General features: G+C 40.2%; 3 protein-coding genes across 7 annotated transcripts; 1 reads left to right on the forward strand and 2 right to left on the reverse strand.

Annotated features, from left to right (window-relative positions):
* Positions 1–5,636: 5,636 nt before the first annotated feature.
* hs6st3b (heparan sulfate 6-O-sulfotransferase 3b) lies at positions 5,637–64,140 on the reverse strand. Its single transcript, XM_044051715.1, has 2 exons — positions 63,446–64,140; positions 5,637–6,725 (listed from the first exon to the last, which is right to left on the reverse strand). The coding sequence occupies exons 1-2, from the start codon at positions 63,991–63,993 to the stop codon at positions 5,957–5,959; spliced, it is 1,317 nt and encodes a 438-aa protein (XP_043907650.1). The 5' UTR covers positions 63,994–64,140; the 3' UTR covers positions 5,637–5,956.
* Positions 64,141–66,324: 2,184 nt separating this feature from the next.
* On the forward strand, positions 66,325–100,886 carry uggt2 (UDP-glucose glycoprotein glucosyltransferase 2). Of its 5 annotated transcripts, none has more exons than XM_044015044.1 (41): positions 66,325–66,392; positions 66,752–66,944; positions 68,399–68,481; positions 68,599–68,729; positions 69,991–70,103; positions 70,222–70,399; positions 70,798–70,894; positions 70,972–71,041; positions 71,177–71,277; positions 71,536–71,635; positions 72,130–72,190; positions 72,435–72,526; positions 72,693–72,843; positions 73,428–73,547; positions 73,777–73,862; positions 73,991–74,126; positions 74,548–74,679; positions 74,795–74,959; positions 75,519–75,642; positions 75,723–75,821; positions 77,630–77,724; positions 78,102–78,308; positions 81,082–81,213; positions 81,726–81,856; positions 82,749–82,844; positions 83,052–83,154; positions 83,747–83,826; positions 85,456–85,645; positions 85,773–85,931; positions 86,106–86,191; positions 89,077–89,161; positions 89,319–89,401; positions 89,725–89,748; positions 94,990–95,094; positions 95,210–95,294; positions 95,732–95,914; positions 96,084–96,244; positions 99,384–99,498; positions 99,592–99,708; positions 100,184–100,349; positions 100,434–100,886. In XM_044015044.1, the coding sequence occupies exons 2-41, from the start codon at positions 66,817–66,819 to the stop codon at positions 100,442–100,444; spliced, it is 4,581 nt and encodes a 1,526-aa protein (XP_043870979.1). In that variant the 5' UTR covers positions 66,325–66,392; positions 66,752–66,816; the 3' UTR covers positions 100,445–100,886. The 5 variants fall into 5 exon arrangements, with proteins under 5 accessions (XP_043870979.1, XP_043871009.1, XP_043870985.1 ...); XM_044015050.1 differs by having other exon boundaries at positions 66,332–66,399; positions 66,757–66,944; XM_044015063.1 differs by having other exon boundaries at positions 66,345–66,392; positions 66,757–66,944.
* A 790-nt stretch (positions 100,887–101,676) lies between these two features.
* On the reverse strand, positions 101,677–112,888 carry dnajc3a (DnaJ (Hsp40) homolog, subfamily C, member 3a). The gene is made up of 12 exons (XM_044015085.1): positions 112,610–112,888; positions 111,344–111,454; positions 111,119–111,243; positions 110,520–110,594; positions 109,455–109,607; positions 109,174–109,355; positions 107,761–107,880; positions 106,896–107,001; positions 106,686–106,806; positions 103,319–103,451; positions 102,749–102,897; positions 101,677–102,251 (listed from the first exon to the last, which is right to left on the reverse strand). Exons 1-12 carry the CDS (start codon positions 112,689–112,691, stop codon positions 102,109–102,111), a joined length of 1,500 nt encoding a protein of 499 aa, XP_043871020.1. The 5' UTR covers positions 112,692–112,888; the 3' UTR covers positions 101,677–102,108.
* Positions 112,889–117,921: the final 5,033 nt, after the last annotated feature.

Genomic DNA, 117,921 nt, shown 5'->3' on the forward strand with positions numbered 1-117,921 from the left:
TATTTACAGCCCTTTGGGTATTATGGGACATCACTCCCTGACTGTGAAGCTTTGGCTCATGTCAAGGCATGTGCGCTTTTCATTTTAGATGCCAAATGTGAATCATAAATTACAAAGTACAGTACAAGTTTCAATATAAGGGCCACAGGGTTGGTGTAGTGGTTACTCTTGCCTTTGCAGCAAGAGCAAGAAGACGCTGGTTCAAGCCCCGGTTGGAACAAGGGCCTTTCTGGATGGAGTTTGCATGTTCTCTGCATGTGTATGTGGGTTTTCTCCAGGGTTCGCCAGCTTCCTCCCACAGTCCTATGCAGTTCCGTGTCCATACAATATGGGGATTAGGTAAATTGGTCACTCTAAATTGACCGTAGGTGTGAATGTGAGAGTGAATAGTTGCTTGTTTCTATATGTGGCCCTGTGATGGATGGACTGCCAATGTGTCCAGGGTGCACCCCGCCTATTGCTCTGTGCCAGGTGAGATTGGCACAGCACCCCCCACGACCCTCCTGTGGAGGATTAAACTGTAGAAAAGGGATGGATGAAGCTTCAACATTCAACTGCTGGGGTCATTTTTAAAACATTTCTTTTGGTTAAAGCTCAAGTGTGTTCCAAATAATACAATTTCTGCTGCTTCTAGTTTAAATAGATAAAAATGTAGGTCTGAAAATGGTTTGAATTATAAAACAGCTTATACTTACACACAATAAGCACACCATCTGTCATCTCGTGGTGTCAATGTCTTTGAGACATTTATTTTACAGGAAGTGACAGCCAGTTGAACAGCCAAGTCAAACAAGTTGCAATTCTGTCTGATATCCAGTAGATGTCAGTCTTCTCTAAACTATATCTTTTTTTACAAACCCATACAGACTTGAACACGAGGGAGATGACAGGCTCAGAGATCCAAAAGTGGGGTGTCACATTTGTAAATTAAGTCGCATTACACCCTGCACTCGAGGTACATAAGAGACCTGCATGACAATCAATACACTTCATCTCTGGAGCTGTGCTTCACTGTTCTCTTACCTGACCACCTCTTATCTGGCAAAGGGCCACTTCCTTTAATCCAGCCTGGCCCGCTTCAGTGACTCAAACCAAATAATACCAAATACATGTATTTAAATTAAAGTAGCCTATTTTGCAGGGCAGAACCAGGTAATATAGATCTGGCTTTTTCTTGTACCAGCCCTACTTTCTCTTTTGGTATATTATTGATAAGTCAAAAGTCCAATTTGAATGAAATGCAGTATGTGAACACAGTTGATAGCATCTATGTTTTAAAGATATCTTCCTTCAGTTTTTTTTCTTCGAGCACCAGATCGTGAGCTGACAAGAAAAGCTTAGAAATGGTTTATGGTTCACCATTGAAGGAAACGGTCATACAGTACCATCTGGGTGGTAATGATTTTTCTGCAGTCACTGCTGAAATGCTGAGCTAACCATCCATACAGTACAACCTGAGGGGAACAGAAGGTTCTGCACGTCAGTAGATACTGAGCTAAAATGTTGAGTGTGACTAATAAAATCTAAGTTTAAGCTAATGTAAACACTGGGGTACTTAAGCTAAATGGGAGTGGGATGTAAATGTAATTTTCCTAGTCATAATGTGTCACTCATCAGTGATGCAACAGTTTACTTTCGGCATTAAACAGTGATCAGTGTGTTCAGTTTCGCTACCTTCGAGGATCATACTTTTGTGTTTTTGGATTGTGTGTTTTTTTAAAAATTCATTTATTTATTAAGTATTTATTATTATATACATTTCTCTGGTTTACAGAGTGGTGAGACTGTGCACAATCCATTCTGGCCTTCATGTTTTAGTTGTATGTACTGTGGGTGGGGGTGTTTTTATGTGCAGTACTTTCTGGTACTTTGTGTATACTTGTATTTTGTATCTACGTACTTCTGTTAGCTCTGTACAGAGCCTCATTCATAAAATGAGGGAAAAAAATAGATACACTGCATGTGACTATTTCTAATACTAAACACACAGAATGTTGTTTTCAGTCTTTTACAATGAAAAAGTGATGAAGAGATGGTTTGAAACATTATTTCTTCAATTGGTTTGAGATGCTACAGCAAGTTTATCAAATGTATTTTTCTATTTTGGAAGTAATTTTTAGTTGCCTTAATAATTTAAGATAATTAAATAAAAATTAAAAATGATTCTGAATAGAAATAAGTGCTTTACATGACACCAGATCGTTCAGATAAAATACTGTATTCTTCTGTATACTTTCTATAACCTTAGTGTACTCTAGCTTCTGTGATGGACTGATGAACGTTCCCAGTGTACGCTGGGAAATATAACAGCCTACTGCACTCGACAGCATGTCTATAACCATCAACTGTCTGTCAACTTGACAAATAAATAAAAAGAAATAAAGCAATACACATCAAAAAGTCATGACCATTCAATGCTTTAATGTCTGATGATATCTTAAGCAGAATCCACTCTTTTTTTTTTTGGTCAAACAAGAAAAATTGCAGATTAAATATTACAGACCAAAAGGCTTTTTCGACAGTTCATTTCATCACAAGACTTTTAACATGTACAAAGGAACCCAAGAAAGCTCTTTCACTTTTCACTGAGGTGTTGGTAATACTGCTATTGGCCAACAGCAAAGCCATTCTTGAGCAACAGTTCAAATCATATCAATAAACAAACAAAAAAACAACCTAATACAGATAAATCAGCTTGACAGAGAAATGTGGCTTGATGGAGTGGCAGTTCAAGTTTATTAACTTTATTAAAAAGCTCCTTTTACAAAGTGGCATGCCTCACTTTTCAGGGAATGGCAGTGCAAGTGAAAATCCATGTCGCCTTTTATTCATCACATTGCTTACAAAAAGAAAAGTCTGAGTTTCACTTTGAAACTGTTGGAAAGTCTTTCAGTAAGCGGCTTTGATGAAGCAAACGTTTTCAATCACAGAACTAAAAAGCTCTAATATTCCTATCTTACGGTCATTTCTATTTATTTTGATCATTTTTGAGAGGATAAACTTTATTTTGAGTGTTTCGACTTTAGATCTGACACATAAATAAAATAGTGCGGAACGTGGCAGCTGTGACTATAGGAAACAGACCCTGACCTCTGCCAAAGATTGATTTACGATCTCGCTCTGCACATTGTTGATAAAGTTAATACTTTTAAGCACAATCAATGACTTCAATTTGGTTTACAATAATACTGCAGTGAGAAAACATGTAAGATGTTACATGAAATCATTTCACACACATGCGCTCACACACACACACACACACGCACACACAGGTTCATTGCACACATCCAACACTAGACAAAGTGTTTCCTGATAGTGTTCATTCAGTGACGGCTAAAGCGCACTTGCTCTGCTCCTGCCGTCTGTCACAGAGGAGCGTCGTAATTCCTTTCATGTGAAGTATGTGACGATTATTATAAGACATTTCCAAAAATAAAATGGCCTTCAGGCATTTTCCATTTTAAAAAAGAAATCTGCGATGCAGGAGCAATGAAATCACAAACATTTGAAGTGGTAGGAAAAGTACAAATATTACTAATAACATGATCGAGGGTTCTGTTCTGTTCAGGCCAAGCTACTGCACGTCAAAGTAGGTTATTTAAAATATGTATACTCACTTGACTCGCTGTATTCATTGTACTTCACTTATTGTTGGTTTTTATTTTTACTTTTAATTGAGAGAAAATCAGCTCTATGAAGCAGATGCTACAGAGACAGTTAGTCGTATAAACGAATATTGTTAATTAAATCAATATTTAGATGCTTTCTTACTGGTTCTTCTGTGTGAGTTACAGGATGTGAGCACTTCTCTTACCACTGATCAAAGGTGAATGAATCAAATCCACACAGTTTTTGATGATGTGCTTTTTAGGGCTCAATTCTTAAGTATAAAATATTCATGAATGTTTATAATGGACTTTAAAAGAGACTGCCGTTTCGTCAGAAATATTCAATATTTCATTTGGGCAACTTTAACAGAAAATGTAACAGATTTTCTTCCAACAGCTACTGTCAAAAAGGCTGGGTATATTTCCTACAATTTAAGTACAATCAATCAATCAGTGTTTATTTATATAGCACTTTACAATACCTGCAAGATGATCAAAGTACTTCACATAAAAGAAATAACACATGTATAATGGAAAAAGAAAAAACAACAACAATATAAATAACACAAGATGTGCTCATAATGCTTTTCTGGTGTAAATGGCAAAGTGTACCCTCGTTTAGCCACGTCAGATCAAATCATGATTTGTAAACATGCTGTTTCACTGCTATGGATTTGGTTTTCTAATTACACACAGTTCAATATTGAGAGCTGGAGCCACAGCTTCACTTGACACACTTGATCGAGTGCTATCAACGCGACCCGCGCCTCACCTTTGTCTCGCATCACAGCCACACTCTCACTGAACACAGAGAGACATAAAAGTGCACCAATGCCATTCATACAATCAAACCTGGATTCATTCAACTCAAAGCAGGAAAAAAACAAAACATGGGTGATCCTTGAAAATCGAAGCAAAACTGTGCAACGTGAGTTTTTTTTTCTTTTTTTTTTTCAATTTTTCATAAACAACCACAATCTGAGAGGACACGAGATAAACTACTGTTAGAACAGCAGCGGCTATATGACTTCAGTGTTGACATTTTTGTGTGAACATTTAATTTGATAAGCAATAGGAGTGAATATGAGATAAGAGGCATAAAACGCATCACTGAAGCCCATTTAATGAGATAAAAGCAAGCCCTCTCTCAACCTCGTGTGTTGCTCTCCTGATTGGATTTGAGGGACTGGAAACTATCGGGCAGAAGAAATGACAGTCGTGTTTTTTGATTTTATTTCTCGGCTATCTGCTGGTCTTTGAGGCTGGCACGCTGCTGGCATTAGAGTGCTCTCACTGCCCACGGTGAAGTCAGCTCTACAAACATGTAAAAGCAGACAGTGTGACAGGGAGGGGGGGTTTGGGGTTGGGGGTGGGGATGCATGAGAACTGAATGCTGATCATCTCATTTGCAGTCGAGCCGTGCACCAGCCACACTGACACATTTCATCACTTGCGCTCTTTACCAACTTTTTATGATTAAAAATGATACTTGTGTATAATCTATATACTGCATATAAAACAGCAGGACGCCCCCATCGTGACCAGCTTTGTCTTTGAAAGAGGTTTTCAATGTGCAACGTATTGCACTTAGAAAATATTACTTTATACTGTATATTGCACTGTAACCAAAATATCAGCATCAGTATTTTAAAATTTGGTTTCAAAGTGGGTACTGCATGCATAAAACACTGACGTTAAATTAAAAGCAACTGCATATTGTGTTTTATTTTCTTTAATTCACTTTGGTTTACAGTACTGTATAACTGGTGGAAATTATTATCCCCAATTGTATTATGTGGATGTGTGACATGCAACTATCAGTAGATCTAAGACTACATCTTTCAAATGGGAAAATGTTTTCCACCCGTTAAAACAAAGATAAATGACTTCAGAGACATTCTTTTATTTTTGCAGAAAATGAAAAAATCAAAAACACCACAGTCTGTGGCAGCTGCGTTTGATTTTGTTTTCTCTTTTTTTTTTTTACCTTTGACCTCAGTTTACCTTTTAAACAAATGGTAAAAGGCAAAAAAAAGACAGTTTAATGACAAAAATATATTAAAAGCATTTAAAGATTTAAGACACCAAAGGGCAGTCCAAGGCAGAGCTGCTGTGAGATTCACAGACTTGGCAGTTTTCTGAAAGAAACAGCAGAGCACTTGGATCACACTGAAGCTGAGAAACAGATAGATGCCGATAGACGGATTAATGGTGAGACAAAGAGAGTGAGACATGATGAGAGAGACATGGGATGTTTACGAGAGCGTCAAAAGAAATTCTTCAAATCTGTGAGGAATCTCCATCAGGTGCTCTCTCATTTGCTCGTATCTCTTTACGGGACCGAAGCTTCACCAGCGAGCTACTTGGCTCGCGTAGTCCTCAGTGGTGGTGGGAAAGTCACCATCAGTCCCTTTCTCAAAACGTCCTCCCCCTCTCCCTCCCCTGTTTCCGCTTCCTCTGTGTTTGGGTGGCCACGGCCTGGCCTGCTCTCTTTGCTCCCTCAGCCAGCGCCGCTCCTCGCGCCTCTTCAAGCGCACCTCCTGGTGCTCCCTCTGGCGGGTGAACTGGAAACGCTGGAGGAACAAGTCCTTCGCATACTCGTACAACTGCACGTCCAAGAAGTTCAGCTCCTCAATGCGTCTGCGCACAGGGTCGCTTAGGTCCACGTTGGCCGCTCGCGTGCTGTTGATCTGCGTGAACGCCGAGATGAAGCGCAGGCTGAACGTCCGCTCAAACATGTACTGTGTCTTGCGTTGGAACTCAGTCAGGCCGTAGAAAGCCATGTTTTTCAAGTTGCTCATGGCGCTGCTCAAAAGGATGTGGTTGCGCTGGCTCTCGTTCATCGAGGACAGGTTGTAACAGCCCACCAGGCTCAGGTCAGCGAGCATACGGACCTGGCGGTTATTGGCCAGGTTGAACGGGCAGTTCATGAACTCTGTGAGGGTGACACCAGACCAATCATCCCCACTGTAGCAGGTGGGCAGCTCGTCCTGAGTGGGTGAGCGTCCGTCACACATATGGAGGGCGGTTTTCCATGTGGCACCGCGCTGAACGTGCTTCCACTCACTGAGGTAGCGGGAGACTGGGTCGCGCAGCATGGTGATGTAGTAGAAGTTCCTGCAACCAAAACAAACACAGTGAGAGAGCTGTAAGCACGTCATCATCACAGAGGGCTGCCCTGCTGACAGATGGTGACTTTTGTCTGTGTATGAAACTTCAAGGTCAACTGCTGATTGGCTGAAACTGGTAGCCTCATTAATGAGATTGTCCTCGCGTTTCCCCATGTTGCCCTTGAAAATTGAACCACCGCAGCAGAGCGATACTTTTGACTAAACTGAGATGGAAGACTTTCCATTCTACAGATGTTCCACCTGCCATTGTCGAGAGAAAACGGAAATTAAGCCATGATGGTAATAACTGCATGGTTAGAACGGGAGGGAAAATGATCCAACTAAATTCCAAAACATAATAATGGGGACATTCTTTTGTACCTAAAGTCTGCAGCACATTTAACTGGGTACTCGGCCAAATGGCAGCAGGCCATTTTAAAGGTGAAAACACATTTTCTGGTAGTGAAAATCTGGTAAATGAGTACTATTCTTTTTTTAATTCATGCACCATTTTGGCCAGAGTGATTATACCATTGGGGAAAAATGAAACAATTTGGCTTGAGAGTAAAGCTGCTGTACGTCTGCCCTTGATGCCAAGGTTGAAAACTTTGTAGGAGATTGTCTTTGCTGAATGTCGAAGCACATTCTGATGGAAAACAAAGACTGGACAGGTGTTGGCCAGGTAAACCTCTCAGAAGAAGAGAGGAGTCCCGTGAGTGCCATGTGAATATTTAATGATGTAAACCCCTGCCTCGAGAACTGTCTGGACAAATAAAGTCAACCTGTGGTGCCGAGATTTCACACCGAGACCAAGGCTGCTCTCAGTGCGGCTTCAGTTGGTTCCTCACAACAAACATGCGCACGGACTCACGCAGAGGGGGAAATAACACAGTCATCTGTGCCTCTGCTTGCTCGTCCTTCAGAGTTGGATTCAATGCAAATGACAAAAGGCATTCTGAGTCTGTGAACTGTGTATAAACTTTATTCACAGTACTATTTGGTCTGTTTATTTCTTTCAAAAACACATGGTAAATCAGCTGTATGTTCTCAATAATCAAAGCAAGATTAAATCATTATAAGAGTTTAATTGTGGCCACACTGAGGAGTCTGAAGTTTGATTAATCACTTATCAGCAAAACCTCAAACATTCTTTCTCGTCCAATATGAGAATTTGCTGCTTTTGTCTGTTTTGAGCCGTCGTACATTCATCGTCTTATTTTGACAATGGAAGGTATCAAAGTGTTATCTGAACATTAACCCTCAGTGCTGACGCGGCACGGATCTGTGCCACAGGTGCACCCATGGTAAATTGCCGTGGGATTAATACATTCGTGTTTATAGGTCACATATCCAGTTTTTCTTATGTGTTGTTGAGTCAAAGTGATGATTCATGTTATATCGCATTTTTAGTAGTGATATAAAGTAGCAATAATTGTGCAGAAGTCACAAAATAGACCGTTTTTCTTTCTGTTAAAAAAACTGAGCCAAGTGAACTTTGAACTGTGACATTTTTCCAAATTTCACAAATGTGTTTTCCGATTTTAAACATTGAGTACTTTTTAGTCAGGTGTTACGGCCCTCAGCCCTTCCTGTGTCCTGTCTTTGTGTGTGTGTGTGTGTGTGTGTGTGTGTGTTGCAGGTTGCTGTGGTGATTGCTGATTGGGAGCACCTGTGCCCAGCTTCCCACCAGATAAAAGCCAGCGGGCTTGGATTGTCTGACGTGCCTGTGCCCGTGTATTGTTGCGGCCCTGGAGCCAGTCTTAACAAAGTTGGGGATCCCGGACGAGCCCCCATGTGACGGTGCTTGGGTGCGATGTCCAATATGTGGTGCATGTTGTGTAAAACAAAACAAAATCACGAGCGGCAGGTTGACGGTCACGGGGGACAAGAGAGAGTCAGACAATCCAAGCCAGCAGGCTTTTATCAGGTGGGAAGCTGGGCACAGGTGCTCCCAATCAGCAATCACCAAAGCAACCTGCAACACACACACACACAGTCAGTACACAGGAAGGGCTGAGGGCCGTAACACAGGTGTGTTTAGATAGTTGGTGAAAATGTTTTTTCTATCAGACACTCTATATTATAATATACTTTATATTATACTGTACCTTTTAACATAGTACTGGAAACAATCCAAAATGCTCTGGGTTCTAAGGGTCAACATTTATCTATTAACCTCAATCAATTCAAAATTTCACCCTAGGTTACAGAGTACATTATGCCCCCAGCCACGTGTAGGACTGCTAAATCAAACATTTCTTTGGATATCATGCGAACAATGAGCACGGTAAATACAATGGCTGTCTAACTGTGTTTGCAAAAATACACCTGGAGTTAATCTGGAGGAGATTTGTCGTAAGAATGCCGCATCCAATGCCACCACTGACAGCGTAATCCAATATGAGTCAGACAAGAAGCTGCATGATTAGAGCCCTCGTGACGGCAGCTGTATCCTGGCACTTGCTCCTGGAGTTGGCTGGCTGCGGATACATCCTCATTAGACTGTCTCTGGGACATAAACACATGCAGCAAGTGTTGTTTGAGTGCACTCAACAGCCCAAAGGTCAGTTGTGTGCACCATCAGTGTCAAAATGCATCAGGATCAACCTGCCTGTGGAGCTGTCTCAAGGAGGCTTTCTCTGAGTGATACAGATGGCTGTTGAAGAGGAAGGGAGTGGGGGGACACTATGAGGCTTCTCTTACCTCTGGTCTGTGCTATCAACAAAACCACCCCTATACTCTGTGAGAAGTTCACACTGTGATGCTGCTTTCTAAAGGGCTAAGTGTGACAGAAAACTTACAGCAAAAAAAACAGGATGCAGCATTAATGAGGCGTTTTAATTTTAATTCATTTTGTGTGGTTCAGCTGTGGCACATCTCCCCCATCCCTTCATCAAGGTTTTACAGCCTTTTTTGTTTTTTTTAGTGTGTTTAGGTCCAACAGAACCTGGCTAAATTTTTGTTAATCATGGATCAATAATAGATAGAGGAGACATACTGAAACTCATTCTGGCCTTGAACACTCATCTTCATGGCAGCAGCACCAGCAGCCAGTCTTCACTGGAGCACAACCTAAATAGGGGTCATTAAATAGATATGGAGGAGGAATTCAAAGGCATGAGGAAAATAGGACGATGAGTAGATGAAAATGAAGATGAAGTTAGCTGCTGTGGACAGGAATGATATAGCTTGAAGCCATTTAAATATATCTAATCTATGTACGAAAGCCTCTAGTTCTGGTTTGGTTGTCCTGCTTTTCCAATTACAAGCTCAATGCTCTTAACATATCATTAAAGAGCCTCTTACAACATTGTGAGAAAACAAGATATACTCTGACAAATTACAAATCCATACCACTTACTCAATCTAAGCAGGTTTTTGGTGTAATAACACTAGAAAACAGCCAAAACGGATACCCAGAAACATTCCTGAGGGTGCTGTTGACTGACACTTTCTTCCTAAAATGCCATGCATAGTGGATAGTAAAATACAGGACTTTAAAAGCGTATAAAACGAAAGGTATGCACAAATTGGAAATTATCCTGCTGTTAGTATGTAAATACATCAGTCAGGCAATTTTTCTGCACATGCTGAAATAAACATATAGTATTCCATTAAAATGAGGTATGGACCTGGGAAACAGCAAGAGTCTATAACGTGCGCGCTGTGAGGCAAACTGCTGATTGGAGCAGAATATGAACATGCTGACACTGACAATGTGCATTATTAGAAGGCTAACATGCAATGTGTTACCAACCCGACTATTGACTTACAACGTCCGATTAAATATAGGCCACCTCCTTAACTAAACTATCAGTTGTTGCTAAGGGGAAACTTGGACTGTGTAAGCTAACGCTAGGGGACAACAACAGTGTACTGCTGTATCCGTATAAGAATAATTCTCTTTCATATGGTCAACTACTTAACACAAAGTGCAACAAATGCTAGTAGGACTATTTATGCACTATTTGGTCATACATAAATACGTAAACATTTTTTGACCTGACGATGACACTCACTGAGAAGTCAAATAATCAGAATCATTAGAGATAATTATCTCGAAAGAGCAGTCAGTGTGCAATACTTTGTACCAGTATAATAGGCAACTCGCGTTTAATTGCCTACTATTAGCCTGACATTTAGCGCAGCCTGCTTCTACGTGATTACAGGTTGCTAAAATTTGAACACATGGTGTGGATGGACATTAAGACTATCATGGGTGGGAGTTGGGATGTTGTGAGTAAGCTGGGAATGATGTGGAATGAAATTAGATTAGTTGAGCGAGGTCTGATTTTGTGGTATAATATGAGTTGTACACACTAATGACTATTTCCACTGGTTGTGCATGAATCAGAACTTATTACTATGTGGACATGGGAATGGGGACACCATCTTATTCAGTAAAGTACCTCAAAAAATATTGCCATACTGACATTAACATACATGCAATTTCTTTTGTAAGTGAATGCAGAAATAGGGATGCACAGTGTGGCAGTGGCTAGCATTGTTGCCTCACTACAAGAAGGTCATCAGTTTAAATATCAGTTTGACCAATGGCTTTTCTTTGTGGAGTTTGCATGTTGTCCCTGTTTGTTCTTTCCGGATTTGTGGATGAAGAAGAGAGGACCTAGAGCAGAACCATGGGGAACACACACACACACACACACATATATATATATATATATATATATATATATATATATATATATATATATATACATACATATATATATATATATATACATACATATACTATATATGTATACTATATATTTATGTATATATTAGACCAACATAACTATTTTAACTATTTCAAATGTGTTCATATCCATTTTTATGAAACACATTTTGAATGATATTATCAAAGACTTTGTAGGAGTCTCTTTTTTAATTATGAGTTCCCCCCCAACCCTTTAGGGAGTTGTATTTAATTTCTTATATAATGCCTGAGGCTGACACCGGCTCAGGGTCATGCTGGGTTATTTGAGTCACCTGTCACTTTACTGAGGTGTTCATGATTGAGAGGTAAACAGTTTTCTACTGTGCTCGGGTTTGAGTTTTTCATTTGTTTATAGGAAATAAAGGAAAGATGCATGCATGCATGCATGAGTGCACGTAAAAACAAACAATAAGCAGCCAGTAGCGCCACAGTATAAGACTAAGTTGCTACAGACTTGCTTGTGATTTTTGTTTCAGTTTTTTTCTTAGCATTTATGAAGTATATGACAAAGACCACTGCAGCAACTCTGCAAAGTCAATACACAGTATTGTACCTATCGCATGCTTTCAGCGCAAATTGTTTGTTGCTTCTCTGGCAATACATTATGAGTCAGTGCTATTCAAATTAATGAATTGGAATAAGGCAGTGTTGTTGAAGTCGATAATTTCTGACATGCAGAGGTATTACAGCAAATCTAAAACATACCGGTTATTGAGAGAAATGTTTCTCAGAGCAGTTTGCCGAAGACACAACACAGAGTATCCCATTGAAAACAGGGTGGTCTTGTAATTTTGTAGCTCACTTGACTTGTGCCCTTTTCACCACTCAGCTTCTCCTCCATGTCCTACAGACATTAGTGTTCCCTACGGATCTATAACCTTTTCTTAAAGGTTGTCACATTAATCATGCTGCTGATTTCACTCGTCAGTTTCCCTCTGTATCTCTTGTTTTTATCTCCTTGTGCCTCTTCTGTCTTCACTGGCCTCTCCACTGGAAACACTGCATATAAAACAGCCATTACTCTCATTTCACATCCTTTTCCAAGAGACTCTTCATTCTGGTAAATCATGATACTGATACATGCTGATGAGAGAGGAAGGCCACATGGTGATAGGCTGATAGATTCTATCTCAATAAACAATTTCAGCTTGGCCAGGTCTGTATTTTAAGACCTCTTGCAAGCTGCGCCTGAGGAAATTAGTTTTTATCAAAAACCATGACGACCATGAAGCATGGAGCTTGTTACAAAACAGTTTCTCTGAGAGTGCACAGACACTCTACATAATGTTAACCAACAGTGACATATTGCCTCCTTGTCAAAAGGAGGCAATATACATATATATGTATGTATACATATATATGTACATATATTGGATGAACTGAGCATCCAATATATACATATATATATATATATATATATATATATATATATATATATATATATATACATATATATATATATATACATATGTAGAGAGAGAGGGGAGCTTACAGCATATATCTGATCATGCTCAGTTCATCCAAATCTAAACTTTCGAAACCATCTCCAGTTACGACAGCCATTCTCCAGGGTTCTGTTCTAGGTCCTCTCCTCTTCATCTTCTACCTCCTGGCTATATCTTCCATAAATCTTCCACTCTTCTGCCGACCATCCTCTCCGATTGTCTTCATGAAATCAAATGCTGGTTCTCTCACAACTTTCTCAAATTAAACAGTGATAAAACTGAGGTTCTCCACATTGGTACCAAATCCACCGTGTCAAAACCCAACAGTCTTTCCATTTCCATTGACAACTCCTCAGTTTCTCCCCACCAGGATTCTGGGTGTCTATCTTTCCAAGCCCATATCAATAATGTCGGTCTGCGTACTTCCACGTACGTAACATCAATCGCCTCCGCTCTTCTCTCTCACCCAGCAGTGCCACCATTCTCGTTCACACTCTGGTCACATAGACTACTGTAACTCACTTCTCTTTGGTCTCCCTCTCAGTTCCATACCTAAACTTCAATTGGTCTTCAATGATTTATCTTTTTAATTGGGTCAAATATAGTTTGTCATGTAGTGGTTAGCCCTCTTTACACCAATCCCAATCAGAGCAAGAGCCTTTCTGCATGGCTTCCTCCCACAGTCCAAAAACATGCAACATGGGGATTAGGTAAATTGGACACTCTATATTGTGTGATTATGAGAGTGGGGAGTTGTTTGTCTATGTATGTGTCCCTGTGATGGATTATCGCCCAATGTCAGCTGAGATTGGCACAGCTCACCCCGCGACCCTCATGTGGAGGATAAAGCGTTAGAAGATGGATGGATGGATGGATGGATGGAGAGTTTGAAAAAGGGTTTTTATCCTAGAAATCTGCAATAGAAAAACTAAAGCAAACAAAATGCTGGCCAGACTGCAATAATAACAAAATGAATGTGCTGAAAAAATGAAACTGTGTGTTGTATATGAGTAGAATTCTAAGACCCAGTGTTGAACAACATGGCATAGACATCCCAATGTGCAATACTGTATGTGGAGGTATTGTCCCACAGCTCTCTGTGCAGTACATTAGATCAGAGTCAGTAGTCAGCAGTCAACATCAGGACTGAATGGGAATATGGGTATGCCTGTGGCACTGCCTACAGCTAAACCACCCCAGCTCTCAGTGAGATGGCCCCAGTGCACCCGCTTAACCAGTAAACAGGCATAGGATTCAAAAGTAAAAAGGTACGTGGATACACTGTCAGTGCCCCTCATTCACTATGTATTACAGTCGTTTGAAAGCATGGCTGCATGCAGAGGTTTGAAAGAAAGGTTGATGTAAAGGACAGGCTCTTCTCATTTAAAATGCAGTTTGAATTATGAAATACACATTTTGTTCAATAGCAGGTGTGACTGCATCGTGTTGCAGTATGACTCATGTGTCGAGCTTTATGTTAGAAGAACACAACACCAAAGTGGACCTTTCAGAAGTAGAGCCTAACAATGCAGCTCAAGGCTTTTTACTCTACTAAGACTGGGAATTAATAGGAGTAGTCTTGATATAATGAGATAATGAATAAACAGAGCCTAATCAAAGAGTGTGTTTTGAGTTGCTCAGTCTTTTGAAATTGAACTTAAATGCAGTACAAAGTGCAGCATACATTTTGTCTCAAAAGTCCGACCGCAAAAGCACACTCACATTTAACAATCTATAAATATCTACATAAAAGTGTTTTGCATTTTCTCTGGGCATAGGAATGTTATCCACTCACAGCACTTGAAGATGGAAAGTACTGAAAGAAAGAAAAGGCATGGAAACGTCAGACCAAAGAGAATGATCTGATCACAGATTTCAGAAACAAACAAACAATGCCATTAACCTTACATGTTACTACCAAGATCTGTAATTCTTTCTTGTACTTTATCTTCCTAGCACCAAGGACAAACAATGGCAGGCTGAACTGTTTATCTTTTTAGTGCAGTATTTTCAAAAGGAACTTCACACGCAAAGCAAATCTTTTAACTAAAGCACACAAAACATGTGCAGGCATTTAGTTTACCTGCACATCTTAATATGTAAGTAAAGCCTTGTCAGACCACTTTCACAAAAGACACATTGCAATGAGCCTCAACTCCCTCAGTTAGGTTATATTAAATGAACAATTCGATGTAAATCAAAACAATTGAATTGAAATGACGACAGCTTTACTTCCTCCTGTCTTCCATTAAACATAGTAGTGCCAAACAGTGCAGCTTCAGGTTCAACGCATATCATTTATCAGGTTCATGATGCAATAATCATTAAGATTATTGCATGGCAAAATTGGCACGATGTAAATAAAGTCCAAAATAAAACCTTGTGGTAATTACAAAGTGAGACAAAGACGTGAAGTGAAATCATAATTATATGGAGGGGAAGAAAAGAAAACACTTGACGAGACAAATGTTTCTTTTGTATTTGTATGAGCGTGAGGCTTCATGGACAGGGTGGACAGCCTTGAAGGGACATATCACGGATATGAATGACAGTATGTCGGTTCATCTTTGGACAGTACGTTGACTATGTAGATTTATTTGACTGAACAAAGCCTGCATGCTTGTGTAGCACAGATTTGTCAACATGTACTATTCATATAACAGAAAGGCAAACAACCAACCTACAGAAGTCAGTATAATCTCTATTCAACAAGCTTCACAGGAGCAGCAGGAGCAATACTAAAAAGGAAATTAAAGGAATTTGGACAGCGCCAAAACAACGGTGACACATCTGTCAGAGCATCAGCTGGGAAGAGATGATAGGAAATGGTCGTGTTTAAAGCCAGAAATATGCTTGTGTTGTATAGAGAACATTGTATAAAACCCTGTGTAAATATTTGGTGATGGGATAAAGAAGTGTATGAATTGAGTTGTGTATAATAGGAATGGGTTATGTACATATATGTTTATACTTCTGTCTACTACTTTACAAACATGTGACGAGAAGTAAATGTAAATGTGTAAATGTTGCACATGTGTTTGAAATAAAAAAAAATCTATCTATAGAGACACGGGTTGTGGTCTCTCATAAATGACCCTCAGTTGTCATGTGACCTATTTCCCACCCACATCAAGACTCACACTCACTTGAAGACAGCTGAGCCATCGATGGAGCAACAGAACAAACGCCTACTTCTCTCACATGTGAAACCTGAGTTACATTAGTGGCACCTTAACTCACCATTTAGCACAAACTGAGAACATGTTTTGCTGTAATTTCTTGTTCCAGCAGTGATGTGGCTGTCAGACCACAGAAAGTGGGGTGGAGATGTGATTTGCTGCTTTTAAAAGAAAAAAATATCTAAAAAAAAACTGATATTCTGTGCTGAGACTGTCACAAACCTGGCTGTTTCCAAAGATGTTTTGGATAATACTTGCACCAAAGAAATTGTCTCCTGCACAATGCCACAGTCTAGTCACTCTTGATCAAAAGGATACAGCGGTTGTGCTATTAGTCAGGAGTCTGACAGCTTCTGACGTGCACTGTAATAAAACGGTTTTGTGCCTGGTATGAATCTGCATCTTGCTCATTACTTGACAAATATATATTTATTTTTCCACAGGAGAGAGCACTGTGCTGCACTGCACTGCACCGTTTCGTCACATAGTCGTTCATCAGTCCTAATGCAGCTGCGCAAGGGCCTACAATGTGCCAAGGAACATTCAGTTGTCTACGTTACAAAGTCTGCAATGCTTTCATTCGCACGGAAAAAAACATAGTGTATGAAGGCAATTTGGCTCTCTCATTAAAAAGACATAAATGCCTCAAAACTTAATGGCATCTCACAGTAAAAGAGCAAGCCCTCAGAGTGTTGAGATTACATTCTAAGATTGTCACACAAACAAAAAAAGTTGGAGGACAATTTACCTTTGGATATCTTCACCTTTCATTCCAAAATCTACCACATGGGACAAAAATGCACTGGACTATACTTTATCCTGATCTTTTACCACTTTAAAGAGGTTACAGTATGTGATATGCTGAACCGTCAGGGAAAAAAAGTGTTGCATGCAGAGCTGTGTGTCTCTAGACAGTGTGTTGTAATCACATGCCACTGCATGTGTGCCTCAAGATGTCAGAACCCTCTAAGCACTTGTCCAATATTTCAGGGAAGTTGATATCATACAGTGTAATTTGGCTACTACAATGGGACATGATGCAATATCAAGTTTGTGTATCTTCATTTTGATCTTACAATTTCATCTACAAATGAAGTACGATTTAAATCAGCTGCATATTTCCCGTTCTTTAGGCAGTAGTTGGAGGTGAAAGATGGTTTTGTCAGATGACTTTGGGACCAGTCAGTACCAGTCATGTCAGTCCTCAATGGCACACAAAAGTTAAGGGAGTCTTAATCCTCTAATAGTGCAGCCTTCATGCAATTGCTACATATTGTTTATCTCTGTCTGTGAAAACATGTACAGTGAGTGAGCTCACAGGACATACTCTGTCTCTGTGTTGTTCTGCCTGTAGTTGAAATAATACCTTGAAACTGTGGCTGAACCCCAGTTTGCTGCTGTTCTTCCATTCATGCAAGTTATGGTGTAAATTCAACACTTGTTTTTCTTGTCTCGACTTGGTGTAGGTCTTGTCTTGGTCTCGATACACTCTGATCTAGGTATTGTCTTGGTCTCGGTTTAGGCGGTCTTGACTACAAGTCTACCACACACCACGGGCAAAGCAGCTTGAGGGGAAACTACTTCTCTTGATATTTTTCCTCCTTCCCTGAGGTCCTTAATTGATTATACCTGTGGTGGTGATGGAGACTGATGGTGACTTTATCAGCCCCATTTTTATAAACTCTAACATTACATATGCCTGTTATTCCCAAAGCAGAACAATAAAAATATTCAAAATCTAATGGAGGACACAGATGTGGCGTGCTTTGTCATCATATCATTGTATCATGTTTGTTGCTTTATTTCAGTTGTTCATAACTGTAGTTAAAAGGCTTTGGAGTGGGTTTACGTGACACACTTATTTTGTCAGAGTCTCTCTGGAGAGGAGATGTCCTTGGTCTGTAAGAACATGTGGCTTATTCAACAAGCACGGTCTCTGTGGTGCATCTGCACATCTCCGCACTGTCCTGCATCTCTCAGACAAGATGGGAATGAGACTGGGGACATGCATTATTTGTAACTGATACCATTCCTTAATGGTGTCTGGGCTCCCTCTGGCAGCCTATAATGGACCGTTTTTGAGGTTCTCGGCATCTTGTTTGGCTATTTGACGGTGACAGAATGGGGACAGTGGGTGTCACCTGGGAAGAAACAAGAAGAACGATGGGACCCTTCATTTACTTGTCAGGAAACTGGCACTTGACATGGCGTGCATGCAGAGAGTGCTGGTTCAAGGAGTGGCAGATAACAACAAGGGTGGGGGAAGAGTGCCCTTCAAGAGAGAAACACTTCTTTCTTTCTTTTGCAATAAAGAAACAAAGGATACAAATGTAATCAAAAGGAAGAATTAATTGCTAGTTCACAAAGAAAAAGCAACAGCAGCAGTAATTATAAAAGAGTTTCACGAGATTTGCATATTTGCTACTATTTGAGTCACTTGGTGTATTACATCCAGTTATTACCTCTCTGTAGTGCATTTCTTTGTTTGCAGCTGAGTCTGTAACTTCAAATCAAAGGCATCTGCAAAGAAAAACTGCACACCTACAGCCTCTCCTAACTTACTGAGGCCTATTGTTTGAATAATTAAGGGATATAAAGGTGATATATGTAAGAAATTGGTAATATTATGACATATATTATGATAAAATGACCACAATATAGACCAGTGATTCCCAAACTGAGGTGCGCAAAGTCATGTAGGGGGTACAGGGGACAAAAACAGCCTGATTACATTTTGAAACTGGCCTATAAATACTGGTAGACATATAGTCAAATTCAGCCAAACATTGCAGTAGATTGAACTGGTATCCATTTTAATGGTGAGAAATAATTGACTTTGACATGGGAGGGGTCTGTTGTGTTTGGGTCTGTTGTGCCACCAAACGGCACCCATTCATTAACACAGCCTGAAGCACTTCAACACACAGCAGAAAGAGCAGAGATCTACTTAGTGTCAGAAAATATTTCCGACACTAAGTAGATAGAATGACACAGAAACTAAAAAGCCTCAAAAACATCTTGATCAGAGGACCAGAAAAACGAGGGTTTGCAGTGGAGGTAATTGAAAATAACAGATGGCTGAAAGTAAAAGGCTGATGACAGCCATGCTGGTGAGGATACTTTTCTGCTGGACAAGGAGGCAAAACGGGGAACTTCTTCCAAGGGAAACTAAAAGCCCTGGATGTACTTCCGTGCACATGTGGTGGAGGCACAAGTCTGGACGCATTCCTACCGAAGAAGAAGAAAACGATGCTACAGCTCGCTCGGACACATCTGGTTCGAGCGGCTCACAGCTGAAAGGCTGGTTCGAGGGTCGCCAGGTCGAGACTCGGATGACTTTCCTTGGCGACTACTTCTTCTGTTGTCGAAAATGTTTTTTTCTGCTTGGTGAGCGCACAGTGGACCCAATGTCAGGGCCTTAACTGTCTCTCTCAGATTCAATAGATATTTAATGTGTTCCACGTCTGCTCGAAAGCAAACACACATTCACTTTGAATTTCTGCCTGCTGCTGACTGACACACTGATGTTGACAAATAGGTTAAACTTGTATTCAAATAAAACAGACTGTGGGACAGTTATGTATGTGTAACAATTTCTGTATTTTTGGAAAATCTGGAAACTAATGTCCCTGTTTCTATTTGGGACCCCAGTAACCATTTTAAATGCTGAGGGTTGTTGTTAGTACATGTTTTCTATATATATATATATCACCTTGAACAATTGATTCCAAATTTGGATGTTTAGTTGGGATTACGGCAGCTCAGCATATAAGGTTATCAACCTTATATACTGAGCTGCCGACACTGAGTAAGAACAAGTCTCTCTGCCTGTAAGGTCTTTGTGATTTTCACACGCCCTGCAGTCTGACACAAAGAGCCTGATTCACAGACGCACAATGTAACCTTGCAGCATGTAAGAGCAGGGAGGAAAAAAATCTCTACTCGGAGCAGGAACTAAATTACAAGCTGTACACTCAGCTTGTAAAACGGATGAATAGACCCGTGGAGGGATCAGCTAAGGATGCGGCTCAGAGACTTCACCATCTTCACTCACATCTGAATGGCCGTGTATCTTCACCGAGATCTGCCGTCTCTGTTTCAGATCCCGGGACAGCAGCGGTTTGACCTTCTGCTCGTCTTCCTCTGCAGAGAACAAAGACTTAAAGGTCCAGTGTGTCCAACATTTAGGAGAGTTTATTGGCAGACTTTGAATACACTCCCTTTGGGTGTGTAATTGCTTTAAAAAAAATCTAGGAGAGGAGAGAGCGACATAGTCCTCTTCTGTCAATCTGAGACTGCCACAACTCGGCAGAGTCACTTATAGATGTTACCCATTGCACAGTTGACATTTAAGTGGTGTAAAACAGTGCTGATACAGCTACAGAGCTCTGGTGCTCATATAACAAAATGTACAAGCTACTTCCCTAATGACCTGATGTGGTGGGAAATGCACAAATGCAATTCTATTTACTGTAAGGACTTCTGAATGGGGGAAGCTAAGCTAATCTACAAGTAAAATGACTATAAGATACAGTTCATACATAAGAGACAGCACAATAATTGGACAAGATACACTGATGTGAAAGTGGGATCAAAAAACCTAAATGTCCCATTACACTGCTAGTCCTAACTGCTTTTCTGTAATAGGAAACCAATTAAACATTGTTATGTGACGGCTTGGTTTCAATTAGCCCGGTAGTGTAAAGCCTCCTGTCTAATTATGCTCTCCTTTTCATCTTCTGCTTTTAAGGATCTTTTCAAGAGGCGGCAGAAGGGGAGACAAGGCTTGTAGATGCATGGTTTCTGAATTAATAATACCGCCAGAGATGAGGGCCATACACTGTTGGTGGAAACCACACAATGTGTCACATCCCATAACACAGAGCTCTGCATGCTGCTCGGAGAGCCTTACGCCCCACACAATACTCACACGACCGCAGCAGTTCATCCCCGTAGTCCGTCCCCATATGCGGCAAATATCCCAAAGTGTAATTTAAAGACAGCAGCACTGATAGTTTATATCCACATCATGGAATTTCATTATTTTCACGACCATGAACATCATCATCATCATCATCATCATCAACATGACGGTTGGAATAATAGGCTACTGCGAATGCTGAGGTAGCAATTCCCTGTGTGGTGAGTGAACAAAGCCAACGATGGGGGAATTATTGATATCAGCGACTATCTGCAAGCGCTGACATAAAATGCTATCTCGTGATACGCCTCCTTATACTGCTACTGTATTTTCTCTGTGTTTTAATTCACTCTAGAGACAAGGGGAAATGCTGTCCTGTTCTCCACAAGTGAAGGTTTTCAAATCCTATCAAACAGCCGCCCTGATTTTTTGAACAGATTGACTGTTTTTATCTGGGGCCGAGATGAAGTTGACGCTCTTGTTTTTTAAAGTGGACAACCATGGAATTGGTACATACATCCATGCTCTGATTAAGTGACTTTGTATCAAGGTAGCATCATGAATGTACTGACACACTTAGCTATGATAGTGAAAATGAAATACCTACACAACAGTATTCTGTCACTGCAGTAAGGTCGCCACATCATCAAAATCAACATTTTCATGCTTTAATCACTTATACAGTATATTGCTTGAAATGTCAACTTTATAACAGCTTTAGAAGCCGTTTTTCCAAAACTCCAATTGCATTTTAGAGGTTCCTCTGCCCTCGAATCTGCTATGAGATTTTTGATGACTCACTCTTTTTACTCGGGGGAGTAAACTAAGTTGCCCCAACCAGTGGTGTAACGTAATAACGACGGGCCCCAGTGCAAGCAAGTTTCTCATAACCAACACACACACACAGACTATGTGGATTTTACTTTGGCTATTGTATTGGAAAAGTAGAGAGGAGAGGTCAAAGGAGAAGCATTTAGAACCATGGACAGCGCTTAGTGCTTCACAACAGGACAATGAGACAATAATTTAAAAAACTGATCCGATAAACAATCTGCATAAACCACATCAAATATTTTTGCCATATATAGGTCATACACACATAATCTACTCGCTTTAACAACACTGGACAATGAATTATGCGCTCAGCAGCGACTTGTAAAGCTAACATGTCACACATGTATTTAACTGACCTCTGGGTCCGTTTGATAAGCTCTTGAAGCACAGGGGTCACAACTTGCCAGCAGCAGAGAATTGCAAGAAATGTTCCTTTTCCTTTCCTTTCTAGACAGTGTTGTTGTCACGTTCACTCACAAATGCACTCCAGCATTTGTCTCTAAGAGAGTGCAGCTTTAAGCACGTCCTTCTCCGACAACGAATTCGACAACGAATTTGTTTCACCACCGCACAGAATGTGAAGAATATGAAAAGCTTCAGCAGTCAGCGGTCGACCACGACCGGCCAGCTATGGTACCGACAAGAAAACACACTCGGCAAACTTTGGCAGCATCATTCGAAGGGGCAACAGATGGCAAGCAATAACAAAACCTGTCACCAATTACATAGCTCAAATAAGTATGTAGTAGTTGTTATGCCACTGACCCCAACCCAATATAACATTGACTCCATTGCAGGGATTTACTTGCATGTCTCTGATCCCTCCCTTTAAAGGCGTCATTGAATGCTTGTATCACACATATATGTTAGTTATGGAGGTCTACTTACATACATTAACTTGTTTTCATGATTAAAAACCTCCTAATCGCTGCAAACGAGCCGATCAAAATATCTCCTCACTGACGCTCTCGTCAGCCGTGCTGTTTCAGACCAAAACCACACCCCTAGAATGTGGACTGTGTTGTGATTGGCCAGCCAACGAGAGCTTTCCCACTGTCCTGTGATTGGCCAGGTACCTGGAAGTGACGTAATAGATAGGCCAGCTCTCAGATACACAGCTCCCCCTCTGGCACGGTGGATGCTCTGCATCTCAGCAGCTACAACGAGAGTAGTTCTTCTTCTTCTGCGATGGAATGTACGCAACCGGATGTGGCCGGACTAGTGCCCGCACCAGGAGGCGCTACGGTGCGGTGAGGATTTCTGATGACGACATCAAATTAAGGAAGTGCCGATCCGCTTCGCAGAGCCCAGGAAAGCAATACAACACTATTTTCTCAGCAGTGGCTGAACTGTTTGTTCTGAAACTTTAGGGTTTCATAAACAAGGTAATGACGCAGATACACACACACACAAATGCAGCGTTAATTGGAGCTTCCGGTCTATGTGGGCTTTAAATGGAACCACACTTTAGAAAACAAACACGTTGTATTGTACAAACTTCTAGAACACTAGACACTAGACTGACATTAAGAAAATCTCAACATTGCACACGGTTCAGTTCACAAGTTCACAATCTTTAAATCCGCAAAGTTGTCAGGGACAAGATAATCTGTCTCCAGATAATCCTTACAGTGACTTCCACACTGAAGAGCTTTAATGGTTTCTGCCCATTGAGCCCCGACTCATTATGACAAATATAGCTAATCAAGAATAGTGGAGCTGATGCTGATTTTATGTCGTTATGATTTTACTCTAAGTGACTGGGTGGTTTGAAGCACTTGGCTTTATTTGAACTGCACTGAGCGACTACACTACAGTGGCACTGTAACAAGACAAATAAATATTTAAATGTTATTCTCTATAATACGCTATGGTCAATGTAATTTCATCTTTCTATAATTACTGTTATCTAGTTCTTCCTAATTGTGTTGCAGCTGCAATCATGATACATTCAGTGTTTATTTTCTTCAATATACATTTTAATGGGATGACCCCTTTGCTAATTTAGCTGTCAGCCATATCGGTTAAATTGAAGTGTTGTGGAACTACTTTCTACATGACTAATGTTGTGAATCTGATCTTGTTTTTCTGGATTATTCAAGCTGCGACTTTAAACCAATAATGCAAATTTTCAGCGTGCAATATGCAGTTGTCAAACCAGAGTTTGTGAAACACACCGACGTGGAATTTTGGATTTCTATTCCATACAACAAATATGAATGAATCCTTCCTTATTTGCAAATAACCACAGCAAGTTATTGACACTTCTCTCACAACACATTAGTCATTCTATAACAGACACAAGCTGTAACATATTAATAACTTTGGAACAAAAAAAAGCAAACAACAAATACTTTGCACGTCTGTTGGAAGACACAGACACATGACAGGACTCAAATCAGCAAACTGAGGATCAAACACTGTCTAATTTGATTGATTTAATGCAACAGTTCTGTACTCGACCTTCAGGAGTAGTAAATAAATAAAATAATAATAATAAAACCCTGTTGAAGTTCGACTAATGACACGTCGCAATAAATGTATGTAAGTGAGACAGGTGTTCCGATAAATGCTTTAAAGCTGCAGTGCGGAACTTTTGTTGATTTTGCTTGTTATTCAACCTCTGTTTGATCTTTGTAAAAAGAAATTATGTAACATTTGAAAACAGGCTCTGTCAAGCAATAACCTTTTGTGTATACAGCAGCAGCGCAGGGGCATGCAGAGACAAGAAGAATATACCCTGTTAAACCTTTTTTTGAGCAGTAGAATTCACCTAGAATTAACCCAGGGATGTCAAACTCATTTTAGTTCAGTGCAATTTGATCTCAAGTGGGCCGGACCAGCAAAATAATAGCATAATAACCTATAAACAACAAGGACACTCTCTTTGTTTTACATTTAATGAAGAATTTGTTTTTACAAAACACATTATGAACAACCTGAACTTTCTTGAGAAAAAATATTCAAATTTCAACAATATTATACCTAAAATTACCATTTACACTTTACCTCTCTAATTGTGCATTAAAACAAGGTATCTGGAGCTGAAAAATGCCAGCTCAGAACCTCTGGTGGGTCGATTCTGCCCCGCAGGCCGTACGTTTGACATCCCTGCTCTAACCTGTTTGTATCTGTCTGTACTGGTAAAGGGCATTTTCTGAGTCAAAGATTTGTATAGAGCACTCTTTCAACTCATGGTAAAACAGTCATCAGTTAACACTAAAGCAACACCCACACTGCCAAAGTGAGGACACATAAATTGAATTACTGAATGATAACATTTTTAACACTTACATCAGAACAATCATATTGTTTTATCGCAAAGTAATGAATTATGGTTCAACACAACATTTTCTTTGTCAATTGATCAAACACTCTACTAGAGCTCTGTTAAGAAGACTGTTAATCTCCAACATTTAGCAAGAAAAACTCACTATTTAGCAGTGGAGTCTGGCGTATTTAGCGACAGCACTGCCGAAAGCCGCATCACAAGCTCTTCCGCCGTATTTTAGTTCAGTGACTGTGTCAGACGGAGTCTGCGCTGTGGTCATGCAGGAAGTCCTGAACTATCTTTTTACAAATTAACTAATTCTAATGATTCAGTACACAGAAAATAACTGCTTTGCTCATCACTAGTGTGTGTGTGTCGCGTATAAAACCATGTCACGACCACGTCGAGGTACTGTGTTTAGTAATGGAAGACGATGTGCTCAAAATCAAGAAGCACCAGAACTGTATGGGGGGAAAGTGTCATAAGTCCCTGCTAAAACTCTTCCTCATGAGCACATTTTCTCTGCAGATAAAAACCTGAATATTTTTCAACATTGAACTCCAGCCATGCCGTACACAATATTGCGGCAGTCACACAATAAATCAGAAAGTTTAGTCGAAGAAAACCTACAATTGCTTTGATGTGGCAATGTGCCCAGCTGCCCTTGGAAACCAGTCTGGCTCTGTGTGAGCAGGATTTGCATGATGAGCCTTGTGTGCTGTGCCAAGCAGTGACCAAAGGCTTGTATTTACAGATGCCAGACAGAAAACTAGTCTTTAGTCCTTCAGATCAGCAGGTCAGTCAAACAAGATACACTTATTTAGACGCGAGATAGCAAAGATAACTTATTCGCAACAGATACAGACTGGGGATCAAGGTTTTGAGTGCACGCTGCTGTTTTTTTGTGGAGGCCGGGGTGAAATGTACCCAATTTGTCCAAAATGCACAAATATAAAAGTAGTTATTATTCTTACAGAGCAATAAAGAGACATTAGAAAAATAAAAATTCAATATGACACAGCATTAAATATTATTTAAATGCCCTCAGGACTGCCAGATCATTGCAAAATGCTGAATAGTAGTGTGCAAGAGAATCCTACATGGAAATATCTTTTGGTTACAGGTTTATTTCAGAAAAAGTGATATTATACACTATTAGTTTAAGATATAAGACACAACAATTCTGCACCTTTGTATATGTTCATCAATTCTGCTGCTAACAGGTCGAATTCTACTCCACTTATTCAGCTCTGACACTCCACACTTTCTAGGGATGCACCAATACCACTTTTATAGACCGCGTACAAGTTTTTACATTTTGTGAAAACAGAATGTATAGTTTCCATTATTTGGCCTGTTTTTGGACATTGAGACAAAAACAAATATATTTGTTAAAATAAAAATAAAAATCTACAGTGATTTTTTTCTTTTTAAATAAAACTTTTGTTTTTTTTCCTTCATTTTATTTTTAAAACACTCATTTTAACATGCAGTAAATTGAATTAAACTGCAAGATACTGGAAGTTTACTCACAGGACATGTTATGAAACAACATGTCCTGTGTTATGAAAAATAGTTATTATTTATAACAATATTAATAATGACAATAATAATAATAAATAAATAAGTAATTGCACTTTTCACAATGTAATAACCATAAGTCAATGTATTGTTATGCTAAAATGTAGTTTTCTGTTTATGGTTTATCTACAGTGTATGGAGACGATGAGGTTTGGCCAACACTCATGTCAGCATCAGGATCAAAATCAGGCTTGGTTCTGTTTGAAGGACGGGTGGATGGGGATTAAGATCTCTAATTACGAGACATGACTTAGTATTTAATGTTCTTTAGGACTGCACGTTATAACATGTAGTATTTGTGAATCTAAAACTAAAGCTAAAGAAATATTCATACACAAGATGAAATACTTGAGTTATGGGACAATTTGGTGGGTTCCTTTTTCCTTCTTGATGATGACAATGTTGGAGATGCAGGTCAAATTTCCACCTTGTTGAAGCCAGACGGATGAAATTTGCATTAGCCTCAGCTGAATTGCGAGGTTCACCGCTACTGCTACGATGGTTAAAACAAGAATAAAATATTTTTAAAGACTTCAGTCATTTCACTTTCACTACAGTGGACTTGTCTTTAAACTATCAAGAAAAAGAATAGTTTGGCCTGGGGACATTACTACAATTTTAATGAGACTTGTCCCCTGCAGTGCTGCTTGTTTCATTTATGGTGCTAAGAGTGTGTATTGTTAGAAATGAAAAGAATAGTTTCAGACAGTAAAAGCTGCTGTTAAATAAATAACAACTTTGGTTCCCTGTTTCCTTGTCCCACACTCCATTTAAATCCTGTTTTCTTTCTTTTTACTGGCTTTGATATAATTAACATAGCACAATTAAGCATGGGCACAGTGACATATGATATAATGCAAATTTCAAACAGCAACGTGGCTGTTTGTTTTTATTTCCTTTTGGTCATAAACTTAAGGCGGGGTTTTCATGTTGAAATGAACCGTGCCACTGGTCCCTTGTTCTCCAAATGGAATTTATTGATTGCATGAAGCGTGTTATCAGGGCCTTAAATGGTGTCTCTATCTGTTTCTCACGCTTACAGCTTTTGTGAGACACTGCACTTGTGCAGTAAAGCCCCTGAAATCGATATCTGCCAAAGTCAGTGGCACGTCGTGTCTGTGCTGAACGCCATCGTTAACAACCAACGTTGCTTCATATATCGGTCGCCATGGTAAAATGAAAAGCCACAAGTAAATCTCTGTCACATTACAGACCCCAACACCAGTGGACATCCCAAAAAAACTGGGTACACCTTCACACGTTTATTGTATTTCAAATGTATTTGTGAGGGAATGGTTTCGCACTCCAACCCATTTTCACATTTTGTAATTTTGTAAGATGCAAACTAAATTGAAAAGTAATGAATAAATAAATTGTGGGAATAATAATCAGCCCAGCTGAGGTTATGACAAGGTCACAAATCACAGACAACTGCAAGACTTTATATATCACACAATAATCCTTTTAAATATGTTTTTTGAATGAAAATATGAATAATGATTTCAAAATTACCATTCCCTCTGATATTGCGAATCATATCGCAAACGCTTTTCCAATTAGATATTTATTCAAAATCATTCAGCCCTACTACCTACTATCTGAGCGTTTTTTCAATAATTAAATCAAGTTTTCTGATTTTTTCTGAGCTTCTTAAATGTGAATATTTAAAAATAAATCATCAAAACAGAATAATTTTGGTTTGTGGACAAAAAAAAAGAGAATTCATCATTTCAACAACCTTTTTCAACATTTTCTGATATTCTACAGACCAAACAAGCACCGGATTAATGAAGAAAATAACCAATAGATTAATCGTTTATGAAAATAATTGTTAGTCGCAGCCCTAATCTATAGTATGTAGTATGTAATGATAAATGGTTTGTATTTATATAGCACTTTTCTAGTCTCGATGACCACTCAAAGCTGCTTTACATTACACTCACACTTTCATACAGCGCATTTATGTGCAGCGGACTCACCACTGAGCTACCGTTGTATAACGTACAGCGTATAGTACTCTCATTATTTTCATGCAGGCGTACTTGCTCGTTTACAGGGCATTTAACATATCTGCAAACGCCAAGTTCATTTAGTTCCAATGGAGTCGCTCGCAAACAAACATTCTCAAGCTTCACCGGCACACAGAAAAACGAGCGCTCCTGCTGTATCAGCTCACTGGCTGTGCTAAAATATACAGCGCTACAAACCATTTGACTGTGAACACTGCGAAGTCTCACATGAAGAGACATGCCAGGTGTGCTACCTGTGCTTGTGCCCAAAATGGAAGCACAGCTGTGATACACAGCTGTGTGAGCGTAGGCTGAGAACGTCCGTGCCTGCAAATTTACCCAAATTTGTTGTCAACAGTGATGCTTCACGCTCAGAATATCACCTTACATTTCATCAAATAATTTGTTACTTCACTTCACTGTCTTCCCCTCTTCGATAACACGCCTAATGTGACAAATTCGTCCATTCCTCTGCCTCAGTGAGTGTGACCTAAACAGGAGTTTTTGCTTGTACACCAAACTATCACCCTATTCTTTTCATCAATGTCCTCACTTTTAAGAGTGGAAAGATACATATTTGACACTCTTGGATGAGTTTCCCCTGAATCGACTGCATTACAGTGTAATGAAACTTATATTTTTAACATATGTTTTTCCCACAACAACACAACAACCAAATATGGAAGCTGTTGCCCTCCATTCATTTTCCAACCTCACACTCACACATCTGCATTCCTCCTCTCTCTGCCTCCATATTTATGATGCACAGTACAGTAATACCGGCATTGTGTGTCTGTTTGCAATGTAACTTCATCCTGATTATGTCGTCCCCCTGCATATTTTTACACAATGAATGAACCGCGGGTAAACTTCTCTTCATTAGGGACAAGGCCAAGGACAGCATGAGCAGAAGAAATCATCAACCGTCTTACAGGGAATGTTTTCCAAATTAAGAGCAGAAAACCAGAAATCATTAAAAGTTGACTAAAAGTGTGAGAGGTTCCAGTGTTTTGCAGTGTCTCAGCTCATAGGTGCTTATGAAAAAAAACTTAATTTAACACTTCTAAATAGTGCTCGACAATCCTCCTTCTTGAAAGAATAGCGTCACCACCACCAACTGGCTTTTTTTTAACAGCTATAACCATTTGGTTATTTTAGTTTTTTGTAAAAACAGCACACTTGCATTTACTAATTAGCAAACTGCAAATGCAGTTTTGATGTGCACGGGTTGTTTGTCACAATTCATTTGAACTTACATTGTCTTAGAGGGATTTTTTTTGACAAAATAAAGCACAGCATGGCCTTCCTTTATATCACATATTTATATACTATCATACAGTCAACATTAACTTGACCTTTGAACTTACCGATGTGGGCAGAAGCGAATCATGTAAAATCACAGATTTTTTCTATAGACTTCTGTGCAGTAGGTGACACAGACTCCAGTTTCCTGATATCCAGATATTATAGTATGTCAGCCTTTTGTTAAGTGGTTAAAATCAGTTTTCCTTGTGTCCACTCTGGCTGCCATTTTTCAGTGATGGCTGTCAGAGGCGAACAGAGCAGTGTCTGTCTGTTCAATGTTACTAAAAATGATGGCGATGTAATGTCTGCCATGTCCACCATTGCCGGCAACGTTTTAGCCATGTAGGGTTCAGGCTAAACACATACACATGATTTGACACCTGTTAGTACATTTGCGTTACATATTTTACTTGGCAGACGCTCGTGCTGCCACTTGGAACGTTCAATTTCTCAACACAATCAGAGCAAAGCAGTCGACCAACAATGTGGTGTGACAGCGCTTGGTGGTACTCCATTTGACGCCTCCACTGTGTATACGTACAGTATGAGTAGGAAGTAAAGAGCAAGCCTCCGTTTCGCCGGCTGCTTCTTGGCGCCTTGGGCGAGCTGTTTATCTGCTTATCTCTCAGTAACTACAACCACGCTTTAAAAAAGAAATCTGAACTACAGTTTCCCTTCAACCCTTAGCACACAGAGGCAGCTTTTTTCTATTACTATGTTACAACATATACAGAGGCTATAAGAATGTGCACTATTACTTTTGTTTTCATCTTCACCAACTACAGTATATAAACACACCTTAGCAAAACATACTCTATGTCGTCTTGTTCTCCACCTATGTCACCTCCTTCTCCTGCATTCACCACGCCATGCAATCAGTTCACCTGCGGCGAGAGTAGCACACCTGCTCCCAATCTAATCATCAAGCCTCTACTCATCTCCTGGTTCTTCAGCCTCTCGTCGTCAGATTGGTACAGACCTCTCTGTGGTAAACGTCATGGTTCTCTGGATAGATATCTTGGTTCTCTATTGCTAGTTATTTGCTTATATTCTGCTTTTCGTTTAAAGGAATACTTCACCGCTTTGCATTTAGCTTTGTGTTACTAGAATAGGGGTAGTATTTTTGAAAAATGGTGCCTCCCAACCTCAGTTTCTCCTGAGAGTAGAGATCTTCATTCTTTTTTTTGTTACGTGCCCACCAGTGACACTTGGTCTGAGCTTTGGTCCGGCTGCAACGTTAATTCTGACCTTTTTAGACCCACTCTAGGGGGGCGGGACCTCATTCCCAGAATGTAAACAGTGTCCGCCATCTTTGCTAACAGCTAAGCTCACAGGACCAAGTGTCACTGGTGGACACGTAACAAAGAAAAGAATGAAGATATTTCTCAACTCAGGAGAAACTGAGGTTGGGAAGCACAATTTTTCAAAAACACTACCCCTATTACAAAACTAAATGCAAATCTGTGAAGTATTCCTTTAACTCCTGTGCTCTCCTGTGCTCAGAACTTCCTCCCGCATGCATGCTGCCACTGACGCCTGGATCAGATGTCTGCCTTCAAGAAACTGTTAAACTGCCTCCTGCCTTCGCCTGCCTGCGCTAGGCACCTCCTCGCCTTAACACTCAAAAACACGACACACTTCAATGTTCGCTTGACTCGTTTTTATGAACAGAAAATAGAAGAAAGATTGTCTGTTTTGTGACTTTTGCACGATTACCACTACTCCCGCTTAAGTTGTGTATTATTCCCACAACAATTTATAAAACTAGAGGAACATGAAATTGGAATAATAACGCTGGCTTATTACCATGCTGGCTCATCTATTCACCTCAGCCCATCCTGTCAATCTTAAGGCTCTTCAGCCAATTACTAATGACAGTGTTGTGTGTACCACTGTGCTCATTGTACGGTTGTGAGCTCCCTGCTAGCTGTGTCTGGGTGGAATGATGAGAAGAATTCCTTGTGTAGAGCAGAACATCCTACTAATCAATCGCCTCGTGCCTTATCTTCTCTCTTAGACTCCATGCAGGTCGACAGAGTCGACTGCTCAGTGCTAATAGGGCAGTTCTCTAAGGACCTGATACAAAATGAGACAAACACAGACAGATCCCTTCTCGCCGCACACTGTATCGCAACACATCTCTCCTGGAGATAGTGGTTGTCAACGCATTCATTAAAATGCATGAATTTCTTCACATTAATCTTACACACTCTCATAGTTTCTCTGTGTTCAGCCTCAAACGCCATTTCAGAGTGTGCTTTGAATATGTATATAAAGGAGAATGGGATTCGAGGAGGGCTGTAGTGAAGGAGGAAATACTGTTGTGTATCACTTATGTCCTCCAGGATGGACTGGACGGGGCATTCAGATAAAAATCAGAGGATGAAGGTTCATTTCAAACAGCGTTCCCCAGGCAATATTCAGAGCAAAGGAGGTGTTTGTAAAGGCGGAGAAGAGAGCTGGTCGCTCTGTGAGTGCAGCGTTCTTGAGCTATACTGGGTTACAGCCCTCCATTGTTTAATTACCACGCGGAGACAAGGCCACTGTGTTTGACACCCCTCACTGCAAAACGCTGAGATCGCAACGTGAACGCCGACATGCCACGAACCTCACAGAATCCTGGAATAGCTAGGAAACAAAGCATCTATTTAAAATTATACATTTTTGAAACAAGAAAAAAAAACAGATTGAAACCATAAACGTGTCCTGAAACTTTATTAGAATGATTTATTTAGTGATTGCAACCACAGGAGAATCAAGAGGCAAAGCCTAGTGTATGGTGTCCTTCACAATGGTATACATGCAAAGGATTTAATTGCATATTTGCAGGCTATCACTGATGGAGACGTCAAATAAGTATGTAAGAATTACTAATTTGTTGTTTCAGTTATTTTCTTGACATGTTTCCATGCCGAGTTACCGAGCTAGGTCAGGGACATTCAGCTTGTTTGTATTTGGCATTTTCAGGTTGACCTACATCATTATGCCACAACAACTTTAGCTGGTAGATAGTTGTTAGCAGGTTGAGTGCCATTCTGAGTCTTCCTACCATCTCCAAACTTTAAATATTCATTTCTTTAAGCTGAATTTCGCCATGTTTTTCTCAGTGTTTCCTGAATCTTCTTCTGTGTACCTGATTATTCTTTTATTTTCAGGTCAAAGTCAGGGGGGTGGAAACTGTGAAACAAGCACCCTGGTTAGATTAATTCTGACTGAACATGTACCTGGCAGCCCATGGCCAAGAGGAAAGAAACTGAGCTTGTAAACGGAAGGTCACTGATTCAAATACCTTTGTACCATTGTTCCCCGGGTGCCGCCCACTGCTCCTGCACCCTGCTCAGTGTGTGTTCACTACTGGTGTGTGATAAGATGGGTTAAATGCAGAGGTCCAATTCGCTATCACTAATTGGTGTGTGTGCAAAAAATGACTAATTCTAATTCAGTAATTTGACTCCAAACTGCATTATCTGAGTGTGTTAATAGTCAGACTAACATGTTTACAAGATTTTAAAGGTCCACTTTTAGTCAGACTAACACAATAATTTGATTATTTCTTCTCTTCATTCAAAAGACTTTGACTTTTTGTCGTAAGGATACTGTCTCTCACTGCTAATGTTTGCCCAATAATTGGAAAAGGAAACAGTAAAAGTTGAAGTGTAAAACTACTTTTTACTCTGACATACAGTTTTAAACCGCAGACCCCAGTGGGATGAGAGGCACAGAAGGCTTGAAATCTCTGATTCAGTCTCTTTCTAAATCAGCTGAACCCCACAGCTTTCCTAAAGCTCCACTTTGCCCATGTATTAAGCCTTAATGCAAGTCCTCTCTATTGATTTGTTAGCCGTGCATTTCCTGTCCTGCTTTGATGTCATTGTGGTGTCAGTGTATGGAAGATTGCAGATAAAAAATATAGAGGATTTTAGCTTTTAAGCTTGTTATTTCTGGGGATTATTCGGCCACTGTTGAATTAACATTTTTATTCTATGTTCTGGCCACAAAATGGATTATTCTACTCTTTTCTGCTGAAGTGATATCAAATGCCCATCACTGATATGCTGCTGCCATGAACCCCCTCCAGGGCAGAGACCAGTGCTCATTGGGTCTGGAGAGACTTCTGTGTAGAGGATTTTACCAGCTTGGCCTCCAAGCTCTGCAGCACTAAAAACAGGGATCTGAGCTAAAATAAAGACACTGACCAAACATAGCACAAAGAGATCATCCTACATTACAGAGGAATATCCACAAAGGCTGCAATTCTAATGCTCTGTGTGTGTGTGTGTGTGTGTTCAGTACGTCAAAGCTCTGGCATTATCATTAGTTATTGAATGAAATAACCCAGTGAGTGTCCTGCTGATTTGGTTCATCGTTTGTGAATGGTTTCTTTTGACCTACAGGGACCCCAACACAGCTTTACTGGGAAACAGCTGAATTTCTACGGAAAACACCGCCTGTGTTGAGCAGACTGGATGTGGTCCACTGGTCCCTGTGCAGAGCCCAATACACACTGCATGGTATCTGAGCGAGGAGCAGTGCACAGCACAGAAAATACAATACAAACAAAAGGCAGATTAATGGCCAGGATGATCACAACCTGGAGATTTGCCTTTGTTTGTGTTTGTGTTTTCTGACTCAACAATTTTTGCCCAGAGCACAACTTTGCCACAGACTTGCAGACATGGCTGTGAGCAGCAGCTGGCTTTCTGACTGTAGTTCTTATGTGATGCAGCTGCTGAAATACATTATAACAGGATTTGCATTATTGTATTTTTTTTTTGCCAATACAAAAGGGGGTACATCCAAAAATGAATATTATTTCAAAACGTAGGGGGAAAAAAAACAAGAAAATTCCTGATTGACGAGTACATAAAATATGGAATACATTCATTGCAAAGGGACACAAAATAACGATGCCCTGTGTTGCACATCAAAGGGTTAAAGTATGGGTGATCTATTGTCTACTATGCTATTAGGGCGTAAATTTGGGCACGTCATTAAAGCCGTAATAACTCAATTCCCATTTTTGACCATTTGGGGTGGTGGAATAATGGCCCAGAGGATCATGATCTTTAAGGTTGATATAACAAACAACAGGAGGTATACATAACAAAAAAGTTTCTCTCCACTTGTTTCATTTAAACCTGAAGTTCCACACACTTTAAGCTCTATTTTTGGTCCTTAGCCACTTCTGATGGTAATATGCTCCATTAATCACCAGCTACAGTCTCCAAATGCCCCTGCCTGGTATTTATTGCTAAACAGCTGGTGTACAGTGAATTTACAGCTGCCTGCTGCTGAAAACAACGCTATAAGAGTGAATGAGGACAGGTTGTGGGGCAGAAATCTAAAAACAATCAGCGGAAATTCCCAATGAAAGTGTTATCTTCGACTTCTATCGTACTTCCATTCAGAAACAAAGAACCCATATATATTTATATACTTTTTTTTCTGCATCACATGATATCAGGAAACAAATATTACCAAGATAAATACGTAAAAGTGCACTGATGTCTTGAGCAGAGGGGAACCTAACACTCCTCTGTGCGTCTGGTAGCTGCTTGGCAGGTTGTTTGCCGAGTTCACGAGACAAGCCAATTTGAATACGCCCCCGTCGTATTCATGACCTGTTAACTCACATTTTTCTGACAGCATCAGAGTTCAGGATATGACAACATGCATGTTTCACTTGAACGCAGCATTAGACGGAGAGATGACACCAGGGATAATATCGGTGTGGCATTTCTACAATGAAAACTCTCACGCTCTCATTAGGGACGTGTAGGTCAACCCCACAGCTCACAGGTTGCTTTCTGGAGGGATCACTTTGCGACATGTCCTCGTTCGTGCGCAATATTCCCAGCAACCAGTGCCTCAAGCGAGACTGCATTCAGCTCAGCTGCTTTTGAAGAAACAGGCTGAATCCTAGAACAGTAGACTGTTAACACAGTGCAGCAAAACACAAGGAAAAGAGGATTTTATTTTGACATTTGTTGATGACTATATTTGATGTTGTGCAAACAAGAGGGAGAAGAGAGTGAGAAAAGGTTTCTTAAGTTTATTAGCAATTAAAAAAAGTAGTTTGGAATAATTAGTTAATAATAATTGTACCCAAACTGCGTGTGGAAGAAAACAGCAGAAGGAGTATAAATTTAAGTCCAATTAAATTAAGTATTGCTAAATTTGAATCTCACAGGTGGGGTTCACATTTTTATGGGCCATGCTTTTTTTAAAAAAAAAACACACATCACTAGTAGGCATGGGTGTTTACTAGCTTCTGCTGTCACACTTAATTTTGATTTGGTCTGACATGTATGCTCAACTGCAACTTTAAAGTAATGCAAATTGGACCTTTAAATACAGGAGAGGGGGATGAGTTAGAAGCTTGTCATGGGAGATTAATTTTCTAATGACAGATATGAAACATATTAAACTAAACACTGTGCCTGGGTCCAGCTGAGCTATTATTCCCGCTCACTAAATTAGAGATGCTGCTGCTGCTGCTGCTCCTCTTCCCTCAGTGAGTGCAGCTACACATCTAGTCGTGCTCTTTGAAGGGTTGTGATTTGTGAAAAGTGGAACGTGATGTCAGGATCCACAAACAGCATAAATGGTGGCATGTCTGAACTCTTTTGTTAGCAGGATATCAATAGACTCTTACTTCAATTTAAGGAATCAGCGAGCTGTCTTGGATGCGTAACAGCCTCACAACAGACACAATCCCCTTCATTAAGGAAACAGAAAGCACCATTACTGCTACAAAACATTATATATCTTTTATGCTAAAGGGGTCGGTGATGGGCAACTTTGTGCGCATAACAATGTGATGTACGATTATGTTTTTGTAACTGTTGAGATTGATCATAAAACAGCCATTATAATGATTTACAACAGAAACAGAGACTTAATAAACATGTTCCTTTTATGGTTTGAAACCTGCTAAATAATTGATTTCGAAATCACTCACAGACACTGAACGTCTTTATTGATCCTGGGTCTCAAATATGATCATGTTATCTTATCACAGTTAGATATCTGATTCCACGTCAGGTGATATTTAATGAATACAGCGTCTCAGAGCTTGTGTTATACACGGTTTATTCAGGTTGAAATGGTTTTGAACTGAATGATGCATTTGTTTATCTGCTATTCTTTCTACATTCGCATTAGATATCTTTTTCACCATAAATTGGGTGAATAAAAGTTTAATTAAAAAAAAACACAAAGGGAAGAAAATGACATATAATTGAATACAGAAATTTTAAAAAACAAATTACACTGAATAGTGTAATTTGGGCAGTGAATAGAGTCTCTGTCATTACCTATCAAACAACCTTACATTTTCACCAAAGTGGTTTGCAGATGGGACTACAAATACGTTTTATCACACCAGTCAAGGGAAACAGCCACATGAGTTTCAATCTGACTGTGTTTCCAGCACAGTTACAAACCTTAGAACAAATGGAGAGTCATTGCATTTACATGTACATTTAAGCATTTAGCAGAAAATGTCTGTTGTGACACGGCGCATCACTATTAGCCCGTCAGTCTGCCAGTCCATCAGTCAGTCTGTCAGTCCACCTTTAATTCAGAATGAAATGGATTGTTGTACAGACATTCATGTCCTCTACAACACCACTATGAAGTGTTTGTTTTTGTGCAAATGACCAAATATCACAAAAACAAACTTTTTTAATACCCTGAGAAAACTCAGGGTGAACTTTCTAAATCCATAAGCCAAGGGTGTCCAACTTTCTTAACGAGGGCCAGATTTGAAAATGTGAAGATTCCTGGGGGCCTTTTAAAACAGTAAAAGTTAAAAACAAATGCACTGTTCATTGTCACAATTATCATTTATAAATGCAATGTAACCAAATCTAAGCCGCGCAGGAGTGAAGAAATAAAATAATTCTGCCTTTCTTTCACATCTGGAGTCAGATAACCTAATAAATAAACCTAATCCTAATAATTGATTGTAAATCGCCTTGGATTATGCGTCTGCTAAATGACATGTAATGTTATAGGAAACAAACGCATGAATTTGCCTTGGAGTTGCAAACCCAGGACTCTGATGTGAAAGTGCAACTCCTGACCAGCTGAGTTAATGAGGCGGACACGTGACTGGGGCCAATTTCAGTCCGTCCCAGGCATGCCTGTCATAAGCCTTCAGTTGAACCTAAAAAACTATCTTTACCACACTGTAACTTCTCTGTACGGCATATCATGTACACTAATAGATCCGATACATCAGTGTTTCAATTACTGGTTGCCAGTTATGTGACATTTGGATAAAGGTTGCAAGTGTTTTATTTTGTGATATAGAAACTCACCACAACTGTTCTCTGGACACTCGCGTGGTGCGATGCGACCTTCACTTCGATTACACTCATTTTCGCGCATGTTCACATGGAGATGTAACTAATATAATCTGCTGTTTAACAGCTCATGCTGTTTTCGGTGCAGGGTCATGTGACACTGACACCCATCAGTGCATGGCCTTGGACTAAAGAAGAATTTCATGATGTTTCAGTTTGTCCTTGCCGGGTGAGGATTTGTTCTCTGCGGCTTGTCCACCACGTGGTGTGAGGAGAATTCAGGAAAAATATGAGACTGTCGAAATGACCTTTTCCCAAGACTCACAGGGAGTGCGCTAATTGGCACATTTTCACATTATCAACCGAGGCAAAACAAAAATGTTTTTTAGTGTGATGCTAAGTATAAACAGGAGATTTGAAAAAAAACAAAACAAAAATGTCTGGTTTAAAATGAAATATAATATCGTAGGCTGCTCTTCATCGATCCATGTAATGTCTCCCAGATAAAAATCCTTATAGCTGTTTATTTCACTACTTTGCTTCAAAACGGTAAAAGATCAATACAAGAGGAGGAAAATAAACAGTGTGCCTCATAGGTATAATGTGTATAGCTATAATCGATCTCATCATGCAACACTATAAGAAAGGTCATGCCTCAAAAACAGTGAGGCTTCTTCGCAATCACTCAATCAATACTGACATTTTATCCACAGAAATAGAGTTGTGAGACGGCGGGTTCTGCACTGTGGCTAGGTAAGAGCAGGAAATGTACCCTTCAAATGGACACATACAAAGACGCACAAACGTAGCTGTCAAAAGACTCGCCATGAAATTCAAAGCGCACACACACATCACAATGACAAACTCTGACCTTCCTTCTGCACATGTCAGCGACCAACGCTGCCCTGCAATGACGTCTGTCACATTTCCAAACTAACAATTCCGTCGCGTGTGCCTCTCTGGGTTATGTCATGTCGGATCATGTCGTGTGCGTAATCTTGATTTCGGGTTCCGTGTCCTCAATTAGACAGCCACTCTGTTTTCCCTCACATCGCACCAGATGGACCCACAGATGGACACAGCGACGCTCTCTTCCATCAGCTCAGTCAGCAGCCAGCGCGTCATGCACCAGTCTATCATATCTCTTGGTCCAAATCCCTGAATTATTTTTCTTTTTTTTTTATTATTTGCCTGTAAATCACAGACACAAACAATAAAGCTGAAAGAGGCAGAATGTGCTCAGACACTCAGCAGATGTGTGACACCCTCCTGCACAGTACACAGCGGCCAAAAAAAAAAGTATCTTGTTTTGTTTGGAAGGCTATGCTTCAGATGCTTGTTAGTGTAGTGGAGCTGTAGAGGATGTTGAGGGGGGTCTGACAAGGTCAGGTGAGACTCCTTCTTTTATCCTGGTGTCAGATCCACCTCCTGCTTCCAGCTCCACTGTGCACAGTTGGCATACTCCGAAAAACGACTGGAGAGATACGAGATTCTGACCATCATTATCCGAAATATATAGCGAGGGCCCGGTCTTGCATTGCAGGATTTGATAGCTGCTCTTGCTTAGCGCTCAACAGAAGTTATAGTTATCAGCTTGGGGCATCTCTGAAGAGCAAAGCTATTCAACTTCCCTGATCACCTACAGAGCACGGGGGCAACGGTGTGGCCCCGGATCTTAACCTGATAACATCCATGATTTATCTCCTTCATGTCTTGCTGCTATAATACCATCCGGTGAGACTGAAGCCAGGCCTTGGGCTGACAGCACCGCAGCTCCTTTGGCTTTTGTTGCAACATAATCTGCTCAGATTACAGTGCGATGCCGCAAAAAGGATCCCAGACATGTAACCGAAACTCCTCTGCAGGCAAGAAGAAGGACAGAACCGAGGGCCATGAGCTAAATGTAAGACTTAATCTCTATGTAATCAAACCTTAACGCTAAACAAGTATGTACATTTGAAAATGAGACATTTTATAGGGGAGCTTTTAAACCTTTGAAATGACGATTCTACCAGTAGAGTCATGCGGGTCAAAAGCATAGAGGAAACTCATTTAACACCGTGGATGAAAAATGTTAACGTGAACTTTACTTCTAAAAGATAGATTTTCCAGAAAATGTTTCACTAACACTGCATTTTTGACCCTGTCACTATATTTCCATGCACAGTTAAGCCGAGCTATCGTTGTAGCTTGACTACGCCATTTAATTGGACTAGTGTCCTTGTCCCAGTGTACAAGAACAGGCGGGGAACTGATTTATGGAATGACGTGTGACCGCACCATTCCTTCTTTGTCTTTCTATTATCCATTAACTTCAAAATCTTCTATTCTTAAAGCTGACAGTCTGAATTTCGAATGTCTTCGTCCTCTGTGTGTCTGCTTCTTCTTATTTCCTGATCAAAGCCCGTGCGGGCAGAAACTGTGGACCATGCAATGAGGGCTCAGGCCAGCTTGGGTCCAGTTGAATGTAAATGCAATAGTTCAATTAAGTACAATTTTAGTCCAAGTTATTCAATAATTAATAACATTTTTCAAATGTCATTTACACATAAAATCTAATCAAAGCATAGCTGACGCGCATCACAGGAGTGAGTGGAATCTCATTTCGTTTGAACCATTGTCAGAGCCCTTTGACCTGACAAGAGCTGGCACAAGCCGCCAATAATTAGCCACAACAATATGCTGCACATTCACGCAGTTGTATAAAAACCTCGCGCCTCACAGGCATTTAATGTTTTATTAGGTCTCACTTAGATCAGTAAAACAATGTTTATCTAAGCATCGACGGGACCACAGTTTAACTTGAAATGTAACACATCCTTTTCCCTTAAAATCTGCAGAGGAGTGCTGCCCATTTTGCTACTTACATCAATACCACTTACAATAATGATAACCAATAACTCAGCTACAGAGTAAAGAAAACAAATACAACGAAGCACATATTAACAACATGGCCGACTCAATCACACATCCACATACATGCGTCGCACCACCTGCTCAATAGACGTCAAATATTTCACAATGAATTACTCGTGACGAGTGGAAAAGACAGCTGCAGAGGAGGATCTCTCCACATTCTTGCTATTATCAGAAGATAGAGTGTAACTGCTGTGTCTGACAGATGAGTGGGACTTTGAGTACTTAACTTGCACAGAGACACAAAGTTTCATTGACAATCTCCGTGCAACGACTTGCTCAACGGGTAAAAAAAAAGAAAAAAGGCACCGCCGGCGCTGACAGGCTGATCAAGGCGCTGCAGGGAGAAGTAAAAGACAGGCAGAGACACAGAGAGAACGAAACAAAGAGAGTGAGAGGGAGACTGACATGTTTGTGTAATATCTTTGTTGCTCACTTTGCTTCTGATTCTCTCACTGCTGCCCTTAAGATGATGAAACTTTTGTCAGCAGTCCTCATCACAAGATTCTGCAGGACTGGAGCTACAGGGGAACAATGACGAGGGTGATTATGTCCTTCCCCCACGAGGGAAACCCTCCACTCGTTCGCACTCCTTCTCTGAACAATACTGCGCGTGTCACGCCTCAAAACTTCGATATGTTGATTCTAGTGAAGTAAAACTGCTCACAGTTGGATGTGTGCAGAGTCATAACGGTTCAGGAGTGCTGAACAAATAGCCAGGCTGAAAGTTATATTGCGGTGAAGGGTGCATGAAATAATCTTTGTTGCTGTTCTTGTGACACTGCACACCAAGGAAATGACTTAGAGGTTGAGATACCATAAGTCAGGATGTTTTTCCTCCACATTACTTCTTGTTTATGCCCTCTACGGCGACATCTCCTTTCTTCAGTTGATTAACCTCGGCTTCCGACCATATAGACTGTAAGCAAAAGTGATGGAATACGCTCCCACGTTGTCATCTCTACCCCAGCGTCATCTTTAAGAGTCTCGCGGGGCACGAAAAAGTTGCTGTCTTTTTGTAGCTCAGCAGAAATTTTACGGCATTTACCGATCACTATGTGCCTGTAATCCACATGTACGAGAACTCCGTCAACAGAAACCTGATGTGATCCATGTTCAGAACTGTAAAAGCAATTTCTGCTTTTTTGCATGGTCCAACAAACAAGACATTAGAGCTAAAAGAATGAACATATGGACATACATTTACATCAATATTTAATTTTTTATTTACATTAAATAATTGTTATTTGTAAACCAAAAACTGTGGTTTTCGCTCAGTTATTTTTTTCTCTTCTGCACTGAAAAAAATGTTACTAAACTAAATATCTGTGGTTTACAGACTGGCAGTCGACGCAAAAAGACATTAAGATTGCGGATTGTCTCTCATTAGACTGTGTGTTTTCGATTTGTACACACTGAATGTGTATCTTAAAATGAATGAATTGTTTTTTGTATTCCCCTCATCAATTTGCTACCCAGTGAAAACAAAGAATGCAGATATTGAGTTCACTATGGTATAAAACAAATTGGGCAAGGAGTTGCAATTTTACTTCATGCATGAAGAGTTGAGACGAGTGTTTGGTGCAAACAGGACTAATGTGAGATGTGGAATTACACATAGTTTTCTTACCATGTTAGTTACCGGTCTTTACCTGCGGCACCTGCCTGCGAAGCCTCAATACCTGACAAAATCTCAAAATCTTTGCCTCACTCACTTTTGCAACATGCTTTGGGAATGTAGCTACTGCCCTATTCTAATCAGGAGAGTTTATATCACAAATGTATGTGCCAAAGAAATGTGGGGCTGTAATATGACCACAACTGCTCTGAAACCAGCCTGTGAGCTCTATCAAAATACAGAGGCCATGCTGCAGGCACAAACTGTTTGTCTCAAGTGATTTCAGTGGGAAGACGGAGCTTAACAGTAAAAAGCCTGCTACAGTTTGACCTCTATTAATAATAAAGGATGAAGGTTTTGCCAATTACGTGGCCTTGGCATAGGACGATGTGACAGCGACGTCTTTACCCTCTCAACCCCCCCAGCATATCACACGAAACACACCTCCAAACACATTGATCGTCCCCCACAGGGGAGACTTTACACTACCTGCTTCCCAATTACTCTCGTAGGCTTATTCCTCTGACACAGTCTCAGGGAAAATGCACTGGACGGGCTGCTAGTCATGACAGAAAAGCTTAGTGGTGGTAAATTTGTGGGCAGGACGGGAGTGCTGCCAGCTTCCACCACCATGACTGCACTGCACTCAGATTTAGGCAGATTTAGCATTGACAGGCCTCTGTGTGTTTGCCCTGTCTCCAGTGACTGACTGAGGACCTTGCTCGTCCAACAAAAACACTGTTAGAGATAGCTCAGCCAGGCATGAAATTGATTTTGTATTAACAAACAAGGGGGATCTGTTTCTTCTGTGCTGTTAATCAAATAATTTCGTGGAATGAGGGAAAGATGAGAGTAAAATCATTAACATCCAACAGTAAATCAGGTTCACTGCCAACCTGTTGTCCCATTAACCCTGAAACCTGTTCAATAGCTAATTAAGGCAATTACTTCAGGCATGACACGCCAGTTAATCATGAATGACTAGCCCATTTATAGTGGTGGCTTCATTACCATTGGCAGCACTAACTTATGGCCCACCTGATTCACCACACACAGAGAAAATACTCAGGATAAACGTGACTGCTGGTCTCTCTCCCGTTCTCTCCACATCTACAGGGCTATTACTAAAATGGATGGAGGAATGAAAAAAAGTGTGTTTGGCAAGTTGTGTGCTTGGATTGGTAATGCTCCATCTGTTGTCAATACCCATGTTTGATACTAAGCTTCAAAGTTTTTTAATGTTGATCGTTTATTTTAACGTTAGTGGGCATTTTATGTTGGGAAGTAGAGAGGTAATTAGCAGAGAGAGAGAGAGAAGATAGGAAATGAGTGGAGAGAGAAGGCAACACATACAACAAAGGTTGCTGCTGGTAAAGTACTCAGTGCATTGTGGTTTATGGTATGGATCTTTACCAGAGCATGCAAATAAAAATGGACCTAGTCATTGGCAAAGGGAGGTCTAGGCAGTAAGATAACCAACTCCGCTGAAGAAAAAACTCAGAAGAGTGTGTGGTCTCAATTACTAGTTTCAGCTGCCATTCAACATGATTCTAGTTTTGGAAATGATGTTTCCCAAGTGTGATTGGCAGCTAGTATTGTCTAACAAGTGCCTGGTTACAGGCGCTGTCTATGAATTTCTGGTTTCAAAAACTGATATGGCGACACTCGCATTCCGAATCTTGTGGCTTCACAACAGGAGTTCGGGTGCGTCAATTATTTTATACAGTTTATGTTCTGCAAGGGTGCATCTTTATCAAATATTCAGAAACACAACTCAGGTACATTTACGTTTAACAGTGGACTGACAGAGGGTGAGAGTGCAGAAGAGGATCCAAGTGCAGAAGGAGATGGTGCAAGGTAAGTAATAAGACAGAAGATGCTCTTGGGTCTTCAAGAGCTTCTTGAAGACAGACAAGGATGCCCCTGTTCTGGTCGCGCTCAATTGGTCTTTCCACCAGCGTGGAACGACACACGAAAAGACTCTGGATTGTCTTGTGAGGGGTGTTGGCACTGCCAGATGACACTCTGTGAGTCTAAAAGGAGTAGTCGAGAGTTAACATAAGCTTTTATGAGAGCATTTAAGTGTGTGGGAGCAGACCCATGGAGCACTTTGTAGGCTAGCATCAGGGATTTGAATTTTGGTAGCCAGTGGAGCTCAATGAACAGAAAAGTGACATGTGCCCTTTGAGGCTGATTGAAGACCAGACGCGCCGCTGCGTTCTGGACCATCTGTAGTGGTTTCACAGCACAGGTCGGGAGGCCTGTTAGCAGAGCACTGCAGTAGTTGAGGCGGGAGATGACCAAGGCCTGTACTAGGAGCTGGGTAGAGTGTTGGCTTAAGTACTGCCTGATTTTTCTTATCGTTACCATCGTCAAACTAGTAGAGGGCAGTATGTACTATACAGTGGATATACTGTGGTTACAATTACAAAGTCATGCTGAACTAATAACATTTATTTTGTAATATTAGTTTGACATTAAGGAACTTAAAATGGCTAATTGCCCCGCAGCACACAGACATTTCCTGCTCGCTGCAATTTAATGAGAACATACAGTACAGTGCCTTCAATGGGAGAAGACAAGGGGCAGATAAGTCCTGGGCTGACAGCTCCGTTTCTCTGTCCTCCTGCATCTGTCTGTGAACAAGACTTTACTCGTGTGAGCAGTGTGCTCTGACACCCAGTGTGTCAGCAGTTCCACCTCACCTCTGTTGAGGGACTGACTCTGACAGACAAGGGCGCTGAGGGAGGCCCTTGTAGTGAACTGTCCTGAGTGAGAGTATCGATTTTCCTGTTTGTCTCCCCTGACTACAGGCAGGTTGTGAGCTAGCTGAAATAAGTCTCTCAGCTCTGTGGTCCATTCCTCTCACAACCCTCAGCAGCACCATATAAACACCAGAAATATTGTTTCTGCAGTACAATAAGCATACATCTGTGATAGTGCACGAAAAGCAACACAATGTAGGATTCCGACCTTCAAATAATGTCTCCCGAGATCATTTTGATGGTACATCAACTTACAACAGCGTGAATGGCACTATGCAACTTCTGGTTTCTGGTCCATGCCACAGACAAAAAGTACAACATTCTACTTTACTGTCAGAAACAATACACAAACAGCACCGTTTTACCAACAGTACGACATAAGAGCAAATCCTACTTTGTTTTACTCAAACTGAAAGAGATGCATTTCCACACAATGATATTAAGTCAGTACAAAGCTGCAAGTAGATGCAAATGTCAGTCATTTGCACCTGAATCACGTGAAGATGAAAAATTCCAATTGTTCACCTCAGTTACTCATGATGAAATACTTCAATGAGATGGCATGAAAGACAGTCAGCATTGAGATTCTGCCCAACATCTTGAAATATTGCTGTATGTGCACACAGAAAGTGGGAAAGGATGTTCAACTACATATCAATTCTGAAAATATGTGTTTATCCAAAAATCAAGCTAGAATAAATATTATGTGAGTTATTGTAAGTTATTCCTTTGCTCTTACTAGTTGTCACGTGAGGTTGAAAGCTCATTACGCCGCTCGAGCCTTTTCACGAAGATGGAACTAACATAAGTCTGCATACTTCTGTCTGCATGTAGATCCTGAGATACTTCCACACGCTGCTTTTCAGATGCTTTGGTGGCACGATTGTCCGCTCAGGAGGACAGTTTTGCTTGCTCGTGTCCTTCATTTTCACGGCAGCAACAACACACCATCACCGTCTCATTTTTCTAATGAGCCAAGATGGACATTCAGAGTGGATCTAGGGCCAAGTCACACTCACAGCACCCTTGGCTGTACCAAGTGGTGATGAATTCTGACAGTCTGATGAACTTCTATGCTGTGTCAATTAAAATGGATACCTGGATTTTGGCTCTACGACGGCAGCCCTTCACTATGAACGCAGGTAGCTTGATCATTTGCTCCGGGGGAGTAGTTGCAGATAGTGTTTACTCACTCGCAAAAGTAAACACAAATGATGAAGCAACCACAGTTACTTGAGTTACAAGGCATGAAAAACACTTTGTATTCAGTGTAAATGCACCACAAGGGCCTATGCCTTTATGCTTGTGTGTCTGTTGTATTCAAGCTCTCTCTCTCTCTCTCACACACACACACACACACACACACACACACACACACAGAATGGAGTTTAGTGGCGTGATTGCAAGTGTGGTGCGTTAATTAAAAACAGTTGTTTGTCTTCTTAATGTGACAAAACACAACCGCTCATGAAAGCCGGGGCATCTGTTTGCTCTAAATCATCAAGCATCACCGCAATTGTAACAAGGGACTGTGGATCTGTGCCTTCACCACCTTTAAAACAGTTACCCTGGGAGTCGGACAAGTACTTTACATTTCAGCGTAAATGTCAGACTGATATATCTCGTGATACGGCTCCCCATGGGGGACAGAGGTGCTGTCTGCGGAGCAGCATTTATACCACATGCAACAACAGCAACTGAAGACATGAAAGAGAGAAACAGACTACAGAGAAAATTAATTATCATACCGATCCGGCCAAGAGGAACCAGAGCAGCCTGAGTGCAAAGTTGCACAATGGGATGAAACTGTGAGTCACATCAACCTGAACAGATTTAGAGGTATTACAAATGAGTGCTATTGCTATGAATTTTCTTGAAAATGATTTGCATTTGCTTTTTATCTCATTTATGTCTTATCCTTCTTAAAATCAAATCTTCTGTTAATTTTAATGCTGGGCTGTTTTTATTAAAATGAGGATGTATATCACCCTGACTTGATTTCTGATTTACATGTTTCATATTTGTCATTATAAAATGCAAAAAGACTTATGTTATGGTAGGTATATATAAGTTAGCCTGTGCTGTGTTTCTGTCTTGGTTTCAGAACGGTGACTCTCTGCGCTGTTTTAGTTCTTAACACCTTAGGGCAAAGCACTTCCTGCTGGGACACCAACACCACAGAGCACTGTGACATTGGCTCAGGCAGGAAAGAAATACATTTGAGGATATTCCAAGGACTTATCCTAAAGTCTCTAAAAACCTCTCTGTTCTTTGCCTCTTACTTTTTCTTTACAACATCCCCCCTTGCACAGCAAATGAATGTGGTAGCACTCAGCGAGGCTGCTTTTCGTGGACCTGGATGGATTGCAAGCAAGCGATGAGATTGGTTTCAGTGTTCCCCGTGGACTGAAGCCTTTGGTGTTTGGTGATAAATGCCTCCTGTGTGGTAATACAGTGTGATTAACGGACACAGCCCAAAGCCTGATCCCAACTCTCCCTCCTCGCTGCACCTGAATCAATCATCTACATGGAAAGACCACAGTGTTGTGCTGGAACAGCTGCTTAGAGCGCTTTCCTTTCCCACTTTAGAAGAGAAGAGACAGCTGTAGAACTCACTCTGACACGCAATTAATACAAATACATCAAGCACTCACAGACACACGTGGTGGTGTCTCATGCCTACGCAGTATGCATTTTTTAAGGCTTATAATAATCGCCAAAAAAAAATACTGTACAACAGTATGTTCGCTCTTGTACGTATGTACATTTCTTATATGCTTCAGTCTCAAATCACTTCCCATACTGGGATTGTTGAATTGAAAAGGTTCTGTGAATGAAAATTAGGGGGGGAAAAAATTAGAACGAAGGAAATAAAACACTTTCTTTAAAGGTGAAAAGCTGAATCATCATGGCTAGAAAAATTGTTTGCTGCTCACTTTTTTTACTAAGTGCTTTTTCCTGAGCAAAAGATGAAAAAACACACAGTCGAATTACGACAGATTATCTGAGGCAAGCACTGCACCGTTGAAAAACTCCGCCCATGTTTTTTTTTGCTGCATTTATTGTCCTACTCTCACGTTTACGGTTGGTGCCAAAGCTGGAATAGCCACCGTTGCCCCTTTCCTACTGGCTGCCCTGAGATTGGTCAGTTCATACTGTCTCAGGCCAGGAAACTAGATCTTCAAATAAAGTTATTTCTACTCTACTGATGGAATCTTGGTTCAATATGTAAAAAAACAACAACATTGTATTCCTGATGTATCTTGAAAGGCAGGATAGTTGGATAGCCTGAATAATTACGCCATCTTTCTTTGTTTTCCCTGACTTAAAATTGAATTATTTCTAAAACCACTTTGAGACCATGGCATCATAGTTTATTTCATAAGCGTGTTTCGTAAATTCTTTCAGTTTAAAAGAAACAAAAAACAAAAAAAACCTCAAACCTTTGCTATACTTGCTCGAAGGACCTACAGATTGGATACATCCATCCTTTTTTGTAATGCAGAGGTGACACGGCGGATTGAATTTAAAAGAGTAACTCGACACATGGCTCCTCGTCGAGCAGCCAGCATGATCAAATTTGAGATTACAACCGACATTAAAAAAAAGGGCTGCAGCAGCAGTTTTACAAATAGCCATGAAACCATATCATTGGAGGGGAGATTACGGCGGTGGCATAAGCAGTCAAATCAATCCCTGAGTATTTCTGTGCAAGTCGATAGAGGATTCAGGTTAGACCCATTAGTCATGTTGGCACCCTGCATTGCATTCCCAGGCCCAACTTCTCTGCACGTTGTTGCTGAAAGCTCTCAACACACCAGGAGTTTTCAATAATACTGATAGGTATGTACGAACTACAATCAATGCTAATTTATGTCATAAAGCATTAATATGTATGGGTTTGTTTCCCATCTTGAAATATTTAACAAAGCCATAATCTGCATCCTGATGGCGTTGGGAGGAAAAAGCCATTTGCTGATAAATCATGTGTATTGTTGAAAATGAGGCACTCAAAGACACTTAATGTTGTTCCTCCTTCAGTGAGTTATTAGAATTCACAGACATGCCTGGCATTACAAGTGGAGCAAAATGCCTCCAGTGTCAGGACGATTTCCATTCACCACCCTGGAAGAGAGAATAAGTAAATTCACAGCCCAGTTTCCAAACACGAGAGAGGGGACTTAGCACAGAATGACGAATGGCGCACAGTTCACTCTCCCTTGCAGAATGAGGACTGATGAGAAGTTAACTGATCCTAGGATTTGTGAGAGGGATTTAAAGCTCTTTTTTTTTTGTATCCATTCATCTGGCACCTCAAGAGGACTGACTCGCAATGAGGAGCATTGCATCCCTATGATGAGGTTGATGTGCTGTAACGCAACATGTGCTGGGACATAATGCTATTTGTTCCACACCAGCACTCTGTGATGCCGCAAGATGCTACTCTACTCTCCAGTGTCGTGCTGTTGTTAGGCTGCATTTTCAATCCATACTTATTATCCTGTGGCCTGGGATCCAATTTATGCTGCGATATTGTTGGTGAGTGTGTACAGGAATTGATCTAAAAGTGAGATTTTTTTTCCTTCTTTTGGGAAATTAACTATTTTATTCACCATAGCATACAACAGAGTCCACCATATATGACCGTTTCTGGATTCAACTACATATTGAAAACAGAAGCGAAGGATCTGTCCTTGATCATGTGCACTGCTGATCAAATACATAACAAGATTTTGCCAAAATAAACAAGGGACAAGCACCTATTTATTAATGCAGGGATTTAATAGGCAATCTGGACCGCAATCTGTTCAGTGACGTTATTTAAATCTCTCTCACAGCATGTGTGACTGATGCAGCAGCACAGGGAAGATGCAGGAGACACCTGCAATAAACACACTATTGATTAAACATATTTCATGGATAATCATTTTGCTGCATACATAGTGTAAGTATACACCAGCAGATGTCCGACTGGCACACTCCGCAGCACAACATTAGTCCATGTGAAGGTGACACTACCTGTGCTTACACTTGAAGTGAGCTCGGTGCTCAGTCAACCGCTGAACCTAAATTGGGGAGCAGTATGCTCACCTCCCTACTGTATAACTTACCTGTCACCAACTCGCCCCAGATAAGGACAGATGACTTCTCCCCAGGTTGTTACAATAAATCAACTACAGAGGCGGTTATTCCTGGCATGGTCCCCTCGTCACGTCTTACATGTATCAACTGAGAAATAACGCAGTGTGGCACTTTTCCTGGTGTTTTCCACATCCCCATTTTTTTTAGTTAAACATCAATCTGCCAAGTAAGAAGGCTTACATGAACAACATACCTGCCCACTCACGGGAAAGAAATTCCCTCCATGAATTAACAACAAAGCTGACCAGACCTGCTTTGTTTTGTGATCGATTGAACAGTTTTCTTTTCTCTTTTAATTATCACTTCCTTAAGCCAGACTTTTTTATCTGTGTAGGTGCACTACCACAGAAATGTACATATGCGTCACAGCCACAGCCGGTTTAATGCACTTGATGGACAACTTAATGTGTTCTCTCCGACGCACATCCTACAGTCGGGCCTGAGTCGAGCTCGACATGGGATGGATCAAATCAAGGAGAGATAGACTGAGGGAGTACGGTGATATGTACAGCACATTTGAGTGACTTGTTCCCATTATAAAGACACACAGATGGAGGCAAAATTCAGATGCCAGTGTTTGAAGATAAGCAGAGACAGCAGGTGGAAGCAAAACACAAACACACCAGAAATGTAGTGACACAGAAACTGTGCCACTGCTAACAAGAGGACTGGTAATGAAATTGCAGAATGAAACGGATAAGAATATGAATTTTCTTCCACAATTACTTTTTAATGGACTGTTTAAAGTACAGTGTTCTTTTCTCAATTAGAGGGAAAACAGAGCCAAAGTTAATTGTCCCTCTGATAACAGGAGCACGAGTGCAGCTCAGCCACCAAACCGGCCTCATGGGGACATTAAACACAGAATCTTTGAATTGCCACACTAGCTGACTTATTCTCATCACTCTGATGACTAGATTTAACTAGATCAGTATGAGGTGCTTTGCTTCTCTCTGTCTCTCTCTTTTTTCTTTTTTTTTTTTCTCTCTACATCATATCCAAAGATATCAAAATAAAGGGAGCATCTGAAATTAAAAGTTCTACATTGCAGCGCCTGATACAACAAGGTCATTTCTCACCAAAGACAGATACGTCGGCTTCCAGAAAACTGTGACTGGAGGGTCCCAGAAGCCACTTGACCAAATGCCATGCTTTAATCACACTAAAGAAGCTGAATCAGAGCATCGGCGAATCATATTTGCCAGACCAGCAAGTATTTGACAGCAACGGAACAGCAGCAAGCCTGATCTGGCCAGCTACACAGCTTTCATTAACTTGAGTGGCTTTTAGGGAAGGACGCTAAGTTCCATCTATTCTACACCTCAAACCGTCCCAAGCCAAATGGACAAAGACAAATATTCATTATAACCTTTCCAAATGGTACGATGGCAATGGTTCATTTGAATCACTGTGCCATGGAGACAACTTGTGGCTTCCTGTACAGTGCATCAAGCTACATATCTGTATAAAAGGGGGCCACTTCAGACATTACATGGCAAAAAATGAGATTCAAACTACTGAAAACTGGATACACATTTGCACAGTGTAATAATTACCTTTCATCAGATCAGCAGATATGTGTAAAACAAGAAATATGTAGGAAAATAAATCCCAGAGATTCTAGTCCATTGAAATGACTAGTATAACTCACAGGTCTTAAATCGTTGTCACATAATCTGAGCACAGTTCCGTCCCGTTTTACATAATGCAACTCTTGTATTACTTCCCGTTTTTTTATTGAATCCTGAACACATCAGCATTCAAGTGGAGTTTGCATTTTTTGGCAACCTGATGAACATTCACTCTCTTTGAGCTGAATTTTTCATCTCTACCCACAGCCCTAGGAAATAAGTGGTTCTATAGCTCCTGAATGTTTTACTATCTCTCCAGCTTTATGGTGTTTGCTGTGTTGGGCAGGTATTACACAGTCAAATGGGTTTTTGGACCTTTTCGGCTTAGACTGCAGCTCTGGGAACAAGACTGATAAGCATGGGGTGAAATAAAACAAAAGTTGCACATCACAAAACTAAATGAGGTGAAAGGGGCTATGCTTCATAGAACCTCGGAGTTCTCTGTAGATTCATTACCACAAGCAGCCCCTTTTAAATATTTTGCTTAACCGGTTTATCAATTGTGAGTGCAGAAGCTATGTGGTTTCAAATAACAACCAAGAAATGGATCTTGTCGGTATACACCAGGGATAATAATCTGACAAATACTAAAACAGTCGAGGATTAGGTAAATTGGACACCCTAAATTGACCATAAGTGTGAATGTGAGAGTGAATGGTTGTTTGTCTCTATGTGTGTGTGGCCCTGCCATGGACTGGCGAACTGTCCAGGCTGTACCCCGCCTATTGCCCGATGTAGCTGAGATTGGCACAGCACTCCCGTGACCCTCTGGTGGAGGATAATGCAGTAGATGATGGATGGATACTAAAACAGTCAATGAGACTGAAGAAAGACAAAAAAGATTGGAGCAAACAGATATTAGAAAGTAATCACTGATGGAATTTAATATCATAGTTCATTGTACTTAACCTGTTTAATGTAGTATTAATCCTCTTTTCAATTATTTATGTCTGAGCCTCAATAACTCTCTCTCTTAAAATAGCACTCCACATTTTTTGCCCAATTTGGATCCCACATCCATGACAATTTCATTTACTTTTTCATGACGCTGTATAGTTGCTTGACATATACTGTTACCGTGTCTATAGAGGAAACACTTACAGTAATTATCAAAGCAACTGAGCTACTGCTCAGACCTGCCAGCGGTGATCACTTGAATTAATGACACATGAAAAGCAATATCTGCGCCCTGCAAGTTCAAGGCCTGCAAGGGCACTCTCAGCTCCACACATAATAAACATCCCACCTCTGCAGTGAGCACTTTGCCTCCCACATTTAAAAATATGACCAGAACAGTAAATCTGCTTAACTATCCTCCCTCAGGTTCATCTGTGTCTGTATGGGTACTCCCATTACCCAGCTGCATCACTGTGTTTCATTGAGTTCTCAATAGGCGACTTTAGAATACACAGAAGAAAAGTCTCAGTCCAATTGTGTAACAAGTGAGTTTACTGACTTATGGCGCATTTCCACCAGCTCTACTCGCCTCGCCTTGCCTCGCCACGGTTTGAGTAGCGTTTCCACTAGCCTAGTACCTGGTACCAGGTACTATTTTTAGTATCTGCTATGGCGAGTTTCCAAGCGTGCTAGTAGTAGGTACTATGCGATGATTGGTTAGACTGCCGGCCGCTGATTGGCCAGAGTCCCGTCACAGGAAGAGACGTCTCACACACAAATCAAGCCGAACAGTGCCGAACTGTAGATCAGTTAAAACTACTTAACAATCCTAAAAGCATGGGTTAATCTCCAACAACTACCAGGAAAACCTCTATATTTAACAGGAGTCTTTTAAAGTGGAGTGGTGTATTTAGGGACAGCGCCGGCGATCGCGAGTGGCATCACAGACCACTGCCGCTGTAGTCCGTGGAGTAGGAGGCTGTACTCCGGAGACATGTGGACAGAAATCAAGCTGAACAGTGCCGAATTGTAGATCAGTTAAAACTACTTAACAATCCTAAAACCGTGGGTTAATCTCCAACAACTGCAGAAGTCTGATAAAAGTCTGGTAAAGTCACTAGTCCCTTGTGTGTCACCGCAGTTTCACTCAGCGGTTCAATGATGACTCCGCCCACATTAAGTAGGTACTTTTTTGTAGTGGAGATGCAACCTAATTGTGCTGTGCCGAGGCGAGGCGGGGCGAGTAGAGCCGGTGGAAATGCGTCATTACAGTCACACTAAAAAAACTAGTACTATTATTTCTCATACATACATGTAGATTTCACATAAGATAGCTGATCAAAAAGTTAAAAAATTAATGAATGAATGAACATAAGCCTATCAGCTCCACACGCCTCTCTCTTTGTTTCTCAGTACAGCAGTGCTTGGACCTCTATGCAGGCACTAGAAAAGTGACACAGACTTGATGAGTATGACGGAAAGTTTCAGAAGTGAATTCTACTGGTCAAAAAAAAAACCCGGTCGTGCAGCAGTTTGAAAGGATTAATGCTTATTGCCCCCTGCACTGATAGTGTATACACAAATGCTCCCAAAGTCACGTCTGATACTTCTTCGTATTGCTTGACAGAGCCTGTTTTCAGATGAAGGGCACAGCATTCAAATAGTGTTACTTTGTTTCCGTTCATGCAGACTAATAACAGGAGCATAATCATAATGTCAACAACAACAAAAGCCATCAAAAGTTTTACGATTTTACAATTACATTTCGCAAATTGGGCAAACTCCCACTGATAAACATCATGCCATTTCATAACAGAACAAATACTAGTCAGTCAAAATGGTCACATTTATTTTCTGAACTGCTATTTCCAAGGACATAAATTAAATTGACAATATGCCTCAGCTGTCAAGAAATAAAAATTAGAATTAGTAATTTATGCACACACACACCAATTAGTGATAGTGAATTTGACCCATCCTTCTTACGCACCAGTAGTGAACACACACAAGCCGGGCAAAGGAGCAGTGGGCAGCACTTTTTTGTTGGGTCCCAGGACTTGAACTGGCGACCCTTCAGTTACAAGCCCAATTCCTTTCCTCTTGGCCACATGATGCATGAAACCAAACTGAAAAGATACTGTGTAACTAATTACCAAACACAGAATGTACATCAATGTTAGCAAAATGCAAAATCCGGCTGCTGTTCTCACCATTCAAGTTCATTTGGGCCAGGTTGATAATGACATCTTCCCACAGCCTGGTTCAGGGAGAAGCACCAGCAGTGGGAGATGTCGTGCACAGGTAGTAGATAGAGTGAGAGACACATGCTTCGCTGCTCAGAGCTGTACGTATTAATGACCACACAGTAATTGTAGCCCTCTCTGCATCACTTACATGAATAAATCATGATGTGGAGTATTATTCAGCCAAGGATCAGGCCATGTCATCAGTGTGTCATGTAAGTAATAACAATGTATTACTGCTCCTGCAGGACAGTTGTAGAAAAAAGGGTGTGTGTGAATATGTTATTTTGATGATGGAGGAAAGAATCCTGTAGGAAAAGACCTAAAAAGAGATGAGACACACAGCTTTACATGCTCGTAAAGTTGTATAATTACAGCCAAGAAACCTGATGAATAAGGAATGATACCAGCCAAGCAGATGAGTCCCATAAAGTAATGTTATCCATCATTCAAGCTCTAGGCAACAGCAACCATTAATAGTAACACTAGAGCTCTCAGGTATCACACTCATGACTTTCATATTCAAAAGGTCAGGCTAAATGTTTGTGTAGGAATACTTCACTGATTGGGGTAGTATTTTTGAAAAAAATACAGTTTCCCCTGAGTCGAGAAATATCTTCAATCTTTTCTTTGTTACGTGTCCACCAGTGACACTTGGTCCTGTTAGCAAAGATGGTGGACACCGCTTACATTCTGGGAATGAGTTCCCGTCCCCCTATGAGTGGGTCTAAAAAATGTGGAATTAGCTTTGCAGTTTCAAGCCTCGGACCAAAGTTTGGACCAAGTGTCACTGGTGGGCACATAACAAAAAAAAGAATGAATTTCTCGACTCAGGGGAAACTGATGTTGGGAAGCACAATCTTTCAAAAATACTACCTCTATTCTAGTTATACAAAGCTAAATGCGAATTGGTGAAGTATTCCTTTAAGTATGTTATTAATTAGGGCTTTTAACAATAACATGTTATCATACAAAGGGCAACAGTGAGCCCATGTGCCTGGATTGTGTCTTTTACACTTTACAATGAGGCTAATTTAAAAAAATTAGTAAGATTAATGGGTATACTTGTAACAGAATCTTGCCAAATACTGAAACTGTGTCAACATGTAAAAACCTTTAACTTTTAATTTCTTTGAATGTACAACCAATAGGCAATCTGATGGGTTGTTTTTTTCACTGACTATATAAACACACCTGAGCAAAAAGTACTCAAATCATTTAAAATCGGACTGAATTTGTTAAGTTTAGAATTACATACTCGTTTTTCTGAACAAAAATAAAAGAAAAAGTGCCTATTTTGTGACTTCTTCACAGTTATCACTACTCCCATTTAAAACAAAAAAAATACATTTTGTAAAGCCTGAATGTAACCTATAAACACACACCCTAGGATGTCCATATAAGGAGTGTATTTTTCCCACTGCAATTTACCATGGGTGCACCTGTGGCACAGATCTTGGTCCAATAAAAGATCAATAAAAGATTAATAAAAGACAAAACCCAAAATCACACTAATCCTCACGATCTACAGTCTCTATAGACAACTTTAAACACAACTCTCTTACCACTGGAACATAAAAACCTTAAAGGACACTTGAGGATACTATGATCTAGAGGTCCAGAATCATCCTCTGCCATGTCTCAATTTCTCATGCGCTCCCTTGGTCTCTTTGTACTTCTGAACGGAGCATTCATTATGCATAGGCAACAAGAAAGTTGCTAATGAAGAGTTTATAACTGATAAAAAAAAACTGCAACATCAGCATTTGCATAAAATTACCATGAGGCCACAGTTAAAAGGGAGGAAATATTAAATGAAAAAAAAAAACAAGGACAAAGGCTCGCTGTCTAATACAGGCCGGCACTTAAGATGTATCCTACATACTGTATATTAATGCAGTTGCTGTGCATATCTATTTTTACATGTTTATGGCTTACATAAATCATAAATTGCTGTACCTGCTATATACTGTAAGTACAAAATGGAAGTATGGAATTAAAGTCTTTCTTATTTGTATTTTTCCAAAAAGAAAAATGTGTGTATGAATTGTAAAGCACAAAAAAAAGAATTTGCTTGTAACTACTAAAAATGTAGATGTGTGCACTCTGCAAAGATTGCGGCACACAACTCATTGTGCATTTATTACTAAACCCAAAATAAAACAAACAAACAAGAAAAAATCCTGCCAACATCAATATCTGTCACTGTGATAACACTGGCCCTAAAAGTGACAGTTTCATAACCTGCTGGCTTCACATGATATGTTAATGTGGATCTGAGTGTACATAAAAACACACGCACAGATCTCTTAGAATATCTTAGAATACCTACATTCGGTGAATGCATAAGGAAGCGGCATCTGCAACATTAACTGTTAACAGCTATGTCTACTTTACTGTTTTTTCTCCATTTATTTGTTCTATTTGTATCTATTTTATTGGTTAAATTGTTGTATTTGTATAATTCCTGCTGTTATTTTACTATAGCGTGCTTCGATGGATTGACAGCTATGCACCTAACTGGATTAAGAGGACTAAATATACGTATACATGTTATTTTCTTGAATGTTTTTTTTTCCTTTTAATGTGAAATTACACAAAAGACAGTATACAGACATATACTTATAATACCAAATAATCACCTTTTGACCCTGCTTAATTCAATTCAACAGTTTATCAATGTCATGTTAAGTCATGTTAATGCTGGTCATTCTGCCCTGCTGGTCAGAGTGCCCTGCTTTACTCTACCCACCAAATGTCTCCAGAATTTCTTTCCTTTCCCTGCCTACCTACACACCTGTTCCTCACTCCCCTTGTTTTCTCCCCATTTTTATACCAGTGAGTCTTTCCCAGTCAGTGCCCACATTGTTTGTTCAGTGTTTCCTTTTGTTCATGCTGTGTATTCTCTTTCCTCACCCGCTTCTTCTGCCAAGTTACCTGCATGTTGCTGACCTGTGTGCTTGAAAACCTGGTCTTCTTCATTTATTTTATTAATGTAACTTCACTGGGGTCATCCTTGACCTGCGACCCAACCATCAACTAGGATCATTGTGTGAGTAGAGATTTGCATGCATGAATATTTCTTCGTGTTCCGGTCACATGACCTTTAGCTTCATAAAAGAGGTGTCTTATTATCCTCGTCTGTGACGTGAGATAAAGGTTCCATGTGTTCCTCCAACATTAATAACATGACTTCTGCAGAATAATAACTGAAATGGCTTTTTTTTCATATTCAAGACTGCTCAATTCTATGGCTGTACAATTGTGAGATTATTAAACTGTGATAATAAAAAAAAAAGATATATTGTGAAAGATTGGATAGCCCTTTCCAAGCTGATTTACTCATGGTGTATACTGTACGCTTCACTGGAGACTCCAGGCTGTAGTTTGATAATGACATTTTCTCACCTCAGACCTGCAGCTGTAACAATAAAACTGTATTGCTATTGTTGTTGGGTTTTATCACATCTCAAAGACATTTTCTGACACACATGGATGAAAACTGGTGGTAAAATACTGCAATGAGAAACTGAATGACATTACGCTCAATTCAACAGAAACTGACATCAAATGTATTTCTCTGATAGTAACCTATAATCTTTAATATATTGTTTGAAAAACAGCTAGTAGGGCTGAGTGATTTTGAATAAAAATCGAATTTGCGATTATTTTGACAGGAATTGCGATATGATTCGCGATATCAGGGGGAATGTTTAATTTCTACCTCATTATTCTCATTTTCAATCGAAAAACATATTTAACCCTCTTATGACCATCAAGATAATGAGGCTGTCTGGATTTAATTGATTTTATGGCCATTGTATTGTCAAAAAATGTTAAATGAGTGAGTGAGTGTGTGCTTCTGCCCCTTTCTCCAAGACATTTCACTCACAAAGCTCAATTTCTATTTGATTGCTTTCCGGTATCCATCCGTGCGTCTGTCTTCTACAGCTTTATCCTCCACATGAGGGTCGCGCGGAGTTCTGTGCCAATCTCAGCTGACATAGGGCGAAAGGTGGGGTCACACCCTGGACAGTCCATCGTTTTTGAATTTTCTAGATATAACAAACAGTCTAGGAGTTACAGTAATGAGAAGAAGCATGCCAAATCCTTTCGGCAACGACAGGATGGTCACAGAAGGGTTAAAGTGATTACTGTGTGATATTTGTGCAGATCTGTGAGAAACAAAGATGTTCCCTTCAGTCTGTAGAATAAGATGGGTAAAATGATATTTTGACACACATTTTGGCTTTAACAAATAATGCGCCTCCTGCGGTTTGAAAATTGCAGTCGGCCATTAATTGCTCAGCCCTACCAGCTACTTACTTTGTGATCCATGTGTCAGTTTAAACGCAATAAGCAGACCCCTTCACTTTAATATTTTCCTTTTGTTGCAGCCTTACCCAAAAAAACCCTCACCAGTCTACATTCATTATCCCTTAATGACACAGCAAGACAAAAGTTTCTCCATCACCACACAGAATCTCTGGACCATTGGTCACTTCTGTCACCAAAGCCCTTCTTTCCCATTTGCTTAGTTTGGCTGGGCATGGAGAAGCGTTCATATTGTTCCAAACTTCAACAGTTGAACAATCAGAGAGGCCACTGTGCTCCAGGGATAGTTTAATGCAGCAGATTTTTTTTGTGTGGCCTTTTCCACATCAGTGTCTCGGCACAATCCTGTCTCTGAGTTCTGCAGCAGTTACTTCAACCAAGCTGCTTTTTTTTGGCCCTGTACTATACTATATGAATTATCAGCTGTGAGACCTTACACAAATTATCATTTTATTTGGACTCTATTCAGTGCTTAAAAACATAGTTATGTAAACACCGTTAACATAGCTATCGTGATAGTTATGTGGCTACATACTGTACAATGATTTCATTTTTCCCATTCAGAAAATTTACAAAAGTTAGTTGGATAATGAACACACTTCTGAAATTTCCTTGTAGGGAAACCAACCATCTTAACAAGCTGTTACCATGAAGCAGACTATATGGTAATACCACAACTCTCTCCATGGATCAACCGAAGAGCACAGCACTTAGAGGTACTCTATGTTCCCCTACAAAAACCTGCACGGGAAAGTCAGCCTACCTGCTCCACTTCTCCCCTGAATGACAGCACTCTCCAGAGGTAACACACTGCAGGATACACATGCTGATCTGGTCTGACACCCGACCTTTCCGCGTGGTTGTGTCGGTTGTGTTGCACGCTCCGTCTGTAGCCGAAAAGGCCACACAGTGCCATGCAGGCAGTGTCATTGCAGCCCACCTCGCCCCCTTACTCATGAGCTGGCAAGGTGAATGCCTGCAACTGCAGAAAGACAGCCACTCAATCTGAGAGGCTCTCAACTGTGTAACGAGGGCATGCCATCTGAATTTGGCAGTGATGTATGATTAGTATTTCCTATTGCACCCTCAGGTAGAGTAAAGATTTCTTGTAAAAAAAAATAAGTATTATTTACTTTTCATTACAAATGTCTTTTACACTTAAAAAAAGGGAATGTTTTCTTTATATATCATTAAATACTTTTAATTAAAGTATCCCTCATACACAAAAGCCTTATGCAAATGAAATTTGCATAAGGCTTTTAGTCATCTCAATTAGTAAATGTGCTGTGTGCAGTGGCTGCTGAATGAGGGGGGGTCTAACAAAGTGTGTCTGCCAACAGTCTTGGTCGAGGCAGCATAATCTCAGAATAGATGCTGCGGGAGCCCACTACAGAACAAGGGGTGAGAGGATGGTAAGTGCAGAATAGATGCTGCAGCTGTGAAATGAAGAGCTGTCACATTCAGTGAGCACTTTCCCGACTAAAGGAAACACTTGGTACAGAAGAAATAAATCATGTACGCTCATACTAAATGTATGACTGTGTATTTTATCAAAGCAGTAATTCTCTGTATTCAAAAATACAGCACGTGTTTAGCAATATATTTTGTTTATCTGTGACAGTATCTCTGATGACAAAGGTCTGACGGATTAAAACCAATTCTTTTTTTTCCTAAACTCACACTAATAAGATCTGAAAAGTAACTGAACCTATAAAAGACATTTGAAATCGTAGTGTTGTTTAATGGTTGAGAATAAACTCTTTCAAAACAGGGCACAGATATTTACCAATAAGCAGCAACATTAAAACCACCGATCTATGTATAACTGACAAATAAAAATCATTCATTATGCAACTACCATCGTGAACACCCTGAAATAGACACTGCGCCTTTTAACATAAATGGAAAATGTGGGACGGACTATAAATCATAACTATCTCTCTATCTAGCTAGACTTTTGACATGCTAGGAAAAAGAAGGAGAAAGGTAATGGATAATTAAATCCAGAGGAAGGCACTAATGCAACACTACGGATGCCAACTGCCATTAAACGCTACAACTAACTAACCAACCAACCTGCTCGATTAATGGCTGCAAATTTAAAAAGCCAGTGAATCCAGAACCGAGACAAATACGTACTCTGCCGACTTCATGTACTAAGCAAAACTTCCTGGGCTCATTTGAGACCCTGAGATAATACAGCAGCAAATGTGAAACCATTGTGTCGTACAACAGCTGTGAACTCATTGTGGGAGCCAGCATTTTTGCCAATTTTCAGTAAGGGCAATTAGAGCTTATGCAGTTACAATGAAGTCACCACAGGGCTCTGGAACATTTGGACTGTGCTCTCACAAACAATGTAATTTCATCTGTGAGACGGGAGCTCTGCAAATGGTTTTGTGCTACTGGTTAATGACAGTTAACAGCACCAGCTGGGTAACAGGAACAAGTTGATTGTGAAAGAGGGACGGGTACATAAAGGACAAACATGTGTAATTTATATAGGGGGTCAAGCACAGTAAAGGATTAAGTGGATTTATAGCATCACATTATGCCCAGTCCTACACACGAAACATTACTCACCACAAACATGAGGCAACTGATTTCTGAGGGAGTTTTTTTGACACCGTTATTTGTCTTTTCATATTATCTGCTTTTGTTTTTGTGGAAGCCAGCTGATCTGAATCCAAAGAAAAGACGTGGCTTTGTTATTTTCAGCTTCCAGACTTAACTGCTGCATAACTTTCCAGGGGAAAAATACTCATTACTGCTCAATTTAGGGTTCAAGGCAGGAGTCTGGACAAAATGAGAGGTTAAGGTGCATGTGGAATGCATCATGGGGCCCTGTGGTTTCTTTGGTGTGGGGGTCACAAATCATGTATGATGTCTGAACACACATACTTATGCTACACATACACATGCACACATTATATTGATTTCCATTCATTTGGACAGCCTAACCAAAACCTTATCTTAAACTGTCACTAGTCAATGTCTCATTTTAACTCCTAACCACTATCTTAATTTAAAACAGTTGCTCAGAAATTAGGTTCTGCCTCATTAAGCCCAGACTTTGGTCCACATGAGGAGTCCTGGTCCTGGAATAGGTGACAAACCTGAACATCTACAAACCCTTGTCTGAGGACACTCATGGACAATGCATCCCCTTACCCTAATCCTTCCTAAATAATAATTATAACCTTAAAGCCTTAGTCTTAACCCTTAGGACTAAGAGCATTTAGGCATATTTTTTCCATAACTTTCAGCAATCTGATGACATGCTTTTTGATTGAATTTGGGAAATTTGGGAATACGTCACGTTATAAAAATTGTTTTGGCTCATTTGGTCTATCTTGAGACTTTAAAATTGTCACTTAAAAAACAACAACACATAGACAAGACCGAGAAATACACACCCCAGGATGTCCATATGAGAGTTGTGTATTATTCCCACTGAAATTTACCAAGGGTGCACCTGTGACCACTAAGGATTAACCCTCAAAAAACCCTTTGGAATTGTGGGGACCTACAACACCTGAAGCTCATAACTTAATTAGGGCTCGCGCGCGCACGCACACACACACACACACACACACACCGGTGTACCTTTTATTTCTCTGGGCCTCCTTCTTATCCATAATGACGGGAACACAGTTCGTCAGTTCGGTCCAGTCTGCGTGCAGCCCGCAGCTCCAGCCCGTGGAGAAGCGGGAGAAGAGCCACGACTCCTCTTTCCCTGGTCGGTGACATGTGCATTTCTTCTGTCCCGGTTTGCAGTCGCACGGCTGCTCCAGGCGAATATTCCTCACCAGGTGTCTCCCGAAAGTGGTTCCCCCGGTCTTCTGGATGTGCAGGAACACGATCACGTCGTCCCCTTTCATGTTGAACTCCACGTGTCTGTCGAGGTCTCGGTCTGTGAAGTTGAATTTTGACGGCAGCCTCGCGGGGCTGTCGTCCTCCAGGTCCTGATCTCTGTAGAAATCATCATTGTCCTGGTCCGGACTGGAAAGTAGACTTACCCCCTTTAATTTCTCCCCATCAGTCTTAAAGTGGCACGAGTTGCTGCCCGCGGGACAAATGTACTGATAACCTATCATAACAAAAAGGACGGCAAGAATGGGAACCAAGATGAGCTTACTGGGTCTATCATCCATTATATCAAGATTAATGACTTTATTCCATTACTGTGAATTATAAGTGGCATCCATGCGTCTCCTCCATGCCTCGGATTCGTTAAAGGTGCATTTTATTGCTGTTGATCAAATAACAACACTCCACAAACCTGGGAAAAAAATGACAGATGCACTTTGGTCTTTTTTTTATAAAAAAAATTGCACGCCGTCTGCACTGCACTGGAAATCCTGTCCAAAGTCAATAGTCATGGCATGAAAATATTTGACTGTCCAACTTCTGGAGCCGGTGTAAAACTGCATCCGCGCCGACGACTCCCATTCTCCAGCGTCAAGTTGAAAATGAGGCAATCGAGGAGTTTTCCCTCCTCCTGTTTCTTGTCCCTAAATGGCTCAGTGTTTCATTTCTGTGACGGGTAATTTCAGCACAAATATAGCACGGCTCGGACTGATGCAGGGCTAGATCCTCTACCGCATCCTTGCCAGGCTGAGGCGGTCTGACAGACTGTGCTGCTGCTGCTGCTGAAGCTGTGCAGTTTGGAGAGGATGCTGCTGCTGCTGCTGAATCCGATCCGACAAATAAGCTGTGTGCGTTCTGCTCTCGTCGAGGTTGAGCTGCAAGAGCATTCACAACATCCCGTCTACATACCCCACATTGTAAAGTCAGAAAGCCACACTGACACTGGACTGAGACAGAAACACAGAGATTTAAGCACTTATAAATGCCAGGTATGCTGCAACCCTTAGAAGTGCATTCATCCGAGTGTTATCTCTGATGATTATGGAGAGTTTACAGAGTGCTTACAGTCCCATAATGACTAATACTTACTGTTAGAAGACCAATTAAAATGAAACAGCTGCAAAGTCACACATCTACTGCAACCATTAACAATGTTTTTAATCAATATATTGGCAAAACAAATCTATTTATCTATCATTAGATAAGACGATTTTTTATTACATGATTACTTAATTAAACATTGCTGTTGTGTTATGTCTTTATATTTAAAATGACAAGTGGTCAACTTACCAAGGTTTTGTAGAGCTCAACCTGAACACTTTCCACTTCACACACAGTTCACTAATGGTAGGGGCTTTACAAAGTCAGCAGAAAATTACAGAAATATGCCACAAGCTGCGCAGTGTCAAAGAAGTTATGATTTGCTAAAAGCAGCTTGTGTCCGATTTTGGATGCCTACTTGTAGGAAAGTGCTGCCTCTTTGGCAATAATTTAGTTGATTTCATTAGTTTAGAATGCCACCAACAAATTCACTTTGTGGAAGTCAAACACAATGTCACAAATTACCAAATCAGCATTTGGTAACCCCCCATCCCAAATCAGGGATGGGGGGTTGCTCAGGGGAACCCCAGCCCTTGACATGCCCTGGGATTTGAATCAGTGAATCAACTTGACAGGTTTCTGAGAACAAAAATGTGCAATGTTTGACAATAGGATAACTAAATAAATAACAACAAATAAATGATAAGATTTATATAAAAAAATAGTAATAGTAAAATACATAGTTATATTATTATTATTATTATATTAACCCTCAGGTGTCTTTACTACACTATAAAGTCATTAGAGGACAAAACTGTCCACTTCCAAAAACTGTTAAAAACATTACAGATAAATATTTCTTCTGCATAAATCTCTTAAACATTTTGAGGAATTTTACCCTTTAAATGCCTGTTTGATTACTTGATGTCACTGGTGCTATTTATTAAACACAAACAACAAACACACAAAACTGTTATTTTCCATTTATTTTTTGTGCATCATGTAATCAAACTGGCATATTTGATAGTTTGGCTAATCTTTGACATATTCAAAACTGATTTAAAAAAAAATCCCAACCACCCAAAAAATCATTTCAATACTAAACACACAGCTATACGTAATTCATTCTAAACAATGTGCACAGCCAGAAATAGGAATAATAACAAATTCTCCAACAGTCCACTGTTAAATCGCTGCTTATCTGTGTATAATTGCAGTACCATTACAGGAAAACACGTTTTTACAGATTAATTAACGCACATTACTCTAAACTGTTCGTGGAAACTCGCCAAAGACAACACACGACATGCTCGTGAGGGAAACCGTTAGAAGTAAGCCTCTGTCTCTTTAGCTGTCTGCTGCTGTGCCCGATCAAATTCCTCACTTCCCATGGTATTTTATTTTGATGGAAAACAGTTCAACCTCAAGTGTCCATGATAATAAAATAATACACGGTGTGTCAAACAGCTAGACAATTTTGGTTTATTTTAATTCATTTTGACTGAGTTTGTTTACGGCGTGTATAACGGCCAGCGCGAGCCACCCTGATACGCCGGCAATTTACCAGATTGACTGGGGTATAGTTAGCTTCCCAAAAATACCTACCTGCAGCCTTTGCTTTGTATGGAAGCGGTTAGCATCAGTAAGTGGTGAGCAATATTATTGGAAACTTTTAAACCAGTGCTTATGGACTTATAATTACATTACCCCTTGTAACAAGCGGCGTGCGCTCGTCAAATCACCCCATTGTATTGTTTACATTTTCTGTCACGGCTTAAGTTTAAGTTAATTCATGATAAGTAACGTTAGGTCTGTATCCGTCCGACGTGTTTCTTCTAATGTAGCTTCACACTTTAGGGGTTTGTGTAATCTGTGTTTTTTGCCATCATCGGTCATAAGTTTATCTCATGTAATTCTATGTAAATACCATGAATATGTGCATTGGTGTTGTGTGTGAGATAACAACTTACACTACGTGGCATTGACTGGCACCCATCAAAGGGCAGACGGACTGTGTAGCCCTGAGGTCTCTCCTTGCTCTAGGTTCATGACACGTCGCACCGGAGATGATGAGGTCCATCATTGTGCTGTCGCTGTTGTTGCTGAATATACATCATGTCGTATCAGCATCTAAAGGAGTTGCTGCCAGTCTGCAAGCAAAATGGGACATGACGCCTTTTCTCCTGGAGACAAGGTACTCATCATTTCTGGACATGAAACTCCTGTCCATGCTTGAAAAAAGTTATAGTAGGTGTTTGACACATGGCAGATATTTTGGCAGTTCTTGTAGGAATATCACAGGTGTAAACAATCAAATTAATGATGACTGAGTTCCATTTAGCTTATCCTGTCTAAAACATGTCATGTTGGAACATGTTGGATTAAATTGTGTTTTCCATGATCAGGGCAGTTATTTCTTGTCAGCAGTTCAGGGTAACATGATATAGCCAAAAATGAAGGATTTAAAAATGTTTTAAATGTAAAAGGTAATGTGAGAAAACTTAACATAATTTTCTCCTGAGTGAAAATTTAGCTAATTGTGGTTTTTACCTCTTTACTGACAAAAATCCGAACAACCGACAATCGCACATTTCAAACATTAATAACAATTCCATGTTATATATCCAAGTGTATTTTCACAATATATATTTAACCTTTGTTTTAGTGCTGTTGTACATCGAATTCGTGATATTTGATGTTTTTGAATTATTGCCCAGCCCCGGGTCATGGATTTTTTCGGAGGGATGTGGTGCCGGAAGTGACATACTGAGGGCCGTAGTACACAGGGACTGGTGTAAGTACACCCTGGGAATGACGGTCGCGTGATCAGACATGGCTGGCAATGAAAAGCCAGTGCTGGCAACTATTCCCCAAGCTAGAAATCCTGAAGTTTTCACTACAATAGAGGATTTTGAGAGAACTCTCAAAAGTGGAAGAAGAGAGGCTTCTAAGTATATCACGTACAAGAAACAACTCAATTTTGGGGGGAAAAGCACCCCAAGGGTTTAGGGCTAGGCATGGAGAAGAAGTGAGGTTAGGGTTAGGGCCAAGATGACCTGGTAAGGCTATATAACAAGTAAACAAATGTCATGGTAAAGGCTATATTTCGTAGGTGTCGATGGCCATATTGTTCAGCTAAGTCCTTGGGCCAGCATACTACGAACCCTCAGTACGTCACTTCCGGCACCACAGCCCTCCGAAAAATCCTCGACCGATCATATTCTGTGCTTATGTAATTGCAGTTATGTATGATTATATGATTATGTAGAAACAATATTTGGACTTATACTGAGAATAAACATGTTTCAGCAGCTTTGTTTGTTCAGCACTCTACCTTGGCTCAGCTGCTTTCTTCACTACAATTTCATGTCATAAACCGGTTATCTGTGTAAATAACTTATACCCAACATTTTAGTTGAGCTTCATACTTTGTATGAAAGTGAATATTTAACCGAAACTTAATGAGCTGGCAGCATTTTTTAGAAGGTGTTTAGATGTCAAGGACTGGTCTAATTTTAATTGGGCTTGTTCCAGTTAAACTAATAGCACAGCTATTTTCAATGTTTTTGTCTAAAAGTTCTCAGAAATAGGTTACTGCAGGTAATATAAATTAATCATGACTAATTCTTTCTTTTTTCTTAATTGCAGTGAATTTATTGGGGAAGATGGGAACGAACATTTCTGGCAGTTTGTTGACACGGTGAAAGAGCTCAAAGTTTACAAGCAAGGAGGTATGTTTGAAACCATGTCCTTTCTTCAGTCATGCTGAAGTATGTTCACTGATTGTATGTATTTGTGTATAAGGGGAGGTGTGTTTCTCACCATTACAAATGTTATGTGTCTTACAGAGTCTGTGCGCTCGTACTATAACTTGATCATTAAGAAGGCCGGCCAGTTCCTTACAGATCTTCAACTTAATCTTCTAAAATTTGCTCTGGCCCTGCGGTCTTACTCTCCAGCTGTTCATGCATCCCATCAGGTATGGTGTGATCCAAATAGTAAACATTGTTAGCTGTAGTGTCTAACTTTGCAACATAAACAAATGTCCATTACATTCAAACCATTGTCAGATAAGTTTACACAATGTTGACGTAGCCTGTCAGCTCTACGTGATTCTCTCTGTGTTCCTCAATATTGCAGTGTTTTGTTTTTGTGTCGGTGGTGACACAGAGTGATGTGTTTCACGTCATGATCAACAGAGGGAAAGCAGAAGCATAACAGCTATGCTAGTAAAGTGAGACGGCAGCAAATCTAAGGAATTATTCCCCTGTTTCTGATACAAGTGAGGTGAAATAAACGTTGAAAGAGAATGGATGGAATATGGACCTAGAGTCGTCCTGATAGAAAGCTCTGCAGGCTCACCTGAGGTAAAGGCTAAGTCTGTGGTGGGAGCAACACTATCAGTGTTTTTTGGTGACAGAAATCACTCACTAGAGCTTTAAATAACTTGAAGCAGCTTGGGAATCAAGTCACAGTGCTCTGCAGGCCATAATTTATAAATTTCTCAATCCCTTTGCAGAGCCTTTAATGACAATTGCCATTATTTAACTTCTGTCTTGAATGCTACATTTCAACAACGCTTTCTGACAAAACTACTTGGGTTACAGTTTCACAAAAATATCTAATGAATAAAATAAGTGATTCAGTAATTAGCAGTTACCATTGCTGTCCTTTGTATTACTCTTAGATAATTTCACCAGCATGCTTATTATAGCCTTATAGCCAAAAAGAAATAATAATATTATTGTATTTAAAACTGTGGTTGTGGAGCTCAGCATACACATTTACATAAGCTTACATCAGATATTTTTTTAATTACAGCAATAGTTATTAATTGACTGAACATTAATGTATTGAGAGTGAGACTCATTGCCGGTCCTTACCATATATTTCCCTACTGTTATAGGAGTTTTTTTTTGCAGCAATTTGGAGTAATACATTAAAGGTACATTCTTAGACACCCACCATGATTTTCTATTTAACATAAATTTTAAATTGTTTTAATTTGACTTTGAAAATGTATTGGTTTATGCATTTTCAGTGCACTCTGTAGCCACAGTTCTGTAGCCTTTAAATTGCCTTGGTTTCAGCAATGATAAGGCAAAATTTTGTGTTGGTGATTCACAGGGATACATTTTACTGTGTGTAAACCCTAAGACTTAAACCACAGATCAGCAGTATTAAAATGATGTTTTAGCCTGTATGACAGAAAACATTACTCTTCCCCTTAATCTTAACAGATAGCCAGTGATGAGCCTCCGCCTGAGGCTTGCCCTGCCTTTGTGTCCATCCATGGTCAGCATAGCTGCAGCACCAAGGACATCAAGAAGCTCCTGAAGGCAGCTGCAGGCAGGTAACATGGAATGGCACTGTCTTGCTAGATTCGACGATTTTATAATTAGTCTGATTGAGTTAAGAATGCTCTTGATACAAATCTCTCAATTGTCTCTCTTATTTCAAAATGTTTGCAGGCCAAAACCATATTTATACAAGACTGATCACACACATCCAGGAGTCAATAAAACAGATGTGCCAGTTGTGATTCTGTATGCTGAGATTGGGACCAAGAAGTTTGTCTCTTTTCATAAGGTGCTCTCTGAGAAAGCTCAGCAGGGTACACTTATTTATGTGCTGCGGCATTTTGTAGCGGTGAGTAGCAATGGCTTTCCTTCCACTTAAAAGTGATTATCCACTTGTTCCACAAATATGTACAGTTTTCTTTAGACTGCGTTCTGACAGCAACAGGGTTATAATCAGAGCCACAGAGTGTAGTTGTTTACCCTTATTTTAAGAACAGCTTGCCAAAATGTTCACTTTAATGTTACTGCGGTTTTTTTGCTAGTTGCAAGAGTCGCTGCATCAAATGTCAATATCTGTGAGTGTGGATGAAGCAGCTGAACCCAGTGATTGTCTGTATATACAGAAAGCATCTTTTCTAGGATGAGATTTCAGAGTGGATGAGTTTTAGTGATTAATGACTGTTACACAACACATGTAAACAACACTATGTGCATTTAATTAATCACTCTGCTTCTTCACTGCTGCAGGATCCTAAACCTCAAAAGATGCTTTTATCTGGCTATAGTGTTGAGTTGGCTATCAAAAGCACAGAATACAAAGCTGTTGATGACACCAAAGTAAAAGGTCAGTTGTTGACCCATCAAACATGCTGGACCTCACTGTGTCGAAAGGAAATTTAGCACATATGTTTTGCTTTATAGATCCAAAGACAGGTGTAAATACAGAGGATGGTGATAGTGATGTACAAGGATTCTTTTTTGGAACGTTAAAGTAAGTAGCTTAACCTCAAAAATATAACCTTATATTTTTATCTATTGCTTCTTTGCATCACATTCCTTTGCAACACTTAATCAATAAATCTTCGCCTTATATTTGTAATTCATTCTTTTACTTTTCCCTCTTGAGGAAATCTCACCCTGAACTGCGAGAGCAACTTGGAGAGCTTCACAAACATCTTCTAGAGAGCACCAATGATATGGCTCCTCTTAAAGTGTGGGAAATGCAAGGTATCGGTCTTGTATTTCAAATGCTGAGAGATTAAAAAGGTCATTCATCAGTAGTCATATATGACGTTTAAATAAAATTGTTCTCTTGAGCTTTTAAATTCCTATAAATGCATGTTATTGGTTTAACTGACCCAGTGTGGTAAAGCACATTCAATATATTTTTCTTTGATTGTTCTGCATAAATTTATGTTGCTAAAACACAAACTCCATTTGTGTATATACAGCATATGTTGATGAGTTTGTTTATGATCTCCACAGATCTAAGTTTCCAAGCAGCTGCCAAAATCATGTCCGTGCCAAAGTTTGATGCCTTAAAGCTCATGCGAGACCTTAGTCAGAACTTTCCAAGCAAAGCCAGGTAAGGAAGTGCATCTTATTTTCTCTCTCTCTCTCTCTCTCTCCCTGGCTGAACAGCTGTACATATAATTAAAAATCTAAATCAATTTTTTCAAGCCCCACTCTATGTAAAAATGTATGTATGCATCCACAATGAATGCTGTTATGTAATTGCATCTGAAATATACTTTTTTTTTAAAAAAAAAACAAAAAAAACCCTTCATCTGTTTTGAGCTGTTACTTTTTTGCCATGATACCCATTACTTCCCCAGAATATGCAGTGCATTTGTTGCAAAGAGATCTAATCAGCTTTTGTGATGCTTGCTTATTTTGGCTCAGGCAGCTTGTAATAACACCAAAAAGTGCTGAGTAAGTGTTGAGTGTTTACAGGGAATTGACTGTGAATGTACCATCTTGAAGCCCACAGGTTTTTGGAGATTAAAACTGGCATTTTACTGCCAGCTGGGGATATGGTAAAAGCTGATGGTGACTGGACATATTTTACTGTTCCCACAGATCACTGACAAGAGTGGCTGTAAAGCAGGAAATGAGAAAAGAAATTGAGGCGAACCAAAAGGTGCGATATCATAAGCAGCATTCCCTCATGATAGTGTGGAAGGTTGTCTTTGATAACATCTTTAGCTGTTGCTCAAGTTTTATTTTTTATTAAATAGTATGATTCTAAATTGTGTCTGAATGCCACTTTTTTTTTAATCTTGTTTTGTGCTAGCTCCATATTTGTCATTTTACAGCTTGTAGTCTCTGTAAGTTTTCTCTTGTTGAAAGACATTCAAATAAATCTTTGAACTTTGTTCTTTCAGCATCTTAGTGAGACAGTTGGTGTTCACACGGGAGATGGAGAGCTCTTCATCAATGGACTGCACATTGATCTGGACGTTCACAACCCTTTTAGGTAAGAACACAGCAGGAGGTGTCAGTGGTCTGCCGTGCTCTCCCCAGAAAGCATCAGACCTTCATCAGCTCAGTAATCCTGTTACATCAAGATCAGAGGAGGCACTTTTCAAAGCCACTGCTACACATATCTGTTTTTTTTTTAAAAATTATCTTTCCTTTTACAGCATTTTAGACATCCTCAGAGGAGAGGCCAGGGTCTTGGAGGGTCTTCATAACCTAGGCATAAAAGGAGAACATCAGGGCAAGCTGTTGAGGTTACCTGTGAACACTGTGGATGACAAGTATGCCTTAGATATCAGACATCCATCTATCATGGTGAGTCTCGTTCAGATGAATTATTCATCTGGCCTAGATCAACACTGCAGGTTTTTTTCGTGTGTGTGTGTGTGTGTGTGTGTGTGTGTGTGTGTGTGTATATTTGCACCCGGATCTGAATGAGTGGATCAGGCTTTTGCAACAGTCTCATGCCTGCCAGAAATCGCAGTTATTAACTTGGAAGATAGCCAAAAAAAGCTATCAAATTAAAAAAAAATCAAGTTTTTCCTTTGGTCCCTCTGGCCATTTTAATATTCTAGGTACAATAAAAAATGACAGAGAAACGAATATACTAAACCTTTTTTTTTTTTCAACTGAAAATGTTGTTTCATGTGTAATATGTAGACTATAACTATGTGAGAGATGGAGAGAGATTATGACAAATGTTTGTGGCATTTATGGAGCCTACTTTTTCACTTTCATTATGAACTACACTCTCAGTGCCTCCCTTTCATTGATTTATTTTTTTCTTTTATATTAGTTATTTATTTTACCACTTCTAATGGCTAAATCTTATTTCATTGAGCTCTTGATTAGTAAGATAAGGTTATCTTTTTTTTCTTTCTTTCTTTTTCACTTTCAAGTGGATAAATGACATAGAGAATGACCCAATGTACCGCAGCTGGCCAACAGGTGTACAGGAGCTCCTCAGAGCCACCTTTCCTGGTGTCATCCGACAGATTCGACGCAATTTCTTCAACTTGGTGAGTTGTCAGGAGAAGATGATTTAAAAAAACAACAAAAAAAACAACCCTATTCAAATCTTTGGATGTGTCTGACTCTTGTGTCCAAACCAATTTAATCATTTGTAAACATGAATACATACTGACGCACATAGTACCTTTGGATTATTTAAGATGGCTTTGATTATTATATTAGTCTCTGACAGGGTGCGCTTTTCTCTCTTCTGGGTGATTATACCTCTGTTGCTAGGTGCTTTTCCTAGATCCAATACAAGAAGAAACTGTCGAGCTGGTAAAGCTAGCAGAGCTTTTCTACAAGCACAAGATCCCCCTGAGGTTGGTGCTGTTATTTCTCAATCTACAGCTGTTTATGTGATCCTCTCTTGGTATGTATAATCGTTACCATCTAGTGATTCTCATTTCACCTGCAAATTGAATTCTTGTTTTTGCCCCTTTTGTCACAGAATTGGATTTGTGTTCGTCATCAACACCAAGGATGAGATTGATGGCTTCTCAGATGCAGGGATTGGGTTGTACCGATTAGTGAATTACATTGCAGACGAGTATGATTTATCCCAGGCTCTGATGTCCATGATCTCAGTAAGTATGTCTCATTTATAAATCGTCATATGGCGAGTAAGGATCAAATGTTGTTCTGTGTTGCCCTTTCACTGTCAGTCAAATGATAAAAAACAATCAACATGCTCAATTGCTCTTTGTGAATTATCTGACTGTGACCTGCGTAATTCACATGAGTTCAGTTGGAAATCACAGTTGGATATGTCAGTTAAAAACTGATCCGACTGATTCCAACTGATTTAAATTTGTTATAGTCTGGCTGGATCATTATGCGTGTGTAAAAAAAAACATCAAGAAGCACACTACATTATTACTGTCCCTTGGAAATCAGTTGTTTCACTGTTTTTTCAGTTATCCTTTAACTAGATGGGTCAGTGGATTGTGCTCGTCGATTCAAACTGGTAAATGTTAACTTTTGATTTGACTTGCCACTATCTTGCAGCTGTACAGCAAAATAGATGTTGGGGAGTTGCTGACTGTTGATGCACTCACAAGTTTCCTGAAGAGAAAATTTCCAAGTGCCAATGCTAAAAGGATTCTAGGTGCTGAGTCGGAGTATGATTACACAAGGAAGGTAAAGGAATTGTTTTCTCCTTTATCTTTGTTTCCATTGGAATTAAGTCATTACTTAATCATTGATTAAATGGGTGCAACAGCCCAGGATTAAGTCCATGTTTTATTTGTTTCAGGATGGTGCTTTGTTCTACAAAAAGAGTGGCCTAGGTGCTTTACCTCTGGCTTTATTTAATGGAGTTCCTCTGAGCCCAGATGAGATGGACCCAGATGAGCTTGAGACCATCATCCTACAGCGCATAATGGACACCACCACCACCTTCCAGAGAGCTGTCTATATGGTATGATTCATCAGTTAAGGAGGAGAGACACTCCTCATACTAATCACCCTACCAGAATTTAAGAACATATTAGATACGTACACATGCATGAGTGGAAGTAAACAAACTATACTAGGTTGTCACTCATGCATTGTATGCACATTTTCCACACTAGCTTGGAGTTACTGTTTGGTGGATTAGGAAGTGGCCTGCAATAGTGTTGTTTGACAGATTTCGAAACCAAGTAATACAATACAGAATTAGATAAAATTTTAATGGTTTATTGCAGCAGCAGAGTATAAAATATAGGCTAAGCCAGCATTGCAAGTGGTAATGTGGTAAATAATTTAAGTATTGATCAATAGCCATCTTGCTTTTTGCTAGCTTTGCTAGATAGCAGGACCATTTGCAGCTTAAAATTTCCTCCCCAGCTCTCCACATCATTGTGATTGTACATTTCTACACTTGCATGTTAATTGTTCAGATGTAAGCTATACACAAGAATGGATTGGATAATCCATTCTTATGCATTGATGCCCTCAGTGACACATTTCTCATGTAGTTTGTCCTTTGCCCATAGGGTCAGTTAACTGAGGGCTCAGATGTGGTGGACTATCTAATGGAGCAGGCCAATGTTGTCCCCAGGATGAACCCACTGATTTTAAACACAGACAGAAAGTACCTAGACTTCACTGCCACGCCAGGTGACCTTTGCAACTCATCATACACCATCCAGCAACAATTCACTCTCTCAGATTTTTACTTTCCTTGTCTTGCTTTGCAGTTGTAGATGATTGGGAGGACACAGATGTGTTTTCATTCTTGGATTCCAGAGACAAGACAGCTATAGTGGCAAAGAGAATGAAATACTTTACAAATAAGGGTAAGCCTTTACCTGTGATATTATGCCTTGCTTTCCTAATGAGCACAATATCAGATCAATGCAAACCATATCATTTTCAGTTACATTTGCTTTGCAACAGCACAAATGACATATTCAAGCATTTGCATCTTGTCATTGAAAGTGGAACAGCCATTGCACATTTGCTTGTTAAAATGAATGAAAAATGAATTCTCCATGCCTTTACTGGTCTATAAAAGTGGGATTTCGACCTTTGTTAGAGTGGCCAGGCTGTGTCTCCAACACGATATTTGCTGGGCCTGTTTATTGGCTTTCAGCCAGCAGTCTAAATGACTATAAGTGCTGCATTTCGCAGCTCAGACTGGAGAAATGTAGGTGTCTCATTCAGACTGAGATGGCTGATTGCCATTGTGTCACTGTGGGCAAGCTAACCGTCTGACCAAGGGGAATATAACAATGATTAGTGACAGAATTCTCCTAATATACTCATCCCTCTTACAGATGTCGTATTCTCCTTTGGTTCTCCTCCACCAATATTACATTCACTGTCATGACTGTACCTCATTTTCTGTTTTACTTGCATCTAATTGTCGAAGTGTAGCCCAAATTAGAAATCTTTTAAATAATTACCCCCCTCCCTCCAAAATCCACATAAGCATTAATGTTGACTTTGAGAGCTTCAACATTTTGTCCTCTGCTCTTATTTTTATTATAGATTTGTAAGCCAGCCTCTTAATGCACATGTCTAATCAGCCAATCATGGGGCAGTAACTTGGTGCATAAAAGCATGCAGACAGTCAAGAATTTGGTTTTTGTCCAAACTCACAACATAATACAGAAGGAGTGTGATTTAAGTGACTTTAATGGTGGAATGATTGCTGGGATCAGATGAGTGATTCAGTGATTAGCATCACTTTCGCAAAATGTTTTTTAAATGGAAGCATTCAAAGAAGAATGGCCAGTGGTGGTGTTTGAGTAGAACAGGAGCCTTGGACAGCTCTAATAATTTGTTACAACTGAGCTAATGCAGAAGAGCATCTCTGAACATGCCACAAATCAATGCCAAAACTATGAGAGGGTTAGCTTCAAGAGCAGACCATATTGGCTTCCACCCCTGTCAGCTGAAACAACAGGAACGTGATGCTACAGAGCACTAACTCATCAAACCCTAGACAGCAGAAGATTGCAGAACCATCCACTGATCTAAAAGGGTCTTGATTTGCGCTGCAACAAACCAGTAGATGACAGAGTCTGAATTTGGTGTAAACAACATGAGCTGTGAATTTACTATAAATGTATGTTTTCTCCACACTTGGTGTAAACACCACAGCCTACCTTTGTATTTTTTGCAGTGCATCCCTCTGTGATCACAGTCTACCCATCTTAATGCCTTCCTCCTGTAAATGTCACAAAACACACATCAGCGCAAGCTGGTTCCACCTCGTTCACTTTACTTCAGTGGCCTCCAGGCGCTAGATCTCAGTTTGATAGAGCATCTTTAGAATGTGGTGGAATTGATCCATTCACAGCGTGACCATGCAGGACGTCAATATGGAGCACAAAATCAAAGGAATATTTCCAGCACCTCTATCTGCTGCACTGGGGACACAGGGTTTGTACGCAGTATTAGAAAGTTGAAATGAGTAAAGTGGCCACTGGATGCCTTTCTGTTGCAGTTAAAGCCAGGAAAGTTGGAGCTTTTCTTGACCAGAATATTTCAGTCACTGCTTAAGATGTGTGACAACAGCAAGGCAAGCTTAATTGAATGTAGCGTGATAAGTGTGATACTTACTGTATTTTAATATGACGAGTTTGCTCTTCTATCTTAGATGGGGATGGAATGAGTCCTGCGACTATGTGGATAGTTGGGGATTTTGAGAGGTCCTCAGGAAGAAAGCTGTTGCTCAATGCTCTGAAACATATGGTAAGTACCATCATATTGTCTCTCCATCCTGTATTCTCATGATGTGTGTGGTTTTGACAATGCATCACAAGCCTCAAATTCTTGTAAGGACCTTTGACACATACATTGCATTCAAGCAGAAAAAAATAACACAATGCATTATAATTGCTCAGTAATTAGTCCTTCAGTCCTTCCTTTATTCTGCAGTTATCACAAAATTCATCAATCCATACATTTCTAAAGTGAATTGTTTCCTGTTAACATGTTGCATGTTAGTCATGGAAATAATGTTATCTTCTGGTAGAATAAAATAGGAAAAACACTCCCTTCCTCAGTGACACCATATTTGTGGGAATTATACCACTGCTGTTTGTGTGTCTGTCTGTGTGTGTGAGCAGAAAGCCAGCCGAGGAGTGCGTGTTGGAGTGATAGATAACCCCAGTGGAAAGCCTAGCAAAGATAACACAGTGCTGTACCGGGCTATCTGGGCCTCTTTCGTCACCCAGAAGACCAAGGCTACACTAGAGTTTGTGCAAAAACTCCTGAAAGAAGAAAGTAGCCAGCTCCTCCAGAAGGGGACCAAGATGAAGGAGTTACTGATGCAGGTAAAGGAGAGATTAAGAAATGCACGACTGCTTTGTGCCACTTCAGACTCCAAACATTTTGCATTCTTTTTATATTTTAGTCATACACTGGAACACATTTTACATCTGTGCTTTTGCAATCAGCTAAAAGTTCTGTAGCACTGTGTGTTCATTTTCTCGCATCTTAGGTGGTTTGCCAAAGATATAATAATAAAATGTTGAGTTATAATTACCTTCTTATGACATACAGTACATTCAAGCACTTTTATTTTTATGTAGTAAGTGTATTGATTCGTGTTTCGTCATCTTGATCAGATTGTTGGTAGATAATTGTTTGTCTTAATCAGTTGAGTTCTTGTAAATCTGTTAAGGTATTGACTTGATATCAATCAATCTGACTGACAGATTCTGATTGGTCATAGCAATAATATTGTTGGTAGTTAATTGGTTCCTGACAGAAAGCTGCATTTTCTGTGTGGACATCTTTGTGTACAAGGATCCATGTTTAGCAAAGTAAAGGCATCAGTGAAAGAGTATTACATAAGCAAGTGAGATGTTATGATATATATTTTAAACTGGGTTTCATTCTGAAAATCCAGTTGGTGAAAACTGAGGCATAAAAATAAGCTTAAAGCAAACACCTTCAGTTTTCCAGGTTTTACATTACATAGTATAATGTCTCTGTGTGATTTGAAATAGAAGCATTGGAAAATAAATATCCAAGATTGTTTCGAGTCATGGAATCTGAAATCTATTCTAATTTGTTATTTATTCATGAGGCAAACACCCTCACACATCTTTTAATGGAAAGGAAATGTTGTTTGGAGAGTTTGTTCAAGTACATTCCTTCGAATGTGTTGCGCTGTTGTTGCTTTCCCCTTCTGTACAGTTCCTCCCAAAGCAGTTTAATGGGGTTTAGGTCTGGAGACTGTGCTGCTCTTCCATCATTTGAAACCACAGTTTACTTCATTTCTTCTAATGGTTTGGGTCATTATCTTGCTGTAGGATGAACCTCTAACCAAACAGGCTATCTTCCTCTGTTTCTTTTCCTCTCAATGCTTGTGCAGTGCTGGTTCCTGCTGTACACTTTTGTCCTAATAATGCATCAGAGGGTGTAGTAATGGATTATTCTAACACTTTCTTTAGTAATTAACAGCATTTAAGGAAGCTGGAGACATTGTTTGCATTGCCTCATTCATTTATTTTAATCACTGCAGAAAAGCTGTAAGTTCCTGAATGGCCTGTTTATTTAAAATATCAATTTTAGTGAACTAATTTGTTTTGGGTTTTTTTACCTTTGTACCGTTAAAGGTCTTCCACTCAACTTAAAGTGATTACATTTCAATAAAAAGAATGAGGGCTTTTAAATGGAATGGAAGTGTTTGTTAAATAAAGTCTTTCTTTTTTAAAGTCATTGATTTGCAACACTCACTGCAATAGACTAACACAAGCAGCGATTTTAAAGGGATAACTGTCAGAACATGAGAAGTAAAGCAAAAGCTCTCTGGTCTGATTTTTATTGTTTCATGATATATATTGTCATATTTTCTATACCTGTGAATATCTAGTGAAATGTAGTAGGTGAGTTAGTTTGTAACTGGAACTCTTTCAAATTTTAGTATCTGACTTAATCTTGGTCCTGTTGATTGTATCAATGTGTGTTTCTTAATGAAATAGAAGGAATGGTTGCATTTGGTATCATAAGAATTCATAAGCATTATGGTAAACACCGGGAAGATGAAGGTTGGATACAACCACTTGCAGAGATTTGTCTGGCCCTGCTTTCTTGATTAAAGCACACAGCTGGAGAGAAAATGGTGATGGATGACTTCAAATTCTTATTCCTCTCTTTGAACAGAATACACTGTGAGCATGCATTATGCTCCACTGTCTGTGGATATCAAGCCAAACAGTCTACGCACTAAAAGTTCCGCTTGATCTGTCAGGAGGACTAACAGTAGGCAGGCTCTGCTCCACACTGAATCTTTAAGTAAAAAGCACTGGTGGAAATCTGGTCTCGAGGACCTGATGAGTAGCCGAGTTCCTGCTCACTCTTTCTTTGTGTGAGCGACATGTGCTCAGCCAAGCCTGACCGACAGTCTGCTGCAGAAAGCAGTTCACAACCACCACTGTTCTCTTTGCTGTGGTGGGCAATATCCACCCACGTAGCATTGCACATAAGAAAACACATTCTCAGGCATTAATCAGCTGACAGGAAAGCCCATATCTCTCCCATCAGGATAAGTCATACAGCACAGTCAGGTTACGTTTGGGACCAACCATAACAAACTTCCCTGCAGTTATACCAGCCTTAAACAATAGGGAGACAATCGGCTGGAAATAGCAATAGAAAGCTAGGCAAGAGATGGCTGTGTGAGTTGAGACCCAGAGTCAAGGGATATGAGTTTATTATTGGCGGCCAGACAGACTTGCTGACTGGATTGTGCTGACATTATTGGTATTTCACCTGTTCTCCTGAGGAGTGAAATGTTAGAGAAACTAATAACTTGACTCCACAAACCTCCAAACTCCCACCCCTAATTTGTTTATGGACAAAATGGCAGAGGCTTAATTAATAGCTGGTTATATTAATTACAAATTGATTAATCTCATTTTCTCGTATGTGCATTTCTGACAGCTCGTTCCTCTGGCTGAATTATTTTATGTTTGAAAATTGCAGTGATTGCACTGATGTAAGGCATCAATGTTATTGTGAATAATTGCTCTGCCTCGTGCATCATTCCTTACGCCAATGCATCACTTTGACAATTTTTGTTTTTTTTCCTCACAATAGGGCATGGATGCCGATGCCTTCGAGAAAAAGTTCAACACATTGGAAGTAGATTTTATCCGCAGTCAACAGTTGTTCTGTCGAGATGTCATGAGACTGAGTCCTGGAGAGCGGGCAGTGGTCAGCAACGGCAGGGTGAGTGGACTTTATATACAACATATTGTCAGCAAGGATACATTGGTTGGTGTTTGCTACAGTGGAGTCGGATGCTCTTAGAATTCACGAGAGGGAAAAACTTCCCAAGTGCAGTAGCTGAGTGCTTCCTTAACACTGTCCAATCAGCTTGATGTCTGTTTCTCAAAGGTCACAGGCAGCACAGGCAGTGTTTGTGTATGTGTCTCTGTATCTACTGGCTGTATGTGCATGTACTGTCTAAGCAGAAGTGTTGCTGACAATTAGAGATAAAGAAGCTAGCCTCTGAGATGGCAGTAACAATTAATATCATTTTACAGTCCTCTGCTGCGGTGGCACAGCTCTACTCCCAAAATAGAAAGGAAGAGGCCACATCACTGACTGCCATGACTTTAAGTGGAGAAAACATTACAATAACATTAAATTTAACTTCCCTTTGGCAAGTAGTAAATAATACATGCTGAGAAATGAATTGGAAAATTCATATTCTGACTGCATTATTTTCTCCGTGTTAGATCCTTGGTCCGTTTGAAGAGCTGGAAGAATTCACTGTGGAGGATTTCCAATTGCTGGAGAAAATTACACTGAGTGGTTCTGCAGAGAAAGTCAAAGCCAGAGTGATGCAGATGGAGCTGAAGCCAAAGCAGTATGTATTGCATCCGTTTCAATCTTATTTGACACAACATATTTTTCCTTTCCCTCAGGACATTTTTGGTTTCCTTTTAATGCATATTGTTATATATTCTATTTGTTTTTAAGGATCTGTAAACAAAAATGCCTCTAAAGGGATGTGACTAAAAACCGAACAGTCACTCTAATGGAATGGTCACTCCATAACTGTGCTGCAAAGATGCAGTAAGAGAACATGCAAAAATAACACATGCATCTCAGTAACTCTCCTTTAGTCAGACATATATGGTGGCATAGCTAGATGACCCAGTGAGCCATTCAGAACGAAAACACCAGGCATTGCTCAGCACCTGGCTGAATCCTGGATGAAACCATCCCTGTGGTGATGCACATGGTGGCTGGGAGAAGGAAACTGGTCAGACTGGAGAGAAAGATGAATCTCTTTAGCTCAACAATGTCCCCAAGCATGTAAGCAAGGCAATGATGGAGTGGCACAAAGCTTTGACTTCCTTTGAGTGACCCAGTCAATAGATACCTGAATACAGCAGCTCACGGATGCTTATTTTTCAGTCTGACAGAGCATTTAGATGAACTGCCTGGAAGAATGAGATACAGCAGGTGTGCAAATCTCATAGAGAGAGAGACCTACCCCAAAATAATGAAAGCTTAATCTGTCCCCAATAGGCTTGAATCAATAAATTTTAATCAATAGCATGAATAGTCAGAATATATATTCTGAAGATACTGTATGAAAAGTGAGGGCAATGTCATTCTCTCAGTTAAAAGTAGGCGTCATTGATTTGTGAGGCTACCTTGTTAACAGCTTGTGTGAGCTCTATTTGACATCTCTCCTAACATGTATGATTGATAAGTGAGTGAGTGACCCTACTACACCTCTTTTCCTTCAGGGCCAGTGACTTAGTCATGAAAGTTGACGCCCTGTTAACTGCTGCCCCAAAAGGAGAAGTCAGGAGGGATGTCCACTTTATCAAAGACAGCCACAGGTGTGCAATTTTTTTTCCTTCTTCCTATTTACTGTTGTGTAAGCACTGCTGCTTCACACTGCTTTTTGTCATAGTGGATCTGAAATTTTGCTTCACCATCATTTCAAGGGGCCAGAAAGGCAAATCTTTTGAATTGCAGTTCTGCTGAATAAGTGTTGTATAACCTTTGTTGCTGAATTCGCTCTGATGTGCTGGTCTCCTCCTCAGTATCCTGCATCTCTCACCACGTGAACATGAGGTGTGCTATGATGTGGTGGCTATCGTCGATCCCCTCAGTAGGGAGGCACAGAAGATGTCCTCTCTGTTGATTGTAAGCGGCATTATTCTCTCTGTACTTCTTTTTCTTCTCTAAAGTGTTTAATCTAAATTATACTATACAATTTTCTGTAGATAGTATTGTTTTAAAAGCATCCATTATGTGCTAAAAGTATTATGCGCTATCCTTGTTTGACCTGAAGAAGTTATATTGAAACCTATTCTTTAGCTTTGTTTCACCAAAGCCCACTGGCTGTCTGCAGCTTCTTGCTGGAGGCTTGCTGTGGCGAAGAATTTGACTTGGGAATATATGGAAATATGAGTCACCCTGTCTTTTTCAAGCAGCCAGCAAGACTGTCACCTTCACTAGCTGTTGTTTGCAGTGTAGGCTCTTCAGTAGTCTTCTGCAGTATGCAGTAGGAAGTACAATACCCGCATATCAGCAACATAGCTGGTTGCAAGTGAGGCAGCTCAACTCATTATTTTTGACCACTGTTATGTCATGAAAAATGTTGTGTAAGAATGTCTGTGTTATGTGTCATTTGAGAACCTTGAGTATAGTAAGAATACTAACTGAAAGCTGTCTTCAGCCATTTTGTTGAGTGAATATGAGTCTACCTGGGACTCTTCTTCTGTGACTCTTGCAGGTGCTCAGTCAAGTGGTCAATGTGAGACTGCAGGTGTTTATGAATTGTAGGGCCAAGTTGTCCGAGATGCCCCTCAAGAGGTAAGCTCCAGCCCCATCAGTAATTAAATTTTCCTGTTTGGCTTGTTTGTGTATCCTTTGTCCACAGAAGACTTGGCATCTCTGCCTCACTCCATCCCTTTGTTAAATTATACTGCACAGATGCAATCTGCTTAATAACACCACCTTATTGCTTTGGGCCTCCCCTCACATCTCTGGTTAAATTGCTTACAGCTTGCACCTTTGCAGCTCAAGTCATGCAGTAAAAACAACAACTAATGAAACATTGAATCCGTCCATTACACCCATAACTTTTGTAAATGTTAGTCATAATGTAATTTGAGGTGTTTCATCTTTATTTGACTTAATTTTTCCATAACACATTCAGTTATCTCAATTTATCTCAGTATAAAATGGTGGAAAATTTCCATGAAATGTGCGCTCACTTTAGAAAATCTAGTGCAATTGACCTTATTGAAAAAATCCCACTCCTACAAACAACCTCACAAATCGCATCCCTCATCCATCAACCCTCCATCACACTTCACCTGAGAGACAGCTGCATGTAATGATGTTTTAATGATATTTTAGATAGATAAAGAATTCTACTTAGAAATATTAATACAAAAAAATGAGAAAATAGAAATCGTACATACTCTGTCAACCATATAATACCGCTGCAGAAGGGATTTCCTTTTTTAATGGCAAAATATCATTAAGAAACAAACATTGTAGCTAATATTACGATTTTATCATTAAATATCATAATGATCATGTCTAGTTTTAAATAACAGATGCCATACTATAGCCTTGGTAATCCTTCCTATAGTCCAACCTTGGTGATACAGTTCTGCATCAGTGAATTCATTTTGTCAACTGTAATATTTCTCTCAGTGATAGTGAGGCCATAGGGCTGCTCATCTTCTTGCTCTTTTCTTTTCCTGGAAAATTGTTCATCTGACAAAATAGAATCAATTGAATGAAGACAGTGTACTTGGCCCCCACTGTACCTCCTCCTTAACTGCAACCTTTCCTCCACCTCCTCCCAGTGCTGCGGTAGCAGCTCCCACCTCTCCCTGCAGTCAACAACCCCAATTTAGCCAGTCTGCTCTGGGCCAAAGAAACATAGCTGTTGTAGTGGGAATTAAGTTTTGACAAATGTCCTTGTGAGTCAATGTAGTGATTCACATTTAAGTAAAAGAGAGCATTTTAAATAAAAAGATAATCAGTTTATTATCTTTCACATTACCTGCACTCATTATGACTCCTGTGGGTCAGAGGGCACACTGAAAAGCAATTAGCATAAACATTAGCCTGGAGCAGGCTTTTTCAACAACTCTAGTTATAGTTATATAATGAGTACAGAGAGCAATTGTGTAACATAGACTGTTGCACTTATTTATTTTACTGGCTGATAGGGAACACTGGCAGTATTAAATCCCCCTCTTTGAAGAGATTTTATAACCATCATTAAACGGCACATCTCCTGATCCAGAAAGACTATTGTCCAACTTGTCTTCATTTTGCCGTTTGTTGGGAAGAAGTTCTGCAACATACCCAACATTTTAGGCCTCGTCAATTTGTTGAAACCATTTTGAAATATGGTGCTCAAGTGCAATTCATTGGCAAACATTTATATTTTGATCATCCTCTGCTTATTTGTCTCTGCAGCTTTTACCGCTTTGTCTTGGAGTCGGATGTGCTTTTCTTAGCCAATGACACAGTGTCTCCAGGACCGGTTGCTCGCTTTATGGACCTCCCAGAATCTCCACTTCTCACCCTTAATATGATCACACCAGAGAGCTGGATGGTGCAGGCAGTGCGCAGTCCTCATGACTTGGACAACATCCACCTGCAGGAGGTAGTATCCTACTCTTATATTCAGTACTTAGTTCCTATTCGTTTCACCCCTTAGGTAGGTTTGAAGTATTTCCTCTCTATCATTTCCCCACTGATTTGTCATTGTGCAATTTGTGGTTTTGCTCCAGGTGAATGGGGTTGTGACGGCAGAGTATGAACTGGAGCACCTTTTGCTGGAGGGTCACTGCTTTGACCTGTCAACTGGCCAGCCTCCCCGTGGACTCCAGTTTACACTGGGCATGAGTCGAGACCCACTCATGTATGACACTATTGTCATGGCTAACCTGGTCAGTAATCTCTCTCTTTTATACCAGTATTACCAAGACAGTTTTTTTTTTTGTTTTTTTTTACATCCTGTGTATAGCAGTTAATTCCAGTAGTAAAGAAATGTCTGGTGTCAGGTTTGAGAAAACAAGTGTGAATTGTGTTCTTACTATAAATTTTTAACAATACAATAACAGGGATATTTCCAGCTGAAAGCCAATCCTGGTGCTTGGATCCTGAAGTTACGTAAAGGACGATCAGAGGACATCTATCAGGTTCTCGCGTGAGTATTTTCCTGGGAGTCCTGTCCCATTCCATCTCATCCTATACAGAAAACGCTTAGATGGATGATGATACTATTTAACAGACTTCATCAGCAGCTCAGCTTCAAGGTTGCTCTCAGTTACCTCTTTTTTCTATACCAGTAGGTATGTACAGTAACTGATCACTATGGAAACATGGAGAGCTGCTGGTACTAGCAGCTCAAGGTTTTGATGAATGCAGGGAGTTCTGCTCAACACAGTGGGGAGAGAGACAGATAGGAGGAAAAGGATGCTATTAAAGAAAAGGCAGAGTGCAGGAATGATTCAGCTGGTCACCTTCCTTGCCATCCACCTCAGACTGAATTTCAGCTGTGGAATGTGTTTTAGTTAGGGCAGTGTAGATGTCAAAGGCTGCGTATATACTAGTCAGAGTGTGTTGGTGTTGTTTAATTTCTCCTGATGAATAAAGCATGTATTGTGCTTTGGTTTGATACATTTTCTAAAAAACAAGTTGAGAAACATGAGAAAGTAAAGGACTATGTCATGCAATTCAGATTCCCCCATCTGGACACAAACTGTGGACTTTGCAGTTATGCAGTATGCACCTGAGCTGTTAGGCTACTGTGCTTCTCATCGTATTCTTTTAATTCTGCATTTTTGCTGTGACTCAAAACTTTACTGTGGTACTTTCTACTCTGCTCTAAAACACATCAAATTCCTGTTTAAATGTAATCTTATAGGATAGGGTGAGTGATATGGCCAAAAAATAATGTCTCAATATTGTCGATATCCTTTAAAGTAGGATATTATTAAACATTCATATGCTCTGCTGTAAGGTAAATTGTACAGCATACAAGCAAGAGCAAATAATACAACTATTTTAAACAATTTTGGGAGCAGGTGTCTCCATGTTTTCTCCCTATTAGCATAACCACAAGCGGCTAGCATGTGGCAGGGGGAATGGGATTGTGTGATCAGTAGGCCCTCAAGTGGTCATGTGACACTGAATCCTGCTCAGCAAGGAGGCATATTTCATCAGTTTTTGCCAATTTAAATACTTGCATATGTTATCTTAGACGATATATCTCGCTCAGTATCAGATCATTTTTGTTTTTTTTTGTCATTTTGTCATTTTGTTTAATATAACAACAGATCAATAATCCAGTATATGTGAGACGGAAACAGACACTATCCTGGTTGTCCCGACAATCAGACATTATCAATTCTCAATATCCATAAGATTTAGGACACATACAGCCCTTGGTTCCCCTGGAATCATATCAGACAACCAAGATTCATTCCCCAATCCTCCAGGTGAAGCTAAGAGGTGATGTCATTTTTCAACTCGACAGTGTCATTATTCTTGTGGTTAGCGGCACTCTGCTCTGGTTAGGTGGCCGATCAGCACCTAGTGGGAGTGTCCGTTCTCTCCGGTCCCAGAGCCTGCATTTTCCTCATGCACCTTGCGCTGCCGCTGTGCCTCACCCTGACAGCGATGAATGAGACAGCCAGCTCTCCTCTCCTCAGTGCATGGATACAGATTGATCTCTGGTTCTTCTAACACAAGCCCTAAAGGCTGAGTTGCACCAGTGAAAGCAGGGTGGGCAAAGCACAAGCAACACTTGAGCAAAGTGGGATGCATTTATGGCCACATGAGAAGGGAGCATTTATCATAGTGATAAGGTTAGCTTTTTGCCTTTAGTAAGCATTGTGGTTGTAATGGCTTGCTGTGCATCATAGTCTATTGCTCATCTCTGCCTAAAGTTTTCTCTCTAGTGTTTCACCAGCAGACCGTGCAGATCCTGCCTGCCAAAAACATTCACGACCGGACCAGATCAGTCCTAAAACAATTACAGTGTAAGGCCAGTGTTATACAGTCAATACTCTACAGACTCTCTCATTAAATCTACCAGTATATACAGCATGACTGGGAAGTAGTGATGGATAAAATAATGGTAAGGTGATTCTTAATGGTGATGGAGGGTAATGAATATGGTCAGAGTGTGACCCTGGCAGCTGTCCCAGTATTCGCTTTTAAGTGTGTGCTCTGTCAGTGCTGCGTCTATTAGCTGCTGTTGTCTGTAGCGTGTATTCTTTCATTCTTTCCTAGGCAAAAAATGTCAGTCACTGACGCATAAAAAGGCAATCAATTTAAATGGTTAGCATGCAAATATACACTAACTAAGACTCAACGGTTCATCTGTTTTACAGTTGAATGGATGTACAATATACAGTATAAGCATTTAACAAATAAATTAAATAAATTATCAGCATCGGTTTTCTTATTTAAAGAAAACACCACTGATCAATTTTGTCTCGCCTCAGCTGTTTGAATCATTAGAAGTTTGTAAAGTGTTTTTCTTTACATCCATTCCCTCTCTGTCGCCTCCTCTGTCAATCAGATACGTACGCTGAAGGCTTGAAGGACCTAAAGTAACATTCCTCATACATCTACAACAATTTCTTTCTGTTATATAAATAGGAAATATTATGTGTGTGCATTTAGCTCTACTCTATTTAATTAAATGTTGTATGAAGTGTGATAACAGTATTAACTGGACACTGGACATGCATTTAAAAAAAGTGATGGCACTTATTATTCATAGCCAAGTGTGTGGATGGTAATTGGTGCTTGTTAAGATACATCTATTATGGATTTATTTGTTGTTGTTTTTAGCAAGGTAATAGATTAATTGGGCTGAATTATTTAGGCAGTAGTGAAATTTGTAGATTGCTAAAAGTGAAATGGTTTGTAATAAAATTGAATTGCTTGCAATTTAATACTTTTTTCCACAGGTGATCATTTAAAAAAGAAAAAGAAAAAAAAAAGTTTTATTTATACAGGTGGTTCTTCTTCTTTGTTAGACTAACCAGCTGCAATCTCACTCTTTATCCACTGTTTCAGACATGATGGAACTGATTCCCCTGCAGATGCTGGTGACGTTATAGTTGTGCTGAACAGTTTCCACAGTAAAATCATCAAAGTCAGAGTGAGTGTGTTTCATACTTTCCGTACTATAAGACTTAGAGTGACATGCTCATGTCATTTACAGGTCAGAAATAAAGAATGATGAAGATGATTTTACAGTCACGCATAAAATCAGCCATCAATCAATCATGGTTTTGGTGTCTCCTTTCTTGTTGTAGGTGCAGAAAAAGGCTGATAAAATCAACGAAGATCTTTTAAGTGAAACGAGTGAAAGTAAAGGCATATGGGACTCCATAGCAAGGTATGCAATCTGTTTCATGTACAACAAACATCTGTTTTGGTTTTAGTAGATTTAAAATCCTTCCACAGCTGAGTGACTGTAACAACAATGAGCACATTGATTGGTGGGTTTGTTTATGCGCCTTATATTTGTCAATCATACGTTGCGGTTTCAGGAGATCTTTTTCCTCCCCTGGATCCAGACTGCGATATTATGCTGTAAGATCTAGTCTTGCAAAAAATATGTGCTTCTGTAGGTATGTGTGCATTTGTGTGTGTCCCCCTCCCCCCAGCACATCCTAACTGTGTGATCCTGTCTCCTCACTTAATGCTTGCTGTATGAAGTGTTTGGAGCACTTTTGAGAAAAGGTAGGCAGTGTTGCTGCAACCATGTAACACCTCTAAATCTTTTTTTTTTTTGTCATACTCATTAGCATGCAGTGTTAATTGGTGTTTGTTTTCAGCCACTGTGCTAATCAGAATTGCGTTTTCTTTTTAAACACAATATGGTGTTATTGTGGTGCTATGCTTAAACGAGATATTTACATTTTTTATTCATTTATTAATGTTTTCATGTTTCCATCTTTTTAAAACTACATCACATACATGTATAGACAATGTTCATTGACCAGGTACATACATACATGTATACAGCTATAGGTTTCAAGTTCAAATATGTGCGTTGTGATACTGCAGGTAAAAAGTATAAATTCCGTGCCCATGTGCGGAATAAGAATTTAATGTATTCTGCCTTATTTGAGTTTCCGTTTGAGACATCACCTTGGAACTTAAACTTCTGTTCAAAGTTTTCATGCCAGGCATATACTGTTCATAAGCGTGTGAATATAGATCATGACAGTGATGAAAGATTGCGTTAAATTGGCAGGTGTTGCCTTATGAAGACACCAGTAATGCAGGGATGTGAGAGATTGAATGGTTTCTGAGTTTATTCACCCACAACATGACATGGCTTTTGTGAGCACTGGAGCAGCTATGATCGTGTTACGATATTAGGGTGTTTAGGAATATACTGCTGTTGCTGCGAATCATTCTGTCTCTGTATGGTGTGTCTGTATTCTCAGCAATGAACGGTCACCCTCTCAGACAAAGCGTGGAGCTCATAGTTGAATCGCTTCATGAACAAAGCTAATCAGGTGGTTTGACTGTGTGATCAGGATGCTTCCTCTGCATGTACTGTAGAGGTACTCTCGTCTTAATCAGAGAGCATACCCTGAGGCCGAGTCGGAACAAGCTGAGAGGATTATAAATCCCTCCAGGCCAACATTTGCGCTCACCTGTGTAGCCTACATCAGCCTTGGCCGGGACAAGATAAGAAGCTTACAGTGTTTTGATAGATAGGTGATAAGATTTATAATTGCGTGCAATTTTTAGCATCATTTCCCATGGTGTGCTTGGATTTGAGTAATAAAAATACATGAAACATTAAAAGGCTGAACAAGCGGTTGAATAAGATGGTTTCAAGAGACATAAAAGCTCATTAAGTGCCCATGATGTATGAATCTAAAGTTAACTTACATTTGACTGACTTGAGAGAGAAGGGAGTACTTTGTTTTGTCATGATTTCAGTGTATCTTCCTTACTAAACCAGACTTTGTAAATCTGAACATATGGAAGCCACTCATCCCTTTTTTAAGCAAAAAAAAAATGCTACCCTCTGCTTATTTGTGCTAATACAATGATGCTGTGGCAGCTAGTCTCAGCTCAAGTTAGGAATAACCACCAAGACAGACCGAAGGAAAGCACTGATGCAAACTTAATCTCATCTCTCTCACCAATACAACATATTTGCTTGTTTTACAGTAAAGCCCTCAGGAAGAAGAAAATATTTTCCTCATTAAGACAAAAAGAACTCTATCATGCAACACTGAAATAAATGTACAATGGAATAAATTATATGCTGAAAATAAGTGCTGCATAGTTGAGCAAAGACACTGTAAAGACCTTGGACTGTGATCTCCGACAATGTTGCTGGTTTGCAAGTAAAGATAATGTTCTGCTCATTACTTCATTTGAATGCTTTGAGGGATTCTACATCAAAGGCAGGACTGAAGGCCATGTATTGATCTAACACCTTTAGAGAATTATTGAGTTGAATCCATCTCTTATGAAGCATCGGGAACTATAAGTGACAGAGTAGTTACATTTTTAAAGGCAGTATAATTTCTGTAGTGCATGAATAATCCTGACTGAAAATAGTCTCCTCTTTTCTTACGTCTTTGTTCTTTGTTTGGTTCTCTCTGTTGTGTTTTTTTTTCTCTCCTCTTTTGTCTTTGGTTGTGAGAAGATGAAGGGAAGTTGTCCTCTCTTGCTCAGCTCAGCCTGCAGAACGCTCAACTCGTAATTTGCTCTGTGCAGTCTGATGCTTATTTATGACCTGATTTGACAAAGTTTCTTTGTACCATTCTACACTTGTGATGCTGTGACCAGATCTGTGAGCAAACTTTTCCTCTAGTCGTGCATCTACTCTAAAGGCATTCTTGCTTTAAAGTTTTGGACGTTTTTTGATGTATGAATTTTGGACCATACTTTGGGTCAAACGGCATATAGAGTCATGGTTTCCTCCCTATCTCTTTTAGTCTCTTCGTCTTCCCTCTGGAACCCAGCTTGATGTTGATTTTTTTTTTATGATCTCCACACAGACAGTGAAAGGTCCTGTTTAAAGTCCAGGATTATCTTGAGTGAGTCAACCAAATGGGCTCACCCGATCCTCCAACGCTGCTTTATTTGGGGGTCTCCACTATTGTGCTGGAGGCCCTGAAAGTGGTTTAGTAATGGCAGACAGTTGGTATACGCAAAGCCCACACACATATGCAGCGACATCCCTGAAGCCAACTTATCGGTGAGGGAGCACAGTGCAGTGCAGCTGATATTCCTGGCCCCTCATTGAATTTCTGTTTATGCTTACCAGTCAGACTACTGTACGTGTGTCAGAGCTGGTTTTAGAGGACACGCAGAGAAAAAAACATTATGCTCCCTCTCCTCCCTTCACGCCTCCCTCTCACTCACTGGTGTCTTCCTGGAGCCTCGAGGGGGCCATGGCTGTGGCTGATTGAATGTGGGAGAGAGTCTCTTTCCTCATCTGCAGTCTTTTTCAGACAAGGACACACAGTTTGACTGCAGACACATCTGCCCTCCAGCACAAGTCCTGATTTCTGTCCGCTAAATTTGCCTTGCATCATGAGCCGCCGCTCTTTAACAGTGGTTGGGGCATGTTGTTACGTTCACATGTGTAGAGTTTCCCTTGGATAATCTGACAAATTGTCATCGATTAATACAGAACTGACTTGATGGTGCAGACTAAGGTTGAAAAATTTAAATCTAAATTGCATTATATGTATATACATAGAGTACATACATACATACATACATAGACCGTGTAAAGAATTAAGGCTGTTTGTTTTTTTTCCATGGTTTGTTGTCTGGTACACCCGCAGCTTGGCATTAAACACTTTGGTAAGTGATGCTCCATGGCTGACATCTATTTTGGTCCCGGACAAATAAGTACCTTTGTTTTTACTGTTTTGTTATGTTTTCCTCATCTTTCTCTGCGTTTTTGGACATGGGGCCGCTCCGTCCAGGCCACCAGCGTGAGAACCCGCGGTAAAGAGAGGAGTTTCAGTGTAGCAGAGATATTGAACCTTATATGACTCCCTATAAGTGCAACTAATGACTTTTTTCAGGTGGCAACCAGTGTATATGGGTATCTAGTAATGTTACTTGTTGATCCAGGTGGAAATGGTCACAGTTAGTGTTTAGTATTGAAATGATACATGTTGTGATATAAATCGGCGTATCGACTGCCTCTCAAATACCAGCTACTGCATTCATATTTCGCCATTGGCTATTTTAGTCCATGCTTGCATCACTGATACAGTCACTCTCTCATTGCTCTCTTCATTCTCTAATCAGTGCGAGGCTCATTGTCCCTGACTCCCTCCCTATTATGCCCCAGTCTAGGGGGCCTAGGACATAACATGATAAGGCCTCATCTTCCCCAAGTCCCAAGTGACCACAAAAGATTTTTAGTGTTGTATACAAAAAAAAGAATGATTTATTTACAAAAGTGGGATAAAGTACTACAAAATGGTTGAACTTAGGTCTAGGCTTCAGGGTGGACTAAGGCCAAAATAACAAACAAAAAGGTCCCTGTCTGGAAAACAATAAATCTTACCTAAGCAAAACCAAAACAAACAAACCAAATAACAGGAACTTACCTCTCTAACTACATAAACAGGAGAAAACGCTTTAACAAAAATGGCAGTCCACCCCTACTGTTTGCAAAACTGCTAAGCTATACAAAAAGACAAAACTATCGTGGAAGTGTGGCTGGTTGGGAGAAGAGGAGGATGAGGAAGTGTGTGTCGCCATCTGCCATGCTGTTCTTGCCCCCCGTAGTCCACCGTAGTCCACCATCTTGGCTCCTTATATACCAGGTGGTAATCAAGTGCAACCAATCGAGCGGCAGGGCCCAGAACCAGTCCACCAATCCTGGTACGGCTAGGACACTCAGCAATTTACCTAGGAGATTGACAGAAAAAAAACACAGGGCACACACTCAAAGCACACACACAGCACTTCCACAGCAACATAACGACGACAGTCGTAACACTCCCACTTTTTTTAAAAGCAGGAGCTGTTGCACTGTCTCCTATCTCTTTCCTCATTTATCAAACTTGCATAGAAACTAGTGCAGATTCAGGTGTAAATATCACAGTATGCCAAGTCTCATGTGTGATTCACCCAATCCTGGTGTATGCCTGATCAGTCTGTGACAAATCCTGCAGCTGAAAATGATTGTAATTTGAATACCACACCCCAATGTAGTTCATGGTTTCGAGACCTCGCCCCTTGTGTTTACGACACTGAGATGCAGAATACAACCAAGAAGAGATGAGCATCATAACGTCAGAATTTCAAAAATAAGCTTTAGCTTTAGCATGATTTATGATAATTAATTTCTCTGTTTTTTATTTTACTTTATTCTCGTTTTTTTTCTCTCTCTGTGAAACGGCCATTTTGTATGATTATTGACACCATGCTAGTTTTTTGGCTGTGTAAATGAACCAAGTTGGAAATAATAATAATCCATAGGATAAGCTCTGTGTAGAGCACTTCCAGTCCATCCCAGTGACATCACGTTGCCAGGGCAACAGCAATGTCTTGCTATATCTTAAAAAACAGAGAAATGAAAGCGATAACATTCCTCCAGACTTTTTACACCATTATCACACGTCGTGGTGCCACTGCTTTTTAAATGGAATGAGATAAACCAAAATAAAATCCTTATTCTTCAACCTGCATTTTACACTGTAATAAGTTTTGAGGTATGTAAACCGAAGGAGTCGTAAATGTAACAGCTGTCTTCACCGTGTCTGTACTAATGTGTTGTTGATTATTTCAGCTCCGTAGTGAAATGATGCATGGTCTGTGTGAAAATGTTTTTTGTTAGGAGGCATCACTGATAAAACCCCTGGCTTTACAAAAGCATGGTGACTTCTGGCTCAGTTTCTGATTTCCTGTCACAATGTGGGGGGAAAGGGCATCAGTCAAAGCTCAACTGCCTCACGTACACAACGGTGTCATTTGCAGCATCACAGGTGGTGGCTCCAAGAAGGATGCTGGAGAGAAGAAGAAAGAAGATGTTCTAAACATATTCTCTGTTGCCTCGGGCCATCTGTATGAGCGCTTTCTTAGGTGAGTCTCTGCGAGTTCACAAGCACGCTCGCTTCACACGTCCCACACACACATTACATTTCCTTTCAGCCCTGATCCCGAGACTCACCTCTCAATCTTTCTATCTCTTTTTCAGAATAATGATGCTGTCTGTCCTTCGACATACTAAAACACCTGTCAAGTTCTGGTTCCTGAAGAATTACCTATCGCCATCTTTCAAGGTACTTCACTGACTTGTTCAAAGAGATATGATCCCAGAGTTTTTGTAAGTGAAGAAAATAGCAGTCGGTCGTCGTTTTTTTTCCTCTCCTTTTGTGAAGGTATGTGTTCTCAGGTCCTTGAGTGGTAGGGGTGAAAATGAATTCACTGCTTTCTCTGACAAAAAATGCTGGAAGGAGGTGATGCCAAACAAGTTGCAGTTAAATGTACATTATATAATTTATATAGTGCGCTACATGTATATATATATATATATGTGTATGTATATATATATAGATAGATACATACACTCACATGTATGTATATATTTATATGTATATATATATATATACATATATATATATATATATATATACACACGTGTATATATATGTACATTCACTTCTCTTGCGTTTGATGTCTTTGACCTTTGCTGTTTTGTTTCATGGCGACTTTTCAGGAAACCATCTCTCACATGGCAGAGTCATACGGCTTTCAGTATGAATTGGTGCAGTACAAGTGGCCCCGGTGGCTTCACCAGCAGACGGAGAAGCAGCGCATTATCTGGGGATACAAGATCCTATTCTTGGATGTTCTGTTCCCCTTGGCTGTGGAGAAGATTATCTTTGTTGACGCCGACCAGGTGAGAATCAAATCTCTCACCTCTGACGGGTTGGAGAAATGTGTAAGCGTCCAGGCGAAAGTGAGACTCATCTGGATCAGTTTCAGTTTGACAAAAGGAGGACACTTTGAGCACCGCTGCAGTGTCATCAATCCTCTCTGTCCTCACCGGTGTTCTCTCTCGCTTTCAGATTGTCCGGGCTGATCTGAAGGAGCTGAGGGATTTAGATCTGGAGGGCGCTCCTTATGGCTACACGCCATTCTGTGACAGCCGCAGAGAGATGGAAGGCTATCGCTTCTGGAAAATGGGCTACTGGGCCTCACATCTGGCACACAGGAAGTACCACATCAGGTATGCTTTTTGTTTTTTAATAGTTCAACCCAACAACACAACAATCTAATTCATTCTGTTGTTCAGTATTAATATTAAAATGAGTGCTGCTGCATACAGTAATTAATCCATGCATTTTAAAATATTAGCATTCAATACGTTGTGTTTCCATAGCTACCATCTTACCTGTGGGCATTTCACCCAGTTTGTTTTGGTCTTTAAAATAAAATAAAATAAAAATATAAATATACTTTGGCTTAGATTCAGAAAATCGTCATTATTTTTTTCTTAACACTTCAAAAATAGGACTGAAAAAGGGGGGAAGTATAGTAATAACAGGATTTTTTAAATCTTTATCTCTTCAATCTCCGGGACTTTTATTTTAAATTTCAGAGAAACACTAGACCTTTAATACATTTTTAACACCTCACCTCAGTTGACAATTGTCAGAGGTTGGCTCTGTAACAAACTAAAAACATTTTCCCTAAATCCCTTTGCTCAAGCTGAAACCCAGAAATCAATATTAGACAATGTTTTTAAACCCTTGAAAATGAAAATGATTAAGTAGACTCAACAAAATAATAATAATAAAATAAAAACACAACACTTTTGAAGAAGACTTGGTGAACACTACTTGTTTCCTTAAATAATCTACCCGGCAGGAGAGACAGATCACAGTAAAAGTGCTCTCTAAAATGTGCCGCTCTTTCACACAACACTGTGCCACAGAGACTGCACGTTGTGAGGGAGCATGTCATTGACATACTAACTGCAGCGAAGTCCATCTGAGCTGTCACCTGTGAACTGAAGGTGTCACCTGTCCAGGGTGTACCCTGCCCGCCTTTCGCCCTATGTGGGGAGCTGGGATCGGCACCAGCAAAGACATACCTTAAATCTGAGATTCACGGGCTGAATGACAGAGGATGCCCATCTCGTCGTTCATGTTCGGCATTGTCTCAGTTCTCCTCGGATCTGAGCGGACTCTTCAATAAAGCCCTTCAACTGAACTCATCACCGACTCCAGGAACTCCGTCCTCGGTCGTCTCACCTGATGATCAAAGTCTCCGCAACAATGTGGAAGATAACGCGGTAGAAGACGGATGGATGCAACAGGCGTCACAGTCGTGGTCGACGGTGTAATCTCAGCCTCGCAGACAGCTGATAAAACACTTGGTTTGCAGGGAGGCAGAAACTGTCCAGGAGGCTCAGCTAAGCGAAGCTGACGCTTCAGAGTACGACAGCAGGTTCCAAGTCCTGCCAATGTTTGCAGTGCCGTTTATTAGGAGTTGACCGACCTTGTATTGGCCTCAGTCTATAACAGGGGTGTCAAACATACGGCCCGGGGGCCAGAACCAGCCCGCCAGAGGGTTCAATCTGGCCCATAGGATGAATTTGTTAAAATTTCACACTACGATTACAATCTAAACGTAATGTCAAATACAATATTTTTCACCATACCAGTGACTAAATATTTGTGCCTTTATAGATCCAGATGTGATGTGTAAATAGTAAGTTTAGGCATGATATTGTTGAAATTGCACAAATTTCATGTTTTGTAAAAATATCCTTCATTAAATGTTAAACAAAGGAGAAAAAACAAAGGAGTTCTTGTCGTTCATAGGTTATTATGCTATTATTTTAATATTTTTACTGGTACGGCCCACTTGAGATCAAATTGTGCTGTATGTGGCCCCTGAACAAAAATGAGTTTGACACCCCTGGTCTATAACCTGATCAACGCTATGCCAATAAGATGTGTCACACGATATGAGGCAACTGGTTTATAGTTGTACCAGATACTGACAGGATCTCTGCCCTCCCCCCTCCTCAAAAGTGCCTTTAACTTTTTAACACCAAGTGTATTGCAGACGACACATTTGCACAAGTGCTATTTGCTTTACTGTAATTACGCAACGTTTGTTGTTTCTGAAAGCTGAGACAGTTGCAAGTCAAAGCCAATGTGTGGTTATCATGGTGATTTTACCTGCAGGAAGCCGGATATCAGCGTCATTGTCGCGAGAGAGCGTTGGAAAACCGTGCCTGTACATAAGTTTCCATTTTTTGGCCTGTTTTCGGACATTGAGACAAAGACTCAAACAAATCTCAATAAAATGATAATACGATATTTTAACACAGTGTTTCCCAACCCTGGTAATCAGGGAACGCTGCCCCGCTCCAACACACCTGATTTAGATGAACGGCTCGTTAACAAGCAGAAGCCTGGTAACGAGCGGTTCATCTGAATCAGGTGTGTTGGAGCGGGCAGGGCAGTGTTCCCTGAGGACCAGGGTTGGGAAACACAGTTTTAACATACAGTAAATTAGACTGAACTGCCAGATATTAAATGTTATTCTGGAAAAAATGGGATAAAGGACATTTTCTGGTCCTTTTATGGTTAAAATAAGCAAAAAAAAAAGTCCAGGCTGACATTTTGAGGGTCAGGTGTTAAATGGTTATTTAAGCTTTGGTTAAAGTGTTTCTTTAAGATAAACTGCCTTGTACCGTGAGCAAACACGGTACACCTGTGCAATATGTCTCGCCTGCCAGATGATTGGATTATTGTAGTAACGAGAGTTTGAGAGAAATAAGCCTTTTGTTTGCACGTCTTTGACCAAAATTCATGGAAAATGGGAGCAAAAAAGTGTTTTTTGTATTGTTTTGTTTTGTGTATTAAGCCAGACTTCTGTCAGTGTGCTGACTCAGCAGGTGGCAGCCAGGAGCTCAACACAGAACTGACAGGATAACTTTCTTTCTTTCTTTTCCTCTGTTTGATCATGATAATATTGGGGGGGAAAAGGTCTGAAGCATAGAGATTTGGGAGTGATGCCAGTGTGCTGCTGCTGCTGCTGCTGCTGCTGCTGCTGCTCAGCTCTGTGGCACAACATCAGGAAGGGTGAGAGTTGATCCATATCGGTGAGCCCAGGGAAAACATAAGGTAGTGAATTTCCCACTGGCCGACTTAAACTTAATAAGTGATAAGTGAAAATAAACAGTCTACATCATTGGGTATATTAGCATGCCATGTTGGGTACAATCATTTGAGCATGTCTGGGTTTTTTTTAACGTCGAGTCATTTTTTATTACATCACTCCTGCGAGCCTTTCCCTTTCACGAAGCGGTTTTGTCTCACCTGTCGTTCATGTCTCCTCTCTCAACCAAGCGCTCTGTATGTGGTGGATTTGAAGAAGTTCCGTAAGATTGCAGCGGGCGACAGATTACGAGGCCAGTACCAAGCCTTGAGCCAAGATCCCAACAGTCTGTCCAACCTGGACCAGGTACACATGTCAAAAAAGGACAGAATTGCATTACGTTAACGCAGACTTTATCCTTTGGGTCATGTAACATATTTGTGATTCTGTTTTCTTAAGGATCTTCCGAACAACATGATCCACCAGGTGGCCATCAAGTCGCTTCCTCAGGAGTGGCTGTGGTGTGAGACGTGGTGTGACGACACCTCCAAAGTCACGGCGAAGACCATAGACCTGGTGAGTCACGGAGCCATTAGACCCGCCCGTGTAATGTGGGCGAATCACTTAATTATTAATCATGAAATCAATTTGTTTCTCCTGTTTAGATTGTGAAGTTATTCATCATTCTTTTACCTGTGGAAACATGCTGATAATAGGAATAGTACGGGTTATATATAGTCATATATCCGGCCGTTAATGTCCATGAGACACTTTGCATTGAGGAGGAATCCTGTAGTCTCCTAAACCAATTTAGAGAATTACTGAGCAGGCTCCAGTTGACTGAAATAGGAGGCGTTGTCTCAGTGCAGTATTGGACACCACTTGGCAATTCAGACAGTAGACATGGTCTAACATCCTTTTAACAGAATTGGAAATCAAATTAGGTTCAAATGCCTGCCACAGACAGCGCTGCCACTGACGATCTGACCCGTCAGGAGAAAGTGGCTCCGGTTGGTGTGACTGATGTGTTGTATTTGCTTTTCTGCTGCAGTGCAATAACCCAAAGACCAAGGAGCCCAAGCTCACAGCGGCGGCGAGGATTGTGCCCGAATGGATCGAGTACGACAACGAGATAAAGCAGCTACTTAGAGGAGTCCAGGAACAGGGGAGCGCAGCCAAAGACAAACAGAAAGCCTCCACTTCTAAGCATATACCAGGTAAATGAAGGGAGACATTCGTTTATATGGCGTTCTCACTCTCCACGCTATTCTATCCTAAATTTCTCCCTCCCCTCTGTTCAGATGAACTGTAGTGTCTGCCAGCGCGATCATGGAGAGGAAAGAGTTCCAGCACAGTGTTTGCACACAGGTCACCTGTGAAGCTTGAAGACAGACCGTTTCATCTAAAGCAGAGCCCACGGAGTGTTAACGTCCCCAGCTGCACAAGGACGCTGCAGTGGTTTCCGAGATGCCATAACTGCCTCTGCAGTCCATACGTCTTACAAAAAAAAAAATCAACCTGTGATGTGTGTTCTCTGTCGGCTGTGAACTCCTGGTGCACTATCAGCACTAAAGTCGGGCCTCAGAGTAACACAGAGTAAAAAGGTCAGACAAACCATTCCTTTCAGCGTGTGTGTGTGTATTAGGAAATAAGAGTTGGCATATGTTGCACTGATATTGTATGCAAATAAACCTATAAGAAAGGGCACATTATCAAGAATCATATCTCAAATAAAATTGGAACTTTCATTTTAATGTGCTGCTCGTTCAGAGAGCCGATATGTTTATTCTTAATTTGACTTTGATGACGTGAAAACTTAATTTTTCTTGTTGACTGAAATACCCAAAACAAAGTCATGACTGGCGTAAAGTTGTTCCACTTCAGCAGCGGTTTAGTCCTGTCCCAGAATTCTTGCTTAGCAACAGTCACAAAGTCTTTCAATTTCTCCACCCGTTTGGACAGTGATGTCCTGATTTGGTTTTCTACATATTAGTGGTGGCAACACTGTGATCACTGAATCACATTATTTTTCACTTACAGTTATATCTGTAGCTGTTGGGTTAACATCTGAATCAACCATGGTTTTTGTTGAATGGATGTTTGATCAAACGTCGGCAATGCAAACAATGTCATTTGACACCATATCAAATATGATTTCTCAGCTGATCAGGCTAAAAACAAATAATCATCATTTGTACAGTACATGTCAAGGTTTATGTGAAGAATACAGGATTTGTATTTATTTCTTTTTATTATCTGGCGTTACTTTTAGAAAAAAATAAATTCAGTATTTAAATTCCCTAATGGTCAGGTGTTTTGTCTCAGGAATAAGATGGGTGTTGCTGCTCGATGAAGCCTGTAGCATTCTTTTTCTGACTAATGAATAAAAAAATGGCTGCAGGAATTCTGGTCCAATAGCACCCATCTTCCACTGTGCTGTAACTAAATGTTTATATTCTTATTATGTGGTGGAAAAAAATAAATTTGTTTCATACAAAACTGAATTATTTTGTCGTGTCCAAAAAAAACATCCTCTCCAATGTGTCCAATCACTCGTGACCCTCGGTTCATTTTAATGTACATAAATAGCTCTTTATTTACACTTCAGAAAAAACTCCATTCGTATAAAAATAGTGCTGCACCTGTGTACAAACGGAATCTTCTGAATGGATGCAAACTGCATAGTGTACATTAAACGGTCATGTCGAATCAACAGACAGAACTGGCTTCACGTGTAACCCGATATTTGTGAGCGCAAGCAACAGTCCTTCCCCCGGGCAGAATCTTTGGATGCTCTTTATTCAACAACATTCGTGATGCGTCGTTTTAATTAAGGTCACTGAATTTAAGTGGCAGTTTGGCTCCACGCTTAAACGGTTACGCACTGGCGTTCCTCGTGTCGGGCCGCCTCCCTTTCAAATAGGGAGGAAAATAGAAACGGAGTCTTTCAGTAGTGCTGGGTGACGAGCCTCTTCCTCAGTTGAAGTTAAATTTAAAGTTAAAAGGTCCAGAACCAAATGGATTAAAACCTCCTTGGAAGTGATGATGATGATGATGGTGACCTTGCTGGCTCTCTGGATCCATGGGGTCCTCCCCCTGGTCGAACTTGCTTCTCATCTCTAGAAAACATGTAGAATAACTTGTCAGCCCAACATTGGAGGGTTAAGTGGTAAAAGACGGATAGATGGACACCAGAAGGCAGAGAAATAGAGCTTTGCACCTATATACTTGTCATTACGGTATCCCTCAAGATTTCCGCGGAATCACAGACAAGATTCACCAGCGCGCCACATGTTTGTCAACGTCAACTTCTCAGTGTCTTAAATAACTTAACTGTTAACAACACATGCGCTAGTTAGCAGGAAGCATAAATATTAAAACCTGTGCATTTGCTACGATTCAGTTGTGCTCGCGGTTGGTTTAAATTAAACCATTTTTAGTGAAGCAGTGATGTAATGCCCAGTAAAAACGCATCTTCTGGGCATCAGGTAATAAAAATGTCTCAGGCTACTTGAGTAGTGAGCTGTTGACTACAGTTCCCCAGAGGCCTGACATTTACTGAGTGACTGACAGTAGCAACTTTCCTCTGGACTCTGCGGAGGACCACACTCCTTACCTGGGTCAGTGAGAACCTCTTTAGCTTGAGCGATGTCTATAAACTTCTTCTCTGCCTTTTTCTTTTCCTCCGGATCCTGGAAGTTGTCCGGGTGCCACCGCTGTGCCAGTTTCCTGTAGGCTTTAATGATCTCCTTCTTCTGTGCATTTCTGTGACCACGGGGGGAAGAGAATGATCAGCACATTTGCTTAAGATAAAAGAGAACAGATTCTTTTCCCCCCCCCACTTTCCTTCAGTACATTCACTGGCCCCTCATGATACTCCCGTCAGGGTTAGCACACTGGCTCCAATAAAATAAACCATTACTTTTTATAGCTAGAGCCAATTCCACTGCCTTGAATTTGATTGCCATCTTGAATTATCAGCCGTGCTTTACAACACTGAATGCTCAAAAGGGATAAACTACAATGTTCAAGTGCAGTAAGGCTTTCTGTGTGGCACAATGGCTATTCAATGCCAACTAAAAACCACAAATCGGAACGGCAACCATTTAAAAGCATACAACTTTAAAAAAAAAACTTCCCCTAAAAGAAAATCCCATCAGTGGTCCCGTCAGTGGTCAGTGCTCACCTCTTCACCCCAAGGATCTTGTAATAATCCCTCCTCTGCGACTGTTTGAGGAGTCGCTGCGCTTTCTCCAGGCCTTCTTTTATCTGACGGTCATTCTCACTGTGTTTAGCAGCAGTCTCATAGTCCTTGATGGCTGCGAAATAAAAGTGGAGGGATAGGATCAGTCAATCTTGCCTATTCATACAAAACAGCCAATGGTAAATCATAAAGGTGTGAAGGCAGTGTCGTTGAGCAAGGCAATGAATGCTGCAAGGTTGTGGGATTAAGGCCACATCCAGAACGAAAGTTAATATGGGAATATGACTTCATTGTTTTCCTAATGTAGCGTATTCGCCGTTTAGACGGAAATTAGAGGCCGGCGTTGAGATTTTGAGATCTGGGAGGCGTTTTTCAAAAAAACGCCTCTCGTTTGAGCCAGACCCCAACTGAATAAAATGTGCCTATTGTGACTTACTGAAACTGTTTCTTGTGAAATGATGTAAAGGAAAAAAGCCCAGGCTGGCTAAAAAATACTAGAATAGGAAAAAACGATTGTGGCCAGAATCATTAGTAATGTGCATTTCTTCACATCTCCCGCACTCTCACAAACACCATGACCTACATAACATCAGAAAGTGCTTGATCTCGCACTGACGTAACCAAGTAAACTACTTTATTCATTCAGAAAGTCCCACAAGGTCCAGATCATATGAGTCTTGTTTACCCTGTAAGGTGTGCTGAGGTGAGTGAAACACCCATGAGTTATGACAGTTTAAAAGCCCACATGAGATCAGGGTTCTACACCTGCTGATGTGTTTCTCACTCAGCCAGCATCTCCTGTGGTTGCAGAGCTGATGGGGTTTTTGGTGAAGGATGTCATTACTCTGGTGGCTGACTCGCCTGCAGGGCTGCTGGTGTAAATTGTTGGTTTTAATTGGATGCGTGTGCATGTGCGTAGACACACACACGAATGTTAGACAATTCCCTCTTTTTACATACAACATAATGAATTAAAAAAAGAAGTGACGGGGACATGACATAATCTTTTTTTGATTGCCACTCATTTCTTTCTGTGTTCTGAAACTTATCATAAGGCACTTCCCTGAGCTCATTCTCATGCTATCATTCTTTACTCGAGTGTTTACATGCACATGTTTTTAATCGAGCTAACACCATAGTCCGACTAAGACAGGCAAGCGGAGAACTTGCCGGGTCGGAGTATACATGCAATTTTATTGGCTGTGCACGTGTGACTCTGCCTCTCTGCAGGTGGCGCTGTGTCTCTCTATAAGCTTGTGCGTATTGAAGATGAGACGCATCGTGCTGTGCTTCTCTATGTTTCATACCTGCCGTACATGCTAATTGTGATACGTCGTCTCCTCCTACTTCCGCGTCAAAGACCGGGAAGGACATTTTGGTGCATTGGCAGTACGCCACACATGCAGGAGTAGGAATCGCATTATCCAGGTATGTTAGTCCGACTAACTCCAGCTCGATTTTAGTCCGGAACTGATTTGTTGCCTTAGTCTGATTAAAATTGGACTTCTAGAGTGCCAGTTTGCTATTTTGGTGTCACAATGGGAGGAGAGTCTCAGCAGGGAGGATGTCACATGCAACCCAGCAGTACACTGACTGATCTGCACAGGTCAGCAGCAAACCACTCCCAGCATAAAACTTAATCATAAAAAAACTCAAATCAAGGTGTGGTTAATTGTATCATGTGGCCAGCTGGGGTGTGTCTAACTGCGTTGAGAGATTAATTGTATTTCAGCTATTTTTATCCCTTGTGCTTTGTCTGACGCTGCAAATGGAGCTGCTACAAACTAATTTTGGCCATTAAACGTCAAATGTCGTAAACCAGCCATTGCCACAAATCAAAACAAAACAAATCCTAATACACAAAATTAAAGAAACGTATTTTAGTTTGTTTTAGTTCCAATTCGGACAACATTACTATCAAGACAGAACAAATACCTTTGTTTCTTTTTATTTCGTTATAAGATTTCCCGTCCACAGCAGCAGGCCTGTACTTTATTACTGCCTTTCCTCTCTGGTGATTATGTGCAATGTGTCCACCTCAAAGTATCAGGTATGTGATCTGCAGTCTATAATTTGAATGACGTACAAATTCTCCACTCATGAATGAATCAGCCTGGCAGGTTATGAATTATTACTTAGCGTTTTATTTATGTCTCCGCTGTGCAAATCAATCCGAGTGTTGAAGTCTGATGTAGGGGAAAGAAAATTGATGTAAATGTGATGGAGGTATAATCGAGGCCTGGGTTCTCAGGTTCCAATGACAATAATTAGACCACTCCTTTCCTTACTTCCCTTAAATTGCACATTTTCCCTCACTCATCTGCTTCACGTCATGTTTCAGCATATACATACACGTGTTAGTCTTCAATAGTCAAGATTTCTGCCAGGAAACACTCACCAAGAGAGTTTTACATAGTTTAACACTGAGCAGCTGAGAAAAGGGGAAAATATTCTGTACCAGGGTTTGTATTTTGTACAAACGTTCAGTTTCAGACTTATTTGGTAGAGAGATGTAAACTACAAACTGATAAAAACAATCCCTTGGTTTCTTTGAACGGTGGTCGCAGACCTTCGGGTGACAGGTAAAATGACGGCTGTGACTATTCCTGAGGGTTTCACCGTCTGCCATCCTTTGTGTGATTTAGCAACAGATACAGGAAACTGTCATTTCATACTAATTCTGCCACCGCCAACACTAGTTTCAGGGGATAATAACTGCTGCAATAGGAGTACAGCATCTTACAGGCTACACCAACTTCTCCCACACTGATGATGATGATGATGATGTTTGCCTCCTTCACGCTTTATGCATCATCGTCATGAGACTTGACCAAACTTGTTTTATGCATCTACACTTACTAACTTTTTAAGTAGCATATTTAAATTCATTGTGAACATCTTGTGACAAATGAGACAGAATTTTAAACAGCAGATGGTAAGATGCTGGTGTGCTGATGATACTACTTTAATTTCACAGTGGAGTTACAGGGACCCCTTGTGTTTCACTCGTGCCATGACAGGAATTATTTAAGGCTTTCTAGTGTAGCTGAGCTGAGGTCAATATTACCCCATATTCACTCAGTTTGTCTCAATATAATCCAGACCAACACAAAGGTTTGCTGAGCACATATTCGCTAGCTTCATTCAAACACGTAAATGAATTAAAAGAGTAAATAATATTTAAATCACCCCTCATTCAAGTCAATGAAAAGTAAATAACAAAAGTTCCAAACAGTCTGTGAGAGTTCAGGGTTTTAAGGGTTTTGGGATTAGAGTCCAAGTGAGGACATTTTATCCAACTGGCTTTACCAAATTGATAAATAGATACAGCTTCATGTGACGGGCGTACCTTCTTCATACTGTTCCTCTTGGATGTGGGCATCAGCTCTGTCCTTCAGCACGTTGACGTTCTCTGGGTCTGACTCCAGGACTTCGCTACACACTGACACAGCTCTGCTCGACTGCTGGCCCTGCTCTTAGCACAAAGGGAAGGCCGTTGTCCGATACACTGCGTAACAAAGCACAGGGGTGAGCTAATAAACCTTGAGGCGGTACTTACCCTTGATAGCGCATGGCAGATGCGCTCCTTTGAGCGCAGAGAGAAATGCTGCACGTTGGGCTCGGTCTTCATTACCGTCTCATATTTGCTCACTGCTTCTTCATACCTGAAGAGCAAGAAGCAAGTCGGTGTTTCAACAAACACTGGCTAAACAGCAGACCGTAACATGGATCGTTATATCCACAGTTTACTATTTATTACCTTTATTTACCTTTTTGTAGTTGGATCCATGTACTTTCACACATGAAAAAAGCTAAAGATACAATAGAAGTTCAATGAAAATATGAAGGTGAATTGCCTGAAACACCCTCTACGGGCTTGAAAATCAGCATATCAGCAAATGAGCATATTATAGGAAATAGTTACTTTTCTCAACACATATTAAAACATAAACAAACAATGCAATAACACAGGGTTAAACAATTCATTTATGTTATATTATATTAAATGTATTTTTATTATACATAAGGGACCATAAAACCTGTATTAAATGATAAACACTGATTGGACCCAGCTCAAGTAGTAATCTGTGCACTGCTTACTGGAGGTAGACCGAGTAATCAGTTAAGAGGATTCATTGGGACAATATCTGTCTTTATTGGCCAATTATTGCAAATGATGCATTTTGTGATGAATGATGCACTCATGATGTTATTCTGTTGGTTTAATAATATGAATGTGACATCTTGAAAACTTCAACTGCGACGTGACTTCCATTCATAGAAATAGGGATTTACATCTGTTTTTGAGATCAAAAAGCTGGGGTGACTTACAATAAGGAAGCAGTTGTGCTAGAGCCAGTAGTGCAACTGCCTGAATACAGACAGACGGACAGACGGACAGACACAGCCGCACACACACACACCTCTGCTCTTGGATGAGTGCCTCTGCAGACTGGATCTGTTTGTTGAGCTTCTTGACCTGCTTGTAGTGGCTGTAACACTCCTTGTGATCAGGATCCAGCTTCAGGCACTCGCGCACCTCACTGCAGATCAGAGGAGGAGGAAGGTTACAGAGGTTACAGCGGACACATTTCTGTTGTACTGAACATGTATTATTGCCGATGTGCACAGGGTGGAGGGAAAATAACAAGTACACACAACAGCCCAGCAGCAAAACTAGCTCAAACTGTTCAAGTTTGTCATTGGCTGCAATGATTGTTCATGTTTATTCAATTATTAAAACAAGCTTTCTGATTTTTAAGCTTCTTAAAAATTAATATTTTTGGTTTATTTGCTCCATATAACAAATAAATCATTAAAACTGACTAATTTTGGTTTGAGGACAAAACAAGACCTTTGAAAAACATCATCATTTCCAGGTTCAGTCAACACTGACCAACATTTATGAAAATGTTCGGACCAAACAAGTACTTGATTCATCGAGAAAATAACTGACAGATTAATCAATTGTGAAAATAATTAGGGATGTCCGATAATATCAGCCTGATATTAGCCTATTACTGATATATCGGTTCGTATTGGTATCAGTTTTTCAGCTGATAATGAAAACACAATAAAGTAATGCCTGGATTTTGTGGGATAAAATGCTTGGTATATGCTGTGGCGCGCTTGAATTACGGCAATGAGTTGGGGTGATTATTTGAACAGAAAGTGCCTTTTATTTTGGCAATCACAACATTGCTGTGTGATTAACTGCATGAACACTTTAACTCATGGTGCAAAACACAAAAACAGTACAACAGTGATTTCTGCACCATGTCAGCATAAACATACCGCAATTAGTTTCTTTCTCCGACAATATCGTCATATCGAATATCGGTAAAAAAGCCAATATTGGCCATCCCTAAAACATAATTGTTAGTTGCAGCCCTAATACTACCTCTCTACTTCCAATAGAGCATGTGTGCAACAGATTTCATCTTGCTTAAGGTATCAGTATTTTTACATGATTTACTTTGTAGATGAACATAACCATTCGTCATTTGTAGATAAAGTGACTTTCACTTAAATAGACAGTTAAGGTATGATCTGGTAGAAGAATGACTCTGCAAAATATACTTGAAACAACAGCAGTTTCCTCATATATAAATGCAATAAAATCCATGTCAAAATTAAAAAAAGCAACACATTGTAGAGGGGATTCGCTCTTGAATTAGTTTTTACATTGTTCACATCACTTCTTCATGCTGTTAATATACTTTTGCACTATTCCCTGAAATCTATCATTTAAAAAGTGACACACTGCTTTACACTGGCAAATGTTGATACTAGTATAGGAGCTTTCTCATTAAAAAAAAAAGAAAAAAAGTTCTCACTTGAGGGACATCTCGTGGTCTCCAAGGTTATAGTAGATGGTGCTGAGTTTGTAGAAAGCCTGCGTATTGTCGTTCTTTAACTTGGACGCAGCTTTAAGGTCACTGATGGCCTTCCCCATCTCTCCCAACTGGATAAAACATTCAGCTCGCATCTCACGAGCAGTCACATCCCAAACGCATGTCTGTCACAGGTGGAAGAACAGGTGGAAGAACTTACAAACTGCAGGACTGGTGACTACACATGAGAATGCAGGTACATCTCGATGAGGTAATTCTCTTACCTCAATGACAGCGTGAAGCTGGGAAGCAGCTGTCACATAATCTTTGCTGCTGAAGCTGCTGTGAGCCTGAGCCACCAGACGCTGAATTTCATCTGACTTTGTCAGCTGGCTCTGGGCTTCTTTCTGTTCTTTGTCACTGGCGCTGGACTTCATCTGGAAGACAGCGAGACAAGACGTTGCATCAATTAGTTTTAATTGTAATTAAAGCAGTCTATCATGAGAAATAACTTCATTGTAACCAAGGCAGAATTGTCCTCATCAGTGGGTTCCAATATGAGCGCTTATATTTCTAAAAAGAATCAAGTCTAAACTTTGCAGAGTGGATGTACTTCCCTTCACTCTTACACCAATGATATTATAATCATCTCCATCATGGAGGCCATCAGATTAACATCCTGCATCCTTTATAAGACCTGGCTACTCTTAGGAGTTTCCTGCTAGCTAAAGTCCCACACTAGAGGACTTTCATTTCGGGGCAAGCTGACAGACCCCCGAACCGTAGTAAGGAGACCTCCGAAGACTGCTAGCTCCTTAAACTCGGATTAGCTCATATTAGCTACGGCAACAACACATTAAACCACGGGACTTTGTCTGCGTTGAAGAACGGCACTTTATTCACAGCACTGCAGGGTGACACGTGGCCTCTCTTATTATTGTGCAGCTCTCACAATAAGAGGAATAACTCGAAATATGCAGAGTGACAGAGACATTCACCTGTGGCTCGCTAATGTACATAAACACACGGCACACATTACTTTGTGCTCCACCCACGCAACACTCAGCTCTACTCACCTCGCCAGATGAGTAAGTGAGTGAATTTAGTAGAAGGAACAAACTTTTGATAATCTGTTTCCACATTCTTGGAGACAAAGCTAATCAAAGCTCGATTTGTTCCAACAGCACCAGTGATTCATTTAAGCCACAATGATGGAACAAAACTCCTCCTTAAATCAGCCAGTCTTATTGAAATAAGCAAGACTCTCCCTTAATCCTGCTTCATGGAATAGGTGAACTCTGTTAATCTGACTTCTGAGTTCAAACAGGATATTACAAAGTTTCACTTACCACCTTCTTGAAGTCACTTTCTGCTTCATCAAGTCTTCCCTGCTTCAGAAGGAGATTTCCTCTCTGAAGTCGTGCCTGTTCAAGAAAGAGAGAGAGGGAGAGAGAGAAATTATTCATCACAAGAGTGAAAATAAAAATGGATTTACTCAGCTAACTGGTTTCCCCACATAGTTGTGCCTCAATAAATAACATAAAACAAACAGTCCAGTAAAATGGAGTGCAGATGACGCCATGTCACACCATGACACTACAGAGAATAACTGAAAGTTTAAAAAGATTTGAATGACAAATTGTTAAATATTAAACCTTTAAAACAGGACAGACACTTTGCTCTGTGAAAATCAATTAATGAACAGTGGCCGATTTAACTAATTCCCATTATTTGTGATGCGTTTCTCAGTAGGGACAGCTCTATGCTTGTGCTTAGTGGTGCAGTTACAAGATATTTAATGTTTACAGGTCATATCCATGTATTTGTAATGGGTCCACTAATTCCTATTTCTCACACTACTGTGTCAGCACCTACAGCGGATGACCCCTCACCAAGTGCACCCTGACTTGGTGAGGGTGCAGCATAACAATGTCGGGTGAAAATTTACCGATGTGAAGTCTGGTTTGAGCTCAATGACTCTGCTCAGGTCTGGCAGCGCAGACTTTGACTTCCCCATTGCTAGAAACACTGTGGCTCTCCTGTAGTAGGCCATGTAGTTGGTTGGATCTCCGTCTGACAAAAGAGCATAAGAACGTGAGTGCAAGTGTTTAAATTGCCACCTTACTTCCACGTGAAAAACATGAGAAAACTGCACGTCTATTATTACACTTACCTACAGCAGCATGGAAATGAGAGAGGGCATCTGCTAGCTGGCCAGCAGCGAGCAGTTTCTTCCCCATCTCTATATGATTGTCTACACTCCCATCCCGACCACATTTCACGCCTGGAAGACACACATATGAGCATGTGACCACAACAAACCATAAAACAAACAAGTAATACTTTTGTGCACCAGCAGTCATCCTGTAAATTATTTGCAATTAATTGATCTATGTCTGAAATAATAATATATTTTCAAAGATATTGATATTAAAGAGGTTTGGATTTAACACTGGACAGTTGCAAATAAAAAAAAGCTGTGTAAACCCAGGAGGTCTGCTAATTAATTAATAATCTGTTTTGTTTTGTTTTTCAATTCAGCATTGGCTGAATATCTAATACTGTCTAATCAATTATTAATGCAAGTTTACACAAGTGCTCTAAAAACAGCAGTGAAATGAAGTCGGCATCATACAGAGGCTGTCAAGCCTGACCGAGGGCATTACTATTCCAAACTGTACCATGATGGAAACACGGTTTAAGCTTCTGTTTGTGTGTTGATGTTCAAACAACAGGAGTTCCCAGCATTCTTAAAGCTACAGAATCCCAATTTATTAAAATGTACCTTAATAATGGTTATGAAATATGCTGTTGTTCCTAAACAAAAAAGCCAGGTGAATGTGGGAACATTTGAGGAAAGTTTGACATTTCCAGGGAAGCCCAATTAACATGCAACTAAACAAATAAAAAAAGTTAATGGAATGTTAATGTTAAAAAGCATGCTATAATTTAACATGCAGCATTTAATTTTGTTTGTTTTTGTTGTACTGTAATTCTATTTATACTTAAAGAACAAGAAAGAGTAGCGACATCTTGCTTTCATTATGAAGCTGTAATTTGAAATATTGCTGATTTCGCATACACAAATATCGATATCATATCGGTATCGTTGATACCAGCCTGAACGGTATACCGCACATCACTAGCATTCACGTCCGCGACCGACAACGTGTACATAAATAAACTAAACGTTAAGTTAAGACGACTTGTCACAAACAGGATAATGTAAGTTAACATCAGGTTAGCTAAGCCCAACGGAAACTATCACTATGTGCAAACAGAAAGTTTAAAACACACATGACAGCTCACTTCGAGGGCTAGCTAGCTTGAATAATGCTACTTGTCAACAACAGCGACTAAAACGCTACAAAGCAGAATATCTCAAGTCAAAGTATTGACAGCGTTAGTTGGTGTCGTTCAGAGTCAATCAACTTCTTACCTTCATATCTCATGTCAATCAAGACAAGTACATATGGGATGTATGTCAGTACTCTCTGGGCGACATGGTCAATGGAAACCATGGTTAACTGTGGATCTGACGGTCGTCCTCGTATCCTGACGACCCACGAACTTTACGGCTGATGTTACGTTAGATAAAAAAGTTCGCTTTAGTTCTCCACACAGGACTCTTACACGAGTGTCTGTCCGTCTGTCACATTGCTTTTCTTCTCCCAGTTAAAGAGGAGCAGACACACGCAACCGACCGATCGTGGGTGACTGTGATTGGCTGGATGGTCCGGACAGCCCCGCCCACCTCCGATGGTTCAACTGAGAGGAGCCACGGCAGCATTAAAAAGAGAGAGAGAGAGTGTGTGTGTGTGTGTGTGTGTGTGTGTGTGCGCGCACAAACTTGTTTCTATATCTTAGTGAGGACACCCCATTGACATAATGCATTCCTAATCTCCTTACACTTAACCGTCACAACTAAGTGCCTAACCCTTCCCCTAACCTTCCCCTAAGTGTTGTCAAACTTTGATGACCTTTGATGTTATCTGCAAGGGTACTGTAACTGTTGGCCTTAAGCCTTTGATAATCTTGCAAGGAAAGGAACAGAACGTGCTTTGTGGACCTTTGATGTTATTTTGATAAAAGGTACTGTGGACACTTTGATTTCTTCAAACAGCTGTCTTCTGTCACCTTAAGTCTGCTTTAGAAATGGGCTTCGAGAGGGGTCTTATCAAACAAACAGTCCAGATCAAGATTCTGACCAGTGGAGCGAACTTCAGAACGGTCCAGGAGCTAGTTTCAGACCTTCTGAGTGCTGACGACCAAAAAAGGGAAGAGGAGTGGGAGATCCTGGCAGAGGCAATGGCATCAGATGGTTTCACCTTTGAGGAGACACCAGGCAGTGTTGATCCAGCGTCTGAAGAGCGCGGAGCCAGTGTTGGAGCATTTGAGAGAGCACAATGTTTTATCTGCTGAGGAGTACAGCGCTGCACCGCATCAAACTGCCAAGTTGATGATAGAGCTCATCCTCACAAAGGGTTTTTCGCAACTGGATCCAGAAAAACGATGTCCACCTGCTCCAAGATCTCATGGCTCAGTCAAATGAAACAACTTCACCAAGCCAAGCGTTATCAAAACTTCCTATGGAGGGGCAGCTGTGGCGTTTGCAGAAGGAGCGTACCTGTAAGGTGTGTATGGACAAAGAAGTCAACATCGTCTTCATCCCATGTGGACATCTGGTGGTGTGCAAAGAGTGTGCACTGTTACTGGGAAAGTGCCCAATCTGCAGAGGTTTGGTTAAAGGCACAGTCCGAACCTTCCTCTCAAAAACAGTCGGCTGTGAGATGTGTTCTTGCCACAGTATTGTCACAAAGATGTGATTGCCTGCAAGCAATACAATATATAAACTCAGAACAATGTTCATTTTAGAAAAAAATATATAGAACAGTTGACACAGTTTTTCCTGTTTGTTTTTTTTACATAAATCCTTTTACAGCTTTTTTATTTCATGTGGTAGACACAAAAACAGTTTCTGTCCTTGTTCAGGTAAAGATGCACCTTACATTTCTCACAGTAGGCATGATATTTCAATGTACTTTATTTTTCTCTCTTCTAATCTTTTTGACATCTGAAAACACACACAAATGATTGGTCAATATAGCGTAGCAATTATGATTTCAGAGGAAATGTTATTGTGACAATACCCAAAATGTATTTCAAGATGGCATTTCAGTCAATAAGTATTTTAATTAGATCATCAAATTAGTGTGTGATGGCATGACCTATAAGTATTTTAATTAGATCATCAAATTAGTGTGTGATGGCATGACCTAAATCACATTGTTGTATAATGAATATTTGTATGTTCATTTGTATGAATTTGTGATTATGCATTGTTTGAACACAGACAATATTTATTTTGAAAAAGGAGTAACAACATACATGTTACTCTTACCGTAACTTCTTGAAAATTCAGGTTTTTATGAAATATGTATGTATGTACTGTATGTCACCTTGACAATGCAGTGACTTTTGTCCAAAATCTCAAATGAAAACTGAAAAGCTTCCAGACAAGCGCCTAGTTTATCTGATGGTGTGCATGTGGTCACTGTGTTTGCGCACATTGTCTATTATGCACCAATGCAGCATGGCTCCTAATGCCACTGGAGATTTAAACATCTACTCTAAGTTACTTTTCAGCCACTAAGAAGCATTAATGATACTCATGAATTAATGTACTCTCTGTGATGAGTCGATATCAAAACTAATGTTTAATTGTAAATCACAAAACCTTCTTACAATATTCAGCAACAACAAAGTATCTATTCATTCTATCTTTATACCAAATTAAAATGTACATCGATAATAAGATCACAATATACACATTTTAACATTGCAATTGAAAAGTATTGCCGCAAGCGGTTCTGAACGGGTTTGATCTCGAGGGCTCGTCACCTCTAGCTCATAATGTGAATACCTCCGCGAGGAGAAACTCATCTTTCCCTCTCACTCGCCATTATGCCGTGCCCTGACCTGTCCAGTCCTCTTCATACCACTAAAATGTTATGAGAACTATGTGCCATTGTAAAACCTCACCAAAAGGAACGGAGTAACGCAGCGTTTGGTAACGGAGTTACTGAACTTAAAAAAACAACGCGTTACTACCCAACACTGATCACAAGCCTACAGTCCAGCCATTCTGAGAGCAGACAAGACCTCATAATAGAAATACAACAAACATTATATAGAATTCAGATGATGGTGAAGTATATGAACTAAGAAGAACACATTAACACAGCTAATGTTTAATACTTAAATGTATTGATGATTGACATTAATAAGTAAACATGAGACAAGAGGGTCTCCTGGACACATGACAAGTCAGACCATACGTTTTACAATATGCATCTTGTATATGACAGGAAGCTTGAGCTTCTGTTTTGGATATGGTTAGTTAGGAAATATGGATGTCTCTCGTTGACTAAATGGTGATATTGTCCAATTTAAGACCATGGGACAGTATGGTATATCTGGACCCGACTTGTTCTTCAAGTATGTTGCATTATGGAAACAGAAAGAGAAAGGCGAAACATGTCGAAACATGTGATGCCTGCAAATAAGCATGCTAGAAAATCTATATAAGGTTAGTTTTGCTTTTCTGAGGCAGAATTGTTCGGAGATTCTGCAAGAACACATTCTCCCGAGCTGCTGCAGCGGTTCTGACGCCTGACTTGTAACTAAATAAAATCCCTTTGTTCGGTACGAGTCCTGTGTCAGTGGGGTCTTTTCCTGCATCATCGACTCATCACCTATCGTTCATAAGAAGAAGGAAGCCTGACAAAAACGACAATGGGACTCACAGTAATATGTTTATGGATACCAGCACACATTGTTACAAGATATTACTTCAGTTTCTTAAAACTACCAAGTTGATTGGGAGGATATAGGATGTGTGTTTGTGTGTGTGTATAGGTTGTTTTTTTGTGTGTTTTGTAGTATGCAGAAAAATTCTTGTCTGCTTGATAAATTTTTTTTTAAACTGTTTTAAACTGTTTTTATTTCTATAGGCTACTTGATTTTTTTTTATTGATTTTTGTTTTAATTTCCAATGTATTTACTTGCTTCTGTAAAGCACTGATTTGCCTTGTGTAAGAATGGCACTATACAAATAAACTTGCCTTGCCTATGCCTATATATATATATATATATATATATATATATATATATATGTATGATTATTATTATTTATTTGATCATTTTTACTTTTAAGTAATAGTTCAGTTAGATCAACATTTCGATCCATACTCCATACCAGATGGTGGCGGTAATGCACCAAATCGTTGTTTGCCAACCGCCATAAAACCTCAGAAAAGAAGAAGATGGCGCATAAAGCGGAGACTGGTGACACACTACACACCTGCTCATCTTCACGCAGGTGTTTTTCAATCAGCTGATGACCGCTGATTGCTTCCTCCTCCTCTTCTTCTTATTTAATCTTCGTCCAGCCAACAGTTCCGTGATTTTACTTTGAAGAGAAGCTGCACGAGCCGTGGAACCAAAAAAAAAGACGCGAAAAAAGTGTCGCTGCTTAGCTAATGAAACTGTTCCGGGAGGAGGGAACTTGTGACGGTAATGCACCAACCGCCATAAAACCTCAAAAAGGGGGGAATTTTTAAAAAAAGAAGAGGAAATATAAAAATAAAACTACCGCGGTGTGACGTCAGACGCCGAAAAGGTGGCCGCGTGCATCTGCTCCCGTACAAAAACGCAGCAAGGCGCTCCAGGATGGCGTGTTCGACCTGGTCCAGATTGGTGTCCCTTCCAGAATGGTGAGTAACTTTAGTCAAGTCATCGTAATGTTGACTCTGTTTGCTGAATTATATGCTCAAACTTAGCCTTACCTCAATATACAAGCTCTGCTTCATCGTCAGCCAGTTATCTGAGTTGGCAGCCGTTTAGTCTGGTTACAGCAGTTAGATAATTGGTTTAAATGGGGCTGCAACTAATTTCTATTTTTATTAACCTGTGATTTATTTTCACCTTAAATGTTGTTCACTGTTTCTAAATTCAGTTATATTCTTAAATTATTTGGTTAATTATTATCAGTGAGTGCTTAAATAGCGCAAATAAATTAGCAAATATTCACATTTAACACAATAAAAAAAAATGAAACTCACTTAAATCAGTCCATTATCAAAATAGACAAAACAAGACTAAAAAAACTTCAAATGGCTGCTGTGCTATTTTAACTCACTGTTCCACTCATTGTCATTACTATTGAGTTTTTCACTGGAAAGACTTATTTGTTTTTTATGTTAAATGTTTAAAAACAGATTCAGGGTTATACATTTAGGGTTGTACAGGGCCTTGAAAGTCTGGAAAATTATTGATTTTAAATATAGTGTTTTCAAGGTTTGAAATGTGCTTTAAATTTGAGCACTGTGCTGGAAAATGCTGAATTTACTATATATTGACCAGTGTCGTAATTAAAAAAAATGTATTCTGGAAATTAAAATAAAATTAATGCGTGATGTTTTTTCTCCGCCTTCTCGTATGAGTGTTGCTCCCCGTGTTTTATTTCCGTGCGCACGCCTCTCACCTGGCGATCGCGTCAGGAATTATCCAGAACCACTAAGCCGCTCTTTGTAAGTTCTAACAAATTCCGAGTTGTGTGTTATCGACTTCTCGATACAAAGAAATAGTATGTTAAATTGACCATCAGAACCGTTAGCGATTAGCTGGTCAACTAGTTCTCATTCAGTCATTGCATCAAATGCATGTTGTTAGCTAAATAGCGTTAGCTCG

Source organism: Solea senegalensis, linkage group LG2, assembly GCF_019176455.1.
Source record: "Solea senegalensis isolate Sse05_10M linkage group LG2, IFAPA_SoseM_1, whole genome shotgun sequence".
Taxonomy (NCBI): domain Eukaryota; kingdom Metazoa; phylum Chordata; class Actinopteri; order Pleuronectiformes; family Soleidae; genus Solea; species Solea senegalensis.

Coding starts and splice junctions, on each gene's coding strand:
- uggt2 (XM_044015044.1), top strand. CDS start 66,817: ATGATGAGGTCCATCATTGTGCTGTCGCTGTTGTTGCTGAATATACAT. Junction 68,730..69,990: donor CTGTTCATGCATCCCATCAG/GTATGGTGTGAT, acceptor TAATCTTAACAG/ATAGCCAGTGATGAGCCTCC. Junction 89,402..89,724: donor ATATGGGACTCCATAGCAAG/GTATGCAATCTG, acceptor TGCTGTATGAAG/TGTTTGGAGCACTTTTGAGA.
- dnajc3a (XM_044015085.1), bottom strand. CDS start 112,691: ATGGTTTCCATTGACCATGTCGCCCAGAGAGTACTGACATACATCCCA. Junction 111,244..111,343: donor TCATTTCCATGCTGCTGTAG/GTAAGTGTAATA, acceptor CTCTTTTGTCAG/ACGGAGATCCAACCAACTAC. Junction 109,608..110,519: donor AAAGTGACTTCAAGAAGGTG/GTAAGTGAAACT, acceptor GCTGTCTTCCAG/ATGAAGTCCAGCGCCAGTGA.
- hs6st3b (XM_044051715.1), bottom strand. CDS start 63,993: ATGGATGATAGACCCAGTAAGCTCATCTTGGTTCCCATTCTTGCCGTC. Junction 6,726..63,445: donor GAGGCCCAGAGAAATAAAAG/GTACACCGGTGT, acceptor TTTTGGTTGCAG/GAACTTCTACTACATCACCA.